This window comes from Schistocerca piceifrons, chromosome 3, assembly GCF_021461385.2.
Source record: "Schistocerca piceifrons isolate TAMUIC-IGC-003096 chromosome 3, iqSchPice1.1, whole genome shotgun sequence".
NCBI classification, from domain to species: Eukaryota; Metazoa; Arthropoda; class Insecta; order Orthoptera; family Acrididae; genus Schistocerca; species Schistocerca piceifrons.
In genome coordinates, this window is record NC_060140.1 from 927,602,628 (window position 1) to 927,746,806 (window position 144,179).

The 144,179-nt window shown below is 44.0% G+C and overlaps 1 protein-coding gene across 1 annotated transcript; it reads right to left on the reverse strand.

The window, feature by feature from the left end:
- Positions 1 to 40,070: 40,070 nt before the first annotated feature.
- Positions 40,071 to 103,458, reverse strand: LOC124789233 (facilitated trehalose transporter Tret1-like). The gene is made up of 5 exons (XM_047256527.1): positions 103,306 to 103,458; positions 85,525 to 85,794; positions 60,390 to 60,698; positions 46,643 to 46,751; positions 40,071 to 40,923 (listed from the first exon to the last, which is right to left on the reverse strand). The coding sequence occupies exons 1-5, from the start codon at positions 103,456 to 103,458 to the stop codon at positions 40,610 to 40,612; spliced, it is 1,155 nt and encodes a 384-aa protein (XP_047112483.1). The 3' UTR covers positions 40,071 to 40,609.
- Between the last annotated feature and the right edge of the window lie 40,721 nt (positions 103,459 to 144,179).

The following is a 144,179-nucleotide window of genomic DNA, read 5'->3' on the forward strand; positions in this document are numbered from 1 at the left end:
CAAACTTTGCCGCTCATATTACGTTAAAAGATAATGCTCAGCCTCGATTTTGTCGTGCTCGTCCAGTGCCTCACGCCCTCCGGGCACCTGTAGAAGATGAACTTCGTCGTTGGCAAAACAACGGTGTTATTCAACCCGTTTCAGCGAGCCAGTGGGCTTCTCCCTTAGTTATTATAAAGAAACCGTCTGGCAAGTTACGTTTGTGTGCTGATTTTAAGTCGACAGTGAATCCTCAGACTGTCATTGATTCTTTTCCTTTGCCTAGACCGGACGAGCTGATGGATAAGTTAAGGGGAAGCTCGTTTCTTTTCCAAAATTGATCTCCGTGAAGCATATTTGCAATTACCCCTCGACGAGCAATCACAACAGTATTTTGTCATAAACACGTCGCTGGGGTTGTTCCGTTTTCTGCGTTTGCCTTTTGGTTGTGCGTCAGCTCCAGCTGTTTTTCAACGTTTTTTGTCCCAACTTCTGGCTAATGTGCCATCGTGTTGCAACTGTTTAGACGATATTGTTGTGTCCGGTCGGACGCCTGCTGAAAATTTCCGTAATTTGGAGTGTTTGTTTACAGTGTTGTCTCAGGCAGGCCTACGTTGCAACATCGATAAATGTTCATTTTTCCTTACGGAGATGGAGTATCTGGGACATGTTATTAATGCTCAAGGCATTCATCCCTCCCAGTCACATTTAGCAGCTATTCGTGATTTGCCCGCCCCTCGCAATCTGCATGAATTGCAAGCAGTTCTTGGCAAATTGACGTATTATATTAGGTTTATACCTAATGCATCACAGATTGCCGCCCCGTTGCATCGTCTCCGCCGTAAGAATGTTCCGTTTGTGTGGTCAGCTGATTGCCAATCAGCTTTTCAGCAGCTTAGAGGCTTTATTGCATGATCGTTGTCTGGTCCATTACGACCCTAACAAGCCTCTGGTGTTAGCTTGTGATGCCTCTTCTTTCGGCCTCGGTGCTGTGTTGTCTCACCGAGTCGGTAACACCGAACGTCCTATTGCGTTCGCATCTAAATTGCTAAACAAAGCTCAGTGTAATTATAGCCAATTGGACAAGGAAGCGTTGGCTATTGTGTTCGGTGTCACAAAATTCCATCACTACCTCTATGGTAGACCATTCTATTTAGTAACAGATCACAAGCCCCTGACGTCACTGTTTCATCCGTCTAAACCAGTTCCTCAGCGGACAGCTCAGAGACTACAACGTTGGGCCCTTTTGTTATCACAATACCAGTATGAGATACTGTATCGCCCTACAGCTCAGCACGCAAACGCTGACGCGCTTTCTCGATTGCCGATTGCTGCGGATGATGTCTTCCATTCCTCTGACGCCTCTTGCCATCACATTGACGCCAATGAGCATCAATCCCTCCGGGATTTTCCGATTGATTATCGTCAGGTGGCACGTGAGACAGCTACGGATCCTCATCTGAGTTTACTATTACGTTTTGTTCAACGTGGTTGGCCGTCCAAGGCAAAGGACATATCGGATCCTGTGGTTCGTCGCTATTATCCGCAACGTCATCTGTTGTCTGTTTCGCACGGAGTTTTGCTGTTACGCACCGAGAATGACCAGCTTCGTGTAGTGGTTCCCCAAGTGCTCCAATCCAAGGTCCTCGACTTGTTGCATCAAGGTCATTGGGGAGTGGTCCGCACCAAGCAGCTTGCCCGCCGTCATTGTACATGGATCGGCATTGATAAGCAGATTACGCAGATGTCTACTGATTGTTCGACGTGTGCCGAACACCAAGCTGCTCCGCCTCAACGCTATTTTGAGTGGGCACGCCCTGCCGGTCCCTGGCAGGGAGTACATATTGATTTCGCTGGTCCATATTGGAACTCTCGTTGGCTCATCGTGATCGATGGATTTAGTAATTTTCCGTTTGTTGTGCCCATGCAGTCTACAACGTCTGCACAAACTATACAGGCGTTGACTCCAATTTTTTGTATTGAGGGTCTTCCAGAAGTTTTAGTGTCTGACAATGGTCCACAATTTACCTCTGCTGAATTTGAAAGTTTTTGTTCTGCCAATGGCATTCGCCATGTTCTTACTCCGCCGTTCCACCCTCAATCGAATGGTGCAGCGGAACGTTTTGTACGCACATTCAAGGATCATATGGACCGCCTTCGTGCTACGCACTCTCGTCAGCAGGCCCTCATCACGTTCCTGTCGTCGTACCGGACCACACCACGCGACGGCCCTTCGCCTGCGGAGCTTCTCCACGGCCGTCGTCATCGCACCCTACTACGGTTGTTGCACCCCCCGGATCGACCCGCCGCTTCTGAGCATCGCACGCGTTTTCAGCGCGACGACGCCGTTTTTTTCAGAGTTTATCACGGTCGCCGTCGTTGGGAACGTGGTACCGTGATAAGTGTCCAGGGTCGCGGTTTTTATACTGTTCAAGGTGCTACTGGGGTGCACAGGAGGCATCAGAACCAGTTGCGCCGCGCTGGCCGCCCGGATTCTGCCGCTCGTTCTTTGTCCACAGATTTGGTCCGCGGCGGGCTCCAGCCGCGCCTTCCGACTTCGCTGCCGCCCCCGGGGCAGCAGCAGCAGCCGTCGCCGCTACCACGCCGACAGCCCGTCCCGTTGATGCCTCCCGCGCAGCTTCCTCCGGGAGCGCCCCAGGTGGTCGCTCCGGCGCCTGCGGTCCCTCTTCAGTCGCCACCGCCTTCGGAGCTGATGGACGTCGACCCCTCAGCCGGGCCGCCTTCCCAAGCGGTGGCTGTGCAGCCTGTCCTGCAGCCGCTTTCCTTGGGCACCCCCAAGGAGTTTGATACCGCAGCGCCTTGTCCGGCGCCCACTCAGCAGCCGTCGACGCAGCGTCAGGAGACGCTGCCTCTCTTCGTGGGTCCCGACGCCCCGTCGCGTCCAGTACCAGAAGCTGCGCCCGTGGTCACAGGCGTGCACCCTGACCTCGGTTTTCAGTCGGTGTTTCCCGAGGCCCCACGCAGCCAATGCTGGGGTGCGGACCGGGGACTGCCACCGACAACAGTCTCCGCCCCGGTCTCTTCTGCTACGCCTGCGGCCAAACCCCTCCCCCGCCGTCGACGCTCGCCACGTCACTATTCCACGACGGTGCGGCGATTTGGGGGGGAGGAGTGTTATATCCTAGGCAGTAATGCCAACCGAGCCCGCTGCCAAAAGGTTGGCAGCGTCAAAGTCCGGACGCCGTCCGCATAAGCAGCGCCAGCGAGACAGCAAATCGCCGCAAGTCTGCGCGCGCCACCGCTGGCTTCTGGGCTTCTTAAGCGCTGGTGTCCCGAGCGCTAGGACAGTTCTGTCTGTATTCGCCGCTCAGTTGTATACTCGCCACCGAATTGTGTACTTGCTAGTCAGTTGTGTGTTCATCGCAGCAGAGTTGTTGTTTGTCGTCAGCCGACGCTGACCTAGCCGCTCCGACTTGAACTAGACAGATTTCCGTAGACACGGAGTTCACGACGTTGTTTCTGTATCTTCGTGATTAAAGATAAGTACCGACTTTTATTTAATCTGAGTGTTTGGGCTTTCATCTTTCAGTTCACTGTTCCAGCGGACCTGTCGGCCCGCTATTAAAAGTGTGGCGGTGACTTCGTAAGCCATTTTTACAGCCAAGTGTTTGTCGCTACGAACACCGCCACAAAACTAGTACCTTCAAAGCACCTTGCAGGCAGACACACAGTATTCATCAGAGTTCTAAATTTTCTTCAGTATATCTGTACTCTTCAACAGCATTATGAAAACATCAATTTCACCATAGTCATAACCATTGCTTTCATAATATCTTCAACAAATTGTGTATTGCGACTGGTCGATACATTAATTATTTAGGAAAATATCCTTTCAGTAACAGCATACCGTTACAGGTGAAGTAACATGTAATTCGGGGTAAATCGTTTCATAATTGTCAAATCCAGGACAAATAAGTGTCCCGAATTCGGTGCAGAGCTAGGAAAATCGTGACTGTCAGATGGGACGGGCGGACGGATGTTCACCTCAAATGTGTGTGCCGTCAGGTTACCTAAGTGATTTTCCATTTACGACCTAGGATGATCTCGTTAAAGTGTGCGGTTGCTGCTCTCCGCAGGACATGGGTGTCAGGTATTGTCTTTACCAACTATTCCATACGTTGTGCCAAGTGCTGGAGGGTGGGAAAAATAAGGAAAAAAACTCAGCTGTAGGTATGTATGAACATTACGACGTAAGCCGTACCTTTATACCTATTTTCATTTCTAGAATATACGTGATAAAAGTTGTAAAGATCATTGTGGAACATACTGTATGCGTATAGGAGAGCGTCTAAGCATGCTCGCCACTGCGTTTTTAATAGACTAAGACGAGGACGCTATCAATGGTTCGGGCCTCTTTTATTGAGTTTTAACTAAGGTTTCTTACAATCTGTTTCCAGTTAATAGAATTTCCACAGACACGAAGAAAGGTCCAGGTTTATCCTGGAGGCCGGCCGGAGTGGCCGTGCTGTTCCAGGCGTTACAGTCTGGAGCCGAGCGACCGCTACGGTCGCAGGTTCGAATCCTGCCTCGGTCATGGATGTGTGTCATGTCCTTAGGTTAGTTAGGTTTAATTAGTTCTAAATTCTAGGCGACTGATGACCTGAGAAGTTAAGTCGCATAGTGCTCAGAGCCATTTGAACCATTTTATCCTGGACAGTTGTGCAAATATCCTTCCAGCACGCATCTGGACGTCCTCAAAATTAGGACCAATCTGGGGAAATCCGGACGTACTGCAGCCATAATTGGAGATGCAAAGATGAGCACAATGGTGCCCTTAATGATATATGAAGAAAAAGTGAATCTTGCTTTGTTTTAGAGACTTTTTCAATCTGTTTTATGGGCAATGTGTGATTTTGTCCATAAATGGAAAATCATTCGACTATTCAGCCATTTATTTGAGTGGAAGGAAAATATTTTGTACAGAAAATTACGTCACCAAGTACATACTTGCCCCAGTCGTTTTCAGATCTACAGGTAGTTTCGTAGCTATTAATAATTCAGAAGCACAAATTTTCAAGACTGTCTGAATGATGTCAGGAATCTGTATGGGGTTAGGAGAGATTATTTAATATTTATTAATTCGTTTTAAAAGCATTTTATATTAAAAAGTTTCTTTATTTAAACTGTTATCTTCTGATTTTTAGTCTTGTGTGTGTGAAGTTCAAGTGATGAGATTATAACAGAGGCATATGGTACACTTCAGGTTTCTTTCAGTTTCTCTTCAAATGAGTGAACCAATATATTGCTTCCTCATGGGCCTATCTCACGAAAAGACCACGAATGTAAAAATGAGAGAGAATCGAGCTCACAGGGAACCTTAGCAGCAATGGTTCTTAAATGCGAAACATTCGCGACTGGAACCTTAGTTCAAATACAGTGTTCTCGTTTGCGTCTATTAAAAACGCAGGGGCGAGCTTTCCTAGACGCTCTCCTATACGCCTATAGTATATTCCAAAATGATCTTTGCAACTTTTATCACGTATAGTTTAGAAATGAGAATGGGCAGAAAGATGCGGCTTACGGTGTAATGTTGACACATACCTAAATCTTATTTTTTCTTATTTTACCATGTTAGTTATTGACTGGCCACCCTCCAGCAGTTGGCACAATGTGTGGAATAGTTGGTACAGACAACATCTGACACCCAGGTCCTGCAGAACCCTGCTACATTTTTTTTTCTTCCGACGGGACTAGCACGAACTGTGAGCTCACATCAGAGCAGTAATAGCACACTTCAATGAGGACATCCTATGTTGCCATGGAACTGTAATATCGCTTATACAGCCTCCGTGCTACAGACGGCACACATATTTGAGGCGATCATCCATTCCTCCGTCCCATCTCTGTCTTTTTTTGTGACAGTCACGATTTTCCTAGCTCGGTCCCGAATTTATCGGAAAGCAATTAGGGACACCTACTTGTCCAGGATTTAACAATTATGAAACGATTTTTCCCGAATTATAAGTTCACTTCACATGTATCGGCATGCTGTTACTGAATTTTCCCCGTAATGAGTACTGTATGGAGCAGTGACGAAACAAACTTTATTGTAGAAACTGTAAAAGCAATGATAGTGACAAGAGTGAGTCATGATGAAACATAAGTTCAATGTTTTAATAAGTTGAAGAACACAGACAGAAGAAAATTTACAGCGTTGATGAATACTGTATGTCTGCCTGCAATTCTTCATCTTAGAAAGTACTAATGCAGTACAAATTAATGTACTTTTTGTAATAAATTTAAGTGATAGTTTGCGTTTATTACATTCAAGTAAAACGTTTTTTGTAATATCAAATTTTTTTAATGTGTCCCGAATTTGGCTCTAGAAAATATGATTACCTTAACACACTGAACTGTAAGTGGCTACTAGAACACTGTTGTTGTTGTTGTTGTTGTGGTCTTCAGTCCTGAGACTGGTTTGATGCAGCTCTCCATGCTACTCTATCCTGTGCAAGCTTTTTCATCTCCCAGTACCTACTGCAACCTACATCCTTCTGAATCTGCTTAGTGTATTCATCTCTTGGTCTCCCTCTACGATTTTTACCGTCCACGCTGCCCTCCAATACTAAATTGGTGATCCCTTGATGCCTCAGAACATGTCCTACCAACCGATCCCTTCTTCTGGTCAAGTTGTGCCACAAACTTCTCTTCTCCCCAATCCTATTCAATACCTCCTCATTAGTTATGTGATCTACCCATCTAATCTTCAGCATTCTTCTGTAGCACCACATTTCGAAAGCTTACTAGAACACTAGGTATTTATAAACATTAAGACACAAACCGAGCTTCTCCACCTTTACTCATTTCTGCAATGTACGTGATCGAAGCCGTAAAGACAATTTTGAAATACTCTGTATTTTCCATACTTTTTCATTGAGACATGGAAAGCCGCTGACAACGGGTGATAGCATACACAGCGCTGTGGCCCTGCCTGCCAGATAAATGAATGTCTTAAACATCATCTACCTTCTACTCACTGAGCTGCATAAAACGTACTGCAGATTAGTGGTGTGTGTGAACATAGAAATCTCTATAATGCGCTTTCACAAATCCTTGTCTTGTGTATTTTATATCTGCTGGTCAGATGGATGTGTGCGCCTGCTGGTGTTGTCGGCACTGAAACTCAAGCGAGAGAACTCCCCCCCCCCCCCCCTCCCTCTCATGCCCCCACTCTCTCCGCAACATCATAGCCCTCGACCAACTTATCTTCTACAGATTGTTTGTGTCCAGGAAAATAATCTGATTTGACCCAGATGTCCGGGGTTTTCGAAGTTTTTGTTTGGGATCGGCAATTTAAGTGATTGCAGGCCTACCCAGTCATACATCAGGTTAATTAGTTTTGTGTTAATGGCACCTAAAAAAAATTAGTCCACAAGAATACATGAATTAGTATGAAATGGTGAAATGAAAAATTACTTCATTCAGTGCGTAATTGGTTCAAATGGCTCTGAGCACTATGGGACTTAACATCTGAGGTCATCAGTCCCCTAGAACTTAGAACTACTTAAACCTAACTAACCTAAGGACATCACACACATCCATGCCCGAGGCAGGATTCGAACCTGCGACCGTAGCGGTCTCACGGTTCCAGACTGTAGCGCCTAGAATCGCTCGGCCACTCCGGCCGGCCAGTACGTAATTAAATAAAAATGTATACCGGTTATTTTGACATACCCCTTAGATATGTCTCCACTTAGGACCACCCTCTGTCAGTATAATGTAGCACTGACTTAGTTCAACTAATTAAATTATTGCGGGCTGGTTTTTACCAAAAGAATGAGTCGATAGCTCGGTCATCTAAAACATTAAAGAGTGATATGAGTTAGAAGAATGAACACATGGGTCACACGACACCCAAAAGACTACTGATTGTTTTCAATTGAAAAGAAAGAATGAATAATTCACTCAATATGTAAAGTCAGAACAGTATTGAATCTTTCCATTGCATTGCTACCACTGACTGCTTTCACTCGAAAAAGTAAATGAATAATAATCCAATCGACAGGTAAAACTACTCGTACAACCGACTGACACGATTGTTTTCATTCAGGATTGGTTTCACTCAAGGAATGAATAAGTAGTCCGACCAACAGAATGACTGTTTTCATTCGGTTGCTCCCAAAAACTGGTTTCACTCAAAGGAATGAATGATTAGTCCAACTGACTGAATCGATTGTTTTCATTCAGTTGCTCCCACACACTAGTTTCACTCAAAAGAATGAATGACTAATTTAACTGGTACATGTAACTACAGCACAATCAGTTGATAGTTTTCCAACAACCGAATGAATAGATTTTTTGTTTTGAGTTGTTCCCATCGCTATGTTATATATAGGAAAATATGCTTCATTATACGAAACACGGTATAGTAGAAAATATACTCGTAATTTTGCTCTGATATTTTTCTGGTAGGCTTAGTGATTTTTTTCACATTGTTTATTATTGACCACTAAAATCAAGTGTACTCTGGTTGACTTCACTATTGTCTTCATGATCAATTACATCGTCATCATCCTCAGAGTCAGAGATAACTTTACCCACACCCACGGAAGCAACTACGTTTGAACAACTCGCAGTTGTCGGCTGGAAAATAAAAGCAAACCTTAGTGCCACAGAACTGGTTCATAAATGCATCAAGTGGCCTGTTATTACGCTTACTATAACGAATTTTCTTCAGTCCCTTTCTATATGAGTCCTGTAAGCTTAGTAATTTATTTATATATTTATTTATTTTTCTTGTTTTTGTGCATCAAAAATCACGGTTCACTTTAGGGAAAACTGGTATACAAAACGCACCAGTTTATTGTAAGCTTCAGTCTTCATTTTCTATTCTTATTTGTACGGTTCTTGGATTCAATTTCCACAAGCATTTTCGTTCTTTGTACATATTTATAAATTCCATGCTTCAGCAACCAGAATCTCCCATGATCTTGTCGCATACTTAGGTAACTGAGAAGATTATGCAGGATGACGGGTACTGTGGGTAACTGACGAAGAATCTGCTGTACAGCGCGCAACAGCATGTGTGGGAAGGCTACTCGTCAGTCTCGTGTTAAAATTCGCTGGCGGGCATGTACGGGGCGTATCTGACTGGCAGCTTAATGGCATAGCTACCCGCTTATTGCGACTAAGTTCACACGGACATTCTTGTACGCGGAACTGCGCGGTTGGGAGTGTCTGTGTGAGGCCTCTAATGTCTTTCACACTAGTGGCCATTAAAATTACTACACCAAGAAGAAATGCAGATGATAAACGGGTATTCATTGGACAAATACATTATACTAGGACTGACATGTGATTACATTTTCACGCAATTTGGGTGCATAGAGCCTGAGAAATCAGTACCCGGAACAACCACTTCTGGCCGTAATAACGGCCTTGACACGCCTGGGCATTGAGTCAAACAGAGCTAGGATGGCGTGTACAGGTACAGCTGCCCATGCAGCTTCAACACTATACCACAGTTCATCAAGAGTAGTGACTGGCGTATTGTGACGAGCCAGTTGCTCGGCCACCATTGACCAGACGTTTTCAGTTGGTGAGAGATCTGGAGAATGTGCTGGCCAGGGCAGCAGTCGAACATTTTCTGTATCCAGAAAGGCCCGTACAGGACCTGCAACATGCGGTCGTGCGTTATCCTGCTGATATGTGGGGTTTCGCAGCGATCGAATCAAGGGTAGAGCCACGGGTCGAAACACGTCTGAAATGTAAAGTCCACTGTTCAAATTGTCGTCAATGCCAACAAGAGGTGACCGAGACGTGTAACCAATGGCCCCCATACCATCACGCCCGGTGATACGCCAGTATGGTGATGACAAATACACGCTTCCAATGTGCGTTCACCGCGATGTCGCCAAACACGGATGCGCCCATCCTGATGCTGTAAACGGAACCTGGATTCATCCTAAAAAATGACGTTTTGCCATTCGTGCACCCAGGTTCGTCGTTGAGTACACCATCGCAGGTGCTCCTGTCTGTGATGCAGCGTCAAGGGTAACCGCAGCCACGGTCTCCGAGCTGATAGTACATGCTGCTGCAAACGTCGTCGAACTGTTCGTGCAGATGGTTGTTGTCTTGCAAACCTCCCCATCTGTTGACTCAGGGATCGAGACGTGGCTGCACGGTCCGTTACAGCCCTGCGGATAAGATACCTATCATCTCGACTGCTAGTGATACGAGGCCGTTGGGATACAGCACGGCGTTTCGTATTACCCTCCTGAACTCACCGATTCCATATTCTGCTAACAGTAATTGGATCTCGACCAAAGCGAGCAACAATGTCGCGATACGATAAACCGCAATCGCGATAGGCTGCAATCCGACCTTTATCAAAGTCGGAAACGTGATGGTATGCATTTCTCCTCCTTACACGAGGCACCACAACTACTTTTCACCAGGCAACGCCGGTCAATTGCTATTTGTGTATGAGAAATCGGTTGGAAACTTTCCTCATGTGAGCACGTTGTAGGTGTCGCCACCGGCGCCAACCTTGTGTGAATGCTCTGAAAAGCTTATCATTTGCATATCACACGATCTTCTTCCTGTCGGTTTAATTTCGCGTCTGTAGCACGTCATCTTCGTGGTGTAGCAATTTTAATGGCCAGTAGTGTATTTCTTCATCATCAGCATTTGACGTGGTCGTCATCATTAACAGCAGTAGTGCAGTGGCAGCCGCTTTAAATCCGCCCTGGTAGATAAAACTCTCAATTAGACTTTTGTTCCATGCATTGTGGCCTTCAACGATACGTGTGCATGGTACTGCATGATTCTAATGTTTCCGACCCACTTTCCATAGGTCATCGTTCCCCTTTGTTCTTAGCTCTTGACACCCACTAAAGAACTTCCTTGGTTCATCTGCACTTCACACTACCTTCATTTTATTTTCAGTAGTCACAATTACGTCTCCCACATCAGTTTGTTTTCTGATATGTTTGTTTGTTATCCTGTTTCTACTTGTAATTCTCAACACTCATATCTCTGTTGTTGCCGGCCGCGGTGGTCTCGCGGTTCTAGGCGCTCATTCCGGAACCGCGCGACTGCTACGGTCGCAGGTTCGAATCCTGCCTCGGGCATGGATGTGTGTGATGTCCTTAGGTTAATTAGGTTTAAGTAGTTCTAGGGGACTGATGACCACAGATGTTAAGTCCCATAGTGCTCAGAGCCATCTCTGTTGTTCACTGAGTAACTGTAAGTTTTTGTGTGGGTTGTTGCTTTCTAAGTTGACATCTCATTGCAGTACGTCAAGATCAGTACCGTACTCTGATTATTTGAAAATCCTATTTAGTTTACTAAATGAACTTCAGGCTATCTTTACTGTGTTTTTTTCCCCTCTCCATCCAGTCATTGTCTCCACATGCTCTTATTTTCTCAGGCCCAAATGATTTCTAGCCCTGAAAAAAAATCTGTTTGCTGTAACAGGAAAAAATGGACATTACTATCAGAAAATATCGAACAGAATTACAGAATACATTTTCATTAACCTCTTATAGAAAGTTCATTGTAATGGACAGACAGTATCAACGGTTGTTGTTTCCACATTATGGAACACTTTAAAATAGTTTTGCTTTTGACAAAACATTGGTGCACATGACTTTTCACAAAATATACGAATTTTATTCTTACAATTAGGCAAAGATACATTACAAAAACGGAAGTAAAACAACCAATCAGGCCAAACGTCCTTTGCAATGGGCACTAGTTTTTTAATGTGGGTAACACAATTATTTTCCAAAGTCGGTAACACGTTTTACTACACAGAGCATCCACACACTTTCTAAAAAAAATAAAACGTGAAGAAAGTATGTGCCTCTAAATTTTAAGCACGTAACATTGTCGGAAATTCGCTTCCGCTGAGTGCCATCTTGTCTCGTACAACGTCCAAATCCTCCGTCCTGTTCATTGTTCATTTGTATATTGTAGGATGGTTGTATGGTGATGGCAAAATGACAATAACGAAAAGAATCTACTTCTTTTTCTTTCCTTAGGTTTTTTATGAATAAAATTTGGATGATAAAAATTATAACGTTTTCGCAAAAAAAATTATTCTTTCAGAAACTGACTTTATAGCAGCAGCATGTTCGTCCTAGAGAGTAGGTACTTACATGGTCTTTCTTTCACACCGGGTTCACCTGAACAAGAGACTTCTGTAGTTCTCAAGCTGGTCTAATAGAAGAATAAGTGGTTTTTTCCTTGTAATATATATGAAGTGAACAGTCGGAGGTTCGGCGTCTATACAGGATAAGATTAATATCAAAACAGAAAATAATGAGATGGAAAATATAATTGTATTCAGATTTATTCAAATATTTATGCAATAAAAGAGATACATTATAAATGCAGATCATAGGAAAATAATGACGTTCCAGAACTGATGCCAGATGTGTTGAATAAAACCATTCATGCTAAGGAAGGAAAAGCGCCTGGAGATCATTGCGCTTCAGCAGAGGCCAGTTAACACCGATTCTTTAAAGAATCGACCTCCGCCATATAAAAAAGCTTCAAACATCTGATTACATTTCATGTGAGTCAGTGTGTTAAACACTAACGTTAAGCATTTAAGTGAGAAAACGTTTGAAAGTCGGAAGTCGCTAAGTGTTCTCATTATGAATCGCTGGATAGTTACAGTCGGGGTAATTTGCGCTCCACTTTAAACAAAATTTTTTCGCGCATTTCAGTCTCCTGAACTATGTGTCGTAAGATTATATAATTTGCAGGTACGTTCAGTGATATATGTAGATTTCGGCGGCGCGCCCTGCTTCAAGCGCCGATAGACGACCGTCACTGAGCTGCATCATTTCAACTCGGGCGACTCCGTAGTCCGTACTACCACCTGGCGACTTTCGGACCGCAGCAAGAGTTCGGCCGGCGGGCCGTTAGATGGCAATACTAGCGGTCACAACATGGAGAGCCTGTTTACAGAGAGAGTGGCCATAGGTGAAGTTGCCCGTGATTGGTTGATTAGCTATGGCGCCATTTTTCTGCCAAACGTCTCTCGCGCTTCCTACGTTCGCCGTGCCTTTGAGTTGAATTGAAGTTCAGAGGACTTTTGGAAACGATTGAAAGGTATTTGAATTATTGAGAGACTTTCCGTTGTGCGTGCATGTTCGATTTAGTTGTATATCGTTTTTAGCACGTAATTTGCGTTTGCGATCTTAAATACGAGTTGAAATAAGGAAGCGTTTTGTGATGAAGTCGGTAGGCCTAGATGTTTGAAGTAAACACGTTAGTAATTGTACAGTATTGTTTTTGGCATTTGTAATTCGTTCTGCAGACGATTGTAAACGATGCCAGGAAGGAATGGGTAACTCTTGTAATAAAGTCCAGGTACAACTTTTTTAAAGGTATATATTATCCGAAATATTTATTTAGTTACGCCTATAAAAATGTTTGGTTCTTCACTTTGCTCAGAAAACTTGATTTTAAGGTGTCAGTTTTTTTTAAATATTTTCAGTCACGCAAAACAGGTAGGCCTATTACAATTTACTGCATTTTTAAGCTCTTATTTCTCTAACAGTTCGTGCATACTGGTAGCATCACAAGCTATTCTGAAGTCGATATCTGACAGTTCTTGCTGGAAACGGAAAGTTCCTGTAATTGTTGTGCCATGCTCATTCGATTTTACAGCGTCAAACTTTATTTCGTTCCGAATCAGAACACTAGGCATGATTTTGGTTTCAGTATTATTGCCTGACTGTCGACGCAGGCGAGTTGTAAGCACGTTTTCCGCAGTTGTCGTGGTTACTGAAACATTATTCGTAGTAAATAACTGTAGATACTTCTGAAGACGGTTTTTAATAGGCCTACTTACTGCGGGGTAGAAGGGATACGGTAGTTTTCTTGTTATATTTCGTCGTTATTACAGTAGCCTACATTTAACATTACCTTATTTTTGTAATGTTTTTCGTTTGTTATCTACGAGAGGTAATGAAAGAAAATCGTAAGCAGTTGTTTACTTGCGACATGCAAAAAGTTGGAAGACGTGACAAAAAGTACTAGTACGTTTCACACTTTTTGCATGTCACAAGTAAACAACTGCTTACGACGTTCATTCATCTGACGTAGTACAGGTACGTTAAATCTTTCGCGTTATGCACTTCCGATACAAAACAAATGCTATAGACTATTTTTTTTATTTACGTTACTTTCATTGCAATATGTCTAGTAAACGAACTTTAAAGGAGATAAATGCAAGTAACGAATAATTTTTACAGCCACTGTATCAGATTTTCCTGTACTTTACGTAGTAGGCTACTATGAGTATATTATAGCTGGAAAGAAAGGCATTTAACGAATGATTTCGCCATATTGTCTTGTGCTTCTGATTCGGTGAGCGTGTACTCCACTACTGGCCACTCAAAAGTTGGGCAGAAAAATGGCCGCCGTATCGGCCGGTTGGCCACTCTCTCTCCCCATACAGGCTCTCTATCACAACAAACCTGCAATCGACAATCGACGCGCTCACCAGCCATTGGCGCTCGCCGATCGCACCACGTTCTGCATCCACCAACCTGGGAAACAGCCAATAAGAAGTCATCCACGTGGCCATGATTTAAGACTGCACTCTGGCCGCAACCGGCGGTTCATCCACCTGCTGAAGACACGTTCATCGCCATAGTCGTCGCCACTGTTGCCGCCCCGTCCACTACTGGCCACTTTCGCTGTCCGCTTTCGTCGGTGCGCTCCTGAAAACGGGTGATTGTGGATTTGGAGAAGTTTTCAGTGGTGACTATTGAACTTAGGCAAAATTCCATAATCCGTGCTGGAAATGGATTTTAGCTCAGAACCAAAACAGAACATACGCTGCTGAGCCAAAGAAACTGCTACAACTGCCTAATATCGTGCATGGATCCCGCGAGCAGCCAGAAGTGCCTCAATACGACATGATATGGACTCGAATAATGTCTGGAGTAGTGCTGGAGAGAACTGACATCATGAATCCTGCAGGACGAACCATAAATACGTAAGAGTATGCGGGGGTGAAAATCTCTTCTGAACAGCATGTTGCAAGGCATCCCAGATATGCCCAATAATGTTCAGGTCTGGGAAGTTTGGTGGCCAGCGGAAGTGTTTAATCTCAGAACAGTGTTCCTGGAGCCATTCTGTAGCAATTCTGGACGTTTGGGGTGTCGCATTGTCCTGCTGGAATTGCCCAATTCCGGCGGAATGTGCAATGAACATGAATGGATGTAGGTGATCGGATAAGATACGTACGTACGTGTCACCTGTCAGAATCGTATGTAGACGTATCAGGAGTCCCATATCACTCCAACTGCACACGCCCCACACCATTACAGAGCCTCTGCCAGCTTGAACAGTCTCCTGCTGACGTGCAGGGTCCATGGATTCATGAGGTTGTCTCCATACCTGAACACGTCCATCCGCTCGATGCAATTTGAAACGAGATTCGTCCGACCAGGCAACATGTTTCCACTCATCAACAGTTCTATGTAAGTATTGACAGGCCCAAGCGAGGCGTGAAGCTTTGTGTTGTGCAGTCATCAAAGGTACACGAATGGGCCTTCGGCTCCGAAAGCCCATATCGATGATGTTTCGTTGAATGGTTCTCACGCTGACACTTGTTGCTGGCCCAGCACTGAAATCTGCAGTAACTTGCGGAAGGGTTGCACCTCTGTGACTTCGAACGATTGTCTGCAGTTGTCGTTGGTCCCGTTCTTGCAGGATCTTTTACCGGCCGTAGCGATATCGGAGATTTGATGTTTTACCGGATTCTTGATATTCAAGGTCCACTCGTGAAATGGTCGTACGGGAAAATCCCCACTTCATCGCTACCTCGGAGATGCTGTGTTCCACTATAACACCACGTTCAAACTCACTTAAATTTTGATAACATGCCATTGTAGCAACAGTTACCGATGTACCAACTATGCCAGCCATTTGTTGTCTCACATAGGCGTTGCCGACCGCAGCGCCGTATTCTTCCTGTTTACATACATCTGTACCTGAATAAGCAGGTCTATACCAGTTTTTTGGTGCTTTAGTGTACTACGCACCAGGGTAGTGTCATTGCTCCTTTTTTTTTGTTCCAAATGTTGTCAGAGATTCCTGCTAAAAACTGGCAAATTTTTTTCTTTGGACCTAGACACATCAAAAAGAAGTTAACTTTTCGCAGAGTATTTAAAAAAAATTTATTTCCTTCTCCGATTCAAGCATCAGGCCAATTTCTTTCAAAGTTCTTTCAAATTGCGTATTAATAAACTTGTTAAGTGGCGTTGCCTCCTGGTCTCAGTGTTTGGAAGATGTGTTGTGCATTGAGTTAGTAGCAAAGAACGAATAAATTAAAACATCATGCCTGATGTTGAAGTATTTTTCGGCCTTATTTTTAAGCTGAAGTTTTTTCACATATAAATGTCTATTGCGTCGTATCTCCTGAACTATGTGTCGCACAATGATATAATTTTTCAGGTACATTCAGTGATATAAGTGGCTACAGTCTGCAAACTGTATTTCAGATACAGACAGTAGTAAAAAAACTCGTAAATTACGTCATGTGTGATGCCGAAGTTTTACTGCATGAATAGTGAAAACTAGTAAGCGATAATTTATTTTCATTTCTTGATTTTGTAGGGGTGTCAGCAAGGAGAAGTTTCGTAACTATTTGAAATTATGTGTGAAGTTCGCTGGAAGTCGCTAAATGCTTTCATTCTCCAATACCGGATGAATAAATTCCGAGTATTTGCGCGCCGTCAGTTAGCTTACACTCCGTCATTCGAAACGCAGTTTCCAGAGGTAATGGTTGTATTGTTGTGTTGAACTTTCAACATAAGATTATACACGCATTAATGAGTAGGTCATGACAGCATTTCAAATTTTGAAAGTCGACCAACAGTTTCGCGAAATGCTGAAGTTCAAAATTTTGTTGTGTCTTTAGGCCATTAGATGGGCAACCTGCAACTGAGACCGGTTGCCGGCATAGTCGCTTCGTAATATGGATACAAGCAAGGTAATTGTAAAGAAACACGTACAATTATTTGGTTGTCTGCAAATGGAAAAAATTAAATCTTCCCCGAAGTGGAACAAAGCTGTGTAGCTGACGCACCAAGACAGACCACACCAAATGTATACACAATGAACGAATATATCGAGAGGCGGTTATCGCCAAGTAATAGTGGAAAATTAGCAAATTTCCTGACATTCGCAAATAATCATCATCATCATTTATAGTCTCAAACTTACGCCACCTTCTTAGTTTTTTTAATGGAACTATACATATTTTTATGTGGCATTTGAAAGAAGTTTCTAAGAGAATTTCAACGACATAACTTCTATCGGATTGATCAAATAATATCTAGATAACAGTGCCGCCAACCACTACCCCACACTTAGGAGAAAATATTCCACAAGCGTCTGTTCTGCTGTACAAAATGAAGCAAACATTTAACTCTCATACGGTTCTTGTGTTAAACTGTGTGTTGGGAGCCCATCAGTCTGTGTTGTGCTGTTGTAAATCTTTTGAGACATTCACCATGTATACGACAGTCGAAAAAGTGAATATCGTTTATGGCGAATGTCGTCAAGCTGTTACAGCAGCGATGCTGCATTACGCTGAAGAGTATCCAGGTTGTACCAGACATTCACGATCTGTCTTTATAAACATTACAAAAAAAGTTCTAGAAATTTGAAGTGTGGGGAATAAAATTCGCCAAGGAAAAAAAAAGTGCAATTGAAGAAATAAATTAAACTAACATTTTAGATGCAGTAGTATACAATCCAAACGTCACTAACAGGCATCCCGGGAGTACGAGAGTGATAAAGAGAACGAGTATTCTGCGAACACTATATTCGATTCCATCTTATCTTCTTCACATTTCGCTGTGTTTGCAGCTTCATAGCAATGACTTGCAAAATTGGTTATAGTTCTCCGAATTTTGTCTACGAAAAGTGCAAAATCATGCGGTATATACAGGGTGGTCCATTGATCGTGACCGGGCCAAATATCTCACGAAATAAGCGTCAAACGAAAAAACAACAAAGAACGAAACTTGTCTAGCTTGAAGGGGGAAACCAGATGGAGCTATGGTTGGCCCGCTAGATGGTGCTGCCATAGGTCAGATATCAACTGCGTTTGTTAAAATAGGAACCCCCATTTTTTATTACATATTCGTGTAGTACGTAAAGAAATATGAATGTTTTAGTTGCACCACATTATTCGCTGTAATAGTCACAAACATATGGCTCACAATTTTAGACGAACAGTTGGTAACAGGTAGGTTTTTTTTTTTAAATTAAAATATAGAACGTAGTTACGTTTGAACATTTTATTTCGGTTGTTCCAATGTGATACATGTACCTTTGTGAACTTATCATTTCTGAGAACGCATGCTGTTACAGCGTGGGTGACTGGGTGTTGTGTGATGTCGTTAGGTTAGTTAGGTTTAAGTTGTTCTAAATTCTAGGGGACTGATGACCATAGATGTTAAGTCCCATAGTGCTCAGAGCCATTTTTTGTTACAGCGTGATTACCTGTAAATACCACAATAATGCAATTGATGTGTCGACAGAAGTGCCGACACAGTGTTATTTTGAGGGGGCCGACAGGCACGCTATCTAACGCAGACGGGCGTGAATTCTGGAACAGGATAACTATTGAATGGTAGCAAGAAAAGTACGTAGCTGCTTTATACTTAACTTTATTTGTGGATGAATACAGCGTTCTTCTGGAGACATTTATACTATAACTCTCAAACTATGTAAGGCTAATGGCGCCTTGCTAGGTCGTAGCCATGGACTTAGCAGAAGGCTATTCTAACTGTCTCTCGGCAAATGAGAGGAGGGCTTCGTCCGTATTGTCGCTAGCAATGTCGTCGTACAACTGGGCGAGTGCCCTATCATATATCGAGACCTGCCTTGTGGTGGCGCTAGGTCTGCGATCACACAGTGGCGACACGCGGGTCCGACATGTACTAAATGGACCGCGGCCGATTTAATCTACCACCTAGCAAGTGTGGTGTCTGACGGTGACACCACAGCAATAAATGCTCAAAATTATGTGCGTCAACGTCAATGCATTTGGCAATACGTGTAACGACAGTCCTACCAACAGCGAGTAGTTCGCCTTCCGTAATGTTCGCACATGCATTGACAATGCGCTGACGCATGTTATCAGGCGGTGTCGGTGGATCACGGTAGCAAATATCCTTCAACTTTCCCCACAGAAAGAAATCCGGAGACGTCAGATCCGGTGGACGTGCGGACCACGGTATGATGCTTCGACGACCAATCCACCTGTCATGAAATATGCCATTCAATACCGCTTCAACCGCACGCGAGCTATGTGCCGGACATCCATCATGCTGGAAGTACATCGACATTCTGGCATGCAGTGAAACATCTTGTAGTAACATCGGTAGAACATTACGTAGGAAATTAGCATACATTGCACCATTTAGATTGCCAACGTTAAAATGGGGGACAATTATCCTTCCTCCCATAATGCCGCAACATACATTAACCCGCCAAGGTCGCTGATGTTCCACTTGTCGCAGCCATCGTGGATTTTCCGTTGTCCAATAGTGCATATTATGCCGGTTTACGTTACCGCTGTTTGTGAATGACGCATCGTCGCTAAATAGAACGCGTGCAAAAAATCTGTCATCGTCCCGTAATTTCTCTCGTGCCCAGTGGCAGAACTGTACACGACGTTCAACGTCGTCGCCATGCAATTCTTGGTGCATAGAAATATGGTACGGGTGGAATCTATGTTGATGTATCATTCTCAACACCGACGTTTTTGAGATTCCCGATTCTCGCGCAATTTGCTAATGATGCGCGAATTAGCCGCGACAGCAGCTAAAACACATACTTGGGCATCATCATTTGTTGCAGGTCGTGGTTGATGTTTCACATGTGGTTGAACACTTCTTGTTTCCTTAAATAACATAACTATCCGGCGGACGGTCCGGACACTTGGATGATGTCGTCCAGGATACCGAGCAGCATACATAGCACACGCCCGTTGGGCATTTTGATCACAATAGCCATTCATCAACAAGATATCGACCTTTTCCGCAATTGGTAAACGGTCCATTTTAACAAGGGTGATGTATCACGAAGCAAATACCGTCCGCACTGGCGGAATGTTGCGTGACACCACGTACTTATACGTTTATGACTATTACAGGGCCATCTATCACAAAGCGAAAAAAGTGGTCCAACTAAAACATTCATATTTCTTTACATACTACACGAATATGTAATAAAAATGGGGGTTCCTATTGTTTTTTTTAAGCCGTTGATTCCGTTTGACCTATGGCGGCGCCGTCTAACGGGCCAACCATAGCGCCATCTGGTTTCCCCCTTCAGGCTACACACGTTTCGTTCTTTGTAGTATTTTCGTTTGATGCTTATTTCATGAGATATTTGGCCTGGTCACTATCAATGGACCACCCTGTATATGCAAAATGTTGTTTAAGGAAGAAGCTTTGTTTACAAACTATGGTCAGGTCAAACTTCGCAATATACAGTAATCGTCAGTCCAGAATACACGCATACTCGAGGAAGTGGATAAAAACAGAGCTCTTCTGTTGCAGTTATTGGAAGACATGTCACTGGACTTTCGGCAGTTAGTGTGGTACCACGTAATGGCAGATCGTCTTAAGAGAATATTTGGAGAGCATTGAAAAAAAAAAAAGTAAGGAAGGAAGCAAGATTGAGTTAGTTTCGTCGACATTGACGTTATTAGAGGTAGGGCACAAGTGCTTTTCGTGCCAAGACGGTGGAAGGAAATCGGCCGTGCCCTTTAAGAGGAACCATTCCGACGCTGGCGTGGAGTGTTTTATGAAATCACGGAAAACCTAAATCTCGATGGCCGGACGCGGGTCTGAACCATCGTCCTCCCGAATGCGAGTCTACTGGAGAGCATTGGAACGGCCGTTCAGGAAACGCAAAATGTTCTGTACCCTCACCAAACTTAACAATTCTATACTTTTATCTATGGCGAAAATTAATACAAGAGGTGTATTAGGAAACATCGATTATTCCTGAAAGCATGAAATGCCTTGTAACTCGGGCCTGTGCTGCCATTAACTCGACATGAAATTCAACATGCAGTATTGTTCCTCCAGAATCACTTTACAGCTTGTAGCATGGTCAAGGTCATCATTTTGAGGACTTTGTTTGACAGCCGTGTTAATAAACATATGAACCATACCTGCGTTACGTGTTTCCTTACATTTGGTATAGCAATGCAGACGTTTGTGAAACCTCTTTTCCTGACGGCGAGACAGTGTTTGTGGTGTCGTTATGTTAATACTATTCGATCAAGCGCCATACATACGTGTATTGTGCCGTTGAAATTCTCTCAGAAGCTTCTTTCAAATGCCGCAGAAAAAAGTATATAGTTCATCATCATCATCATCACCATTTAAGACTGATTATGCCTTTCAGCGTTCAGTCTGGAGCATAGCCCCCTTATAAAATTCCTCCATCATCCCCTATTCAGTGCTAACATTGGTGCCTCTTCTGATGTTAAACCTATTACTTACAAATCATTCTTAACCGAATCCAGGTACTTTCTCCTTGGTCTGCCCCGACTTCTCCTACCCTCTACTGCTGAACCCATGAGTCTCTTGGGTAACCTTGCTTCTCCCATGCGTGTAACATGACCCCACCATCTAAGCCTGTTCGCCCTGATTGCTACATCTATAGAGTTCATTCCCAGTTTTTCTTTGATTTCTTCATTGTGGACACCCTCCTGCCATTGTTCCCATCTACTAGTACCTGCAATCATCATAGCTACTTTCATATCCGTAACCTCAACCCTGTTGATAAGGTAACCTGAATCCACCCATCTTTCGCTCCCATACAACAAAGTTGGTCGAAAGATTGAACGGTGCACAGATAACTTAGTCTTGGTCCTGACTTCCTTCTTGCAGAAGAGAGTAGATCGTAGCTGAGCGCTCACTGCATTAGCTTTGCTACACCTCGCTTCCAGTTCTTTGACTATGTTGCCATCCTGTGAGAATATGCATCCCAAGTACTTGAAACCGTCCACCTGTTCTAACTTTGTTCCTCCTATTTGGCACTCAATCCGTTTATATTTCTTTCCCACTGACCTTACTTTCGTTTTGGAGATGCTAATCTTCATACCATAGTCCTTACATTTCTGATCTAGCTCTGAAAATTGCAAACTTTGCAAACTTTCAATCGAATCTGCCATCACAACTAAGTCGTCCGCATATGCAAGACTGCTTATTTTGTGTTCACACATCTTAATCTCACCCAGCCAGTCTATTGTTTTCAACAAATGATCCATAAATAATATGAACAACAGTGGAGACAGGTTGCAGCCTTGTCTTACCCCTGAAACTACTCTGAACCATGAACTCAATTTACCGTCAACTCTAACTGCTGCCTGACTATCCATGTAAAGACCTTTAATTGCTTGCAAAAGTTTGCCTCCTATTCCATAATCTCGTAGAACAGACAATAACTTCCTCCTAGGAACCCGGTCATATGCCTTTTCTAGATCTATAAAGCATAGATACAATTCCCTGTTCCACTCATAACACTTCTCCATTATTTGCCGTAAGCTAAAGATCTAGTCCTGACAACCTCTAAGAGGCCTAAACCCACACTGGTTTTCATCCAGTTGGTCCTCAACTAATACTCGCACTTTCCTTTCAACAATACCTGAGAAGATTGTACCCACAACGCTGATTAAAGAGATACCTCTGTAGTTGTTACAATCTTTTCTGTTTCCATGTTTAAAGATTGGTGTGATTACTGCTTTTGTCCAGTCTGATGGAACCTGTCCCGACTCCCACACCATTTCAATTATCCTGTGTAGCCATTTAAGACCTGACATTCCACTGTATTTGATGAGTTACGACTTAATTTCATCCACCCCAGCTGCTTTATTGCACTGCAATCTATTGACCATTTTCTCCACTTCCTCAAATGTGATTCTATTTCCATCATCATTCCTATCCCATTCTACATCGAAATGTGAAACATTACTGATCGTATTTTCACCTACATTGAGCAACTCTTCAAAATATTCCCTCCATCTGCCCAAGGCATCCACAGGATTCACCAGCAGTTTGCCTGACCTGTCCAAAATACTTGTCATTTCCTTCTTACCTCCCTTTCGAAGACTGCTAATTACACTCCAGAATGGTTTTCCAGCAGCTTGACCCATAGTCTCCAACCTGTTTCCAAAGTCTTCCCAAGATTTCTTCTTGGATGCTGCAATTATCTGTTTGGCTTTGTTTCTTTCTCCAACATAATTTTCTCTGTCTACCTGAGTTCTAGTATGTAGCCATTTTTGATACGCCTTCTTTTTCCTTTTACAGGCTGCCTTGACTGTGTCATTCCACCAAGCTGTTTGCTTCATCCTACTTTTACACACTACTGTTCCAAGACATTCTTTAGCCACTTCTAGTACTGTGTCCCTGTACCTCGTCCAATCCTTTTCCAATGACTGTAATTGACTACATTGAACTAACTGGTACCTTTCTGAGATCGCTGTTATGTACTTGTGCCTTATTTCCTTATCCTGAAGTTTCTCCACTCTTATCCTCCTACATATGGAACTAACCTCCTGCACTTTCGTCCTCACAATCCCAAGTTCACTGCAGATTAAATAATAATCAGTGTCATCAAAGAATCCCCTAAATACACGTGTGTCCCTCACAGCCTTCCTGAATTCCTGATCTGTTATTATATAAATGACAGATCTGGTTCCCCTGCCTTCCCAAGCATACCGGTGAATGTTCTTATGTTTAATTATATAGTTCCATTAGAAAAAGACAAAGTGGATGCCGTAATTCGATGACTATAAACGATAAAAATTACTTGCGAATGTTTTTAGAAGGTGACTACAACAGCCGTCAAGTAATGTATATAATGCTTGTTTGACCATCAGCTGCTTTTATTTTAAACCCAAATATCGACCAGTTTTAGTCATGGACCATCTTCACTGATAAGGGTTAAAATTGTTTAAGCCACAACATTACACTCGTCATTACATAAATGATTTGTGGAGCATGTCATGAATATCAATATACGACACAGGACTTTTAGAAGCTGTCATTCCACCACCACACGCAGTCTTTTTATTTCTCTCTTTCTGCTATTCACCCCCCCCCCCAATCCCATCCCCACCTCCTCCTTACCCCCACCAAGTCACCATTCCCATCATGCACTGGTGCTGCTGCTCGTAGTGTGGTTTCAGTTGCCTGAGACTGCAGTCGTGTGTTTGTGTGTGTTTGTCATCTGTTGTTGATGAAGGCCATAATGGCCAAAAGCTATAATTGTGAGTCTTTTTGTTGTGCGTATCTGCGACTCAGCATCTCAGCTACATGGTGAGTAGCAACTTTCCTTCTCATCATCATTTAACAGTTCCAGTTGCCCAGGTACTGGTAATGAGCCACTTCCACTTTGTCCTGTCACATCCGTTCACACAGAACATCATCCACTGTCCGTCCTCTGGTCACTAGATCAGCCTTAATCAAGTACATCCATTGGGTTCGATGTCTTCCTTGAGGTCTTTTCCCATCCACCTGTCTTTCCAAATTTCTTTTGGCTGCTCTAGTTCGCATCATTCTCATCACATACCCGTGCCATCGAAGTCTAGATGCGGCAATAAGAAAGTCTCTATTCTGGTTTCTTTCCTCAACTTGTCATCCCTTAACAAGTCTTCTGGATGGCGGATCTAAGAAATTTCATCTCTGATGCTTGCAGCCTTGATGATTTTCTTTTTGTGAGGGCGCATGTTTCAATACCATAGGTCAATATTGGTATGAAATAGCTATTAAACATGATCAGTTTGGCCAGGTTTTGGAATCAAGTCATCCCATAAAAGTGATCTTACTTGTTGGTAGAATTCATATCCTTTTTGCACTCAGTTGGTGATTTCATTTCTGACCAAATTATCACTGGAGATGACACTTCCAAGGCAAGGAAAACTGTCCACACAATCTAGTTGGTGGTCTCCCAGTTTTACACTTGCTAGTTGTCCATCTTTGTTGACTGCCATCACCACTGCCTTGGTCTGGCTGATGTTGACGTTATATTTCTGGAACTGAGATTTCCATTCATCAAGTCTGATCTGTACTTCCTCTTCAGTTTCACCCTATATCATGATGTCATCAGCAAAGGCAAATGCATTCAGTTCACCTGACTTCTCCTTGACGTTCTTAATTATAGTATCCATAACAGTGATGAATAGTAGTGGGGACAGTGCACTTCCTTGCTGAACTCCACTCTTGGTCTCAAACAATGATGATCGTCCATCCCCAATTTGTACACAGCTAGTACAGTCTTTGCACAACATCTGAATTTTTCTTATCAGTCCTTCAGGTACATTCTTTTTCCTCAGGCATTCCCAGATTTTATTTCTTATAGTACTATCAGGGGCTTTTTCTACATCCAGAAATAAAATGACCAGGTTCTTGCCTTTCTCCCAATACTTAACCATCAACATGCGGATGCTAAAAATTAGATCTATTGTTGATCTGTTATTTCTAAAGCCATATTGTTACTCGTCCAGCTGTGGTTCTATGATAGTTCTCAATCTCTTTTCTGTGATCTTCTTAAGTATTTTCAGCCCATGAGACAATAGGGTTATTCCTCTACAGTTGGTGGATTTCCGCCTGCTACCTTTCTTAAACAAGGGAGTTATTTCACCGTTGCTGCAATCCGCGGGTATTCCATTACCTGCCCACATGGCACTGAGTACTCGGTGCAGCCATTGTATGCTTTGGATACCTACTGCTTTTATCATGTCTGCGTTCATTTCATCTGCACCCGAAGATTTTCCTTTAGGCATAGATTTTAAGGCTGCCTCTCTTTCTGTCCAGGCGATGGGAGTTTCCTCATTGTTAGTTTGGATTTCCAGTTATGTACTTGGTTCTTCTACTGTTTTTGTCCAGGTGATGGGAGTTTCCTCGTTGAAAGTGTGCATTTCCAGTTCAGTATTTGGTTCTTCAACTGATCTATTTAATAGGTGGTCAAAATGGTTTTCCAGGACTTCACTCATGTCACTTTCTGTCCTAACCAATAATGAATGATCAAAAACATTTACTTACGTTTTGAGAAGCAGTCATGTAGAACATAACAAGTATTTCCAGTCTCTGAATAAAGTCTTTTGTCAGCCCAACTGAAAATTATCTTTGACCTGCGCCGGTTCTTGCAGATGTCGGCAGCTGCTGTCCTGTGGATCTGAGATGTCGAACTGAAGAGGCGATCTGCGCTGACGAATTGATCCCTGATAATCGTCACCGGCTTTCTTTATGCCTGCGCCTGAGAGGGTGTTGGTGTCGTGAAGTCTCCCCAGGGAGGGGAGGTGCGGGCCTGATTCGCATGAACCGCCACGCTGGCGCCACCACGCGGAGTCCGCAGCTACCGACGTTCGTGGCGGCGAGCTTTGGACGGCCAGCGTACGAATGGTGTCGTACGATGACACCACTAAGATTCTGCCTATGAATCTCAGTCTGGCATCTGCTTTTCCCACTATCTGTTTTATGTGTTCCTATTGTAATTCTGTCAGAGACAGCATAGGACTTGGAAGAGCAGTTGAACGGAATGGACAGTGTCTTGAAAGGACGGTATAAGATGAAAATAAAAAAAAAGCAAAACGAGGATAATGGAATGTAGTCGAATTAAATCGGGTGATGCTGAGGGAATTAGATTAGGAAATGAGACATTTAAAGTAGTAAAGGAGTTTTGCTATTTGGGGAGCAAAATAACTGATGATGGTCGAAGTAGAGAGGATATAAAATGTAGACTGGCAATGGCAAGGAAAGCGTTTCTGAAGAAGAGAAATTTGTTAACATCGAGTATAGATTAATGCGTCAGGAAGCCATTCCTGAAAGTATTTGTATGGAGTGCAGCCATGTATGGAAGTGAAACATGGACGATAAATAGTTTGGACAAGAAGAGAACAGAAGCTTTCGAAATGTGGTGCAACAGAAGAATGCTGAAGATTAGATGGGTAGATCACATAACTAATGAGGAGGTATTGAATAGAATTGGGGAGAAGAGGAGTTTGTGGCATAACTTGACTAGAAGAAGGGATCGGTTGGTAGGACATGTTTTGAGGCATCAAGGGATCACCAATTTGGTACTGGAGGGCCGCGTGGAGGGTAAAAATCTTAGATCGAGACCAAGAGATGAATACACTAAGCAGATTCAAAAGGCTGTAGGTTGCAGTAGGTACTGGGAGATGAAGAAGCTTGCACAGGATAGAGTAGCATGGAGAGCTGCATCAAACCAATCTCAGGACTGAAGACCACCACCACATATACTTTACGGTAGCTTTTCTATTGTGTGATCGGTTATCTCAGTATCTGCCATTTCGACATTCATACGACGATTGAAAGGAGAGACTGATTATGATCTTCAGTAGTGAACCATCTTGGGAAGAGCGAATTCAGTATTGCAGCCTTCTCTGTCATCTTTCGTTTTGGTACCAGTATGGTCTCTGAGTGACTGAACAGATGATTTCGTTCTGTTTGCTGATTTTATATAAGACCAAAAGCTTTTAGTTTTCGTCAAATCGGATCGCAAAATTTTACTTTTTTAGTCATTGAACGCTTCTCTCTTTGCCCTCCTTATGCTAATTTTTGCTTCAATTTTTGTTCGTCAGCTGGTTTTAGACTTCTCTTGAATCTGTGATGAAACTTTCTTAGTTTATGTAGCAGTTTCGTAATAGAGTTATTATACCACAGCGGGTGTTTCCCATCCCTTATGATTTCACTCATAACATGTTTGTGTAAGGCTTATTAAACAATCATTTTTAATTTTATTTTCATTTGTCCTCTATATCTTGTAATTGGCTTTTTCATTTTATTAGTGGCTGAAATCTAGGTATTGATTGGAAGAGAGGAGAGGAGGCATGTTGAATTTTTTTGGGTAAATCATTCAGATGGTTCAGGTACTTTTGAAAACTGCCCGAAAGGGGTTACTTATAATTAGTTCTTTCATTTTAATGGTGTCTAAAGTACTAGGCTATGTTTGGAGGAGAGGAGTTACATTATGTAGTGTGTGTGTGTGTGTGTGTGAAATATCTTTGTAATATGACCTTGTCAGTTTTACATGTCATTTTTTTACTATACTGTGATTGGCTGGAAGAGGTATAGAAAGGGACCCCGTGATCCAGAGAGATCAACACTAGCCAGTGGACCACGAGCTGCGGACAACGTGTCCTCTGAACTGCCTCTGTAAGTATCCTTGTATTCATAGTTGAACCTTGGAGCAGCTTTATTATTGCGTTAATGTAACTGAGTGCTGTAACAAGAATTTTCTATTACAAATACAAAAGCCACTTAACCTACCACCAATAAGAACTTTTCGTTCCGAATTAGGTTTTTAGTAAATAGCTTGGAAACTAATTGAAGTAGCTTATTTGTGACACAGGTTTTTGTATGAAACTGAGGCTACACAAGAATTTTCATCTTTCTGATTTTAATAATTAGCGCCCTCAATTTTTCGTAAAAACGGCAGTTTTGGCCAAAATTTTGTTCTGGTCATTCTGTGACTTAACGATGTTGACATTCATATTCTGAAACGTACATTGACGAAGTTTGGAAAAGTTATTTTAATTTTTAATTTTACTCTTAGATTACTGTCCAGTCCTTTGAATTTTAAGCACAAGCTCATTATGTCGACGTGGTACTGGTGGTAGTGAACTGGGGTAAGCCCCAGTACACCCGCTCGTCCGTGTACCTCCTACAATGATACAGCGCTTGTCTCACCTCAAAGTCTCCAGAATGATTCAGCTGGCGAAAAAACGTCTATTTCTTTCCGCGTAAGCTGTAGCTATACTAGAAGCCCTATAATTTTCAGCTCCCGTCAAGTCCCGAAGTCGCCATTCTACCCGACTCTATTTCGGGTTTAAAATATCTACAGCACAAGTAGTGGAATTCTAGTACCAGCAACCTAACCATCTTGGCAATCATTTGGCAATCCATCCAGGGTGAAATCCAGTCAGGCGATAGAATTCCTGTGGGTTACACCTGACTACGTTGTCGTACACAACTAATAAGTCGATATTCTCGCTATTGAAGCTACAGAAGCGTAACTCCTGTCGACTTAAAACGCCGTCTGACCTGTATCGTCTGGCACACAAAGTGTCTGTCAACAATGGCAAGGGAACTGAACTGGAACGTGTTTCAGTTCTTCAGAGGAATATATTATGCTTGTGTTCAGCCTGTTATTCCACGTAGACACTGGTTTCGTATTTCTTGTCTATCCACATGCCTGATACCCGCCGTCCGCCGTATGAGATTCAACCACGGAAGTTGTGATGCACCTCCACCGCAATGGAATTATCCAACTCCGTTCTGTGCCTACACTAACACTACAGAAGCGGGCATCGAACATATCCAGTTTGTATGTGCAAAGTTATTTTAATTTTTAATTTCACTCATAGATTATGGTCCAGTACTTTGAATTTTAAGCACAACCTCATTATGTCGACGTGGTGCTCGTGGTACTGAACCATGGACCTTGCCGTTGGTGGGGGGGCTTGCGTGCCTCAGCAATACAGATAGCTGTACCGTAGGTGCAACCACAACGGAGGGGTATCTCTTGAGAGGCCAGACAAACGTGTGGTTCCTGAAGAGGGGCAGCAGCCTTTTCAGTAGTTGCAGGGGCGACAGTCTGGATGATTGACTGGTCTGGCCTTGTAACACTAACCAAAACGGCCTTGCTGTCCTGGGGAAACTACAGCCGTAATTTTTCCCGAGGGCTTCCAGCTTTACTGTATGGTAAACTTTGAGGTTCGCCGATGACACTGTAATTCTGTCAGAGACAGCAAAGGATTTGGAAGAGCAGTTGAACGGAATGGACAGTGTCTTGAAAGGAGGATATAAGATGAACAAAAGCAAAACGAGGATAATGGAATGTAGTAGAATTAAGTCGGGTGATGGTGAGGGAATTAGGTTAGGAAATGAGACATTTAAAGTAGTAAAGGACTTTTGCTATTTGGGGGGCAAAATAACTGATGATGGTTGAAGTAGAGAGGATATAAAATGTAGACTGGCAATGGCAAGGAAAGCATTTCTGAAGAAGAGAAATTTGTTAACATAGAGTATAAATTTATGTGTTAGAAAGTCGTTTCTGAAAGTATTTATATGGAGTGTAGCCATGTATGGACGTAAAACATGGACGATAAATAGTTTGGAAAAGAAGAGAATAGAAGCTTTCGAAATGTGGTGCTACAGAAGAATGCTGAAGATCAGATGAGTAGATCACATAACTAATGAGGAGGTATTGACTAGAGTTGGGGAGAAGAGAAATTTGTGGCACAACTTGACTAGAAGAAGGGATCGGCTGGTAGGACATGTTCTGAGGCATCAAGAGATCACCAATTTAGTATTGGAGGGCAGCGTGGAGGGTAAAAGTACTAGAGGGAGACCTGGAGATGAATACAGTAAGCAGATTCAGAAGGATGTAGGTTGCAGTAAGTACTGGGAGATGAAGAAGCTTGCACAGGATACAGTAGCATGGAGAGCTGAATCAAATCAGTCTCAGGACTGAAGTCCACAACAACAACACGTGTTAAGTATCATTTTTGCATCAGCTACGTCGTCTGAAACTAGAGTTTCCTACTACTACCAACATTCTACATTTTTCGAGTAATACTGCGTATACTAAAGAACTTATATAACTTATATAATAAGATATCATTGTAGCACTGGCAACTAAGTTAACCGTCGTTTCTTGTTAATACGTATTTTGTAAGTATAGTTATTTCAATTTATGCACTGAACGTTTGCGTTTCTATTGTTCCTAATCTTTGCGTGCTATTTCTTGAATTTGTGGTACCAGAACAATTAACTCTGTCAAACTGCAGTGCCAAATTTTGCACATGTCAAACACCTTTGTTAAATGTGTACCCGTAACTTATCTTGTACTGTAATGCCGCTGTTGATGGTTAACATTCTTATTCTCTCTTTTCCTTTAAATTATCAAATCTATTGTAAAATATCTAATATGTCTTCTGTTAAACTTGTGTCTGTATGCTTTCAGACGATGTTATCAATTTATGTTGTGTACTGTATGTCAGTTATTTACCTTATATCTTTTTAAATGGCCTTAGCTGCCAAAGACTAAATCCATACATATTACAAAATTGTTTATGTGTGTGTGTGTGATTGTGTTTGTTCCAAATCTCCTCTTAAACTCCTGGACCGATTTGAAACAAACTTCGTACACATATCCCCTAAGGTCTGGCAACAATCGCTTTCTTAGTAAGAACCAACTACCTATCACAGTTAAAGAGATACGACGTCATAAACAATTAGATGCGTCAAAAATAGCCGCATCAAATCTGATGTTTAAATTTATTACTCCTGTCTACTAAATATATTGACAATAAAGCGCGCAAACAGTGCTCACATATGCAGCAGGATGTACCTACTAAAGTACTTCATGGTATAAACCATGTCTCGAGATTTTTTGTTGTTGTGGTCTTCAGACCAGAGACTGGTTTGATGCAGCTCTCCATGCTACTTTATCCTGTGCAAGCTTCTTCATCTCCCAGTACCTACTTCAACCTACATCCTCCTGAATCTGCTTAGTGTATTCATCTCTTGGCCTCCCTCTAGTATTTTTACCCTCCACGCTTCCCTCCAATACTAAATTGGTGATCCCTTGATGCCTCAGAAAATGTCCTACCAACCGATCCCTTCTTCTAGTCAAGTTGTGCCACAAATTTCTCTTCTCCCCAGTGCTATTCAATGCCTCCTCTTTAGTTATGTGATCTACCCATCTAATCTTCAGCATTCTTCTGTAGCACCACATTTTGAAAAGTTATATTCTATTCCTGTCTAAACTATTTATCGTCCACATTTCACTTCCATACATGGCTACACTCCATACAAATACTTTCAGAAACGGCTTCCTGACACTTAAATCTATACTCGATGTTAACAAATTTCTCTTCTTCAGAAACGCTTTCCTTCCCATTGCCGGTCTACATTTTATGTCCTCTCTACTTCGAACATCATCAGTTATTTTGCTAAACTCCTTTACTACTTTAAGTGTCTCATTTCCTAACCTAATTCCCTCAGCATCACACGATTTAATTCGACTACATTCAAATGGTTCAAATGGCTCTGAGCACTATGCTTTTGTTGATGTTCATCTTATATCCTCCTTTCAAGACACTGTCCATTCCGTTCAACTGCTCTTCCAAGTCCTTTGCTGTCTCTGACAGGATTACAATGTCATCGGCGAACCTCAACGTTTTTACTTCTTCTCCATGGATTTTAACTCCTACTCCGCATTTTTCTTTTGTTTCCTTTACTGTTTGCTCAATATACAGATTGAACAACATCGGGGAGAGGCCACAACCCTGTCTCACTCCCTTCCCAACCACTGCTTCCCTTTCATGTCCCTCGACTCTTATAACTGCCATCTGGTTTCTGTACAAATTGTAAATAGCCTTTCGCTCCCTGTATTTTACCCCTGCCACCTTCAGAATTTGAAAGAGAGTATTCCAATCAACATTGTCAAAACCTTTCTCTAAGTCTAAAAATACAGAAACGTAGGTTTTGCCCTTCCTTATTCTATTTTCTAAGATAAGTCGTAGAGTCAGTATTACCTCACGTGTTCCAATATTTCTACGGAATCCAAACTGATCTTCCCCGAAGACGGCTTCTACTAGTTTCTCCATTCGTCTGTAAAGAATTCGTGTTAGTATTTTCCATAATATTGTCCTCAAGTACATCGCCCTTGTATAGACCCTCTATATACTCCTTCCACCTTTCTGCTTTCCCTTCTCTGCTTAGAACTGGGTTTCCATCTGAGCTTTTGATATTCATACAAGTGGTTCTCTTTTCTCTGAAGGTCTCTTTAATTTTCCTGTAGGCTGTATCTATTTTACCCCTAGTGAGATAAGTCTCTACATCCTTACATTTGTCCTCTGGCCTTGCATGCTTAGCCATTTTGCACTTCCTGTCGATCTCATTTTTGAGACGTTTGTATTCCTTTTTGCCTGCCTCATTTACTGCATATTTATATTTTCTCCTTTCATCAATTAAATTCAGTATTTCTTCTGTCACCCAAGGATTCCTACTAGCCCTCGTCTTTTTACCTACTTGATCCTCTGCTGCCTTCACTACTTCATCCCGCAAAGCTACCCATTCTTCTTCTACTGTATTTCTTTCCCACATTCCTGTCTATTGTTCCCTAATGCTCTCCCTAAAACTCTGTACAACCTCTGGTTTAGTCAGTTTATCCAGGTCCCATCTCCTTAAATTCCCAGCTTTTTGCAGTCTCTTCAGTTGTAGTCTACAGTTGTTGGCGTGGGCTAAAAGGTGGGACAAGAGTCAGTCGACAGCTGGCTACTGGATAGTTTTGGCCCGAGCAGCAATAGGGTGGACAACGCAGGTGCCGGATGAGCCTTCCAGTACCTTGATTAATATGGAAAGGCCTCGGATGTGTGTACGGATATAAAATGTGCTCTATTAATGTAATAAGCTCTAATGTTGGAAATGTCGTCGCCAAGAAGAAGATAACAGAGCCAATTACCTCCAAAGGAGAGACCAGTAGCCTTTATGTACTCGCCACCGATATTGCGCAATCACTTTGGCAGTTATAAAAGATCAGAATTTTGTCAGAGTATGAACCAGTACATTTAAGTGTTATTTAATTTGCAATAATCAGGCAAATTACGTGAAACTTGTGTCCGATCCTCGATTTGGTTCCTCTCATGATACCTCTTAGGATCCACTCCACACAAATACTGACATCCGAGTATCCTGTGCGTTAAAAAGAAGTTGAAAATAAATAATTTGTTATTTACATAATTCTGAATGAAAAAGATATCTAGAGATACTGTGGTTTCAATTGAAGTTAAGGGAGGAAGATAGTGTAGCATTCATGAAAACCTCCATTGTGAATGATTTGCTTTATTCCTAAGTGTTTGTACTTTAAAAGATTAACTGCATTAAATTCTGTTAGTGAAATTTACTGCTTATGTTAATGGTAATAAGACAGCATGTTTTTTGAAGTTAGTTCGAGTGTAAATGCACTTGAAGTCATACTTAAAATTATATAGAGAAAATTGCCACCATTAACTGTTTTAAAAGCCATGCAAGGTGAGTGAAATTAGTGGAAGAATAATACCAAAATTTTCATCTTGCAAATTGTCTCAGAAAAGTGTGTCAGTTTGCTTCATGGTAGTGGACAGTTTAAGGGTTCCCGATTTCGAGTTGCTTAAAATGAATAAACCTACTTGAATAATGAATATATTAATTGCAGCTGAAGTAAATTTAAAATTTTGTGTACTTTGCATGATGAAAATTGGAAAGTCAGTTTGAGAGCCCCCACCAACATTTTTGCTTATTGAAGATAAAATTACTGCAGTTGCTCTTATCCATTAAAATTAGAAACAATATTTCTTTTTAATGAGTGTGAAAATCCTACTGTAAGTGACTTTTAATTATACGAGGGCTATCCACGAAGTACATTACGTTTTGGAATTAAAAATAAATAAAGTACTGGAAATTTTTTTTATTATATACAGATGAAAGCCACACTTAAATTCTACTTTTCTACATAGTTGCCATTTAAATTAAGGCACTTATCGTAGCGATGGACGAGCTAGGAAATTCCTTCGTCGTAAAATTCGGCCGCCTGCGCCTTCAACCACGTGGTTAATCAGTAACCCGGTAGAAATACGATTTTTGTGGATTTTCTGGAAAGAGGCACTACAATAAACTCTCAAAGGTATTGCCAAACTCTGCACAACCTCAGAAGAGCAATACAAAACAAGCGCAGGGGAAAGTTGGGCTCAAAGATCTTGCTGATTCACGACAACGCCCGGGCCCACACGGCAAATGCCACTCGTGAAGTTCTCGAATCTTTTAAGTGGGAGATGTTTCCTCATCCGCCGTACAGTCCCGACCTGGCACCGAGCGACTTCCACTTATTCCGAGCAATGAAGAAGTGGTTGGCTATGCAGCGTTTTGATGACGACGCACAGCTTCAAGAAGAGGTAACCACGTGGTTGAAGGCGCAGGCGGCCGAATTTTACGACGAAGGAATTTCCAAGCTCGCCCATCGCTACGATAAGTGCCTTAATTTAAATGGCAACTATGTAGAAAAGTAGTACTGAAGTGTGGCTTTCATCTGTATATAATAAAAAAAATTTTCAATGCTTTATTTATTTTTAATTCCAAAACGTAATGTACTTTGTGGATAGCCCTCGTATTTGTACTATTTGGGAAATAACTATTGAAATAGGACTAAGTCCATGTCCATTTCTGGTTTAGTACTGACTTCCATAACTTTTGGTGATCACATAATTCATATATAACAAAGTCATTACTATGGAGAAGAAATAAGCCGTTAATGGTTGCCGTGAGAACTTCCATATGCTATTTATAATTGCTATCATCACCGTGCCAATTGCCTGATTATGGAAGAGTTCATTGCACTTCCTTTGGGAAGAAGTAACAGTAGCTTTCCTTTATCATAACTCTATACAGATTAAATAAAAGTAATGTTTCACATTACTATACCTAATTAGGCTGGCGACCGTTTTTTATTTCATTTAAGCAGACTTCGTTATTTAAAACATTTTCCTATTTTCAATCTTTAGCTTCCTGGTTTCTTCTGTGCCACTAAATTCAGGTTCGATAAGCCAAACCCCTTAGGTAATTCACGGTCAATTTACAAAAATCCCCCCCCCCCCCCCCAGAGGGGAATATTAACTGCGTCGTAATACCATAATTGGTGGTACACTGTATGTTAATATAACACGCAACGCAGTATAACGTTATATTTGGCTTTTCCCGTGACAGGACTAAATGTTCTGCTGGGCAGTTAATGGTAACGTTCTTATCGTTATTTCCGCCTGTACTTGTGCTCCAAGGATAAGAATATGCTATAATATCTGTAAACTTTTTTATGCCACTCATAAAAGTTTCTAACCAGCAGTAATCATTCGCAACAGAGCGTCTTTTTATTAATATCATACAAGTAGAGACATTTTCTTGTCTTTATTTTTTTTTCTTCCGCTTGTAAAATCTGAAACTACGGAAACGTGACCAGTGAAAGCAAGACAAGACTGGCAGTTACCACTCACACGAGTACTTCTTGGAACTTGTTGAGAAACGCTGCCTTCTGAACGCCAAACTCTGCGTGATGCTCTAAGACTTGGGCTTCCGTTAAGGGAACAGAGTGAAAACAATCCTGGAGATTACGCAGCAACCAGTCTTGCATAGGATAGTAATCCAAAAGTGCTTAAACAGTGTAATCCAGCGAACTGCTGTTTCGTGGTGCTAGTTTTCAATTTGAGAGTCACAGTTCGGTAGAATATAAAAGAAATTTGGGAGAGCAAATAACTATCATTCTAGGAAAACTGTAAATGAAAGAGACTTTCACAGCAAGTGTGAGATTCAACTACGTTCAGAATTTGCGAGCCCATGTCCAGGCGATGCTGACTGCAAATATGAAGAGTACATCTCCTGCTCTTGTTTTAAAAATCTGAAGAATCCTGTCAAAGAACTAGAATTTAATAAAGATTAAAGAGAGAAGGGTGGATTTGTTGGACAGAATCCATTTGTATTACCAGATCTGTCTGAGCAAAGAATACAGTTTATAAAAAGCAGAGGAGGTAGGCAGCTGAGTTAAGAAGACTTTCTGAATGCAAACGGAGAAGGAAGGGAGAATTAACATTAGAATTACCAGATCTGACTTAGCAAAGAATACAGTTTAAAAAGCAGAGCAGGTAGGCAGATGAGTTAAGAAGAGTTTCTGAACACAGACGGAGAAGGAAGGGAGAATTAACATTAGAATCAAATGAAATTCTTTTCCCCAAAGAAGATGAAGAGACAACTGCTGTTAAAGATGAAGAATCTGAAGATCCTTTTCAGATATCGTATGATGAGTCTGACGTACCTTCTGGTTCAAGTACAAGTTAGTATAAGACATTCTAAATGCGCAGTGTTGCAGTGCAAAGTAGTAGCTATGATTTCGGTCTACGTCCTACAGCTACCATTACAACAGCTGCACATTTGTATGCTGGATTAATTACCGAAGGAGACAGAAGACTTGTCGTTGATCAGAATAAAGTGAAAAGGGCCGAAGAAACAGTCATGAGATCACTTGATGAATAATTTCATGTTCGATGCAGGATAGGCAAGATTGAATGTATCTTCTTTCATGTATGGCAAGATTCCATTAAAGTTCTGTTACAAACAGACAACTCAAGTCATCAGTTGTGAAAGAAGAGTAATACATTATTTGCAGTCAACCGTATTGAAGTTGTGTTTGACATTTAACTCCAGAGAAAGAATTGACGAGAAGGAAACCTGCTGAAATTATTGCTAACCATCTTTTGGATTTTTAAAAGAAAACCAGCGTTGATATAAGTTTGCTGGCTATTGGTGTTGACTCAACGAATTTCAACACTTGTTGGCAAGGACGAGTCATTCATTAGGTTGATACAAAGCTGAATCATGAACCCATATGGTTGATTTGTGCTCTTCAAACCAATGAGCTGCATGCCCGAACAGTTGTCTGGGAAAGCTTTGTCTAACAACAAGTGGAGTGGTAAGGTTGGCAACATGCTTGACAGTGTAACAGAACTTGAGATCAAACCCTCATTTGTCAAAATATCATTTCCAGTGTCTTTGGTTCCATTGGGTGACACTGTTGTCAAAGATCTCTCTACAGATCAGGCTTATGGTTACAGAATAACTCAGACTGTAAGGGCAAGTGCACTTACAACTGATCTGACATTATTAGAAATTTGTCCTGCAATCCACTCTTAGTAGCAAACAACTGCCAATAAGAATTGCCGCATATACGTTTCAAATCATGACCTTAAAGGCAACAACTTGAAGTCATTACAACTGCTTGCAAAATACATTGTTTGCGGTTACTATCCCTGCTGGGTGAGAAGCTGCTAAAATCCCCAAAGATACTTATTTGCCAACAATCCTAGATTAATCGTCGCTCGAATTTAGTGAAATGGAGCTTCAGACACTTTTATGCTCGGAAGAGTTAGAAGAAAGGAAAGTAGTGGTCCACAACATAATTGAGATGAAGAATGAAGACGATAATATACCAGGAGACCTATCTGCTCAGCCTTGGAAAATACCTGCAGTAAATCCAAGTGCAATTTCACTTTTGGAGCTGATAAACTGCTCTGAGAACATTTTTATGAAGATCCACTTACTTGTAAACTCAAACTGGCAGAAATAAGAAAATTTGTTCAAGGGCCAAGGCAAATTCCGAAGTCGCCATGCCATGGAGAGTCGATAGAAAGGTTTTTGAAAGAAGTGACAAGGTTTTCTGACAAAGTGTACGCTCATAAGAAACGAGAAGGATACATTAGAGGATAGGAAGCAAGAAGAAGAATGATGTCTAGGAATGAATCGGTGCAAGATTTGATGAATATTGTTGGTTGAAGCTTTTTACGTTTTTCTCAATGTGTTTTCAGTGTTTGTTTGAGTTCATTAAACCAGTTTTAGAGCAAATTTTGGTGGAATTTATATTAATTTATGCCCTTTTGTTGGAAATTTCAATATATTTTGTACTTTAGCAGAAATTTACTGAGCTAAATATTTATCTGCAAAGAAAATCCTTTTCAATTACGATATTACACATCAAAAGGCATATTTTTGGACACTCTCATTCACAAAAATCACAAAATTGGCGTTGTCTAAAGGGTGAGGTTCACATGTGAAACACACCACCTATAGTATTAACACTGCTACCTAGTCAAGGAGCGACCTGTCACTGTCACTAACAAAGCATTTTTCGACACTAACTCGTATCGCTTCATCAACAGAATACTGATATCACAATTAATCAAACTATCAAAGTAACTCATTCTTTTTTTGCATTTCTGTCATATTTGATGGGTGCTTCGTATTCCACCAGAACCACCCAGAAGAAAATTCACCCTTCATATGACAGCTTTTATTTACTATTATACGTTATCGATTTTTCAAGTGGAAATAATTTCTGCAACACACTATTGATAAGCCGTATGGCCATCTGTAATTTTCAGCTATTCAATTAGAGTGATATATACAAACATATAAGCTCATGTATTTACACAGTTACATTTACAAGGTAATTGTAGTACACTGGGGCGCATTGTACATATTTAGATCTTATAGTATGTGTTAATACTGGTCATTTATAAAATAGAATTACAAAAGAACACAATTAACCATTGCTTACGTTTTAACGTACTTACAAAATTCTATCCGTTTGACACATCAGAAACTGATTGTGGCAGGAAGAAACGAGCATGCATTACGTGATGATTTTGCATACGTTAAATAATTATGTAGACACTCACATCGAGTAGGAGCACAATTTGTCTTCACGAAGTGCAAAACGTATTGCTTTAGATCTATAGCATTTTGAACAACAGTACTCAAAGAGAACAGGCAGTACAGTACAATACAAAAGGAACCGTTTACTACACATGCTGTAATAAAATTGCTGTATCTGGTTGTCCACTGCGAATTGAGCGTATATTTTCTCGAAATTTTATTTTTATTCATTGAGAAAGGTCCGTTTCTTCCCATAATATCCGGCATGGCATGTGCTGTTTATGATGACATACAATCGTATATTTACACCAACGCTTTTAGTACCTGGGAAAAAGTTTGACCGAATTATCAAAATATCTCAACGCGAAAAGAAAATATTTTGTTTACCCTAATAACCTGTTTTCTTAATTGTACATATGACGTAGATCTCTATTATCAGAAGAAAGTCATAGGAGCTAAATGAAGAGAATCAGGGGTGAACAGTGATCTTAAAAAGGAAATAACAATAAGGAAGTTGTTATTTGGCGGAAACCAGAGCGCAGAATTCCAGACGTCAACGTTTCCATTTAAATTTCTCGTTATTTGCATCAAAATAACGGGCGATACTGAAAGCTTTTGCGCTGCTGGTGCAGGACCGTTGATGAAAATGTAAAAAGGATGTTGTAGAGTATCGTTGGTGATGTATAAAATGTAGTAGTCTTTCGTCAATGCTATCTACGTTTCTTCTTCTTTACATGCAAGGTTCGGCCAGTACAACTATCTCTTGCATTGGTAGCACAAGACAAAAAAGTTGTTCTAAATTATCCATACTGGAGTACAGAATGTGTCATTTTGACACTGGAAGTTAACTACTAGCGATACATGGAAGACATTCCACTGCCATAAAATATCTTTGCAGAGTTCAATGGCTATAGCTTAGCATCCCGATGACACCTTTGGAGAAGGAGTTCTGAGTGTGGGAGAAAGGAACTGGTCGTGGCGCTGATGGGGGGATCTTTCTCAAAGTCAATTCAAGTCATCTCGGTTCCAAGCGAATGTAATTAGACAGCTACGTAGCGTCACGTTCTGTCGTAAATGTCGACTTCAACTGTTCACACTTTGAACTATCTCCCTCTGAGCCACTACACGTATAGATCACGTCTAATAATGAAACAGACGGTGCATTTTCTGTGTTCTTACTTCTGAAATAATTCCCTAGTAACAGCGTTGCATGCTTCTTCTTCTTGAGGTGCTCCATCGAAGTATTGGCAACTCTGGACATAATAACACAAGAAGAGGCCACTGTCTACTAACACTTCCACATAACGAAGCAGCTCCCGGCACAGAATATCCCACAACAGAGTTCTCTAACTACCGATCGCTGGCAGCACAGGTCCGACGGGCGCGCCCTTCTCCTCGCCGAGCATCTCTTGTATTTCCTCAAGGGTCTTCCCCTTCGTCTCCGGCACCACAAAGTAGACGTAAATCATTACGAGTAGTGCGCATCCCGCGAACACGAAGAAGGGACCCCCGTTTCCCACTGCGAGGGCGATGTCTTCGTAGAACCTGGTGACTATGAAGGACATGAACCAAGACACGCATGCGGCCATCGGCATCGCCACGATCTTCACGTTGGGTGGGAAGACTTCGCCAGATACCGTGAATGATAGGGAGCCGTAACCTGAAACAAAGACACCAAACTCTACATACATTGTGTCAATACAGATTTTTTTTTGCATATACAGGGTGTTACAAAAAGGTACGGCCAAACTTTCAGGAAACATTCCTCACACACAAAGAAACAAAATATGTTATGTGGACATGTGTCCGGAAACGCTTACTTTCCATGTTAGAGCTCATTTTATTACTTCTCTTCAAATCACATTAATCATGGAATGAAAACATGCAGCAACAGAACGTACCAGCGTGACTTAAAAGACTTTGTTACAGGAAATGTTCAAAATGTCCTCCGTTAGCGAGGATACATGCATCCACCCTCCATCGCATGGAATCCCTGATGCACTGGAGAATGGCGTATTGTATCACAGCCGTCCACAATACAAGCACGAAGAGTCTCTACATTTGGTACCGTGGTTGCGTAGACAAGAGCTTTCAAATGCCCCCATAAATGAAAGTCAAGAGGGTTGAGGTCAGGAGAGCGTGGAGGCCATGGAATCTACCAATCTATCGATCACCGAATCTGTTGTTGAGAAGCGTACGAACACTTTGACTGAAATGTGCAGGAGCTCCATCGTGCATGAACCACATGTTGTGTCGCACTTGTAAAGGCACATGTTCTAGCAGCACAGGTAGAGTCTCCTGTACGAAATCATGATAACATGCTCCATTGAGCGTAGGTGGAAGAACATGGAGCCCAATCAAGACATCACCAACAATGCCTGCCCAAACGTTCACAGAATATCTGTGCTGATGACCTGATTGCATAATTGCGTGCGGATTCTCGTCAGCCCACACATGTTGATTGTGAAAATTTACAATTTGATCACGTTGGAATGAAATCTCATCCGTAAAGAGAACATTTGCACTGAAATGAGGATTGACACATTGTCGGATGAACCATTCGCTGAAGTGTACCCGTGGAGGCGAATCAGCTGCTGATAGTGCCTGCACACGCTGTACATGGTCCGGAAACAACTGGTTCTCCCGTAGCACTCTCCATACAGTGACGTGGTCAACGTTACCTTGTACAGCAGCCTGACGCTGACATTAGGGTTATCGTCAACTGCACGAAGAATTGCCTCGTCCATTGCAGGTGTCCTCGTCGTTCTAGGTCTTCCCCAGTCGCGGGTCATTGGCTGGAATGTTCCGTGCTCCCTAAGACGCCGATCAATTGCTTCGACGTCTTTCTGTCGGGACACCTTCGTTCTGGAAATCTGTCTCGATACAAACGTACCGCGCCACGGCTATTGCCCCGTGCTAATCCATACATCAAATGGGCATCTGCCAACTCCGCATTTGTAAACATTGCACTGACTGCAAAACCACGTTCGTGATGAACACTAACCTGTTGATGCTACGTACTGATGTGCTTGATGCTAGTACTCTAGAGCAATGAGTCGCATGTCAACACAAGCACCGAAGTCAACATTACCTTCCTTCAATTGGGCCAACTGGTGGTGAATCGAAGATGTACAGTAGATACTGACGGAACTAAAATGAGCTCTAACTTGGAAATTAAGCGTTTCCGGACACATGTCCACATAACATCTTTTCTTTATTTGTGTGTGAGAAATGTTTCCTGAAAGTTTGGCCGTACCTTTTTGTAACACCCTGAATAGGGCGAGCCAGAACTCTACCGACAAACTTTCATAGATGACAGTATGCACCAAAGCACGAACAAATATCTAGTAAACATGGGATCTAACATGCTTACGCTAAGAGCTATGAGCACTTTCTGATCTTCAGAACTGTGTAACACGTCTCTTCTGCTGCAAGGTCTTTGCTTTCCTTATTTCGGGTGGATGTAGTACGGACCAACCAGAAAAAGACAAAAACAATAAGAAGCAGAAGAAATGAGACTAGCGAGAAGCTTAATATCAAAACGCGATCACGGAGTAGGCGTAGTTAATGAGTTGTACGAACTTGGAAGAAAAATATTCTATAACGGACGAAACAAGAAGGCCATAAAAACAGTCTAGCACCACCAATGAGAGAATTCCTGACGAAAAGGAATTTACTGGTATCAAACATAGGCCATAGGAAAAAAAATTCTGAGCATGTACGTTTCGAGCGCAGCACTGTATGGTAGTGAATCATGAACAGTGGGAAATTAGAGTATAATCAAATTGTAACGGTTTTGGTTGTGATGTTACAGAATAATTTTGAAAATTAAGTGGCCTGATACGATAAAAAACGAGGAGGTTCTACCCAGAATTCGCGAAGAAAAGAACATATGAGAACGAAAACGGGATGATAGGACATCTCACCGAACGTCCTGCATGGTACTAGAGGGAGCTGTAGAGGGGGAAAACTGCATGAAAAGGCTAGCGCAGGAGAGCGATTTGTGGCGATCCGCGTCAAATCAGTCAAAGTGCCGGTGCAAGCAAGGGTGTGGACCAAAACAAGGAAAAAAATATCCAGTGAATGTGGGCTATAAAATGGGTCTCTTAAGATCTATGAGCACTTGTTTAGTTCAAATGGTTCAAATGGCTCTGACCACTATGGGACTTAACATCTATGGTCATCAGTCCCCTAGAACTTAGAATTACTTAAACCTAACTAACCTAAGGACATCACTTGTTTAGTAGAAGAGATGTGTTTCCCAGTAGCGAAGATGAAAAACCTTTCATAGTCCTAAATGTACATACTGTAGAACCCACGTTTACTGGATTTTTTTGTTCTTGCCCATACTACCTGCTTCGAAAGTTTTTGGTGGAATCCCGGCTCACTTTTAGACAAACGGTCCTTAAAATAACGTGTCACATATTCCTACAGAAGCTAGTATTGATCAGACACTGAAGGAAAGTTCCTGCAATTACTTGTCCGGAAACCAATACCTGCTGAGATATGGACCGTTGAAGACATGCAAATACCAGCCTCCATTTTATTTATAGGTGAGGCAGGACCCACAAAACATAACCTAGCGAATTACCATAATACGTCTCCGTAGGCAGATGCAAATCCTCGACCAATCATGGCGGTGAGCCATCGGGGTCGCTTCAGTATCAGTGTATGTACAGGAACTGTTAGTGACAGACTTACGGGGCCTTACACTTTACCAAACAGGTTAACAGATGTCGAGTATCACCGATTTCTGCTCAATAAATTATCACTTCCAATGGAGAATGATACCATTATAGAAAGACGGCTGTGGTTCTCGCACTACAGGGTAGGTCGATGAGGTCCTGTACCATACACTCACCATTCACCGGAATTGAACCCGTGGGATTTCTGGCTGTGGGGACATATAAAGGCATTGGCGTATGCCCAACCAATCGACAATATGCAGACGTTATAGGAGTGTGTGACCAAAGCATGTGACGAAATTCGAACGGAATCTGTTGTTTCCGAAAGAGAGCATGATTCCCTGCCAAGAAAGGCTGAAGGATGTGTCAGAATGCGTGGTAATGAAATGCAAGGCCTATAGTGTCTATTTCCATGTAATAAACCAATGGGAATGAAAGGACAAACTGACCCATATCTGAACAGGTATTGGTTTCCATTCATACTTTTATAGGGACACTAGATGAGTGACTGGCATTGCCTGGGAATGTATTTATTCCTGTCTTCTATAAGTCCATTTCCTCCCTTCCCTTCCACTGTCCATCTCCTCCTCCCTCTCTTAATCTGTTTCTCTCCCCCTCCTCTCTGCCTATCTGCTTCTCTACCTTCTGTCCATCTGCTCGTTCCCCTTTTGTCCATCTCCTATCCCCCTTCTAGGGTTAATCTTCTCTCCCTCTACCTCCTCCTCACCCCGTCTTTCTCCTGATCCCCTCTATCTTAATTTACCTCCTCCTCCCAAAATCTCTGTCCATCATCTTCTCCCCCTCTTCTTGTTCCTCTCCCCCTACTCCTCTCACTGTCCAGCTCCTCCTACTCACGTCTCTGTCCATCTCTTCCTCTTTTCTTTTTCCATCCATTTCCTTCTCTCTGAGCATCTCCTCCTCTTTCTTTTGTCTGTCCATCTGCTCCTCCCTCCTCTATCGATATGGTCTTTTCCCCTTTGTCTATATCCTCCTGTACCTTCTATCTGTCTTCTCCCCTCTTTCTCTATCCATCTTCTCCTCCTCACTCTCTGTCCACGTTCCTCCTCTTTCCTTTGTCATCTCCTTCTCTCCCATCTACCTGCCCATATCTTCCTCTGTACTGTCATTTCCTCCTCCTCCTCTCTCTGTCTATCTCCTCCTCTTTCGTCTCTCTGTCCATCTGCTCCTCATCACTCTGACCATACCCCCTCTTTTCCCCTCTGTCCATCTCCTTCTCTCCCCTTTCTCTTTCCTTCCAGTCCCTTCTCTCTCTACATTATCACCCCTACCCCAACAGGAGGTGCTGATTCTTACTCCCCCAGTGTTTTTTTTTTTTTTTTCACATAGCAAGTAATATCGGCTTGTTTAGTTGAAATCGGTCCACGGGTTTAAGAGGAGTTTCTACCCACAAATGTTGCAAATATTTCACAAATATTTAACAGATTCTACACATATTTTCGTACACATTTGACCTACATATCTAGCGGATTGCGCCCTGCAGTTTCGTATCCACACAGCTCGCTGTTTATGACGTCTTATCTCCTGAACTATGTGTTGTACATAATTTTAAAGGTACATTCAGTGGTATACGTGAACACTGTTTGCAAAATGTGTTACGAATACAGGTCGTAATAAAGAAGGAAGAAATTAAAACCTCATGCCTGATATAGCAATTTTATTGTATCAACAGTGAAAATATAATAAACCACTAGCCCTTTTTCTTTGATCATTCACGTAAACATGTCATTATTAAAAACCTAACGCAAAACTGACTCTGACTCTCCTTCTTTTCAGTACATAGCCCTTTGCAGAATTCCTAAATAGCACCTAGCGAAGTGGCGCAGTTGTTAACACACTGGACTCGCCTTCGGGAGGACGACGTTTCAAATCCGCATCTGGCCATCCTGATTTAGCTTTTCCGTGATTTTCCATAAATCGCTTGAGGCAAATTCCGGAATGGATCTTTCGAAACAGCACGGCCGACTGCTTTCCCCATCCTTTGCTGATCCGGTGGGACCAATGACCTCGCTGTTTGGTCCTCACCCCCAAATCAACCAACCTAAGTAGCATTGTGCCTACATTCAAAAACAATAACCGAAAAATAATGATGATGCAGTTTTTAATCAAGGACTGTCTTTAAGTAAACGACGTTTTTTTTAAATTACTACAGTACTGTACTACATGCACCTGTATTGTAAATAAGAGAAGTAATCGCAATAATTATTTTTCTACTAACTTACATTCTCCATTCACGATTAGAATTTCTACCCTCTCTTCGTTGATGTACGGTGGATTCACAAAACCCTTTGACTGACGACGCGGTTGACGTAATGAGTAGTGCGCAATTTCCTTTTGTTTCCATTTATTTGCTTTCAGTTCCAGTATGTGCACATGGTGATACATTTTTGAACAGGTGTTGAGGAGCTGAAGTGGATTACCGAATAAAAATGTGGGGTGCTATTTAAAAAAGACGTACTGCTAGTCATAGTTTCGTAATTAAGTTACAAGAAAGGTGATCTTGTTGGTTTATTTCCATCTGATAACTAAGTAATATTTGTAGTATAGAAACATTTTTTACTTTGCTTCTAGACAAATGTTATTTTGGTGGTCAAGATGAATAGTACACCCTGTATAAGTTAATGATGATACCAGTGAATGAGGATGGTATTGCTGATGAGCAACTAAGAAGCTCACCTGGCGAATAGACCATAATGTAGAAGATTAGGGCTGTGACGGGAATCCATCCGATGCTCTCCACATCCTGCTTTGCGTCGCTTAAAACGAAGAATACGCCCAAAGGAATCTGCAACATGAGGATTTTACAAATCTGTGCCATAAAGGCAACCATGGTGAATGATTTGCATGGTCACAGATGTAGGAGCTGTAATGCAGAGGAAGCTAGACTCCAGTATTCCTTCATTATTATTTATTAATGATCATGTTCGTTGCAAGTCAACCAAGTAGCTACGTAAGCCTCTTGTTTTTATCTGAACCAGGATTCTGAAGATAGCTAACACCGACAAGCGCAACAATGGGTCAATAAATGAAGGAATATTCGATTTTACTTTTCTCTGCATTACGATTCCTTCATCTGCGACCCATTAAGCAAATAGCAAATCGCGCAAATTAAGGATTTTTCTGCACAGGAGATACTTGGAAACACATTGGATTTTTAACGATAAAGGGTTGTAAAATGATATTTATTACTGAATGTGATCTACTTTCTGCCCAGTACAATTTATACAATTATTCTTTGGCTGTCTTTAATTAAGCTACCTATTTCGAGGCTATACTCAACTCGTAAGTCCTTACAGTTGTCCAAATAAGTCGACAATGGAATCGCACACATAGAAGATGCACAGTGCAAACCAACTTGTGACCAATTTAATGGTGTTTCCTGTTCACAGTATACGGGATGTCTCGAATAGCAAACATCGCTAATGTTTCGTAGACATTTAGTGACAATGAGAGACAATTTTGGTAAAGTAGGCAACGCGCAAAACATACTACAGTTAAGCTTCTTAACTTTTAATGTATACTGATATTTTATTTCATGAGAGTGTACGTTCCATTAACGATGCACTACTGGTAATAATGTCGAACGTTCAAAGAGTGCAGTGGTTCAGATGGCCCTGAGCACTATGGGACTTAACTTCTGAGGTCATCAGTCCCCTAGAACTTAGAACTACGTAAACCTAACTAACCTAAGGACATCACACACATCCATGCCCGAGGCAGGATTCGAACCTGCGACTGTAGCGGTCGCGCGGTTGCAGACTGTAGCGCCTAGAACCGCTTGGCCACTTACTTCGGCTGAAGTAAGAACTGAAGAGGTGTTTAATGAAGGAAGACGGTAGGTGCGTGGGTCAAAAAAATGCAATTTTTAGCCAATAATTTTGCTGCATTCACTGATCCTTCAATCTTGTTTTAGCAATTCTTTGACGTCGACACCACGTCGAGGGTTAGTCATTAGATTTTAATTGTCACCTCGAAAACATAAAGGTCCGTAATTAACTTTTAGTTTGTTAGCAGGTACATGTGGTGTCACCGCCAGACACCACACTTGCTAGGTGGTAGCGTTTAAATCGGCCGCGGTCCATTAGTATACGTCGGACCCGCGTGTCGCCACTGTCAGTAATTACAGACCGAGCGCCACCACACGGCAGGTCTAGAGAGACGTCCTGGCACTCGCCCCAGTTGTACAGCCGACTTTGCTAGCAATGCTACTCTGACAAATACGCTCTCACTTGCCGAGACGATAGTTAGCATACCCTTCAGCTACTTCATTTGCTACGACCTAGCAAGGCGCCATTATCCTTTGTTATATTGCTATTATACTTCTGTATCATCAAGAGCGATGTTCTACAATTACGAATTAAAGTTAAGTATTCCAGAAGCTATGTACTATTTTTGGCTACTATAATTCCCGTTATTGTTCCAGACCTCACGCCATCCTGCGTGAGCTTAACGCGTGCTATTCGGCTACCCGTCCTAGTGGATTGGCTGTCGGGTCAGTCCACAACAATTGGCGACTCGGATACAAACGGTCTCCTTTCTATATAACTAATTTACTTGTGTCATGGCTTCGCCACAATCTCCAGATGTACTGTTCGAATTTTATCGCTTGCAGAATCAGCAGACGCAGGCCTTATTGGATGCCCTTGGACAGCTCGCCCAGGGTCATCGTGCAATACAACACGATGCGGCAGCCGCCGCTCCACCGCTACCGCAGCCACAACATGCTGTTGCACCACCTTTTCGTCCATTTGACGCGGTACTGGAAATCTGGACGGAGTGGTCACGCCAATTTGGATTCCATCTCGCCGCCTACAGGATTCAAGGTAACGAGCGGCAGCCATTTCTTCTTTCCGCCGTGGGCGTGCACACGTACCGTGTGATAGTGAAATTGTTTCCCCAATGCGACGTAGCAACTCTGTCCTACGAAGAAATTTTGTCTGCATTAGATGCATATTTCAAGGAATCTGTCAATGTAGTTGCAAAAACGTATACTTTCTTTCGTACAAAACATATGGCCGGTCAAACTAATCGGGAGTGGGTTGCAACCTTGCAAAGCCTTACTAGGGATTGTGCTTTTGAGTGTGAATGTGGACTCCCTTATTCAATACAATGGTACGTGATGCAATTGCACAGAACGTTTCTGATGTTCGTGTAAGGGAACAGATTTTGAAACTAGTCAATCCCTCCCTTCAACAAGTGAGAGACATATTGGATCAACAAGACACACTTGACTTTGCTCAGGAATCATTTGCAACTTCGCCAGCCGTGTGTCACGTTAACCGGCCCGCCGGGCACGCTGCACGGAACAGTAAACAGCCCTCGCGCTCGTCCGCGCAGCTGCTGCCAAGCTCTCAACCACGTGTCCCGCGGCGGCAAGCAAATGCAGTGCTAAAATCATGCCCGCGGTGTGCTACTAGACATTCGCGTGAGAATTGCCCATCACGCCAAGATATTTGCATTTTCTGTAATAAAATAGGACATGTTCAAAGTGTTTGCCAGAAGAAGCTTGGACCGGACACTAACAACCATTCCAGGCCCTTTGCTTCGCGCCGCAATCGAACCAAGAATACTCAGGCTTGTGAACCTTCGCCCATGGAAATTCATGTAGTTCATTCCACTCCGCCCAGTGCCCCTCTCTCTAACAGTGACTGTGTTCGTCCCACAAAAAGTGTGCGTCGACGTCGCCGGAAATCACGTCAATTAGCAAGTGATTCTGTACCAGTGTCTGTTCACGTTGCACGAGACAGTCGCTCTTGTCGTCAGCAGGACAATAAACCTTTTGTAGACTTGGACATTCATGGCCACGTGATACCATTCCAGCTCGATACAGGAGCTGCAGTTTCATTGATCAATAAAGACACGTACAAACAACTGGGCACACTTCCCTTGCGTGTCGCAAATGTTAAGTTAACTACATACTCATGTCACAAGATCCCTGTGTTAGGACAGTGCAGCCTTCTTGCAACATACAAGGGACAAACAAAACTTGTGTCTTTTTACGTCCTTCGTTCTTCTGCTGCAGTGAACTTGTTTGGTTTAGATTTATTTCAGTTGTTTAACTTGTCTATCGTCAATCAGGTCCTATCAGTGAACCAGACTGTGCCTTCAGACTGTGTCTCGTCTATGTGAAGAATTTGCAGACATTTTTGCACCAGGCCTAGGTTGCGCTAAGAACTATGAAGCACATTTGGAACTGAAAGTAAACGCGCAATCGAAATTTTTCCGAGCGCGCAATGTTCCCCACGCATTGCGTGATGAGGTCGCAAGAATATTACACGAGTTGGAATCACAAGGTGTGATTGAACGTGTGCAGGCTTCTCTCTGGGCATCACCCTTAGTAATTTTACCAAAACCTTCCGGAAAATTGAGACTTTGTGTGGACTTCAAGGCAACAGTGAATCCACAGCTAGTGATTGCAACTTATCCTTTACCCCGCCCGGAAGATCTTTTTGACAAACTGTGCCCGGGTAAATATTTTTCGAAGTTGGACCTAGCAGATGCGTACTTGCAAATACCAGTGGACGACGAATCCCAGCACGTCTTGGTGGTTAACACGCATCTTGGTTTGTACCGATTCAAGAGACTGCCATTTGGGTGTGCATCCGCCCCTGCATTGTTTCAGCAATATCTGCAAACTGTTTGTGCCTCGGTCCCTACTGCAGCAAACTATCTGGACGATATTGTGATCTCCGGAAAGACAGAAGAAGAACATTTATCCAATCTCAGAACATTATTTCAGGTCTTGCGACAAAATGGTCTTCGCTTGCGGAAGGACAAATGTGTGTTTTTTGCTCGTGACTTACCATATTTGGGACATGTAATCAATGCCCAAGGCATACATCCCAGTCCAGAACACCTCCGTGCCATACAAGACTTGCCTTCGCCGCAGAATTTGAAGCAGCTACAGAGTGTGCTGGGTAAAATTAATTACTACCATAGATATGTTTCCCATGCCTCTTCCATTTCAGCTCCGCTTCATCGCTTACGCTGTAAAGGTGTTCCGTTCGTCTGGACGACGGAATGCGAACGCGCCTTTCGTCAGTTGAAATCGGCGTTGCTTTCCAATACTTGCTTTACGCCATTCGATCCCCAGAAACCCATTCTGTTGATGGTAGATGCATCGGATTTCGGGATCGGAGCTGTGCTTGCCCACAAAGATGGATCGCTTGATCGCCCTATTGCCTTTGCGTCCAAATTGCTCTCGTCTGCGCAAAGAAATTATTCACAGATTGAGAAAGAAGCTTTGGCTCTCGTATTTGGTGTAACGAAGTTTCATGATTTCTTGTATGGTCGTCACTATACCGTCATCACCGACCACAAACCTTTGACATCACTATTTCATCCGTACAAGCTTGTACCTCCACGTACAGCGCAGAAATTCATTCGCTGGTCTATTTTCCTCTCGCAGTACCGCTACGATATCTTGTATCGGTCCACTGCTAAGCACGGAAACGCCGATGCGTTGTCCCGTTTGCCTGTTGCTGAGGATAGAGCATTCGATTCTTCCGCACTTGCTTGCATGTTCATTTATTCGGAAACCGATGACGTGGTCGAATCGTTTCCGATTGATTTTCGTCGTGTAGCTACAGCCACAGCTGCTAACCCTGTCCTTGCTACCGTACTGCGTTTTGTTGCTACGCAATGGCTCTTGTCGAAATCACGGATCGAGGATCCGTTGGTTCGCCGATTTTTTGCTCACAAGGGGAGTCTTTTTGTTCGACGTGGTGTTTTGCTGTTGCGTTCTGATAATGATCTGTCCAGGGTCGTGGTCCCACGTTCGTTACAGTCCTCTGTATTACGGCTTCTCCACCAAGGACACTGGGGTATAGTGCGAACGAAACAACTTGCTCGTCAGCACTGTACTTGGTTCGGAATCGATGCTGCGATTACGAATATGATCTCTTCTTGCATGGCGTGTGCCGAACAACAATCCGCACCACCGCGGAAATTCTTTGCATTGCCGAAAGCCACTTCCCCTCGGCAACGCTTGCACATCGATTTTGCTGGTCCATTCTGGAATGCTCGATGGTTGGTAGTGGTAGATTCATTCAGTAATTTTCCTTTTGTTGTCCGGATGTCTTCCACGACGTCGTCTGCTACCATCCAAGCGTTATCCGCTACCTTTAGCATTGAAGGTCTTCCACAGACTATTGTTTCCGACAATGGCCCACAATTCATGTCCGCAGAATTTCAGTCATTCTGCAAGGCCAATGGTATTCAACATCTGACATCCACGCCGTGTTGCCCCAGTCAAACGGTGCCGCTGAACGATTGGTCCGGACTTTCAAGTCACAGATGTTGAAGTTGAAACAGTCGCATTCTCGGGAGGACGCGTTATTGATCTTTTTGTCTTCGTATCGCTCTCAGCCCCGAGATGGTCGCTCGCCGGCTGAGTTGCTCCATGGTCGTCCTCATCGAACCTTGATGTCTTCACTGCATCCGCCGCATCAGGTTCCTGTGCAGCGGCAGACGCCTGCTTTGCTCCAGGCGACGTTGTATACTATCGCAACTATCGAGGTTCACGGCGTTGGCTCGCATGGCGCATTCTTCGCTGCCTCGGCCGTGCTATGTATCTGGTTTTGGGGGCCACTGGTGAGGTGCGTCGGCATCTCAATCAGCAGCGCCTCTGTCGTCGCACGGGTTCTGCCGCTCCCCGTCTGCTTTCAGCGACGGTGCCGTCCGGTCAGCGCCCTGGGGACCCATCTACTGGCTCGCCTCATCCCCAGGTGTTACCGACGCTGCCTTCCAATTTGCCCCATGGCGACGCGCCGCCGCCGCCACCGCCTGTTCTCCCGCCGGCGACGCCCGCAGTGGACGCTTCGCTGCAGCCAAGCGCCTCCCTGGATCACGCGCCGCCGATCGCTTCCCGTGACCAGCTGTCCTCCGACATGGAACTCTTGCCCGCTCCGGACCAGATGTCGTCTTCGCCCGTCGGGTACCCCGACGCGATGGAGGTCGACCCTACGGCCCCTCCTGTCTCTTTACGGGCGCATACACCGCATGTTGGCGTGCACCCTGGACTAGGTTTTCAGGCGTTTCCTAGCTCCCTTCGGACCGAATGGCCGGGTGCGGGTGGCACAGCCTCGCCTGTTGTTAGGTTCCCCTCCTCGTCGCATACGTCAATATGGGGTCCTCCCCACGGCGGGCGGAAGCCTTACAATACCACCGTACGCCGATTTGCGGGGGAGGAATGTGGTGTCACCGCCAGACACCACACTTGCTAGGTGGTAGCGTTTAAATCGGCCGCGGTCCATTAGTATACGTCGGACCCGCGTGTCGCCACTGTCAGTAATTGCAGACCGAGCGCCACCACACGGCAGGTCTAGAGAGACGTCCTGGCACTATCCCCAGTTGTACAGCCGACTTTGCTAGCAATGCTACTCTGACATATACGCTCTCATTTGCCGAGACGATAGTTAGCATAGCCTTCAGCTACGTCATTTGCTACGACCTAGCAAGGCGCCATTATCCTTTGTTATATTGCTATTATACTTCTGTATCATCAAGAGCGATGTTCTACAATTATGAATTAAAGTTAAGTATTCCAGAAGCTATGTACTATTTTTGGCTACTATAATTCCCGTCATTGTTCCAGACCTCACGCCATCCTGCGTAAGCTTAACGCGTGCTATTCGGCTACCCGTCCTAGTGGATTGGCTGTCGGGTCAGTCCACTACAGTACAAGTAGGCAGCTATGGTATACACTGAAATCTCCTAGCCACAGTACTTTACCATTTCTCAAGACGAGCCAAACAAAATAACTAAAGCCATTGATAACGTGTGGTATCGTCCGGCAACTCGTGTTCGTTAGCAGCGAAAATACTGCAGTTCTGTCACGCCATGAAATGAATTCGCAGTTGCGAATACGAACAACCATCAGCTGTGTAAGGGAATGACAACAATGAAAATCTGTCTCGGACTGGGACTCAAAGCCGGATTTCCCGCTTTACGTGAGCAGTTGCGTTAACCCCGTGCACGACTCCCGGGCAAACCCAAACATTCGTATGTCGTCGTTCATGCGTCACAAACTGTACTCGTACACACATAACGCAATTCCTGTACTGGAGAGGACATCTTAATTGAATATGAAGATATAAAGATGGCATCTGTTCTTTCAGACATGTGCGAAAGAACAGATGCCATCTTCATATCGTTAAGACTAACCGGCTGATGACCTTCTTCAGTGCAGATGCACACGAATTGCCTGAACTCTTACGGGGCACTAAGAATGTAGTGTGTGGACTATAAGTTGAGAATGGGGGTCTCACAGGGAGCATGCGCGTCATAAGTTCCTGCAGTCGCGTTACCTTATGCGCCTTCGGTGGCTCAGATGGATATAGGGTCTGCCATGTAAGCAGGAGGTCCCAGGTTCGAGTCCCGGTCAGGGCACACATTTTAAACTGTCCCATTGATGTATATCAACGGCTGTCAGCAGGTAATTGTAATGATTTAATTGTAATTTCATCTTAATTGAAGGTCGCTGCCTGGTATCGGTCGATAAACAAAATATTGCGTGTGTGTGTTGTTAAGAAGAACTATGCAGTGTTCTTTCAGACGTGCACATAGGGAGGAATAGGTAGTGACACAGGAACGACGACGTACTGAAGTTTGGTTCTGGCCTTGTCGGGTGCACGGATGGGCGATGCGGTTAAAGCGACTGCTCGCGAAAAGCGGGAAATGAATGATCGAATCCTGGTCCAGAAAAGATTTTTCATTGTCTTCATTCCTTTAAACAGCTGTTAGTTTTTCTTGTTCACAACTGCGAGTACACTTGATGTATTTCATAACGACCGTAGTCGCCGCATTGTCTGTTCTTTCGAACATGCATGCAAGTCCGAAGGAACATTGCATAGTTCTTCTTAACGACACAGGCACTGTAATATTGTGTTTGTCAGGTCTACCTACTTGACTTCTTTAGACGTCTGGATTGCCCTTGTGGCAAAATGTTTTGCAGCAGCGGTAATACAAATCATGGGATTTGGGGTGGGGGGGAGTGATGTGTTGTGTGTTGCCTGCGAGCATTAGTGAACGTATGAAAAATAGGTGCCAGGTTTTCTAGGTTGACAACTGAATTAAGTCAGGATACCACAAGGTAACTTGCGCTTGAACAGGTGTTTATACACTACTATTTGGATCGACACTGGTTGGTTCCCTTAATCCTCACTAAGATGCAGCTAAGGGCTCTCCTCCACTCTCTTACTAAAGTCAGCTTTCGCACCCATCAGTGCATCAGACAACAAGAGCGCAGCACAGTTTACATGAAGAACTGAATACGGGATAACATCGTGCAACGTGTGTGCCGCATTTGTTGAATACTGATCAAATTCAAACGCTCTGACCGATAGGTGGAATGTTTTGAAATGAATCCTGTTGTGTTTTGTGTGCCGATTTGCAGTTGGGGATGAGACATGTCTTCACCACTTACCACAAGAGATGAAACAGTAATCAAAGCACTGAAGAAAATTCGTGGTCGTGAACTAAAAGCGTAAGTTCCCTTCATTTACCAGAAAGGATGGCAAGATTTTCCCACTGGCTAGTAGGAAAGGTGTAAATCCATGACAGGCGAATATTATGTAGGTGTTCTATATCAAACGGATGAAGAAAATACTCGAAAAGAGGCTATGATTGCTAAACCAAACCAGTCGTGTTTCAGCAGTCACATGCAGTACAACAATATACTGTGCCCTTGTCTCCGGCAGTTCTTTGACAATGCGTAAACAGAGTGATATGAAGAAACTATTTCTGGAACACCTAAATCGAAACAAATTTTGGCTGCTAAACATTTTAGTCCAATTTAAATGTTGTGATTTTCGGAAACAGATGTGCTGCCCTTTCTGCACCGCAGTTGAGGCGTGTCATTTACGCATTGAAAATAAGTTTAGAAAAGAGAAAACTACTTCAAAAATGACAGTATTTTTGAACGTGGAAAACAATTTCTTACCTGCCTTTGTAAAGACCGAGATCTACAACCACATCTACAGTTCCCAAGTTACCTTAAGGTGTGTGGTGCAGTGTGCCTCGGAAACCCCCCCCCCCACCTCCAGCCCCACCCTAATGCCCTCTCCCTGTCCCACTGATAAATGGTACGTGGGAAGAGCAACTGTCCGTAAGCCTTCGCATGATTTGGAATTTCTCTGATTTTGTAGTATTGGCCATTTAGATAGATTGATGTGGGAGGAAGCAATAAGTTTCCTAAGGAAATGTACACCGTAAAGCAAATGTCGTCGTGATTCAGGAACAGTACCTTGTAGCAACTGTATCCATAGTTTGACAAGCGACACTGAGACAATCTTTATCTCACGAAATAGACCTTGATACAATGCACTGCTTATCTTTCTTTTCTCTTTCTCCCATTTTGTGTGTGTGTGTGTGTGTGTGTGTGTGTTTGTGTGTGTGTGTGTTTGGGCAGGGAGGGGATGCGTTTACCTTCCATCTTGCTCTCCTGTTGCAGTGTCTTCATCTCCGCGCAGCTCTTAATCGAATGTCCTCAATTAGTTACGGATATATTCCTTATCAGTGTTTTCCACATCCGTCTCTAGCGTTCTGTGGCCTGCAGCTGACAGGAATGACGAGTTTCAGGCTCACAGGTAGTATTAGGCCATTGATTATGTTTCGTCTACTACAGAGCTTAACAACTGGCCGGTTTTGAGCGCGAGTACTCCCGTCTGCTCAGGCACGTGCTCGCGAGCAGCTGCAAGGTCGCGGAGTAGGGAGGGAGGGGAGGGAGGGGAGGGAGGGGAAATGCGCGCGCACGTATGAATAGGACCGCAGCGTGCCTATTGAGTTCGCGCCGACTGTGTAACGTTTAAAGTACTACGATCAGCTCTAACAGTCACTTCGCTGGTTAAGAATCATGTGAAGTCGCCGTTGTTTAACCCCAACAATGCTTTCGCAGTTCAACCCCCATTGGGAGGAATTGTATCTGTTTACAGAAAAAGATGGTGTTGCAAAATGTTTAGTATGTCACAAAACGCTGAATTCTTTTAGGAAATTTAATTTGCAGCGACATTAAATGTCGTACCACGCGACAGACTACAGAAGTGGAAAATGTGATGGACCAGATCGTGCACAGGAAGTTATTAAACTTAAAAGGAAGCTATCCGAAGAAGATCTGGATGACGAAGAAAAATCAACTGAGGCAGCTCTCAGAGTGAGCTACAAAATTGCTTTGTTTTTAGCAAAATCCCTGCGCCCCTTCACTGATGGCCATTTAATAAAGGATGTTTGGTAGTTGCAGCGGAACATTTGTGTCCATCTCAAGTTGAACAGTTTCAGATTGTGCCATTATCTGACATGACCATTATGCATTGCATATAGGAGATGGCAGACGACGTCCAGGGCCAGCTCGCAAATATCTATAAAGATTTTATGGCGTATTCTCTAGCTCTGGACGAAAGTGTTGATATCACTGGAACAGCGCAGCTATCCTTATTCATTAGAGGTGTTAATAGAGATCTTCAGGTGAGGAAGGAGCTCCTCGATGTAGTAACCGTGAAGAACACTACAGCTGGAGGTGATATTTTAAGTAGTGTTGAAGAAAGTGTTGAAAATATAGGATTGACATGGAATTCTTTCGTTTCAGTGTCTACAAACGGTGCACCAGCGATGACAGGGAAAAAAGTAGGTTTCGTTGCGCTTTTGAAGGAGAAAATGCAAAAACTGACCGTGCCGAATGAAATAAGGGGCGTTCACCGTGTGATCCACCAGGAAAACTTATGTGCAAAGAGTATCACTCTAAAAAATGTGATGAGTGTTGTTGTTCGTACAACCAATTATATAAGGAAGCATGGGCTACAACACAGACAATTTAAAAGCTTTCTTGAGGGTGTAGAAAGCCAGTATGGTAGCCTGCCTTATTACAGCGAGGTCCGCTGGCTTAGTCGTGGCGAATTATTAAATCGAATTTTTGCCTATTAGATGATATAAATATGTTCATGGAAATAAATAACATGTGTGTTCCTGAATTGAAGGAGCCTTCATGGAAATGTGATCTCGCGTTCTTAGCAAATTTAACTAGCCATCTGAATGCTTTGAACATTTCACTACAAGGTAAAGATCTGATAATTACTCATTTCATAGATCGAATACGAGCTTTTAAAATGAAATTGACACTTTGGTTGAATCAGCTGGAAACAGGAAATCTAGCTCGTTTCCCTAAATTATCATCCATGCAAGATGTTCACAAAGACTGTGAACGTTATTCACATAGTTTAGTTGCCCTTAAGGAAGAATTTGATCAACGCTTTCAAGATCTGACAGCACTAGACAGTGATTCTGATCTGTTATCCTCTCCATATTCAGCGAATATTGAAGAGATTCGTCCTGAGCTGCAACTAGAAATTATTGACTTGCAGTATGACAGAGAATACAGAGACAAATTTCAGAACAAGAAAAACATTTTGGAATTTTACAGACACTTCCCTCAGGATAGATTTCCTCATTTGCACAAACTGGCGGCTACAATAACATCAATGTTCGGCTCCACGTATGTTTGTGAATAACTGTTCTCTGCAATGAAATGTAACAAGACGCGCCTGAGAAACGCATTGTCTGATCGAAATTTAAACTGCACGCTGCGCCTACGATGCACAAGAACAATTACTCCGAACATAGACGCAATTGTAAAGGGCAAAAAGTACAAGATAACAGAGAATCCCACACTTCAGTGACACCTTTTATTGTGTAGCACTTCACAAATTAATACGAATGTAGAGGCATACACTAAGCTAATAAAACTATGTGGCACGTGCACATTCTCCTTTATTTGTTTCATTTGTCGCAGTAATAATTCGTGAGTGATATCCCTGCAGGTGGCCGCGGATTTACATCGACTGGCGGCAGCTGTTGTGTGCCCCACGTGACTCTCCCCACTCTCCGCTCTGGTCCGGTAGTGGGGGTAGCGTGCTCGCGCTGCTCCGTGCTCGCGCCTTGCTGCTCACAGCTTGCTCCACGAGCACGTATGTTGTGATGCCCTGGTCTACTACATGGTACTTTTCGTCAGTCCAGATACGGTATTCATTGCCTGTTATAATGGTTTTCATTGTTTATGTTGGTAATGATATCATTACTGTGACAGTCAAAATCCTAAAGAGTAAATAGCCTGTTATAATGGTTTTCATTGTTTATGTTTGTAATGATATCATTACTGTGACAGTCAAAATCCTAAAGAGTAAATAAATAGCCTTTGGATGTTGTTCATGATTTGCTCTGGTGGTGAATTTTGAAATTTGTGGTAAGTTCCTATGGGACCAAACTGCTGCAGTGATCGGTCCCTAGGCTTACACACTACTTAAACTAACTTAGGCTAAGGACAACACACAGACCCATCCCCGAGGGAGGACTCGAACCTCCGACGGGGGGAGCCGCACAAACCATGGCAATGCTCCTTAGACCGCACGGCTACCCAACGCGGCAATTGCTTTTGGAAGCACTTCTGTATTTACCTAGACAACCGGTACACTAGTCCACAATTGGTTGACACACTAACGAGTGAGAACACCGTCGCTGTCCGCACAATGCAGTGAAACAGAAGGGAGTCGCCGGACTTCATGCAAATGAACTTGGGAAGAAGGGTACATACATAACGGGCTACGGGAACAAGCAGATAGTGATGAAACTGGAGCACAAGAGAGACGTTGTGACTGTCAGTACATTCCTTGGCGAAACTTTTCAAGAAGTAAACTGAAAGAATGGCGTCGTGCAAAAGTGCAAGTGTTGTCATGTATTACGAAACTATGGGAGTCGTGGATAAGAGCGATTTCCAGTTGAAAAGCCACCAAATTGCCAGAAATAGACTTAAAAATATTTTCAAGAGATTTTCCGTATTTATTCGACATTGCATGCTTCGGTGAATACATTCTACACAGAAAACATGGCGGCATAAAAAGCAGTTTGGAATTCATAATAAGTCTCGGGCAACAATTGGTCATATCCTCTCTGCAAAAGGTGTCTTGAATTGGACACATACATCGAACGCCAAAAATGACTAGACTTATAGCCAAGTATTTTCTAGAATTTTTGCCAAGGACTACGACGAGAAGACCAACAAGGGTATACAGAGTATTTCACACAGAAAACGACCTGTAATTCTGTGAAAATAAAATTTCAGTATCTTCTTTAATCTATCCTATACGTTAAAATCAACAACAAAAATTTAGTGAGTGAGTAGGCAGTTGGCACTTTTGCGCCCGTCAGCTCTGGGAAAATTATCCACTGAGGAAGAGGAATGTGCACGAAAACTACTTACGCAAGGGGTTAATCCTGCCTCATATGGCTTCCAGAGTAACACTCGGGAATCGACCGAACGACTATTTGGTAAGTCTGGATAAAACGAGACAATGGGCTGATAGAGGAATAACTGCTGGCCGTAAAAGGGACAGGAGGTAATATTCTGCGAGTGCAGTAGATCGCTAAGGCCACTCACCAATGCCAGACACATGCCGGTAGAAGAAAAGAGAAGCAACCGCCTGCGACCCATTCGGTCCACCAGGAAGGGAGCGAAGCACGACACCACGAACATGGTGCCGTTGATGATCATGGGCGCTACGATGTCGCTGACGGAACCACCTGCCGCGATGAAGATGCTCTGCGTGTAGAAGAGCACCGCGTTGATGCCCTGGATCTGCTCGGCGCACACCACGCCCAGCGAGATGGCCAGCGCGCGGCGGCAGCGGCGCGACCGGAACAAGTCCAGCACGGAGGGCTCGATCAGCTTGGACTCCTCAACGGCTTTCTGCAAAGGAGCCGCATTTCGTCACTTTAAAAGCAATAGCCCTGAGGTCAAACAGAATGACAACGATAAGCCATCAATGTTAATAATACACAAAGAATCATACACCAAAGAGCAAAACATAATGACTATCTGCTTCATAGTCTGTCGGTTCACCTTTGGAATGAAATACAGCATCGGATTCTGTAAGTCCTTCGAAAGTTTATGGAGGTGTTACAATGGATTTGCAACAACACAGGCAGTGGAGTAGTGGTGGCCAATGACTGTCAGGATTTCAGTCAGGATTTCAATCATTCGTAGACAATTTTTTAACGTCTCTTCCACTGATTACATCTACATCTACATGGGTTCTCTGTAAATCACACTTAAGTGCCTGCACGAGGGTTCATCGAACCACCTTCACACTAAATTCTCTATGATTCCACTCTCGAACAGGGTGAGGAAAAAACGAACATCTATACCCTTCTGTGTGAGCTCTGATGTTCATTTCTCCCTATGTAGATCCCCGTCAACAAAATACAGGGTCTATGAAAAAGAATCATCCGATTTGGCACGTCTATATAACGAATTTTGTTTTTTGATGAATGGGGCCCACACTGATGTAGGCATGTCTTGAGTTACAGCTTCCACAGCTACAGAAATGCCAAGAAAGGAAGGAAAATATATTTGCTTAACAAGAGTGATAGGGCACAAATCGCAGAATATCTGAGTGACCACCATCAAACGTTCATTTCTGAGGAAGAGGATGTGGAACAAAAATGGAAAAAATTCAGAAACATTGTCCAGTACGCCTTAGATAAGTTCGTACCGACTAAGGTCCAAAGCGAGGGGAAAGATCCACCGTGGTATAACAATCATGTACGAAAGGTACTACGGAAACAAAGAAAGCTTCATCATAGGTTTAAGAGTAGTCGAATCATAGCTGATAAGGAAAAGCTGAACGAAGCGAAAAAGAGCGTAAAGAGAGCAATGAGAGAAGCATTCAACGAATTCGAACATAAAACATTGGCAAACAATCTAAACAAGAACCCTAAAAAGTTTTGGTCATATGTAAAATCGGTAAGCGGATCTAAATCCCCTATTCAGTCACTCGTTGACCACGATGGCACCGAAACAGAGGACGACCGAAGAAAGGCAGAAATACTGAATTCAGTGTTCCGAAACTGTTTCACTGCGGAAAATCGTAACACGGTCCCTGACTTCAGCCGTCGCACGGACGCCAAAATGGAAAATATTGAAATAAACGATATCGGAATTGAAAAACAACTGCTATCACTTAGTAGCGGAAAAGCATCCGGACCAGACGAGATACCCTTAAGATTCTACAGTGATTATGCTAAAGAACTTGCCCCCTTTCTATCAGCAATTTATCGTAGATCGCTGGAAGAACGTAAAGTACCTAGCGACTGGAAGAAAGCGCAGGTCGTTCCCATTTTCAAGAAGGGTCATAAATCAGATGCGAATAATTATAGGCCTATTTCGCTTACGTCAATCTGTTGTAGAATAATGGAACATGTTTTGTGTTCTCGTATTATGACGTTCTTAGATAATACAAATCTCCTTCATCATAACCAACATGGATTCCGCAAACAGAGATCATGTGAAACTCAGCTCGCCCTATTTGCCCAAGAAATTCACAGTGCCGTAGACACTGGCGAGCAGATTGATGCCGTATTCCTGGACTTCAGGAAGGCATTTGATACGGTTCCGCACTTACGTTTAGTGAAAAAAATACGAGCTTACGGAATATCGGACCAGGTTTGTGATTGGATTCAGGATTTCCTAGAAGAAAGAACACAACATGTCATTCTTAACGGTTCAAAATCTGCAGATGTAGAGGTAATTTCGGGAGTACCGCAGGGAAGCGTGATAGGACCTTTATTGTTTACAATATACATAAATGACTTAGTTGACAACATCGGTAGCTCCGTGAGGCTATTTGCAGATGACACGGTTGTCTACAAGAAAGTAGCAACATCAGAAGACTCGTACGTACTCCAGGAGGACCTGCAGAGGATTAATGCATGGTGCGACAGCTGGCAGCTTTCCCTAAACGTAGATAAATGTAATATAATGCGCATACATAGGGGCAGAAATCCATTCCAGTACGATTATGCCATAGGTGGTAAATCATTGGAAGCGGTAACGACCGTAAAATACTTAGGAGTTACTATCCGGAGCGATCTGAAGTGGAATGATCACATAAAACAAATAGTGGGAAAAGCAGGCGCCAGGTTGAGATTCATAGGAAGAATTCTAAGAAAATGTGACTCATCGACGAAAGAAGTAGCTTACAAAACGCTTGTTCGTCCGATTCTTGAGTATTGCTCATCAGTATGGGACCCTTACCAGGTTGGATTAATAGAAGAGATAGACATGATCCAGCGAAACGCAGCGCGATTCGTCATGGGGACATTTAGTCAGCGCGAGAGCGTTACGGAGATGCTGAACAAGCTCCAGTGGCGGACACTTCAAGAAAGGCGTTACGCAATACGGAGAGGTTTATTATCGAAATTACGAGAGAGCACATTCCGGCAAGAGATGGGCAACATATTACTACCGCCCACATATATCTCGCGTAATGATCACAACGAAAAGATCCGAGAAATTAGAGCAAATACGGAGACTTACAAGCAGTCGTTCTTCCCACGCACAATTCGTGAATGGAACAGGGAAGGGGGGATCAGATAGTGGTACAATAAGTACCCTCCGCCACACACCGTAAGGTGGCTCGCGGAGTATAGATGTAGATGTAGATGTATTATGCAATATCTCAGTTCATTAATGGTTGTTGATAACGAAGACACATAAACAGAGTTTTTTAGACACCCCCACAAGAAATAATCACATACAGTCAGGTATGGTGACCTTGGAGATCAGTATTGTAAGACTGAATGATTTGGTCCAGCGTGACCGATCCATCATTCGGTAATCCTTTGATTTAAAAATTCCCGCAGATGCCAGTGTGGCGGTTCCCCATCCTGATGGCAAATGAAGTCATTCGAATCAGTCTCCAGCTGTGGGAAAATAAAGTTCTCAAGAACATCGAGGTATGTGCTTCGTACAACAGTGTTTTCAGCAAAGAAAAATAAACCACACACCTTTTACTGTGAAATTGCACGAAACTCATTAAATTCTGGAGAGTCCCTCTCATATTGTACAACTTCATGTGGTTGTTTTACATGGATACTCTGCGAATCACATTTAACTACCTGGCATATTCTCATATTGTGGCAGTTCACCTTTCCATTTCCATTTAAATGGATTGTTGCTTCATCACTAAACACTAAGTGTGGAAGAAAATTGTCATCCTCCATCTTGTCAAGAACGAAATTACAGAACTTGAAACACCCGCATTTTGTCTTTTATTGGGTTTTGTGTAATTTACCGAAGCCGCCAAACACTTAATTATTATAATTATATGACCGTGTGCTTAATGGATGAAGGGCCATCGGTTTTTCTGCTGTGGTTTTGGGGGTATTTCAGCCAAGTTCGGCTGTTCTGAGACTGAGTAGTGGAATGATTGAAAGTTTGTCTATTATTAAGGACCACAAAGGTTACTATGTAGAAACTGATACGTATTTTCTACTAACACACAAATTCTGAGGCAGTTGCTACCTTCGCCTTACACGTTTAATTACGGTTCTATCTTTTTATCGTTGCTGATTTTAAGTACTTTGTCACACGCAATGATAATGGTCAACATTCACAACAATCCTCACTGCAACCCATGGTTGTTGCTGGCCGACGCGAAACACGTAATTCGGCACTTGTCACTTTTGGTTTCATATCACTCGCGAATCGATATCAATGAGGGTCCACCCCACGACGATCAGGGGGACGCGCTCATTCGTCATATTCCAGTGAATTTACTGTTTACAACTCACTCGACCGCCATTCTTGCCCGTCTCTCCAGTACTACTGCTCACTCGACACTCGTCTCACTGTCTCCTGCAGCGCTCGACAATCGACTCCTGTCTGCTATCGACCTGGGTGTCGGATACTAGCATCTATGTTTGTGGGATCACGGATTCCTTACATCCCCACCCTAAAAACCTTCTTTGTAGCTGCAGGCGAAAAAGAATAATAGGAAGCAATTATCACACAGCATATAAATAAAGATGAGGAACATTAGATTCTGGTTCACATACTGAAAGTTACAAAGTATTACAAATTATACCCTATTGACTCCGGTAGCAAACTGCCTCTACAGAAACATCATAAAACATCAATCTATCTTAATTAACATAGCATGGTAAATATTTTTACAAACTTTATCTTACATTCAATAACCAAAAATCTTCGCTTTCAAAGGTTTGTATGGGCTGTTAACCATATATTTGTTACTGATTGATCTTTTATAACTTGCTACAGCAAAGACAAGGAAAAAAAACTAGTTGAATGCCAGCTACTCCTTTGGTATGCCATCCTTTCAGCAGGGTTCCTGCCATCCATACTACTATCACTCTAACTTATAACTCACTTGGCCAACACACATGAAAGTTAAGGAAGAAATTCACATCTTATTCATTTGAGTCTTTAACACAAGTAAAACTGAAAATGAGAACAAAATATAGCATTTATACCTTGACTAATGCACTTATTTTACAATTCCTCATACCTCTACAGACTGATTCAATAATCTTAAAAGCTCCATTATTCCACAAAATATGTCTTACATAACTATTTGCATCACTATAACTAATATGGTCGCCCATTGAAAATTTTTAAATTACTGCTCATTTCATTTTGGCAAACATTTGTACTGCCACATGTGAATTGTTATCACTAATGCTCAGATGAGAGGTACAATATTTCCTATTATATTGACATTAATCCAAATCTGCTGTATGGGTATTATTTATTCATTACACAGTGCCAGAATTATGCTTCTAAGGCTTGATCTAAGTATAACCATAATTGACTCTGATTGCTAATTGGATACGTGAATTACTCATGAGTTACACTTTCTGTTTTATCAGCATATATTAGATCAACATGTATACCTATGGATTACTTGCAAACAGATGTTGCTTGTGTGCTAAATGATGTACTTCAAACATCTCATGTTCAATATACCTCATTACACATAATTCCTTCAACTTAACAGCAACTTCAACTGCAAATATATACATCAACCCTCCATATTCTCTGCAATAGCTACATAAAAATACTACTCCAGGCTCCTTGGCCTCTCTGCGTATCATATTTCACATCATTTATTCGACAAGTATCTCATCATGTATTAGTTTCTTTATATGCGTTCCTATTTACAAGCTGATACATTACTTCGATTCTCTCACAATTGCTTGACCTTTTGATGCCTCTTAAAACAACTCTATAACATTACACAAACTCTTGTTTCCTATCACATTTTATAAACATTGGCTTTCTGATCTGGTTCTCATTTTATTACTTCTGGCACTATTAATTTTGTGATGTACTGACACTAAACTGATTTTTTACTTATTGATTCTTTGACATCTCACATTCTATATCAATAGTAACTACTTTTCCTTATTATAAGTCAACTATAAATTTGTTACATGGTTTCTGACTGAATTATTTGGACAACCACTACCTATTCTAGCTACTATACACTAACTTTCTTAATCTAGGGATATAGAAAGATGGTAGAGGAGTGAAACTTGAAATAAGAAATAAAGTCTCACCCAGCTGGAAGTGTACCAGTTCCCACTTGGTGTACCAGCTAAAGAGTTACTGGGTCCACCTTGTCTAGTTTACTGGGTCTCTTATTTCTTCAATTCGTACCTCATGATCCCTTCATCTGTCTTCTCCTCTCTCATAATTCCTGTCATCATCATCTCTCCTATGATTGTGGTAAAACTGTCGACCATCGCCATGGTTCTGATCACAAATCTGGTTGTTTCCCTGTGCACAAGTAGTTTCTAATTACTCCAATACTTTCATTAAAGTATCTTTATCTTTAATCAGGCCTCCTCTTAATTGCTGATATCAATATGTCGTCATTCAATGGCTGATGCAATGTTTCATTCAACTCCCAGAGATGCTCAGCAAATTCTCTCAACGTACCTCTCCAGATATTAATGGACTTGCAATGCAGTAATCTTCAAAATCTCTTCCTCAAATTGACTGTAGCTGGTAACTTCTTCTTTTTTCCTAACTCCCCAGGTGCAAGCTTCACCTTCCATTCTGTCTGTTACGAACTGAATTTTATCTGCATCTTGTAAGCAAGCTGGGAAAACTCCCCGTAACCACTTAGTAAATATCATTGGATGCAATGCCCCTTTGGGTTCATATTTTTGCCCCATGTGGATCTGGATATACCTATTATCAGCGTTCACTAATGTAACGACCTTGCCCTCCCCTATTGTTAAGGTGGCACTATTTATCTTCCTATCAATCTCTTCGGTTTTAGTTTCTAACTGTTGGACTCCCTCCTGCAGCGGTCTGATCTCATTTGTGATTATATGTTCCACAGCCTCCTCCAATTTCACTTGCCTATTTCCCAATTTACCAATATTGACTTGGCACTGCTGTTGTATTTGTACCTCATCTTTAATCTGCTGGTGTTGTTGTTGCAATTTTCTGCATTCTCTCTTCCAATTCAGTTTTAACACCCTCAACATCTCCCTCAGCTTTTCCAATTATCTCTGCCTTCATATCATTCATATATTCTCAGATTTGATCTACCTTCACCTCCAATTCGTCATCTCTCTCCTTAAGAGTTATTCTCATCTGTTCCTGGAATTCCTGCAGTCTTTTCCTTAAGCTTTCTTGGTTTTCTTGGGACATCTCTGCTATACTTTTCTTGATTTTTTGTTCTCTTTTTTGATTTCTTCAATTCCTTTTTTGATTTCTTCGTTTCCTTTCTTGATTTCATCATTTCCTTTAGACATATCTTCTATACACTTGTTGATATCTTCATATCCTTTCTTCATTTCATCATTTCCTTTGGACATCTCTTTTATATTCTTGTTGATTCCTTGGAGCATCTTGAAATTTTTGACTATGATTCTCCATCCCCTAGACTCAGTTTCTTTCTAATTGGTTTTACAGGTGTCTCAAGGTAACCGGCTGAATGACCCAATGGGCTGTCCATTGACATTCCACTACTACCAATTCCTGACTCATCCTTGTCCTCCTGCCCTATCTCCATTTTTCTAACTACCTCCTTCACAACCTTTTCTTTCAATGCACAATCCATTCTCAACTGTTCACTATGCACAGACAAGGAAAAAAAATTAAAAATAACCTCCTAGTAACCCAAACAGTCACTAATTAGCTAAAAATTAAATAATACTTCACTATATTAGGTTAACCCAGACTGGCAAAATAGACCTCTCCATTGAATACCATAAAGTACAGAAACCTAACCAGATCAAACATCAATGACTGCAATTATACATAAAATCTAGAAGTAACATACACACAACTTAAACATGTAGTTTACAATAAATAATGCAAATCATACACTATTCTGTGCTGTACAGCATGAAAACACACGCATACTAGCAAACCATGCTTCAGAGCAAATTCGCAAAGAAATGTTAAACAAAGTTTTGTTTTTATAATTTCTGCAATTGTCAAATTGATTTTGAAGTTCTTTCCGCGTTGTGAAGATAGTGCAATACTAATTAGTCTCGCGCCAGCAAATCGTCCTCACTCACCCCTCGGCGCTCGTCGAAGTCGCGATGTTTTGACGTTTGAAGTCGCAGTACTAGTGTTGGCGTAGGCTCCTCCATCAAGGTGGCTGTCAGGCGATGCGTTGCTGTAGGTGGTGTGTAGTGCCGTGTGCCGAACGAAGTCCGCGGCGAATCGCGCTGACGCAGACTCATAGTTCAGTGGTTGGCGACGGGATGGAGCTGCTGTCACGTATTTCGTTGATCAGCGGGTAGGTGGCGCAGGCGTCGTATACTTCGTGGGTTTGCCACTAGATGTCGAACTCCGCGTCGTCGTTGTTTCTATTTCAGCCACTTGGCTCTGCTGTAGTCACTGGTCAGTGTGGTACATCTCCGCTATCAAACTCAATGTTGTCGCGGCGTGTGGACCTTCTTTACTGCTTCAAATGCTATGGCTAGCCGCTCACAGTCTGGGTGACGTCATCAAACAATTACGCCACATTCAACACTTGCAAATGCGGTAACAGTTTATGGGTCCACATCAAATTGAGCGGCATACACCGTTCAAAAGAAAATTTCGGATGCAAAGGCGCTTGAGAACATGCTCTTCATACATTCGTAACGGAATTTTGGCTGGTTCACTCGAGATTGTGAACAAACGCACCTTCTCTTAGAATATGAATTTTACAGTAATTCACGCAGGATTTCGTGTCCATACTTCAATACATTGTTTATTAACACTGCTCTTGTCACTTAAACTTGTAGAAACAAATTGTTTACCGCATCTCAGTCACTTTTGCACTGTATTGTATATATGCGCTTCGTTCCTGCGGTTTTTAATTTTCCCACAACTACGTTATGTTACACTGTTCCTAGTTCAAATTAATTTTAGTAACGGTAGCGACAATACCGGATTATTCTTGCACTAAAATCATCCGATAAATGCCAATGTCTTTCCACTTAACCAAAAATGGTGCTTAATAACCCATTGTTTTGATCTGAAGACTGCAACTGTCCTTGGCACGGAAGCCAAGGTGAAACACCCCCGTTTTGTCTTTCATTAGGTTTTGTGTAATTTACCAAAGCCGCCAGACAGTTAATTATTATAATTATATGACCGTGTGCTTAAAGGATGAAAGGCCATTGGTCTTTCTGCTGTGGTTTTGGGGGTATTTCAACCAAGTGCGGCTGCTCTGAGACTGAGTAGTGGAATGATTGAAAGTTTGTCTATTATTAAGGACCACAAAGGTTGCAATGTACAAACTGATATATATTTTCTACTAACACAAATTCTGAGGCAGTTGCTACCTTCGCCTTACATGTTTAATTACGGTTCTATATTTTTATTAGTTGCTGATTTTAAGTACTTCGTCACACGCAATGATAATGGTCAACATTCACAACAATCCTAACTGCAATCCATGATTGTTTCTGGCCGACGCGGTTGACGCGAAACACGTTAACTCGGCACTTGTCACTTTTGGTTTCATATCACTCGCGAATCGGTATTAGTGAGGGTCAACCGCACGATGATCAGGGGGACGTGCTCCCTCGTCATACTCCGGTGAATTTTACCGTTTACAACTCACTCGACCACCATTCTTGCCCGTCTCTCCAGTATTACAGCTCACTCGACACTCGTGTCACTGCCTCCTGAAGCGCTCGACAATCGACTCCTGTCTGCTATCGACCTGGGTGTCGGATACTAGCATCTATGTTTGTGGAATCACGGATCCCTTACAAACTCCACATGTTGTTGTTTGTCAATTTCACGAAGAGCTTGCAGTAGCTGAATTTTGTATAGTTTCATGTTATAATGTGGACGCAACACACGCCAGCCGGACATCGGGGGCATGTTGAGCTGTCGAGTTGTATGGCAAACGGATTTCTGCTCAGATTGTCTCCTAACTCGTTTATATAGATAAGGAAAAGCAGAGGGCCTATATCACTACTTTGGGGAATGCCAGAAATCACTTCTGTTTTACTCGATGGCTTTCCGTCAATTACTACGAAAATCACGAACGTTGTTGTATATCTGAAATGATATCTCATAAGCACGCAATTTGATTACAGGTCGCTTGTGAGGTATTGTGTCAAAAGCCTTCTGGAAATCTAGAAAGACGGAATCGATTTGAAATCCCACGTCAATACCACTCAAAACTTCATGTGAGCAAAGAGCTACTTGTTTTGCACAAGAGCGATGTTTTCTAAATCCGCATCAAGTAATGTGGCAACAGTCAGTTCTCTTCGAAGAAGTTCATAATGTTCGAGCAGAATATATGTTCCAATATCCTCCTGCATGTCGACTTTAATGATGTTGGCCTGTAATTTAGCGAATTGCTCCTACTGTCTGTCTTGAATATTTCTATGACTTGTGCAACTTTCCACTCTTTGGGTACGCATTTTTCGTCGAGCGATCGGTGGTATATGATTGTTAAGTATGAAGCAATTGCATGAACATACTCTGAGAGGATTCTATATGGTAATACTTGCTTTTATTAAGTGATTTAAGTCGCTTCATTACTCCGAAGATATCTAATTCTAAATTATTCATGCTTGCAACTGTTCTTGATTCAAATTCTGAAATATTTATTTCGTCTTCCTTGGTGAAGGAATTTCGGAAGGCTGTGTTTAGTAACTCTGCTTTAACGCCACTTTCATCCATAGTATTTCCATTGCTATCGAGCAGAGAAGGATTGATTGTGTCTCGCCGCTAGCATACTTTACATACGACCAGAATCTGTTTGGATTTTCTGCCCAGTTTCGAGACAAAAGTTTCGTTGTGGAAACTGTATAAGCATCTCGCATGGAAATCCGCGCTAAATTTCGAGCTTTTGTAAAATATTCCCAATATTAATTGAAACTCCAAAGAAGTTAGTAAAATTAACACAATAATCATAAAAACCTTAACTGGTTGTCATTTAGTAATTTCCAAAAACAGTAGTACAAAATCTTTCGTGAGTGAAATACCCAGTCCCATAATTCAAATAACACTAGAATCAAATCATTTTACCAACTTATATTACAAAAGTTCATAATCCACTTCTGAATTGGGGGTCAAATTTCTCGAAATCTTCAAAAGGAAAAAATGTATGTACTCAAACAATAACTTAAAATCCTAAACACTGCCTTCACCCATAAAACTGAAATTTCACAGAACAAATTATATCCAAGAAGGAAATGCATAAACCCAGTACATACTGAGAATTTACTGGACAGAATAATTCTTACCTTTATTTACACCCTTTTCATTATACATACAAATATTAAGTAGCATATGGTATGATTTCACCCAAGAGGACCATAAAAGAAAAACGTGAAAAGCTAAACTCAAGTTTGCCACTAAATTTTCTCGAACACACAAGCTGTAACAAAAGCGTCCAATGCGAGACACATAACTCTGTTAGTATTAGCGCTCAGACTCAAAATAAAACGTGCACAGGCTTCAATCAAATACTGTGAGACTCCAAGAGAATGCCTAAATAGTACGAAAGGATTTTTGTTAGCCATTATAAAGAGTATAGTAATAAACTGCATCCTGGTGCACTCTGCATTTTTATGGTTCAAATGGCTCTAAGCACTATGGGCCTTAACATCTGAGGTCATCAGTCCCCTAGACTTAGAACTACTTAAACCAACTAACCTAAGGACATCACACTCATCTATGCCCGAGGTAGGATTCTAACCTGCGACCATAGCAGCAGCGTGGTTCCGGGCTGAAGTGCCTAGAACCACTCGGTCACACTGGCCGGCTGCATTCTTATTAAACAACATCTTGTATAACCAAAAAGGCAGTCACCCCCTCCCGATGGGATTATATGTGGAAACATGAAAGTTAAATTGATATGCAAATTAATTAAATTGACATGTAACTTAATTACATTAGTTATGAAAATTAATGAAATTCTAAAATAGAGGGAAATTGAAAAATGGTGGGAATTGTAAACAATGCCAGGATATTCGAAAATGGTAGGAATTTCAAAATTGTTAGGAATTGCAAATTGGATTCCTGGTTCACAATACCACCACCAGAGGCCACTGTCAGACACCCCCCTCTCCCACCTCCCCTCTCCACTCCCTCCACTCCTTCTCCTCCACTTGTGAATCGGTGGGAAAAAAGAAAGGAAGGAAGTAAGATTGGGTTTAACATACCATCGACATCGAGGTCGTTAAAGATGGGGTGGGTAAAAGTCTCCATCTGTGCTCAGCTGCCAGAGAGGATGGACGTTAAGTCTTTACTTTATTGCCGTGTGGGATTAGCCAAGCGGTCTAAGGCACTTCCGTCATGGATTTTGCGGCTGGCCCCGGCAGAGGTTCGAGTCCTCCCTCGGGCATGGGTGTGTGTGTTTGTCCTTAGGATAATTTAGGTTAAGTAGTGTGTAAGCTTAGGGACTGATAACCTTAGCAGTTACGTCCCATAAGATTTCACACACATTTTTCTTTATTATTTGTGTGATATGTTCAGTGGATGAAATGTTGGTGACAGACAAGGAGCAATTCAACAGCTATATTAGCCATAATCATGCAGCTGAGGACTGCGTCCATACCTCCCTGCATCACGCTTGGAAACTGCAGATATTGGATGACCATAAGAAGAAGAATACATGCATCAGCGTCGGTTGAAGTTATATTTTGTAACTCAGGATGATAGATGCGTCTGCTGGGACTGTCGATCTTTCACGAAAAGTCCATCGGTCTTCCTAAACGCAAAAGGCGAAACACTTGCCGCTTATAACATGTTCAATTGAGGAGATTCTGGTAACGAGCACGAAGTATTTTAATAAGTGTACTACATGTAAGCATGCAGCTGAGGACTGCACCCGCGTCTCCCGACAAGGGGTTCAAAAATGGCTCTGAGCACTATGGGACTTAACATCTGTGGTCGTCAGTCCCCTAGAACTTAGAACTACTTAAACCTAACTAGCCGGAGAACATCACGCACACACAAGCCCGAGGCAGGATTCGAACTCACGACAGTAGCGGTCACGCGGTTCCAGACTGAAGCGCCTAGAACCGCACAGCGACACCGGCCGGCCCGACAAGGGGACTGGAAAGCATAGACAGTGGATGGGTTATGCAATGTGATGGGTTGAAGATGCATTTTGGAGCTCATAAGATGGCTGCCTGTGCTGGAACTCTCCATCTTTTTTGAAATGCCCCTAAATATATCTAAGAGACGAATAGGTATTCTTCTCCAACAATTCCATACTGACTGAGTTAGACCAGAATCGGCCTCCACACCACCACCACTGTGGGTCGTTTCACAAATTCGAGGATTTCTCATCAGACAGCGATCGAAACTGGCCAGTCAGTATCAATTTCTGCATGGCGTGCCCATATACGTTGTTGACATCTAAGTACACAATGTGGCTCAAAATATCAGATGCATTGAACCTCTCACCCATAGATGGGTTATCTGCCTTGATATGTCTATGGACACATTGGCAAAGTTCCCCACGGGTGCACCATTCAAAGAAAAGGAGCATGTCAGAATGAGTCAATAGTTTGATGCTGACTTTGTTTTCTTGAGCATGGTGTCCCAAGACAACGCTGGCGCTATGTAGTAAAAGGCAGCATCCAGAGAATATATGGTTATGCACACATTCTGGAATTTCTCAGCTACATCAGCAAACAATCACATGTCAGTGTTCTTGTAATGTCTTGCATATTTCTCCAAATTTCACAGCATGTTAATATTCTGCATCTGATGTGTAATCGCCTATGACATTACTGAAGAATGCACTAATGTTGGGTAGACGTTTTGTTGAGTTTGCCCCATACAATACAGATCCTCTTGCGGGAATACCCCATTTCTGATCGTTCTCAACACCGAAATTAGCCATATGCTCAATGATAAAGTGAGCATTATACTCACTGAGATCATGGGAAAAGACATGTATGTGTCATGCAATTGATACTTCAAGTTGCGCATATTATGGGCAGAACCATTCTAACCCAGTTGTGTGACAACGATTACTACAAGGAGTTTCCGCTTTCCATTATAACAGCTGCCCACAGATATGACAGCCAACCGCCGCATTGTACAAATCATTATTCTCCTTAAACTTTATTATAGGAATTTTGGTGCTGAAAAGCTTATCAACTTCCCATGAACGTTTCTCAATCTCAGTGAGCAATCATATCGCAGGATCATCCCTGATATATAATTTTGGATGGTTTAGACTTGAATCACATGAACATTGAACTTGGTACACAGCCACATATGGCACATGTTTTTCTGTGAAGGTTGTATGTGAGGGGGTGGGTCGCCTTCACAGCGTGTCACAGGAGCAAGGTGACATTCAAAATCAGCATAAACCACAAAGGATCATCACTCTTGCTGATGGTAATTCTTGAACTTGAAGAACCTGTTTTCCTTGGTAGACATTATAACACATATTGGTTTCCTTGTAGAACAATCAATTTGATGGTTTGCTAAAAGCTAGCTTGTGTTAAAATAATTCATCCATCTCAAGCAAAAATGAACCATGGACCTTGCCATTGATGGGGAGGCTTGCGTGTCTCAGCAATACAGATAGCCGTACCATAGGTGCGACCACAACGGAGGGGTAGCTGTTTAGAGGCCAGACAAACGTGTGGTTCCTGAAGAAGGGCAGCAGCCTTTTCAGTAGTTGCAGAAGCAACAGTCTGGATGATTGACTGATCTGTCCTTGTAACACTAACCAAAACGGCTTTGCTGTGCTGGGACTGTGAACAGCTGAAAGCAAGGGGAAAATACAGCTGTATATTTTCCCAAGGGCATGCAGCTTTACTGTATGGTTAAATGATGATGGCGTCCTCTTGGGTAAAATATTCCGGAGGTAAAATAGTCCACCCTTCGGATCTCTGTGCGGGAACTACACAGGATGACGTCGTTAGCATGAGAAAGAAAACTGGCGTTCTACGCATTGGAGCGTCGAATGTCAGATCTCTTAATCGGGCAGGTAGGTTAGAAACTTTAAAAAGGGAAATGGATAGGTTAAAGTTAGATATAGTGGGACTTAGTGAAGTTCGGTGGCAGTAGGAACAAGACTTCCGGTCAGGTGAATACAGGGTTATAAATACAAAATCAAATAGGGGTAATGCAGGAGTAGGTTTAATAATGAACAGGAAAATAGGAATGCGGGTAAGCTACTACAAACAGCATAGTGAACGCATTATTGTGACCAAGATAGATACGAAGCCCACGCCTACCACAGTAGTACAACTTAATATGCCAGCTAGCTCCGCAGATTACGAAGAAATTAATTAAATATATGATGAGATAAAGGAAATTTTTCAGATAGTGAAGGGAGACGAAAATTTAATGGTCATGAGTGACTGGAATTCGATAGTAGGAAAAGGGAGAAAAGGAAACGTAGTAGGTGAATATGGATTGGGGGTAAGAAATGAAAGATGAAGCCACCTGGTAGAATTTTGCATGGAGCATAACTTAATCATAGCTTACCCTTGGTTCAAGAATCATAAAAGAAGGTTGTATACATGGAAGAAGCCTGGAGATCCTGACAAGTTTCAAATAGATTATAAAATTTTAAGACAGAGATTCAGGAACCAGGTTTTAAGTTGCAAGACATTTCCAGGGTAATCTATTTGGTATGAGCTGTAGATTAAAACTGAAGAAACTGCAAAAAGTTGGGAATTTGAGGAGATGGGACCTGGATAAACTGAAAGAACCAGAGGTTGTAGAGAGTTTCAGAGAGGCCATTAGGGAACAATCGAAAAGAACGGGGGAAAGAAATACAGTAGAAGAAGAATGTGTAGCTTTGAGAGATGAAATAGTGAAAGCAGCAGGAGATCAATTAGGTATAAAGACGAAGTCTAGTAGAAATCCTTGGGTAACAGAAAATATATTGAATTTAATTGATGAAAGTAAAAAATATAAAAATGCACTGCATAAAGCAGGCAAAAAAGAATACAAATGTCTCAAAAGTGAGATCGACAGAAACTGCCAAATGGCTAAGCAGGGATGGCTAGAGGACAAATGTAAGGATGTAGAGGCATATATCACTAGGGGTAATATAGATACTGACTACAGGAAAAGTAAAGAGACCTTTGGACAAAAGGGAACCCTTTGTATGAATATCAAGAGCTCAGATGGAAACCCAGTTCTAAACAAAGTGGGGAAAAGTAGAAGGTGGAAGGAGTATATACAGGTCCTATACAAAGGCAATGTACTTGAGGACAATGTTATGGAAATGGAAGAGGATGTAAATGAAGATGAAATGGGAGATGTGATACTGCGTGAAGAGTTTGACAGAGCACTCAAAGATCTAAGTCGAAACAAGGCCCCGGGAGTAGACAACATTCCATTGGAACTACCGACGGCTTTGGGAGAGCCAGTCCTGACAAAACTCTACCATCTGGTGAGCAAGATAAATGAGACAGGCGAAATACCCTCAGACTTCAAGAAGAATATAATAATTCCGATCCCAAAGAAAGCAGGTGTTGACAGATGTGAAATTTACCGAACTAACAGTTTAATAAGCCACTGCTGCCAACTACTAAGACGAATTCTTTACAGATAAATGGAAAAACTGGTAGAAGCCCACCCCGGGGAAGATCAGTTTGGATTCCGTAGAAATATTGGAACACGTGAGGCAATACTGACCCAACGACCAATCTTAGAAGATAGACTAAGGAAAGGTAAAACTACGTTTCTAGCATTTCTAGGCATACAGAAAGCTTTTGACGGTGTTGACTGGAATACTCTCTTTCAAGGTGGCAGGGGTAAAATACAGGGAGCGGAAAGCTATTTACAATTTGTACAGAAACCAGATGGCTGTTATAAGATTCGAGGGCATGAAAGGGAAGCAGTGGTTGGGAATGGTTTCAGACAGGGTTGCAGCCTCTCCCCGATGTTATTCAATGTTTATATTGAGCAAGTAGTAATGGAAAGAAAAGAAATATTCGGAGTAGAAACTGAAACCCATGTAGAAGAAATAAAAACTTAGAGGTTCGCCGATGACATTGTAATTCTGTCAGAGACAGCAAAGGACTTGGAAGAGCAGTTGAACAGAATGGATAGAGTCTTGAAAGGAGGATATAAGATGAACATCAACAAAAGCAAAACGAGAATAATGGAATGTAGTGGAATTAAATCGGGTGATGCTGCGGGGATTAGATTAGGAAAGGAGACGCTTAAAGTAGTAAATGAGTATTGTTATTTGGGGAGCAAAATAACTGATGATGGTCGAAGTAGAGAGGATGTAAAATGTAGACTGGCAATGGCAAGGAAAGCATTTCTGAAGATGAGAAATTTGTTAACATCGAGTATTGATTTAAGTGTCAGGAAGTCGTTTCTGAAAGTATTTGTATGGAGTGTGGCCATGTATGGAAGTGAAACGTGGACGATAAATAGTTTGGACAAGACGAGAATAGACGCTTTCGAAATGTGGTGCTACAGATGAATGCTGAAGTATAGATAGGTAAATCACATGATTAATGAGGAGGTATTGAGCAGGACTGGGGAGAAGAAAAATTTGTGGCACAACTTGACTAGAAGAAGGGATCGGTTGGTAGAACGTATTATGAGGCATCAAAGAATCACCTGTTTAGTATTTGAGGGCAGCGTGGAGGGTAAAAATCTTAGAGGGAGACAAAGAGATGAATACACTAAACAGATTCAGAATGATGTAGGTTGCAATAGGTACTGGCAGATGAAGAACCTTGCACAGGATACAGTAGCATAGAGAGCTGCATCATACACGTCTCTGGACTGAAGATCACAACATAAACAACATTGGCAATAGCGTGGCACATTAACGTAAGTATTCTGACACAGTTGTCCAACCACTGTATTTTCTTGAAGATGTCTGCAGGATGATTCAGAACTAATATCAAAATAATATGGTTCTTGTTGATGGTTCTGTAATCTAAATATATTATCCTTTATGCTTTGTTTCCCGAAAAGTGGTTCTGTAATTCATTATTGAATTGAAATGTGTGGAATAAATTGGTTACTTCTCTTTCTAAGAAACCTGTGTCTATAACCAGTACTGCAAATACTGCTGAACTGAAAGCCTCATTAAATTTAGTGCGTGGGTTTTCCAGTGAATCTTGTGATGCATCTTTAATGTCCAAAAATTACTACCCTTTCTTGTATTTCATTGCTTGAGTTACTGTTTTATTGCTATCAGCTCTGAACCTGGTGCAACTACCTTTCTAGAATACTGTATTTTCCATATGATGTGTTCTGGTTCACACAATCAAAAGTAAAAGAATTACAGAGAGATAGAGGAAATTTGCAGTGGTGTATTAATCAGAGAGGGGAATATACGGTGAGTCCCAGCTCTTTACACGTATCGAAACCCTTTTTTCGGCAAAAGTTAGGGCGTTGAGGGGTACTTATATTTTAATGTTTTTAGCGCTGGAATCAACTGAGATGCTCAAGTACGAGCATTTTTTTTAAATGGAAGAGTTTACATTTTATAACTGCATTCGATAGCGTTTGATAAGACAACTATTGTGACATAGTGTTTGTTAATGTTGACGTTGAAACCTGTCTTAAAAAAATTCGAGAAATGTCTTAGAATGTGAGTGCGCAGTGGCCAGAAACATTATTTGCTGCGCAAACACTTGAGAGCAGGCGTCTCGAACCAGGCTGCGTAGTCGTATACCGTGAGGTAGGTAGGCTTGCACTACGAGGATGAAGCTTTATTTCCCCTTGAACCAACTTACGACCGAGATGCAGGTTCACCTACGAGTGTTGTATATGGAAATATGAGATAGGCTAGAATCTAGAGTATTAAAAAGGCCTTAGGAAAACTATTTCACATTTATGTATCCTCCCAGATTTACATGAGGTGAGGTGAAACAGAGAAATGAACTTCTCATTCTTTAAAAATAAAGAGGTCTTATCCGCTGCAAAAAGCAAGTGCTTTACTAAATATCTAAACGTTAGAAGGAAGATTTGACCTATCTCTTCCTACGTGGCTGCGTGCTCCTTAGAGGTAAAATACAATCTGCCAGACAACTGTCTCTACCTGCTCTTCTTTAAACTATTTCAAATGGGATACATTCATTGAACTATAGATTTTATTAAAAATACTTTGGTGATCACTTGTAAATCGCAAAATAAATATTCCTCTTAACGAAATATCGTTTCATGTTGAACGTAAACACGTAATGACAGAGTTACCAGCTATGTGCAATACACGCTGTCGACCTTTTGAGACTGCAATGCAATTTCATACATACGTAAGTGAAATAAGCAATTTAGTAACAGTGATTTGGTAACCACCGAAATCAATCAAGGCACGTTTGCAATCGCCGTTCGAAAGAACGAGGAACAGATGTAATAACAGTCGATGATATAGTAGTGCATGCACCATCGATTCGACGACACACAGTCTGATGTAAGGCCGCCCGGTTAGCCGTGGGGCCTAACGCACGGCTTTCCTGAGTGGGAAGGAGCGCCTGTTCCCCGGCACGAATCCGCCCGGCGGGCGTGTGTTGAGGTCCGGTGAGCCAGCCAGTCTGGGGATGGTTTTTAGGCGGTTTTCCATCTGCCTCGGCGAATGTGGGCTGGTTTCCCTAATTCCGCCTCAGCTACACTATGTCGGCGGTTGCTGCGCCAACAAGTTCTCCACGTACGCGTACACCACCATAAAGCCGTCGGCACACGGACCGTGCTGTCGAACATTAACGTTGAGCGTGCCAAGTTCAACGTGCTGCTGAACGCTCAGGAACGATGCGACTCGTGCATACGGTACGTGGGCGCCAACGTGGTATACGCAATCGCAACGCACTCCAGCGGCAGTTGAGGGATGTTTCTAGTTCGTAAATCACACTGTTTACTCAACGGGCGAGCATAAAATTCCCACGTTAGCTCTATTAAAACGCACATTTCTTCCATCGTCCACGAAAAGGAAAGTACTATGTCCAATCAATAAGGACACAGGCTAATGAAAGTTCCATTACAAACAGTGCGTTACAAATATGGAATACTTCTCCGCATAAGATAAACGTTATTTCATCATTCCCACATTTTAGTAAAACCCCAAGGTCAGTCTCACTTGATCACTGTTCCTACCCAGTAGCAGAATCTTTGCCACATGTGAATTACGAAGCGTAAAAGAAGAAGGAGCAAAATATCTTTATACAAGTAGCGCAAGCTGTCCTTTAGATTAAGCCAATCGAAGAAAGTCACCCCTCAAAAAAAGGTGAAATTATATTTACATTACATCAAATATTATAGTCTATACTTATATTAAACTAATAATGAAGCATCAGAACCTAATAAAAACGCGAATAATAGGAAAAAAATTGGTTGTGTCAGGACGCGAACCACCGCCCCTACAAAAGAACTCTAATGGGACAGGGACGCTATTCATTACCCTACATCAACATAACACATTTCGTTTCTAATCATAGTATCTTACCGCTTGCTAAAAACCTTAATCGTAGATATGTTGCTAACTTAAATTTTATTATAAGAAATTGTACTAAGAACAATGCGTTTTGGGTGGATCTTGAGTGTGTAGCTGCCTTCAAATAGCTTACTCTCATAATACGCAAGTTACAATAATTCCTTTGCTATGAATATGATGTTTCTCATTATTTTATTGAAACGAATCACACAGTTAACAACGTGTTTTACAGTGCTTCCCAATTTTCTGGTGCTCGGAACGGCATATATACATATAGGCTTGAAATGAATGCCAATATGGCGCCTCACAACTCTGTACTGAAGGGAGACGGCGTGCTTGTGACGTAGGCGGCGTTGTGCCATCTCATTGGTCAACGCTCAGACGCACGCTCAGAATATGTGACATGCCAGATATTGCTCTGCACGTTCGGAAAGACTCTCGAGCGTGCTATTCCATGCTGTGACGTCAGAAACTCAGCACGCTCAACGCTCAACTTTCGGATGCACGGTCCGTGTGCCGACGGCTTTACTCTACCAGGCAAACATAGGGGTTACACTCGTCTGGTGTGAGACGTTCCCTGTGAGGGTCCACCGGAGGCCGAACCGCACAATAACCCTGAAAGAGTGGTTCGGAGTGGGGCGGCAGAAGGGTGAAGTGGACTGTGGTAATCGTCGTGGCGGTGTAGGCCGCTGCGGCTGCGGCGGGGGCGGAGCCTCTCCGTCGTTTCTAGGTCCCCAGTTAACATACAATACAGAACAATACAACAGTCTGATGTAGATGGGTCTTCGTCATAGACTGCGTCTTTGAGTGCTTCCCAAAGAAAGAAATCAAGAGGAGTCACATCGGGAGACCTCGCAGACCATTTGGCAACAGAACTTCGTCCTGTCGAACATCCAGGAAAGTTGTCATTCAGTATTTTCTTTGCAACACGGGACGAGTGAGCTGGGCAATCGTCGCGTGCAGCCATATATACTCTCGAATGTCCAGCCGTACCTCTTCTGGAGGAACAGACAGAAGGTTTGTCAGAAATTGTGAGTACGAATGCCCATTTAGAAAGCGTGGGACAGTGTAAGGCCCCTATGATGCTGCACCATACGTTTACGCTCCACGGCCGTTGATGTTGCAGCTGACGAAACCAGTGTGGATTTTCGGCTGCCCAGTAGTGCATGTTATGCAAATTTACATTAGGGTTGTTTGTAAAAAGCAAACGTTGGAAAAACGTAGCGCTGTCTCTCAGTTGCTGAAGAGTGAACCGACAAAATTCTGTACGTTGATCGAAACCACCGTCGTAGAGTGCCTGGTGTAGTGGCAGATGATATGGATGGACATTCTGTCTCGTATCACTGTGCGGATCCATTAACGTCGTAGTCAGAACAGCTTCTTCGCGTCCTCTGTCAGGTGCAGTCTTCTTTCTTGTCCTCTTTTTGAAGTTCAAGCAGTCCGTCGCAACTAGCGTCTTAATAACCCGTGCAATTGCCTGGATCATCGGACATGTGCGATCCAGGTAGGTAGCCCCGCACCGCTGTACTATTTTTACGGTGTTTCTTTTACATTCACGACATAAAAGCAGCATATCCATCGTCTCCTCATTGGTGTTTTTGTCTGCAAGCAACGAATATCGAAGCAGTAATGAAAGGCCTGCTGTGCAGACGAGTGAACAGGCAAATGTGTTGACATGTGTTGACACAGCGTAGCACGGGCACTGTTAATGCCGATTATGGTCACCATTCTCTCACATTCTAGGACATTTCTCGAATTTTTTTACGACATTAACAAACGCTATACCACTTACTTGTCTTCTCAAAAGCTATCGAACGCAGCTATAAAAATTATACGGTTTCATTTAAAAATGTATATCTCCGTTGGTACCTGAGCTAAAAACATTCTAACATTTGCCGAAAACCACATTTCGATCTGTGTAACCGTTCACGAAATGAAAGGGGTGTTACGTCTTACGTGACTCACGCTCTGAAGTGTCTTCCTTTATGTAACAGCAGAAGAAGACAGCGGTTTGAACTGCAAGATATCGTCAAAACCCTTGAGTCGAGTCATTTCAACGTTTGACTGACTTGATTATCAGATGAGTTTTTGGTATACGAATAACATTGTTTGGTTTGATAATTCATGGTGTACTTCAGGCTGTAAGCTAGACAGCATCGTTTTACAGACAATTTTTATGCATTTACATCTACTAAGACCGAGCTGTGGTCATCGAATAACCCATAATTTAATTAGGCAGTGTTAATTAAGATTGTGTGCATTTTGATAAATTATTGAGATGATTCTGGTGCAGAAATATTCAATTTTAAAGCCCATTGTTCTTACAAAGTATGTCTTATATTATGGTGCAATGTTAGAATTTTTCGAGTTTTTTAATTGCACCTATGTACAACCTGCATGTGTTTTGATAAATAATTTAATTTTCGAAATATCGACTTTGTCATTATCTTTGTTTTTCACTCATCTTTGGTCATGTTGTGTGTAAAAAAAGTAAAGATTCTCCTTTTACATTGCTGTTTAAGTGATATATCATAATACAACCACCTTCTTCATTCCTTCGTAAAATGGTGTTTGTTTGAGTATAGTGTTATCTTGTGGTTGAGTACAAGAAATAGTATTTTAGAGAGCCATACTTCCAATTGGTAAATATTGCACTTGTTTGTTTTGTATTTAACCTCTGTTACGTGTGGTTCAGATGTAATATAAGGCATCTGTTATGTTTTCTAGTGATGCGCTATTTTTGGCCCCATAAAATGGTGGCGAAACATTACTGAAAACCTTTAGTGATGACACTACGTTCTATGACAAAACATCAAATTGAAATATCAAGACTCTTTAAATATTTATAGTTGTTGCACTTGTAGATGTTGACATATTTAAATTGAAGGTGCATTCTACCCAATACCAAAAGTAGGCCTAATTATTTACAGTCTTCCACTAATTCAGAATGACTATTGTTGTGTTTGCCTAGTATTTTAGCTAACATGATGATGTCAAGGATGATTACATGATGTGCACATGATAAGCTTCAACGTCAATGATTGTTGGAGGTCATATCTGATTCAGACATACGTACTCACTTGGGTTATAGTACATTACTGGCAATTAAAATTGCTACACCAAGAAGAAATGCAGATTATAAACGGGTATACATTGGACAAATATATTATACTAGAACTGACATGTGATTACATTTTCACGCAATTTGGGTGCATAGATCCTGAGAAATCAGTACCCAGAACAACCACCTCTGGCCGTAATAACGGCCTTGATACGCCTGAGCATTGAGTCAAACAGAGCTTCGATGGCGTGTACAGGTACAGCTGCCCATGCAGCTTCAATACGATACCACAGTTCATGAAGAGTAGTGACTGGCGTATTGTGACGAGCCAGTTGCTCGGCCACCATTGACCAGACGTTTGTAATTGGTGAGAGATCTGGAGAATGTGCTGGTCAGGGCAGCAGTCGAACATTTTCTGTATCCAGAAAGGCCCGTACAGGACCTGCAACATGCGGTCGTGCATCATCCTGCTGAAATGTAGGGTTTCGCAGGGATTGAATGAAGGGTAGAGCCACGGGTCGTAACACATCTGAAATTTAACGTCCACTGTTCAAAGTGCCGTCAATGCGAACAAGAGGTGACCGATACGTGTCACCAATGGCAACCCATACCATCACGCCGGTTGATACGCCAGTATGGCGATGACGAATACACGCTACCAATGTGCGTTCACCGCGATGTCGCCAAACACGGATGCGACCATCATGATGCTGTAAACAGAACCTGGATTCATCCGAAAAAATGACGTTTCACCATTCGTGCACCCAGGTTCGTCGTTGAGTACACCATCGCAGGCGCTCCTGTCTGTGATGCAGCGTCAAGGGTAACCGCAGCCATGGTCTCCGAGCTGATAGTTCGTGCTTCTGCAAACGTCGTCGAACTGTTGGTGCAGATGGTTGTTCTCTTGCAAACGCCCCCATCTGTTGACTCAGGGATCGAGACGTGGCTGCACGATCCGTTACAGCCGTGCGGATAAGATGCCTGTCATCTCGACTGCTAGTGATACGAGGCCGTTGGGATTCAGCACGGCGATCCGTATTACCCTCCTGAACCCACCGATTCCATATTCTGCTAACAGTCATTGGATCTCGACGAACGCGAGCAGCAATGTAGCGATACGATAAAGCGCAATCTCGGTAGGCTACAATCCGACAGTCGAAAACGTGATGGTACGCATTTCTCCTCCTTACACGCGGCATCACAACAACGTTTCACCAGGCAACGCCGGTCAACTGCTGTTTGTGTATGAGAAATCGGTTCGAAACTTTCCTCATGTCAGCACGTTGTAGGTGTCGCCAGCGGCGCCATCCTTGTGTGAATGCTCTGAAAAGCTAATCATTTGTATATTACAGCATCTTCATCCTGTCGGTTAAATTTCGCGTCTGTAGCGCATCATCTTCGTGGTGTAGCAATTTTAATGGCCAGTAGTGTATATTTGACATTACTCCATTTTTCGAATTTCCGAGACAATTGTATCTAGGGGGGACCTACATTAACTTAGAGACCACGCTTGCACGTAGATGAACCACCGCACAGGAAAATCACAAATGTTCGATGAATGGTCATTAGCTGTATGGGATAGGTCGACGGTCCCCTGCGAGTCAGGTTGTCGTCCATTTGATTATGGGTCATCACAAACCCATTTCTACCAGGTCTCTGTGGAGACAAATGCCAAGGCTTTAGTAACTGACGACCGACATCACATTCAGCGCCTTCCAATAACTTTTGGTCACTCAGTCTACGGTTCTCTTCACTGGAAGTTTTCTGCAGAGCTGCCCCTTCAAATATAGACTGACCTTCATCTGACGCAGTTCCCACATGATGTCGCGGTCCGGGTTCCGCAGCCATCGCAGCGCCTTCTCCGCGGCGGCGTCCTTCCCCACGGCCAGCAGGTAGTAGGGTGACTCGGGCATCCAGGCGAAGCACGCCACGGCCACCAGCGGCGACGCCAGCCCAATGATCGCCAGTGTCTTGTACGAGACGAACGGGCCCACGCAGGAGACGATCACGAAGCCGGTCGTCATCGAGAGCTGGATGAGCGAGGAGAGCGCGCCTCTGACGTCCGCCTGCCAACGGAAATTACGCAATACAGCACTACAGCATTCGAATCCACATTTGAAATGAAACTAATTAAAAAAGTAAAAATCACGGTTAATCACAATACCGAATCCCACACAACAATGTTTCCAAATACGGTCTTCAACATCTACGTGATGTAGAACCGTGTTGATGTCGAACTGTGCATTTTTAAACTTGCATGTGGTAGCTGTGCGTCACCCCTTCTACAAAAGCAGTTACGAAGAATGTACGGTTTCTTTACTGCATACAGTTTTTGGTAAATCGAAGCAAGCCATATCATTGAAAATTGTTACATAGTAAACGACAAACGACATCGGCGTGAAACACTAGAGATACTCCTTGCTGCAGACAACAACATGAAAGTAGGTCTCCTTGAACAAGTAAAATAAAAGAGTCCCAGGAGAAAAGTTCAATAATCAGGGATATGACAGGAAGCAAAAAAGTCTAGTAAGCACGGTTCTGAACAGCAGGCCTTAAGAGTTAAGAGCATTTCTTCGTCTTTGGTATTATTAAGCAAATTTTTTTCTCTTGCAAGCTCTTTGCTTTCCATATCTTGCAGATGGCAGAGTGGACCAAAACAAACAAAATCACCAGTTAACGTACCCTCTAAACTGGCTATCTTACGAGCTATGAGCACTCCTTCATCCTCGCTACTGAGGAATAAGTATCTTCTGCTGATCTCGTAAGATATGCATTTTTGGACCCAAGTCTACTAGACAATTTTTTTTGTCCATGCTACCTCCTACAAAACTACGAAAGCACAGAGTTAGCAGTAGAAGACATTTGTTTCACAGTATTACAAATGAAGAAGTGCTCGTAGTTTTTACTTTATGCATTGTAGAACCCATGTTTATTAGAAATTTTTCCTTCGAATGGTCTTTCCTGTCACAGCCCCGAATTTTGACCATTCCTCCTGGGACAACCTGTGTACCCAAACAGTCTAACCTCAGTCTTAATAATAATAAAATCAATAACCCATTATAATACTACACTCAACAACTCTACCGTTCTTTATAACAGAATTTGTATAATTTATTAATACAGGATGATTAACGATTTCATCCTGATGGATCAACCTACATCACAAATTCTCAGTACCTATGTATTGGGTAAGAAGAATCTAGATTTCCTTATGTGTCTTCGTTAACTTTAATTTTTGACTTCGTGTTTTTGTTTGATGTATTAAATTGCATGAACATTTATAGATTATAAATTTGCACCCCTCCCCCTCCCCTAACCTCCTTTTGCTCCGCAACTTGTAAAGCTGTTACGTTATTACCTTTATTGGGCTTGTCTAACTTCTTTGTCTATTTTTACATAAAGTGACTTCTGTGTATGCTCTTTGATGTAACATCCAGGTTAATGTTTATTCACTATTTATGATAATTTATGTAACTGTAATTACTCTATGGATGTAATGTCAAAAGTAATGTGTTATAAAAGATTGTAAAAGTTAAAATTTTTATTGCAAATCGGCTTCATGCATAGGGAAAGTAGGTTTGTAATCATGTAAAACTCGGTGTCGAGTCCCTCCGCAACGTAGCTTGTTAGGCTGGAATAGAAAAAGTGGATCTGGCGGTCAAACTGCGAAACTGCTTTGTGGCATGAGTCACTCTGTGGCTTGCACGCCAAGGGTGGGCATCTTGTGCACTGAAAGACGCTAGAGGAACTGCAAGATTAAATAATGTAGACTCAGATGCGAAAATAGTTTGGCTTATTTTTCATGGCGTACTTTGTTTAGCTGTGTACTATGAAAATCCGACGCTAACAAGAGAATTTTCGTAGCTTGTTACACAGGAAGAGCCACGGATACATATTCCGCCTTGTTTTTTTGTATAGCACAGGAGATCGACGCTGCCACCAGCTTCATCTCGAATTATCAACTGAGTAACGCATAATTGCATGTTCTCGTTGTTGTTGTGGTCTTCAGTCCGGAGACTGGTTTGATGCAGCTCTCCATGCTACTCTATCCTGTGCAAGCTTCTTCATCTCCCAGCACCTACTGCAACTTACATCCTTCTGAATCTGTTTAGTGTATTCATCTCTTGGTCTCCCTCTGCGATTTTTACCCTTCGCGCTGCCCTCCAATACTAAATTGGTGATCCCTTGATAGCTCAGAATATGCCCTACCAACCGATCCCTTCTTCTAGTCAAGTTGTGCCACAAATTTCTCTTCTCTCCAATTCTATTCAATACCCCCTCATTAGTTATGTGATCTACCCATCTAATCTTCAGCATTCTTCTGTAGCACCACATTTCGAAAGCTTCTATTCTCTTCTGGTCTAAACCATTTATCGTCCGTGTTTCACTTCCATACATGGCTACACTCCATACAAATACTTTCAGAAATGACTTCCTGACACTTAAATCTATACTCGATGTTAACAAATTTCTCTACTTCAGAAATGCTTTCCTTGCCATTGCCAGTCTACATTTTACATCCTCTCTACTTCGACCATCATCAGTTATTTTGCTCCCCAAATAGGGGGAGACTACTTTAAGCGTCTCCTTTCCTAATCTAATCCCCGATTTAATTCCACTGCATTCCATTATTCTCGTTTTGCTTTTGTTGATGTTCATCTTATATCCTCCTTTCAAGACACTGTCCATTCCGTTCAGCTGCTCTCCCAAGTCCTTTGCTGTCTCTGACAGAATTACAATGTCATCGGCGAACCTCAACGTTTTTATTTCTTCTCCATGGATTTTAATTCCAACTCCAAATTTTTCTTTTGTTTCCATTACTGCTTGCTCAATATACAGATTGAATAACATCAGGCATAGGCTACAACTCTGTCTCACGCTCATTCCAACCATTGCTTCCCTTTCATGCCCCTCGACTCTAATAACTGCCATCTCGTTTCTGTACAAGCTGTAAATAGCCTTTCGCTCCCCGTATTTTTACTCCTGCCACCTTCAGAATTTTAAACAGAGTATTCCAGTCAACATTGTCAAAAGTCTACAAATGCTAGAAACGTAGGTTTGCCTTTCCTTAATCTTTCTTCCAAGATAAGTCTTAGGGTCAGTTTTGCCTCACGTGTTCCAACATTTCTATGGAATCCAAATTGATTTTCCCCGAGGTCTCGCTTCTACCAGTCTTTCTATTCGTCTGTAAGGAATTTGTGTCAGTATCTTGCAGCAGTGGCTTATTAAATTGATAGTTCAGTAATTTTCACATCTATCAACACCTGCTTTCTTTGGGATTGGAATTATTCAAATGGCTCTGAGCACTATGGCACTTAACTTCTCAGGTCATCAGTACCCTAGAACTTAAAACTACTTAAACCTAACTAACCTAAGGACATCACACACATCCATGCGTGAGGCAGGATTCGAACCTGCGACCGGAGCGGTCGCGCGGTTCCAGACTGTAGCGCCTAGAACCGCTCGGCCACCCCGGCCGGCTTGGAATTATTATATTCTTCTTGACGTCTGAGGGTATTCCGCCTATCTCATATATCTTGCTCACTGGATGGTAAAGTTTTGTTATGCCTGGCTCTCCCAAGGCCGTCAGTAGTTCCAATGGAATGTTGTCCACTCCCGGTGCCTTGTTTTGACTCAGGTCTTTCAGTGCTCTGTCAAACTCTTCGCGCAGTATCGTATCTCCCATTTCATCTTCATCTACATTCTCTTCCATTTCTATAATATTGTCTGCAAGAACATCGCCCTTGTATAGACCCTCTATACACTCCTTCCACCTTTCTGCTTTCCCTTCTTTGCTTAGAATTGGGTTTCCATCTGTGCTGTTGATATTCATACAAATGGTTCCCTTTTCTCCAAAGGTCTCTTTAATTCTTCTTCTACTGTATTTTTCCCCGATTCTTGTCAATCGTTCCCTAATGCTCTCCCGGAATCTCTCTACAATCTCTGGGTCTTTCAGTTTATCCATGTCCCATCTCCTCAAATTCCCAGCTTTTTGCAGTTTCTTCAGTTTTAATCTACAGCTCATATCCAATCGATTGCGCTAGAAATGTCTTACAACGTCAAACCTGGTTCCTGAATTTCTGTCTTACCATTATATAATCAATCCGAAACCTGTCAGTATCTCCAGGCTTCTTCCATGTATACAACCTTCTTTTATGATTCTTGAACCAAGTGTTAGCTATGATTAAGTTATGCTCTGTGCAAAATTCTACCAGGGGCTTCCTCTTTCATTTCTTACCCCCAATCCATATTCACCTACTACGTTTCCTTTTCTCCATTTTCCTACTATCGAACTCCAGTCACTCATGACTATTAAATTTTCGTCTCCCTTCACTATCTGAAAAATTTCCTTTATCTCATCATAAATTTCATTAATTTCTTCGTCATCTGCGGAGCTAGCTGGCATATAAAGATGTACTACTGTGGTAGGCGTGGGCTTCGTATCTATCTTGGTCACAATAATGCGTTCACTATGCTGTTTGTAGTAGCTTACCCGCATTCCTATTTTCCTATTCATTATTAAACCTACTCCTGCATGACCCCTATTTGATTTTTTGTTTATAACCCTGTAGTCACCTGACCAGAAGTCTTGTTCCTCCTGCCACCGAACATGACTAAGTCCCACTATATCTAACTTTAACCTATCCATTTCCCTTTTTAAATTTTCTAACCTACTGGCCCGATTAAGAGATCTGACATTCCACGCTCCGATCCGTAGAACGCCAGTTTTCTTTCTCCTGATAACAACGTCCTCTTGAGTAGTCCCCGCCCGGAGATCCAAATGGGGGACTCTTTTACCTCTGGAATATTTTACCTAAGAGGACGCCATCATCATTTCACCATACAGTAAAGCTGCATGTCCTCGGGAAAAATTACGGCTGTAGTTTCCCCTTGCTCTCAGCCGTTCGCAGTACCAGCACAGCAAGGCCGTTTTGGTTAGTGTTACAAGGCCATATCAGTCAATCATCCAGACTGTTGCTTCTGCAAGTACTGAAAACGCTGCTGCCCTTCTTCAGGAACCACACGGTTTTCTCGCCTCTCAACAGATACCCCTCCGTTGTGGTTGCACCTACGGTACGGCTATCTGTATCGCTGAGCCACGCAAGCCTCCCCACCAACGGCATAGTCCATGGTTCATGTGAATAATTGCATAGAACAGTCATATGGCTTCATTTTCAATAATAATTCAGTGTTCTGTAAACTTTGTTTCGAACCACCGTGTTCTATCACTAGTCATTTTCCTGTGGAGGGTCCTATCCCAAGTGCTACGATAAATCCAAGTATCCTATGTTATTCAACTGAAAAGCCATTATCTTCCTTGACGAAAGTTAATAAAATTTGTGAAGTTGTAAAGTACATAATCATTTAGTGAGCATAAGTTTTCATAAAGGGACATTTAATGTTTCATCAAAGTACAATTACTGAGAGAAAATTAAAGTATCCGAAGATTTTTTATTGTAGTAATAACATGTGCAACTTCATGTGTTATGTTGTTAACAGTGTTTTCTATATTGTGTTGTGACTAAAGTGCTCAACCTCGATCTGATTCCACCGATAGTTAAGTTTTAAATGTCGCATTATAACAACAGTAATCAAGTATAACCAACTGGTACAAACATTCAAACTATACTGAATCAAGGTTTCAGGTGTTCCACTTAAGCTAACTACTGAATATTCCTTGAGAATGGAAACAATGATCTGTACAAAAGATACAATTACTTCATAAATAATTCAACACTAGTAATTTCCTTTAGTTAAAGTGACAAAAGAACCTCTTGTCCAAGTTAGTACTGCTACACCATTAGTAAGCATTTACCTATAAATATCATTATCTCCCTATTGTAATGCACAGATAGTAAGTGTTATTAAGAGCCAGTTGATGCCTAAACGTCTTATACTCCTCCTGTGTAGTTGAAGACAAATCACCTGTGTGTTACTTGCTAAATTGTGCTACTGTCTTCCACTTTACCAGAAAACACAAGTTCGGTATCAAGTAAAGTCAATCACAGTAGGTAACTTTCTTTATGAACCATGTTAGTACTTGGTACAACTTTGCCTATTTAGGATGGCGACCTTTACCTTTTACTACAGTTTATTTTATTACTAATAGAAACTTGGTTCGATTCCCATTTGTTTTTTCTATTGTTTCCTCTCAACGGCAATCTTTCCTGAGTCGATAAACAATATAATACCTTTCCAATGCGCGCAGTCACAATCACTAAAAAAAAAAATTCTTTCACAGGAGGAACATTATCGATATGTTACTAATCTGATAGTACGCGGTAGTCTTACAACCTTCCATTCCCAGCCAACACACTCCACTCACTCCTTCTTCACCACTCTCCTCCCGCTTCCACTACTTCTCTTCTCTCCTCTCCTCTTCTTCTGTCTCCCCTCCCCCGCCCCCTTTCCTCCCCACCTCGCTTGTCCTCTCCCTTCCCCACCGTTCCCTTCCATTCCTCTCAACTCTGTCGCTTCTCCTTATCTCTCGCCGGCCGCGGTGGTCTAGCGGTTCTAGGCGCTCAGTCCGGAACCGCGCGACTGCTACGGTCGCGGGTTCGAATCCTGCCTCGGGCATTGATGTGTGTGATGTCCTTAGGTTAGTTAGGTTTAAGTAGTTCTAAGTTCTAGGGGACTGATGACCACAGATGTTAAGTCCCATAGTGCTCAAAGCCATTTGAACCATTTGAACCTTATCTCTCCTATTCTTCCTTTCCCCTCTATCGTTCCCACTGTCCGTTTTCCTCCTCCCCACACGTTACCTCCTCCCTTCCTCTACATCATACTGCTCCCGCACAGTGTTAGTGTTAGTATGCAGATACGACATTGAACTGAATAACTTTGTAAACTTTGCCAGAAAGCAAAATTTTAATTTAAGGATGGTCAGCCTTTTTACTACAACCCTTTTCTGTTCCCAAAATAATGTCCATGGATTCTTCCATGTTGGCATTAATGTAATATAACAGACTATATTACGCCACAAAGAAGGTTTTGAAGAACTTTTATACTGATTTATGGCCTTTTTCAGACATGACCTGCGCACAATTATGGGAAGACAAATCCATGCTGGACACACAGTGACTGCTTGAGTCTGCCAGAAAAATTAAGAAATTACACATGCAAATATCATTGCTGATCGAGTAATGAATGATAGTCACTCGAAGTAAGTGCTAGAAAAGGTTAGTCGGCTCATCACTTTACAAACTGAAGAAAATCCCTGACAGAATGCCAAGATGTTCACCCGTCATTGACTTTACCTGGTCCGGTGTTCTTAGAAGGGGACTCGGTGGGACAGAGCAAGGTATCTTTGATATGTGTTTTGGCCAGATTGCATTGCTTGAAAAAACTGAGACGGTGCGATTGAAGGGTCCCTCACGCTATCGAGCGCTGTAGTGTATGTGGAATTCATTAGTGCGTCCGAGCTCGATTATAATTTGTTACCAGTCCTAGTTTTCGCTGTCAGCATGCTGTGGAAGCACCTCAGATGCTGCGTTCTTCAAAACTAGCATTCCTTCCCACGGCGTGCAATCGCCTGCATAATGAATTATACTGGTCCACAAATTTTCACTTTTTATTTTTTACAGAGACGAAATTAAACGTATTTTATAGATTTACGTGCACTGAACACGAATATCAAGCTTAAAATAGTCTCCTAGCTCGAGGTTACAAGTAAATAATGTGTATGTTTCACAGTCACACTTATGGGACATTATAAGAGCTACATGCAAAATCATTGTGAAAAGTCCAGAATGAGATTTTCATTCTGCAGCGGAGTGTGTGCTGATATGAAACTTCCTGGCAGATTAAAACTGTGTGCCCGACCGAGACTCGAACTCGGGACCTTTGCCTTTCGCGGGCAAGTGCTCTACCATCTGGGCTACCGAAGCACGACTCACGCCCGGTACTCACAGCTTTACTCAGAGTAGCACTTGCAACCTACGTCCTCAATTATTTGCTTGACGTATTCCAATCTCTGTCTTCCTCTACAGTTTTTGCCCTCTACAGCTCCCTCTAGTACCATGGAAGTCATTCCCTCATGTCTTAGCAGATGTCCTATCATCCTGTCCCTTCTCCTTAGCAGTGTTTTCCACATATTCCTTTCCTCTCCGATTCTGCGTAGACGTCTATAGCACCACATCTTAAATGCTTCGATTCTCTTCTGTTCCGGTTTTCCCACAGTCCACGTTTCACTGCCATACAATGCTATACTCCAGACGTACATCCTCAGAAATTTCTTCCTCAAATTAAGGCCAGTATTTGATATTAGTAGACTTCTCTTAGCCAGGAATGCCTTTTTTGCCATAGCGAGTCTGCTTTTGATGTCCTCCTTGCTCCATCGTCATTGGTTATTTTACTGCCTAGGTAGCAGAATTCCTTAACTTCATTGACTTCGTGACCATCAATCTTGATGTTAAGTTTCTCGCTGTTCTCATTTCTACTACTTCTCATTACCTTCGTCTTTCTCCGATTTACTCTCAAACTCATTAGACTGTTCATTCCGTTCAGCAGATCATTTAATTCTTCTTCACTTTCACTCAGGATAGCAATGTCATCAGCGAATCGTATCATTGATATCCTATCACCTTGTATTTTAATTCCACTCCTGAACCTTTCTTTTACTTCCATCATAGCTTCCTCGATGTACAGATTGAAGAGTAGGGGCGAAAGGCTACAGCCTTGTCTTACACCCTTCTTAATACGAGCACTTCGTTCTTGATCGTCCACTCTTATTATTCCCTCATGGTTGTTGTACATATTGTATATGACCCCTCTCTCCCTATAGCTTACCCCTACTTTTTTCAGAATCTCGAACAGCTTGCACCATTTTATATTGTCGAACGCTTTTTCCAGGTCGACAAATCCTATGAAAGGGTCTTGATTTTTCTTTAGCCTTGCTTCCATTATTAGCCGTAACGTCAGAATTGCCGCTCTCGTCCCTTTACTTTTCCTAAAGCCAAACTGATCGTCACCTAGCGCATTCTCAATTTTCTTTTCCATTCTTCTGTATATTATTCTTGTAAGCAGCTGCGATGCATGAGCTGTTAAGCTGATTGTGCGATAATTCTCGCACTTGTCAGCTCTTGCCGTCTTCGGAATTGTGTGGATGATGCTTTTCCGAAAGTCAGATGGTGTATCGCCAGACTCATATATTCTATACACCAACGTGAATAGTCGTTTTGTTGCCACTTCCCCCAATGATTTTAGAAATTCTGATGGAATGTTATCTATCCCTTCTGCCTTATTTGACCGCAAGTCCTCCAAAGCTCTTTTAAATTCCGATTCTAATACTGGATCCCCTATCTCTTCTAAATCGACTCCTGTTTCTTCTTCTATCACATCAGACAAATCTTCACCCTCATAGAGGCTTTCAATGTATTCTTTCCACCTATCTGCTCTCTCCTCTGCATTTAACCGTGGAATTCCCGTTGCACTCTTAATGTTACCACCGTTGCTTTTAATGTCACAGAAGGTTGTTTTGACTTTCCTGTATGCTGAGTCTGTCCTTCCGACAATTATATCTTTTTCGATGTCTTCACATTTTTCCTGCAGCCATTTCGTCTTAGCTTCCCTGCACTTCCTATTTATTTCATTCCTCAGCGACTTGTATTTCTGTATTCCTGATTTTCCTGGAACATGTTTGTACTTCCTCCTTTCATCAATCAACTGAAGTATTTCTTCTGTTACCCATGGTTTCTTCGCAGCTACCTTCTTTGTACCTATGTTTTCCTTCCCAACTTCTGTGATGGCCCTCTTTAGAGATGCCCATTCCTCTTCAACTGTACTGCCTACTGCGCTATTCCTTATTGCTATATCTATAGCGTTAGAGAACTTCAAACGTATCTCGTCATTTCTTAGTACTTCCGTATCCCACTTCTTTGCGTATTGATTCTTCCTGACTAATGTCTTGAACTTCAGCCTACTCTTCATCACTACTATATTGTGATCTGAGTCTATATCTGCTCCTGGGTACGCCTTACAATCCAGTATCTGATTTCGGAATCTCTGTCTGACCATGATGTAATCTAATTGAAATCTTCCCGTATCTCCCGGCCTTTTCCAAGTATACCTCCTCCTCTTGTGATTCTTGAACAGGGTATTCGCTATTACTAGCTGAAACTTGTTACAGAACTCAATTAGTCTTTCTCCTCTTTCATTCCTTGTCCCAAGCCCATATTCTCCGGTAACCTTTTCTTCTACTCCTTCCCCTACAACTGCATTCCAGTCGCCCATGACTATTAGATTTTCGTCTCCCTTTACATACTGCATTACCCTTTCAATATCCTCATACACTTTCTCTATCTGTTCATCTTCAGCTTGCGACGTCGGCATGTATACCTGAAATATCGTTGTCGGTGTTGGTCTGCTGTCGATTCTTATTAGAACAACCCGGTCACTGAACTGTTCACAGTAACACACCCTCTGCCCTACCTTCCTACTCATAAGGAATCCTACACCTGTTATACCATTTTCTGCTGCTGTTGATATTACCCTATACTCATCTGACCAGAAATCCTTGTCTTCCTTCCACTTCACTTCACTGACCCCTACTATATCTAGATCGAGCCTTTGCATTTCCTTTTTCAGATTTTCTAGTTTCCCTGCCACGTTTAAGCTTCTGACATTCCACGCCCCGACTCGTAGAACGTTATCCCTTCGTTGATTATTCAATCTTTTTCTCATGGTAACCTCCCCCTTGGCAGTCCCCTCCCGGAGATCCGAATGGGGGACTATTCCGGAATCTTTTGCCAATGGAGAGATCATCATGACACTTCTTCAATTACAGGCCACATGTCCTGTGGATACACGTTATGTGTCTTTAATGCAGTGGTTTCCATTGCCTTCTGCATCCTCATGTCGTTGATCATTGCTGATTCTTCCGCCTTTAGGGGCAATTTCCCACCCCTAGGACAAGAGAGTGCCCTGAACCTCTATCCGCTCCTCCGCCCTCTTTGACAAGGCCGTTGGCAGAATGAGGCTGACTTCTTATGCCGGAAGTCTTCGGCCGCCAATGCTGATTATTCATCAAAATTTAGGCAGTGGCGGGGATCGAACCCGGGGCCGAAGACGTTTTGACTATGAATCAAAGACGCTACCCCTAGACCACATTATTGCCACCGACCTGTTATCGATATAAACCTATCCAGGCGTTCACCTGCTTCGCTGGATGGTAACGTGGTTGCCTCCAATGCAAGCTGGCCCGGGTTCGATTCCCGGGCGGGTTGGAGATTTTCTCCTCTCGGAGACTCGGTGTTGTGTTGTCCTCATCGTCATTTCATCCTCATCACCGGCGCGCAAGTCGCCCAATGTGGCGTCGATTGAAATAAGGCTTGCACTTGGCGGCCCAACTTCCCCGAATAGAGGCCTTCTGACCAACTATGCCATACGCTCGTTTAATTTCACCTATCCAGGCGATAGCAGCGTCGCCTGGCGAGGAATGGCTGCTATTCAGATACACATGGTGCATATAGTATCAGTGAGTGTGCTGTCCGTGTGTAGAATGGCGAAGGGGCGCAATCTGTCAAAGTTTGAGTGGGGGCAGATTCTTATGACATGGAGGCTCAGCATAAGCAGTTTGGAAACTGCACGAATTGTCGGGCGGTCGAGGAGCGCTGTGGAGTATGTGTTCAGTGCATGGCGAAACGAAGGTGAAAGGACATACAGATGTGTTAGGGTTGCGCAGCCACCCCTCATTTCAGATGTTGGACGTTGTAGGCTGGGCGCACTGGTAAAACAGGACACGCAGCGAACTGTGGTGGAACTAACATCAGACTTTAATGCTGGATGGAGTACAAGTGTGTCTGAACACACACTGCACCCGACACTCCTAATAATAATCCTATGCAGCTGACGACCCATGTATGTGCCAGTGTTAATGACATGACATTGAAAACTATGACTGTAATGGGTATGTCACCATCGGCACTGGAAGTTGACATCATGCCGATGGGAGGGCGCGAATTCGTCTTCCAGGGGAACAGCTTCTTGAATCCATCATCTTCCAGGGGAAAAGCGCCTTGGCACCAGTACTACGGGACACAGACCAGCTTTTAGACACCTCCATTATGCTCTGGGGGCAACGGCCTTGCCACAGTGGACACACCGGTTCCCGTGAGATCACCGAAGTTAAGCGCTGTCGGGCGTGGCCGGCACTTGGATGGGTGCGCTGTTGCCATTTTTTGGGGTGCACTCAGCCTCGTGATGACAACTGAGGAGCTACTCGACTGAATAGTAGCGGCTCCGGTCAAAGAAAACCATCGTAACGACCGGGAGAGCGGTGTGCTGACCACACGCCGCTCCTATCCGCATCGTCAACAGAGGATGACACGGCGGTCGGATGGTCCCGATGGGCCACTTGTGGCCTGAAGACGGAGTGCTTTCTTATTATGCTCTGGGAAACATTCACGTGGGCATCTGTGGGTCCAGTGGAGCTCATGCAACGCATCGCTATGGCCAATAGGTATCGAACTGTGCACTGGCTGCAGACCATGTACACCTCTTCATGACAGTCATGTTTCCCAATGGCATTTTTCAACTTGAGAATGTGGCATATCACAAGGCCAGGAGTTTGATGGATTGGTTTGAGGAGCACAGTGGCGAGTTCCAGTTGATACACTGTCTTTCAACTCACCAGATCTGAACCTGATAGAACGTATCTGGGATGTGACTGAACGTGGTGTCAGAGCTCATAGCCCCTCATCCCGGAATTTACAGGAATTATGTGATTTGAGTGTACAGTTGTGGTGCCAACTATCTCCAGCCACCTACCGAGGTCTCATTGCTTCCACGCCACGACGGGTCGCCGCTGTTATCTGTGCTACAGGTGGACATACCAGCTATTAAGTAGGTGGTCGTAGTGTTCTGGCTGTTCAGTGTACGTTGTAAACTGTGTTAATTACAATAAATATGAATGGTTGGTATGTGGAAAACTCATATACATGGCGCTGCTGTTGGGTTTGCAAGGGTGGTTACAATAAGTATCGTACACAGAGGAAATGGCCTCCATGAGCATTTCTCGTGCCTGTGGCAGAAAATATTGCCGAAGAAACACTAGTGAGTCCGAACAAAATTGTTCTCCCACCATCGCACATGTTGGACTCATGACGGCATTTGTTAAGGGAATGAACAGGAATGCAGAACATGCGACAAATCCACTAAATAGACAGCCTACATTACTCTTGTCCGTCCTCTGCTGGAATATTGTTGCGCGGTGTGGGATCCTTACCAGGCAGGTGGACATCGAAAAAGTGCAAATAAGGGCAATTCGTTTCGTGTTATCGCGCAATAGGGGTGAGAGTGTCACTGATATGATACACGAGTTGGGGTGGCAGTCACTGAAACAAAGGCGGTTTTCTTTTCGGCGAGATCTATTTACGAAATTTCAATCACCAACTTTCTCTTCCGAATACGAAAATATTTTTTTGACACCCACCCACGTAGGGAAAAATGATCATCATAATAAAATAACAGAAATGAGAGCTCGAACGGGAAGATTTAGGTGTTCCTTTTTCCCACGCGCCATTCGAGAGTGGAATGGTAGAGAAGTAGTATGAAAATGGTTCGCTGAACCCTCTTCCAGGCACTTAAGTGTGAATTGCAGAGTAACCATATAGACGTAGCTATAGATGCAGCAGGATTTCACAATTTGTGTACGAAGTTCCCACAACTGAGCACACAGCAGATGACAAAAGTGATATTCGATGGTTCACACGTACGCCAGCTGTTGGAGGACGTACGCTTTGAGTTCATAATAACCTCTGATCACCTGTATGCATGGCTTTGTTTCATAAAGAGACAACACTCATCTTGGGAAGCAGGAGAGTCCAGAACTACAGGGACCTTGTGGACGAACTCATTCACGTTTATAAAGTCATTGGCTGCAACATAGTTCCGAAGATGCACTTCCTTGACTCCCACCTCGACATGTTCCCTGAGAGGTGCGAGTCGTTCAACCAGGACATTTCTCTCATGTAACAGCAGTACACAGGACAGTGAACTGTCGCTATCTTGGCTGATTTCTGCTGGCGCCGTAAGCTGTTCCCGACAAGAGCAAGAAAAGAACTGGCTCGAATAAACTAGGTAAGTGTAGTTAAGGTGTATATCCTGTTGATTATAGAAGTAATGTACGTGGAGCCTAAAGTCTCAACATACTCGTAACCCTGAAATAGGAGACAATTTTAATCGTGATATTCGTATTCAGCACAACGAAATCTGTTAGTACATCTACTTTGATTTCTGTAAAAGATCCACTGTGGACCAGTGTTATGTGTTATGTGTTACGTGTTACGACCTTTCTAGACTCTGAGGAGCTCATCTGCAGAAACCAGCACGGTTTTAGGAAACAACGGTTATGCGAGACACATCTGGCCCTCTTTGTGCTTGATACACAACAGGCTCTAGATACCGGCACCCAGGTTGATGCCATATTTCTCGACTTTCGAAAGGCGTTCGACTCAGTTCCGCACTGTCGCTTGCTACAAAAAGTGCGCGCTTACGGTCTATCGGATGACATAGGCGGTTGGATTGAAAGTTTTCTAACAGACAGGAAGCAGTATGTCGTCCTGAACGGGGAGACTTTAACAGAAAGAAGCTCGTCAGATGTGTCCCAGGGAAGCGTAATAGTTCAAAAATGGTTCAAATGGCTCTGAGCACTATGGGACTTAACGACTGTGGTCATCAGTCCCCTAGAACTTAGAAGTACTTAAACCTAACTAACCTAAGGACAGGACACACATCCATGCCCGAGGCAGCATTCGAACCTGCGACCGGAGCGGTCACGCGGCTCCAGACTGTAGCACCTAGAACCGCTCGGCCACTCTGGCCGGCACGTAATAGTTCCTCTGCTTTTTACGATTTACATAAACGATCTGGTTGATGTTATTGACATCGGCCTTAGACTGTTTGCCGATGATGCTGTAGTCTACAGGAAAGTAGTATCACACGAAAGTTGTGAACAAATCAATGAGGATTTGCAGAAAATAAATGTGTGGTGTAATCACCGGCAGTTATCTCTCAATATTAGTAAGTATAACCTACCTCGTCTAACAAGGCGAAAATGCCCGTTAATGTACGAGTACAAAATAAATGCCCAATCTTTGGAAGCGGTAACGTCCGTCAAGTATCTGGGTGTGACTATTCGAAATGATCTCAAATGGAATGATCAGATTACACAAGTAACGGGTAAGGCGAACTCTAGGTTGCGGTTTATTGGTAGAATCCTTCCGGCCGCGGTGGCCGTGCGGTTCTAGACGCTGCAGTCCGGAACCGCGGGACATCTACGGTCGCAGGTTCGAATCCTGCCCCGGGCATGGATGTGTGTGATGTCCTTTGGTTAGTTACGTTTAAGTAGTTCTAAGTTCTAGGGGACTGATGACCTAAGATGTTAAGTCCCATAGTGCTCAGAGCCATTTGAATTTTTTTGGTAGAATCCTGAAGCGATGCAGTCCTTCAACAAAGGAAATAGTTTACAATACGTTAGTTCGTCCAGTCTTGGAGTATTGTTCGTCTGTATGGGACCCTTAACAGTTGGGTCTGATTCAAGATACTGAGAAGGTCCAAAGAAGAGCGGCAAGATTCGTGACTGGTACATTTAGCCATCGCGAGAGCGTTACAAACCTCATAGAGAGTTTGAAGTGGGACACACTTGCAGATAGACGGCGCGCTAAACAGAAGGAGCTGCTCAGTAAATTCCGAAATACGATCTTCGCCGAGGACGTAGAGCGTATATTATTTCCACCAGCTTTCATATCGCGCAATGATCACCATTCAAAGACAAGGGAAATTATAGCTCGTACTGAGGCGTTCAGACAGTCGTTTTTCCCTCGCGCGTTCCGCGAGTGGAACAGAGGAGGGGGAAATATGACTTTGGCGAGAATTGTGCCCTCCGGCACACACCACTTGGTGGCTAGCGAAGTATACAGGGTGAGTCACCTAACATTACCGCTGGATACATTTCGTAAACCACATCAAATACTGACGAATCGATTCCACAGACCGAACGTGAGGAGAGGGGCTAGTGTAATTGGTTAATACAAACCATAAAAAAATGCACGGAAGTATGTTTTTTAACACAAACCTACGTTTTTTAAATGGAACCCCGTTAGTTTTGTTAGCAAATCTGAACATATAAACAAATACGTAATCAGTGCCGTTTGTTGCATTGTAAAATGTTAATTACATCCGGAGATATTGTAACCTAAAGTTGACGCTTGAGTACCACTCCTCCGCTGTTCGATCGTGTGCATCGGAGAGCACCGAATTACGCAGGGATCCAAAGGGAACGGTGATGGACCTTAGGTACAGAAGAGACTGTAACAGCACATTACGTCCACATGCTAATACCTTTTTATTGGTCTTTTTCACTGACGCACATGTACATTACCATGAGGGGTGAGGTACACGTTCGACGGGCGTTTCATAGGACGTGGAGGACGCATAAATTGGCCAGCCGGTTCTCCTGATCTTACACCGCTGGACTTCTTTCTGTGGGGTACGTTGAAGGAGAATGTGTATCGTGATGTGCCTACAACCCAGAGGATATGAAACAACGTATTGTGGCAGCCTGCGGCGACGTTACACCAGATGTGCTGCGGCGTGTACGACATTCATTACGCCAGAGATTGCAATTGTGTGCAGCAAATGATGGCCACCACATTGAACATCTGTTGGCCTGACATGTCGGGACACACTCTATTCCACTCCGTAATTGAAAACGGAAACCACGTGTGTACGTGTACCTCACCCCTCATGGTAATGTACATGTGCGTCAGTGAAAAAGACCAATAAAAAGGTTTAGCATGTGGACGTAATGTGCTGTTCCAGTCTCTTCTGTACCTAAGGTCCATCACCGTTCCCTTTGGATCCCTACGTAATTCGGTGCTCTCCGATACACACGATCGAACAGCGGAGGAGTGGTACTCAAGCGTCATCTTTAGCTTACGATATCTCCGGATGTAATTAACATTTTACAATGCAACAAACGGCACTGATTACGTATTTGTTTATATGTTCAGATGTGCTAACAAAACTAACGAGGTTCCATTTAAAAAAACGTAGGTTTGTGTTAAAAAACATACTTCCGTGCATTTTTTATGGTTTGTATTAACCAATTACACTAGCCCCTCTCCTCACGTTCGGTCTGTGGAATCGATTAGTCAGTATTTGATGTGGTTTACGAAATATATCCAGCGGTAACGTTAGGTGACTCACCCTGTAATATGTAGATGAATACGTAGATATGTAGGCGCCAATTCATCGCTGTCTGCACAATGCTAATTACTCGTAACCCCAGGAGAACGTATTAAAGAGTGAGTGGAGATAACTCAGTGTCCATTCTACAGTGTTGAATGTGAGTCGCGAATTGAGTCTGGTTAATCTCCCGGAATTGAGTCTGGTTAACCTCCTGGAATACTGCCTCAGCCAGTAGGGAGACCTGGTGATAGTTTCAATGCTAATGCTAGCCTTCTGCGTAAGGCCAGTTCCTTGTCCATACGACATAACATATAGTGATATTGCAGTTTCTAGAAGACCTCGGATACAGCCGAGTGCAAGCACGAGAACGGGAGAGGAGCGACGTGTACCTGTGAGATCTCCCCCGCGTAGGTCGGCATGCCGCCGTAGACGAGTCCGACGCCGAGGCCGGACACGAAGCGCGCGACGCACAGCCAGACGGGTTCGTACTCGCAGAAGATGAGCGCCAGCCAGCTGAGCGCGATGGGCGCGGCGCCCAGCATGACGGTGGCCTTGCGGCCCAGCCTGTCGGACAGCCAGCCGCCCAGCCAGGGGCCCACGGCGGCGCCCAGCGACGGCAGAGACCCCGCCCACGACCCCTCCGAGGGGGTCAGGCTCATCTTGGGCAGCGCCGGCGACGACCACGCCATTACGATGCCGCCCGCCAGCATCGCCAGGTCGCCTGTCGGCAGCCATCAAAACTCTGCGAAACACCGTCATCCCTAAGGCAGCTTACACAGCCGTCTGTCGCATCTCTCCTCCAAGCCTCCCTGTCGACTTGCTCTAACTATATACTACAGACCTTAAAACGAGAGAGATGGAGCAGTGGGTAGCACACTGGACTCGCATTCGGAAAGACGACGGTTCAAACCCGCGGCCGGCCATGCTGATTTAGGTTTTCCGTGATTTCCCTAAACCGCAAATGCTGGGATGGTTCCTTTGAAAGGGCATGGCCGATTTCCTTCCCCATCCTTCCCTAATTCTGTGGGAGGACGACGGTTCAATCCCGTCTCCGGCCATCCTGATTTACGTTTTCCGTGATTTCCCTAAATCGCTTCAGGCAAATGCCGGGATGGTTCCTTTGAAAGGGCACAAATGAAAAGGACAGCATTGTGGTTGTTCTACAGTTTTAATTTTCGCTGCTGGTATTTGCGTCCTGAATGATTTTTTGTCTTACGGACGTGAGGCCACGATCCAAGGTATATTTCTCTCCCTAATATTTTACATCCCAAAACTGATGATGTCTTTAGCATTGAAAAACGGAAATATGCCTTGGACCACGGCCTAATGCCCACAAAACACAAATTATCGGATATTAAACTTATTTCGTTCAGCAGTTTTCGGCTTACAGTGCTGTCGCCGGGTCTCAATTGACTATCGTCATCAAAGAGGGTCCAGTACTATGAACAACATCGAAAAATATTTTACACATTGAGCGTGAGATACGAACAGAGTAAATCCCTCCTCGACACTGTAGTAGTAAAGAAATTTAAAATACTAAGGTTAAGCAATAAAAAACATAAAGGGAACAAACAGAAAAACACTAAAGATTAAACCTCCAAAAACTTCACTTAATACTTTTTTCCAATGCTTCTCATACTGTGTTCCATCCTATTTCTCCATTTTTCATGTATTTGTTTATTTTTATTGTTCTTGTTATGTACCATATATAATCTGTGGTTTTATATGTACATCTTCCTTACAGTAAGGACATTCGTATACCACTGACAAATAATTTACCTCATATACTGTCTTTTACAATTGTCAGTTCTATCTTTTACTCTCTTTCTGCATCTTCCACATGTATCACCTCGTCAATTGAGTCTTCAACACTCTTGTATTGTATTAGTTTTATTTTATAATGTTTCTTAAGTTAATTTAAAATTTTATGTTGTTATTTGCATTGTTTTAACATATGTACACAGTTTAACATTAAACCTGGCCACTATTCAGCTGCCACTGAGACTAAGTCGGAATCCTTCACTTAAGGCACCAATAAAATGGACCACCCCTGAGAATTCAAAGTTCAGCCATCTGCCCTGAGAATTCAAAGTTCAGCCATCTGCGTGGTCTGGAAACACTGTAGGATGCAGAAGTTTCTGAAGGAATTGTTGTCTTCCACTCGAGCAGTTGCAGTTCTGTACCTGCTATTGGTCTAGTGGTGAATGTCGCACAATTCAAACACAAAACGTGACTTCTAGTCCACTTCTTCCTTTGTTTTTTAAAACACATTTTCGCTTTCCATTAAATGTATTAGTCTTATGGAACCTCAGCGATAATTTGCTTCGTTTTCTAACCCAACAATAATAACAAAAACTTCTAGAAACAATGTAGCCTAAGACCTCGTGGATGTATCGAGGCTGGCCGAGGTGGTCTAGCGGTTCTATGCGCTCAGTCCGGAACCGCGCGACTGCTACGGTCGCAGGTTCGAATCCTGCCTCGGGCATGGATGTATGTGATGTCCTTAGCTTAGTTAGGTTTAACTAGTTCTAAGTTCTAGGGGACTAATGACCTCAGAAGTTGAGTCCCATAGTGCTCAGAGCCATGTGAACCATTTGATGTATCGAGATCAGAACATGTGGAATAATCGGATCTACTGCCAGATGTCTGTGTCGCTCTGGCACAATATTTCGACCACGCAACTCGTTGCCTTCTTCAGGTACTACCTGAGAGTGCCATATTGGATTAATAATTAATTAAGGATGGGGCCCCTCCACGCCCGCACCAACGTGGTGACCAAACCAAAAGTTCTACTGTCACCTCCGTAAGCATGTTAGTTTATGAATCAGGCGTCACAGGATGCAGGCTGTGATGTTATCCATGCGCCTGGGTAAGATTACTCATTAACATGGTCCATCAGGAGATAGAAGTGGTCGAAAACGATTGAAGGGTAGCGGTTGTAAGGGCAGAGGAAAAAAAGTGCCAAGGCCAGCACCAAGGGAAAAAAACCTCTGCGACAGTAGGACGGGTAGTAAGGGCAGTAGCGGCTTGCTAGCTGCGACAGAGCATGCAAGGTGAGGGAAGGTTAGCGCGAGGTATCGTGCATCGTTGCCTATGTGCTGCGTGGTCGTTAGCTGGGTCAGTCCGTGTCTGCAGCTGGGCTCGCTTGTAGTCTCCTGGGCCGGCCGCAGTGGCTTCCTCCCTGTAACATAAGAGTTCGGCGCGGCAACGCATGCGTTGCTGTTAGGCCCTCTGCTGCGCCTTGTCGTCGGTGACTTGGTGCAGCTTCATCAGGCTGGTGCAGAACGGCGGCGATCGGCTACCGTTCAGCATCCTCCTCTACTGCACGCCGCAGCCCTTACGTAATGTAGCTTCCATGAGCTCCGCTTGTTCGGAGAGCTGCGCCAGTTCAGCGTCGGAGGAAGTATTACCATTCGCTCGCGCTTGTGCGACAAAGGCTGCCCTTTTGGCTTCTCGATCCCTTGCGGGGCCCGTTCCCGCAGCAGTCGGCGTTGCCACCGGTTCAGCTGGGGCGATGGTTTTCTTCTTTGCACCTTTCACCTGCGGTGCTGCTGGGGCAACCGCTATGACAGGCGCGCGAGCGTCTTTCTGCGAGGTCGCAGGAGGGTTCGCAGGTACGACTGCGCTGGGGCCTTGGGCGAAGACTGCTCACAGTTGCCTCAAGGCCTCTTCCTTCTCTGCAGCCACAGCGGCTGCGAAGGCAGCCCTCTCTGCCGCCATGACGGCTTTGAGGGCTGCTGTGGCCTCCTTCACGGCGGTGCCGAGTTCGAGGTCACACTTCTTCACGGGAGAGCGAGCTGCGTCCTGGCTGCCCGTTTCCGAGCGGTCGTCCCTGCCCCTGGCAGGTGGATCTGCTACTGCGCCGTCCCTCAGCTGCGCCGGGCTGTTCTGCGCCCTACGCCGTTTCCGACGTCGTCTTCGCTTCTGCCGCTGCGTCGGTGCGGCCGCGACCGCCTCGCCGCCCCCGGCACGGCTGCGGCTAGAGAAAGCCGCACAACCGCGCCAACTGGCGACGTGCGGGCCGCTACACCGGACACAAGTCGGCAGAACGTTACTGCCGCGGTCGCAGGAGCGGCTGTCGTGCTCGTCTGAGCACTTGACGCCCAACGCCGCGTTGCCGCAATACTTCGAGACATGGCCCTCGCCCTGGCACCTGAAGCACTGGGGCAGAGGGTCCATGGCGGTCGGGAGAGCCTCTGTCGTCACCGGGAAGCCCAGCAGCTTCCGCAAGTCGAAGATGTCGCTCCCGCCGTCGACCGTTTGCACGGTCACGGCATAGAGCGGCGCCCTCTTCCTGTTGGTCCGGTTATGCAACCTTGCGGTTGCATAACCAAACCCGGCTCGCAGCAGCCCTTCCCGGACCGCTCCCTCATCACAGCACCAAGGTAACCCCCTGAGGAGTGTCTTGGTCATCTTCATCCTTCCTACGGAAGGTGCCTTATCACGTGCCGGCGGCGCGTCGGCGACGTGGTCGGCCACTGAGACCTTGATCGCCCTGTGGTCGGCCACGTTTGCAGCTCGAACGCACGATCGCAATTCGTGATGGTGTCGAACGGCGCTGTCCACCCGCCTTTGCACTTGACGTACAAAGGAGGAGCAGGCCGCGACTCGTCTTCTCGGGAGTTCCTCGCACGGTCGGCAGACTCAGTGAGTTGAACAACCGAAGGACCCTTCGTAGCGGCAGGTTTCCTCTGCGCACCCTTCTTTCCCATGCTGCGAGGCGCGGAACACGACAATCTGCACGCGTTGTGAAAACAACGCACGACAATTTGCTCTCCGCGGCGCCCACAGCACAGAAACCTCTTCACGAGCTCTCAACGGCCGAGTAAGCGAAGCGCGCAATGGCAGCGATGCGCTCGCCTCGCCAGCTCAGACCGCTCTACCTGCCGTATTGGAGGATCTTGTCCAGTATTTATGCTCAGAGGGCGCTGGCTGCTCTCTCTGCCGTCCGCGCCCGCCTGGCGCTGCCTGTAATGTGTTATCTCTTCTCCAGTGCTCCCTCGGACGTCCGCGCCCGACTTGGTCGCCATCTGTGGCAGCTGTCTGAGGCCCGTCCTACATCGGGCGTTCCGTTCCCAGTTCGCACCCGCCTGGTGCTGCTCCTGACGTTTTGGCCCTGCCCTGGTGCTCCCACGGACGTCCGCGCCCGGCTCGTCCACCATCTGTGGCCGTGGCAGCTGTCTGGGGCCGGACCCGCGTTTGGCGTTCCATTCTTGGTCCGCGCCCGCTTGGCGCTGCTCCTGAGGTGTTGGCACTTCCCTGGTGCTCCCACGGACGTACGCGCCCACCTCGTCCATCATCTGCAGTAGTGGCAGCTGTCTGAGGCCCGTCCTACATCGGGCGTTCCGTTCCCAGTTCGCACCCGCCTGGTGCTGCTCCTGACGTTTTGGCCCTGCCCTGGTGTTCCCACGGACGTCCGCGCCCGGCTCGTCCACCATCTGTGGCCGTGGCAGCTGTCTGGGGCCGGACCCGCGTTTGGCGTTCCATTCTTGGTCCGCGCCCGCTTGGCGCTGCTCCTGAGGTGTTGGCACTTCCCTGGTGCTCCCACGGACGTACGCGCCCACCTCGTCCATCATCTGCAGTAGTGGCAGCTGTCTGAGGCCCGTCCTACATCGGGCGTTCCGTTCCCAGTTCGCACCCGCCTGGTGCTGCTCCTGACGTTTTGGCCCTGCCCTGGTGCTCCCACGGACGTCCGCGCCCGGCTCGTCCACCATCTGTGGCCGTGGCAGCTGTCTGGGGCCGGACCCGCGTTTGGCGTTCCATTCTTGGTCCGCGCCCGCTTGGCGCTGCTCCTGAGGTGTTGGCACTTCCCTGGTGCTCCCACGGACGTACGCGCCCACCTCGTCCATCATCTGCAGTAGTGACAGCTGTCTGAGGCCCGTCCTACATCGGGCGTTCCGTTCCCAGTTCGCACCCGCCTGGTGCTGCTCCTGACGTTTTGGCCCTGCCCTGGTGTTCCCACGGACGTCCGCGCCCGGCTCGTCCACCATCTGTGGCCGTGGCAGCTGTCTGGGGCCGGACCCGCGTTTGGCGTTCCATTCTTGGTCCGCGCCCGCTTGGCGCTGCTCCTGAGGTGTTGGCACTTCCCTGGTGCTCCCACGGACGTACGCGCCCACCTCGTCCATCATCTGCAGTAGTGGCAGCTGTCTGAGGCCCGTCCTACATCGGGCGTTCCGTTCCCAGTTCGCACCCGCCTGGTGCTGCTCCTGACGTTTTGGCCCTGCCCTGGTGTTCCCACGGACGTCCGCGCCCGGCTCGTCCACCATCTGTGGCCGTGGCAGCTGTCTGGGGCCGGACCCGCGTTTGGCGTTCCATTCTTGGTCCGCGCCCGCTTGGCGCTGCTCCTGAGGTGTTGGCACTTCCCTGGTGCTCCCACGGACGTACGCGCCCACCTCGTCCATCATCTGCAGTAGTGGCAGCTGTCTGAGGCCCGTCCTACATCGGGCGTTCCGTTCCCAGTTCGCACCCGCCTGGTGCTGTTCCTGACGTTTTGGCCCTGCCCTGGTGTTCCCACGGACGTCCGCGCCCGGCTCGTCCACCATCTGTGGCCGTGGCAGCTGTCTGGGGCCGGACCCGCGTTTGGCGTTCCATTCTTGGTCCGCGCCCGCTTGGCGCTGCTCCTGAGGTGTTGGCACTTCCCTGGTGCTCCCACGGACGTACGCGCCCACCTCGTCCATCATCTGCAGTAGTGGCAGCTGTCTGAGGCCCGTCCTACATCGGGCGTTCCGTTCCCAGTTCGCACCCGCCTGGTGCTGCTCCTGACGTTTTGGCCCTGCCCTGGTGTTCCCACGGACGTCCGCGCCCGGCTCGTCCACCATCTGTGGCCGTGGCAGCTGTCTGGGGCCGGACCCGCGTTTGGCGTTCCATTCTTGGTCCGCGCCCGCTTGGCGCTGCTCCTGAGTGTTGGCACTTCCCTGGTGCTCCCACGGACGTACGCGCCCACCTCGTCCATCATCTGCAGTAGTGGCAGCTGTCTGAGGCCCGTCCTACATCGGGCGTTCCGTTCCCAGTTCGCACCCGCCTGGTGCTGCTCCTGACGTTTTGGCCCTGCCCTGGTGTTCCCACGGACGTCCGCGCCCGGCTCGTCCACCATCTGTGGCCGTGGCAGCTGTCTGGGGCCGGACCCGCGTTTGGCGTTCCATTCTTGGTCCGCGCCCGCTTGGCGCTGCTCCTGAGGTGTTGGCACTTCCCTGGTGCTCCCACGGACGTACGCGCCCACCTCGTCCATCATCTGCAGTAGTGGCAGCTGTCTGAGGCCCGTCCTACATCGGGCGTTCCGTTCCCAGTTCGCACCCGCCTGGTGCTGCTCCTGACGTTTTGGCCCTGCCCTGGTGTTCCCACGGACGTCCGCGCCCGGCTCGTCCACCATCTGTGGCCGTGGCAGCTGTCTGGGGCCGGACCCGCGTTTGGCGTTCCATTCTTGGTCCGCGCCCGCTTGGCGCTGCTCCTGAGGTGTTGGCACTTCCCTGGTGCTCCCACGGACGTACGCGCCCACCTCGTCCATCATCTGCAGTAGTGGCAGCTGTCTGAGGCCCGTCCTACATCGGGCGTTCCGTTCCCAGTTCGCACCCGCCTGGTGCTGCTCCTGACGTTTTGGCCCTGCCCTGGTGTTCCCACGGACGTCCGCGCCCGGCTCGTCCACCATCTGTGGCCGTGGCAGCTGTCTGGGGCCGGACCCGCGTTTGGCGTTCCATTCTTGGTCCGCGCCCGCTTGGCGCTGCTCCTGAGGTGTTGGCACTTCCCTGGTGCTCCCACGGACGTACGCGCCCACCTCGTCCATCATCTGCAGTAGTGGCAGCTGTCTGAGGCCCGTCCTACATCGGGCGTTCCGTTCCCAGTTCGCACCCGCCTGGTGCTGCTCCTGACGTTTTGGCCCTGCCCTGGTGCTCCCACGGACGTCCGCGCCCGGCTCGTCCACCATCTGTGGCCGTGGCACCTGTCTGGGGCCGGACCCGCGTTTGGCGTTCCATTCTTGGTCCGCGCCCGCTTGGCGCTGCTCCTGAGGTGTTGGCACTTCCCTGGTGCTCCCACGGACGTACGCGCCCACCTCGTCCATCATCTGCAGTAGTGGCAGCTGTCTGAGGCCCGTCCTACATCGGGCGTTCCGTTCCCAGTTCGCACCCGCCTGGTGCTGCTCCTGACGTTTTGGCCCTGCCCTGGTGTTCCCACGGACGTCCGCGCCCGGCTCGTCCACCATCTGTGGCCGTGGCAGCTGTCTGGGGCCGGACCCGCGTTTGGCGTTCCATTCTTGGTCCGCGCCCGCTTGGCGCTGCTCCTGAGGTGTTGGCACTTCCCTGGTGCTCCCACGGACGTACGCGCCCACCTCGTCCATCATCTGCAGTAGTGGCAGCTGTCTGAGGCCCGTCCTACATCGGGCGTTCCGTTCCCAGTTCGCACCCGCCTGGTGCTGCTCCTGACGTTTTGGCCCTGCCCTGGTGTTCCCACGGACGTCCGCGCCCGGCTCGTCCACCATCTGTGGCCGTGGCAGCTGTCTGGGGCCGGACCCGCGTTTGGCGTTCCATTCTTGGTCCGCGCCCGCTTGGCGCTGCTCCTGAGGTGTTGGCACTTCCCTGGTGCTCCCACGGACGTACGCGCCCACCTCGTCCATCATCTGCAGTAGTGGCAGCTGTCTGAGGCCCGTATTACATCGGGCGTTCCGTTCCCAGTTCGCACCCGCCTGGTGCTGCTCCTGACGTTTTGGCCCTGCCCTGGTGTTCCCACGGACGTCCGCGCCCGGCTCGTCCACCATCTGTGGCCGTGGCAGCTGTCTGGGGCCGGACCCGCGTTTGGCGTTCCATTCTTGGTCCGCGCCCGCTTGGCGCTGCTCCTGAGGTGTTGGCACTTCCCTGGTGCTCCCACGGACGTACGCGCCCACCTCGTCCATCATCTGCAGTAGTGGCAGCTGTCTGAGGCCCGTCCTACATCGGGCGTTCCGTTCCCAGTTCGCACCCGCCTGGTGCTGCTCCTGACGTTTTGGCCCTGCCCTGGTGTTCCCACGGACGTCCACGCCCGGCTCGTCCACCATCTGTGGCCGTGGCAGCTGTCTGGGGCCGGACCCGCGTTTGGCGTTCCATTCTTGGTCCGCGCCCGCTTGGCGCTGCTCCTGAGGTGTTGGCACTTCCCTGGTGCTCCCACGGACGTACGCGCCCACCTCGTCCATCATCTGCAGTAGTGGCAGCTGTCTGAGGCCCGTCCTACATCGGGCGTTCCGTTCCCAGTTCGCACCCGCCTGGTGCTGCTCCTGACGTTTTGGCCCTGCCCTGGTGTTCCCACGGACGTCCGCGCCCGGCTCGTCCACCATCTGTGGCCGTGGCAGCTGTCTGGGGCCGGACCCGCGTTTGGCGTTCCATTCTTGGTCCGCGCCCGCTTGGCGCTGCTCCTGAGGTGTTGGCACTTCCCTGGTGCTCCCACGGACGTACGCGCCCACCTCGTCCATCATCTGCAGTAGTGGCAGCTGTCTGAGGCCCGTCCTACATCGGGCGTTCCGTTCCCAGTTCGCACCCGCCTGGTGCTGCTCCTGACGTTTTGGCCCTGCCCTGGTGTTCCCACGGACGTCCGCGCCCGGCTCGTCCACCATCTGTGGCCGTGGCAGCTGTCTGGGGCCGGACCCGCGTTTGGCGTTCCATTCTTGGTCCGCGCCCGCTTGGCGCTGCTCCTGAGGTGTTGGCACTTCCCTGGTGCTCCCACGGACGTACGCGCCCACCTCGTCCATCATCTGCAGTAGTGGCAGCTGTCTGAGGCCCGTCCTACATCGGGCGTTCCGTTCCCAGTTCGCACCCGCCTGGTGCTGTTCCTGACGTTTTGGCCCTGCCCTGGTGTTCCCACGGACGTCCGCGCCCGGCTCGTCCACCATCTGTGGCCGTGGCAGCTGTCTGGGGCCGGACCCGCGTTTGGCGTTCCATTCTTGGTCCGCGCCCGCTTGGCGCTGCTCCTGAGGTGTTGGCACTTCCCTGGTGCTCCCACCTCGTCCATCATCTGCAGTAGTGGCAGCTGTCTGAGGCCCGTCTCACGTCGGGCGTTACGTTCGCGGTCCGCGCCGCATGGCGCTGCTTGTAAGGTGTTTTCTCTTCCCTGGTGCTCCCTCGCACTTCCCTGGTGCTCTGACGGTCGTCCGCGCTCGGCTCGTCCACCATCTGCGGTCAAGGCGGCTGCCGGAGGCCCGTCCTGCGTCGGGAGTTGCGTTCGCGGTCCGCGCCCGCCTGGCGCTGCTCCTGCGGTGTTACTACTTCTTGAGGAGTTTCTTGGTTCCCTTCGTTGGGCCCTGATAAGCTCTAGAGCCGAACTCCAAGCCGAGCTGAGCTGGTAACCGCTGTCTCGGTTTATTAGGTTGTCTGTGACCTCGATCTCGATGGCCTCCTTTATGACACTGTCCCAAAATCTTGGCGTCTGTGTCACAATTTTGGTGTTGTTGTAGTCCATTAAGTGACCGAGCTCCAGACAGTGCTCCATTATGGCAGGTATGGTTATTTGTCCGAGTCTGGTGTGCCTCTGGTGTTCTTTGCACCTGACGTCCACTGTCCTGGTTGTCTGGCAAATGTATGATTTTCTACACTGGCACGGGATGTTGTAAATGCCTGGCTTACGTAGCCCCAGGTCGTCCTTCACACTCCCTAGCATTGTCCCAATTTTGGAGGGTGGACAAAAGATACTCTTTATATCATATTTTGAGAGAATTCTGCTGATCTTTGCAGAAAGAGGTCCAGCATATGGCAGGTATGCCACCTTCTTCACCTCCTCTGGCTCCTCTTCTGTACTCTGTGGTTGGCTGGTAGCACGAAGTGCCCTTTGGATGTCTGTGGAGGAGTATCCATTTCTGCTGAACACCAGCTGTAGATGTTCTATCTCTGTGGCCGGACTTTCCATATCTGACTGAGCCCGAGCCCTGTGAACTAATGTTTTCAAGACTCCATTCTTCTGTGCCGAGTGATGGCGGCTACTGGCCTTAGGTGTAAGTCAGTGTGGGTGGGCTTACAATACACACTGTGCCCCAGAGTGCCATCTGCGACCATTTACCTTCATTCAAAGTTTGCATTCAACAGGCAAGGTTCAGTAGTCGGATATTGGAGTACTACATGCTGTAATTCAAAGCAACAAAAATCAAATATCTGACTATTACTGCATTTTTCTTGTATGGCATCAGTGAACTCCTTAAGCTCTCCGATGTAGTATTCTTACTGGTAATGAGTGATGATGATTTTATGTTAACTACTTAAGAAGAAATTAATGGCTGAACCCTAACAAAATGCATATGCTCTAGCAAAGTTGAGTGTGAACAGATAATTTTTTGAATTTGGTGGCCAAAAAGTGTGTTGTGCAGTGTAAACTTCTCCCTGGGTGTGTGTCCATCTGCAGATGGTATTTGTTGTCAACAACTGTGGCACTTTCTGGCTGCAGTGTAAGAAAAACGACCAACAAAAGTGCATCAAGTGTTGCTATTACAGGACAATGACCTCTGCTGACTTCATAGACCAAACAAGTCAGGAGTTTTTTTGAGAAGTCACGCCTCAGACACTTAATCTTCTGATCAGACATCCCCATATATTGACCTTTCCCTCTTGTTATAGAAGGACCGTCGCGAAAAGGCACTTCAAACCTGGCTTGACGACGTATTTAACTCATAGTCCTGGAATCGAAAAACTACATGAGCATCGTCAGACTATTTAAGATAAATGTTTTATGTTTACTGTAGTATTCAATAAAACAGTAGAAAAACGCTATTAAAACATGCACTATATTAATACTAATGAATTACAGCTTACCAAGTTAGCTTGCAATGAAAGTCTATTTTAATAAAACTTGAAGCATCTGTAGCACCATCATGCCTACATCAGCACGAATTAGTGTGGTATTTTGCTTGGTCTGTATTTACATGCTGCCCTTTGCCATATTAAAGTATTATGGAAACGTGGCATTTGTATTAGAGGCATTAAGAGACATTGTTAATAAATTATTCAGTGCTAAAATTTGATAAATAAAGTTGTATAATCACAAAAACCATATATCATGTCAGTGTAAAGAGAAAAAGGCACTACTAAGTATGCAGTATCATAAGTATCGTATTTAGCCCTTACCTATGGGATACTGACACTAGCAAGGAAATATGATGGAGAAATCTTAAGATCTCCTTATTCATTTTCGATCTGACTGGTTGTGACTCAATCACCGAATAGGTAAGAAGATAGCCTCCAACGAGATTGGAACCGAGAATCAGTGTAACCTCCACTTTACAATGTGTGCCCATTAACTGAGAGCTAGCAAAGACCTGCAGCATTTGTCTCTCCCTCATTGCCCCAGTGGTGGCTGGGACAGCTAAATCACAATGTAAAAGCAAGACTAGTTGTACGTTCCATGTGGAACGACATAGCTTGACTCAAAACCATAAACTGATAACTTGATCTCACAGAATAATTCTGTGCCAGACAGGACGTAACTTGATGGTCACACAGCTTCCAAATCTGTGTGTTGTTACGAAGTTTCAATTATATTACCAGCAGCAAGAATACATTTCTAAGCCAATGTTTTTCTTGAAGGGGCTCAGAAGTGAGTGCTGGTGCAGCTTGCATCTAAATGACACAGCCACTGAGGTCCAGAATACCAGAAGTATAATCCAGTGAGATTTATTCCCATTTCTACAATTAAGTTTAAGGACTAGGGCATAGTTGCTAATAATACTCACAACCATCAACTAAAATATTAAAAATAAGTAAACACCACAAGTATTTTTGTTTCTCTGTCTTAAGTGTACTGGAAATGGAAAAGCTCATTTACATTTTTGAAGCATCTCCATTTGCACTGTAAACACTATGATTAGGCAACACACTTTTAAAATTACAGACTTAGAAAACATTATTATTCAGAATGTTGCCGCTAGTACTATCCCCAAAACAACAGAACACAAAAGAAAAGACAGTAACACAGCATTGCTTGCAAAATGTGAACTTCAATAGAGAAACTTCATAACCCATAAATAACGAAAAGTTTCAAATCAAGAAAGTATACTGTACAAACAAACCATGAGGAATGACAACCTTAATGCTGTTGTGGTAGTCAGACCACTGATTACTCAGGTATAAAAACCACCACTCTGGACCAGTGTCCCTAACTGCAGTCTACAAGAGATTACTAATATTTAATAGTAGATTACATTCTTTGGTAAGACCAGAGGAATAATACATACGTTTGTTGATTTTATGGTTAGGATTCGGGTAAGTTGTAACTGAGACTAAAAATAAATGTAGATGGTCCAGTATCAAAGAAAACAGCATGGGAGACTATGGTTAAGTGAAGGAATAAGTATCAGTTAAATAGCTCAATATTTGTGCAAGCTATTTTTCCACTCCCCCCCATGAACCATGGACCTTGCTGTTGGTGGGGAGGTTGGTGGGGAGGCTTGCGTGCCTCAAGGATACAGATGGCCGTACCGTAGGTGCAACCACAACAGAGGAGTATCTGTTGAGAGAACAGACGAACGTGTGGTTCCTGAAGAGGGGCAGCAGCCTTTTCAGTAGTTGCAGGGGCAACAGTCTGGATAATTGACTGTTCTGGCCTTGTAACATTAACCAAAACGGCCTTGCTGTGCTGGTACTGCGAACGGCTGAAAGCAAGAGGAAACTACAGCCATAATTTTTCCCGAGGACATGCAGCTTTACTGTATGATTAAATGATGATGGCGTCCTCTTGGGTAAAATATTCCGGAGGTAAAATAGTCCCCCATTCAGATCTCCGGGCGGGGACTACTCAAGAGGCGTCGTTATCAGGAGAAAGAAAACTGGCGTTCTACGGATCGGAGAGTGGAATGTCAGATCCCTTAATCGGGCAGGTAGGTTAGAAAATTTAAAAAGGGAAATTGATAGGTTAAAGTTAGATATACTGGGAATTAGTGAAGTTCGGTGGCAGGAGAAACAAGACTTTTGGTCAGGTGATTACAGGGTTATAAATACAAAATCAAATAGGGGTAATGCAGGAGTGGGTTTAATAATGAATAAAAAAATAGGAGTGCAGGTTAGCTACTACAAACAGCATAGTGAACGCATTATTGTGGCCAAGATAGACACAAAGCCCATGCCTACTACAGTAGTACAAGTTTACATGCCAACTAGCTCTGCAGATGATGAAGAAATAGATGAAATGTATGACGAGATAAAAGAAATTATTCAGGTAGTGAAGGGAGACGAAAATTTAATAGTCATGGGTGACTGGAATTCGTCAGTAGGAAAAGGGAGAGAAGGAAACATAGTAGATGAATATGGATTGGGGGGAAGAAATGAAAGAGGAAGTCGCCTTGTAGAATTTTGCACAAAGCATAACTTAATCATAGCTAACACTTGGTTCAAGAATCATAAAAGAAGGTTGTATACCTGGAAGAAGCCTGGCGATACTAAAAGGTATCAGATAGATTATATAATGGTAAGACAGAGATTTAGGAACCAGGTTTTAAATTGTAAGACATTTCCAGGGGCAGATGTGGATTCTGACCACAATCTATTGGTTATGAACTGTAGATTGAAACTGAAGAAACTGCAAAAAGGTGGGAATTGAAGGAGATGGGACCTGGATAAACTGAAAGAACCAGAGGTTCTAGAGAGTTTCAGGGAGAGCATAAGGGAACAACTAACAGCAATGGGTGAAAGAAATACAGTAGAAGAAGAATGGGTAGCTCTGAGGGATGAAGTAGTGAAGGCAGCAGACGATCAAGTAGGTAAAACGACGAGGGCTAATAGAAATCCTTGGGTAACAGAAGAAATATTGAATTTAATTGATGAAAGGAGAAAATATAAAAATGCAGTAAATGAAGCAGGCAAAAAGGAATACAAACGTCTCAAAAATGAGATTGACAGGAAGTACAAAATGGCTAAGCAGGGATGGCTAGAGGACAAATGTAAGGACGTAGAGGCTTGTCTCACTAGGGGTAAGATAGATACTGCCTACAGGAAAATTAAAGAGACCTTTGGAGAGAAGAGAACCACTTGTATGAATATCAAGAGCTCAGATGGCAAACCAGTTCTAAGCAAAGAAGGGAAGGCAGAAAGGTGGAAGGAGTATATAGAGGGTTTATACAAGGGCGATGTACTTGAGGACAATATTATGGAAATGGAAGAGGATGTAGATGAAGACGAAATGGGAGATATTATACTGCGTGAAGAGTTTGACAGAGCACTGAAAGACCTGAGTCGAAACAAGGCCCCAGGAGTAGACAACATTCCATTAGAACTACTGATGGATGGCCTCGGGAGAGCCAGTCCTGACAAAACTCTACCATCTGGTGAGCAAGATAAATGAGACAGGCGAAATACCCTCAGACTTCAAGAAGAATATAATAATTCCAATCCCAAAGAAAGCAGGTGTTGACAGATGTGAAAATTACCGAACTATCAGTTTAATAAGTCACAGCTGCAAAATACTAACGCGAATTCCTTACAGATGAATGGAAAAACTGGTAGAAGCGGACCTCGGGGAAGATCAGTTTGGATTCCGTAGAAATGTTGGAACACGTGAGGCAATACTAACCTTACGACTTATCTTAGAAGAAAGATTAAGAAAAGGCAAACCTACGTTTCTAGCATTAGTAGGCTTAGAGAAAGCTTTTGACAATGTTAACTGGAATACTCTCTTTCAAATTCTGAAGGTGGCAGGGGTAAAATACAGGGAGCGAAAGGCTATTTACAATTTGTACAGAATCCAGATGGCAGTTATAAGAGTCGAGGGGCATGAAAGGGAAGCAGTGGCTGGGAAAGGAGTGAGACAGGGTTTTAGCCTCTCCCCGATGTTATTCAATCTGTATATTGAGCAAGCAGTGAAGGAAACAAAAGAAAAATTCGGAGTAGGTATTAAAATTCATGGAGAAGAAGTAAAAACTTTGAGGTTCGCCGATGACATTGTAATTCTGTCAGAGACAGCAAAGGACTTGGGAGAGCAGTTGAACGGAATGGACAGTGTCTTGAAAGGAGGATATAAGATGAACACCAACAAAAGCAAAACGAGGATAATGGAATGTAGTCAAATTAAGTCGGGTGATGCTGAGGGAATTAGATTAGCAAATGAGAGTTTTGCTATTTAGGGAGTAAAATAACTGATGATGGTCGAAGTAGAGAGGATATAAAATCTAGACTAGCAATGGCAGGGAAAGCGTTTCTGAAGAAGAGAAATTTGTTAACATCGAGTATAGACTTAAGTGTCGGGAAGTTATTTCTGAAAGTATTTGTATGGAGTGCAGCCATGTATGGAAGTGAAACATGGATGATAACTATTTTGGACAAGAAGAGAATAGAAGCTTTCGAAATGTGGTGCTACAGAAGAATGCTGAAGATAAGATCACGTAACTAATGAGGAGGTATTCAATAGGATTGGGGAGAAGAGAAGTTTGTGGCACAACTTGACTAGAAGAAGGGATCGGTTGGTAGGACATGTTTTGAGGATCAAGGGATCACATATTTAGCATTGGAGGGCAGCATGGAGGGTAAAAATCGTAGAGGGAGACCAAGAGATGAATACACTAAGCAGATTCAGAAGGATGTAGGTTGCAGTAGGTACTGGGAGATGAAGAAGCTTGCACAGGATAGAGTAGCATGGAGAGCTGCATCAAACCAGTCTCAGGACTGAAGACCACAACAACAACATTTTTCCACTTTGAATGACTAGGAAGTGACAATGTCTGTGGAAGCATGTATGTGCTGTGATAGAGAGTAAGAATACTAATTTGCGAATATTGCGAAATCCAAAGTGTTTTACATTAATTATACAGGGTGATTCAAAAAGAATACCACAACTTTAGGAATTTAAAACTCTGCAACGACAAAAGGCAGAGCTAAGCACTATCTGTCGGCGAATTAAGGGAGCTATAAAGTTTCATTTAGTTGTACATTTGTTCGCTTGAGGCGCTGTTGACTAGGCGTCAGCGTCAGTTGATGCTAAGATGGCGACCGCTCAACAGAAAGCTTTTTATGTTATTGAGTACGGCAGAAGTGAATCGACGACAGTTGTTCAGCGTGCATTTCGAACAAAGTATGGTGTTAAACCTCCTGATAGGTGGTGTATTAAACGTCTGTAACTACATGAACGTCAACCACCCGAGGCGATGGATCGGCCGCCAGGCAGCCCGTGACAGAGCACTTCATCACTGGCCTCCAAGAAGCCCTGATCTTACCCCCTGTGATTTTTTCTTATGGGGGTATGTTAAGGATATGGTGTTTCGGCCACCTCTCCCAGCCACCATTGATGATTTGAAACGAGAAATAACAGCAGATATCCAAACTGTTACGCCTGATATGCTACAGAGAGTGTGGAACGAGTTGGAGTATCGGGTTGATATTGCTCGTGTGTCTGGAGGGGGCCATATTGAACATCTCTGAACTTGTTTTTGAGTGAAAAAAAACCTTTTTAAATACTCTTTGTAATGATGTATAACAGAAGGTTATATTATGTTTCTTTCATTAAATACACATTTTTAAAGTTGTGATATTCTTTTTGAATCACCCTGTATTATGGGTCACTCTAAATTAAGAAAAGGAATATTTTTACCTTTTTGTGGTCAATAATTGTTGATCTTATTCATGTCCCATAGTTTTTTTTCTGGATTTAATGAATGTACCTTATTAATTTCAATGTTTAGGTCCAATTAACACTCAGTCGTTTTTTCTGTGATTAATTAATGCCCAATTTTATTTCCACTTTTGGGTTAATTAACACCCAGTTGCTTCTTCTGAGTTTAGTTAATGGTCAGCCGTCTTGGTTTTAATAATTTATGTAGAAAAGGTGTAAAGTAATTGTTTAAATATTATAAGTATTGAGGAATTTAGTAACTTTGAAAAGGAGCATTGTCTGGTTGGAAAATTTTGTGAGACAAAAGTAGTTACTTACCCCACATACATAACACGAAAGATGTTGGAGTGTTTGTAACGTTTACATAAGTGCCTAGAAGATATTTTTTGAGAATTTTAGTAATTTTATGCGATATAGCGTCAAGGAGCCAAAGATGGATCCCTTAGTAGCTTGTATGTCATGAACCAAGACATGAAGAGGCGAGCATCCTTGGCAACAAACAAGAAGACTCTCATTGCTGAATAGACAGAGAGGGAAATTCAACCATAGACTTTTATACTAAATCATGAGTAGTTATAACATTAAATTTAATACTTAGAAACAGTGGAATGGTATATATTGATCGAAGATTGTTGTCACTAACCATAGATGGATAACAGTGTTAAAGCAACAAGGAGGCCAAAAATCAGCTAATGGGAGCTTTCCGTGGTGGGAGTAAGAGTGTAGGAAGCGACGCTACAGTCGTTACAAACGACACAGGTGTGGAAGAGTCGAAGGTGAAAGGTTGGCTGTAAAAGTTTGACGTGAGATATTTGGTACTGAGGAGGAATCTTCAGCGGGCTGCCACAAACACCTCATCATCTGACAATATGACACAGCACCCCCATCGCCAGCTGACATCGTCAGCCAGAATTCAGCTGTCTGGTTGGGACATTACAATTAGAAACACGAGAGACATCAGCTTATAACGTCTACGCTGTATAAGGAAGAGTCCTACCTGTATGCTGTCTCCAGTTGAATGCCACATAGTTTCCTCGTAAGGGAAAGGACAATAACTTCACAGATTTGCTGCGACGCCATTTAATAGTTGCCATTAACGATGTAACGCCATGGTTCAGTTTTGTTTTTGTTGATTTAACGGGAATTTTGTGTTGTGAATAGGTTTGTTGAACTACTGGCTTTTATTTCACCGAAGCCAAAGTATTCCAGTCGCTAAGCTTTAATGCTTTCTCGTTGCAATATGCGTGGACTACAAGACAAAAGCAGGTAGGGCAAGTGTTCGGCCTGTTAGCCTTGTATCAAGAGCTGCATGTTCAAGATGAAGCCAAGTGTACAGTTAAAGTTCCTATAACAGTAGTCAACTTGACTGACTCTCATTAGCCTTTTTATCGGCATTAATTGTAGTACCAAACTTAGGAAGGAAGAAAGGACGACTAGAGTCAATATGCCGTCGACAGCGAGGTTATAAGTGACGCAGCACAATTTTGAATTACGAAAGGATGGAGAAGGCAGTCGGCCCTACTCTTTTCAAACGTACCATTTTAGCACTTGTTTGGAGCGATTTACGGAAATCCTGGAAACTGATATCTGAATGGCGGGACAGGGATTTGAACCGTCATCCTCCCGAAAGCGAGTCCGGTGTGCTAATTACTACGCCGTCTCACTCGATACCAAATTCCATAAAAGCTATTAGTGATTTTAATCATTAGTATATAAATTTGGGTGTGACCTCTTCTCAGAAGTTAAGATTAGGACTTCGACGTTACTGTTCTGCCAACTGCGCACAGAGTTAGTGCCGTAAGTGAGACGTGACTGGGTCATCAGTAAAATGTTACGTATCTAATAACAGCAGTGGTCGGGGGCGCGACGTATTGCCGCTGGGAGTGGTTTGCCTGATTTTCGTTATCTCGTAGAGGTGTAGCTGGGGCAGTGAGCCAGGAAGTTGAAGGACGTCACAACATAGGCAAAAGATGCATGGGTGTAGCGATGTGAAAGGAGGCTTAGTGTACTTCTGTATTCAGAGCAAAGTATGAAACGCCCCCTTTGAAAAATTAGTGACACACAATATTTTTTGCGCAACGCAATCTGACTTTCAATAATCCCTACAAAAGAATGGCCCTGACTAACATTAACCTATACGTTTCACAAATCACTTACCTCACAAAAATCTTGGTTACTCGAACTACTGCAATACAGCGAGCGCCGCTACTGCCAGCTAAATAAAAGATTCAAACTACTGAAGGCACTAACTACTGATAGGCATAGTTAGCAAATGAAAGATTTTAATAGAGAACAAACAATGTATTTACCTTAATAGTGTTGAAAAATCATAATATACATAGCAGGTCATGACATTCAGTCTTACAAATTTCAAAACTCCGCCATTTCTCTCCCCACATCCACCACTGCTGGCGGCTCACCTCCAACTGCTCAACGCTATGCGCTGTTAACAGCCAACTGCCCAACGCTACAATGGCAGACAACAATGCAAACTAGCCACAGACTGCACACAGCACAGCCAGTGATTTTCATACAGAGCGCTACGTAACGTTGCCAATAAAAAAACATAAACAGCCTACTTACAAAAGGACTAAATCGGCCGGGAAAGCGGATAGGTTTCTTGTTAATGCACCACGGAGAGTTTAATACAATTCAAGAGAGTACATACAAAATTTCGTTGGATAGATTGATGGAACTCTAGCTTAACTAGCAGTAAGTCAGTAGAATAAACAATTACGATACCTATGGAATGCCTTGGGATCAGTAGTTACAAACAAAGGTGAAGGGTATCATTAGCATTTGATTTCTGGTACTTAAATAAAATCTCATCCAGAGAAAAGGGATGATCTGCTATATACATTTCAAAATACTATACTTATATCCTCTATGGACCTAGCGTCAGGCTTTCATCAGGTAGTCTCAGCTGCCCTCTTACACAATGGCAAGTGCTACCAGTACGGTGCGGTACCATTTGCCTCAAACGTCCCCACTGCAGAGTTCATAGAGCCCTTGACTTTGTGTTAGCAGCAGATCTGGCATAAAAAAATAACAACATCTGTAAACGACATTCTGGTATCCATTGTTAACTGGATAGCTTATCTTGAATTGCTTCAAGACGTAGTTGAAGCACTGATAAAAGGAAAGACGACTTTGAACTAAGAGGAGAGCAGATCTGCAGCAAGGGAAATAAGCTTCCTTGGTCATAAAATCACATAACATAGAATCATGCCAGACAGTGACAAAATTAGAGCAGCTGCTTATTTCTCACCTCCAGGGAGAAAGAAACAACTTAATTCATTTTATGGTTTACTGTGGTTTCTATAGAGAAAATTGTGTATTGACAGTGCTTAAATACACCTTAAGTGAACTTGTCAAGTAAAATGCATTTTAGGTCTGGTACAGTAAATGTCAGGGAGTATTTTATGCCATACAAGAGACGATGTGAAATAGCCAAATTGTTGCTAAATGTTGTTTCACTCTATTGTTTTGTTTGCCAATCTATTGCAGCAATATTGGGCTGGGAGTTCATTTCCAGAATGAAATTTTCACTCTGCAGCGGATTGTGCGCTGATGTGAAACTTCCTGGCAGATTAAAACTGTGTGCCGGACCGACACTCATTTGTTTGAATAACATAAAGAGTATTTTAATTGTAATTACATCCTTTATTCCTCGACAAATATGTGATTACGACGATGTGGGGGGAAGGCTTTGCTACTGGGCAGTGGGAAAGATACTCAGCTGTTCTGAGTATGGACATACCATAATTTTTCGGACACTATACACTTATAAATAACAATCGGAAATGTTATGCTGCTCAATTGGAAAGTTACTGTGGTTGGTGTTCCTAAATGTGCTAGGAAAGTGACGTTGGTAGGACTATGTTCAGTCCTAACGGACGCATTTGTGTTTTGTTAATAGACGGTTGCTCACAATAGCTAAGCTGACGTTAAATACAATTGCTCCAATGCATTTTCTATCACAGGACAGCGAACGCTAGCAGAGGCGTCTTTCGTCCACAATCGATGCTGCGCTCACAGGTGTACCTTTTAGGAAAAACAACACTTTTTTCTCCTTTGTTCTGTAGAGTGACCAGGTGTCTCGCTTTGTTCCATGTTCCACTGGCATGCCACATGCTCCTGGAGAGGGATCAGACTTTGAGCTGCTGGGTTGCTGGGACGTCTGCTTCAGCTATGGCAACGGCCGATTCTTCCAACCAGTCTTTTTATGTTTCATAAGCGCAAGCACAGGACACCATTGCACTGCTAAAATAGAACCTGCCACAGTGTACAAACAACGTCATCTTGAATTATAGCTTGTTGGGGAACCTAAAAGTGATAGGGTTTTTTCCAACATGAGAGGAGATTGCATGAAACAGCCTGTTCTACGATGACTAAATTGCTTACGAAACTACAACACAAGAAACTACTGCTATTGCGAATGATGTTCCATTCTTCTTCAAGTACGGGTGACAGAAACTTTACACCCAGGTCTGTAGTGGCGATTAATGGAGCAAACGTATCCAGTGCCAGCATGCAAGCGATATTGGTTCCCGATGCATCGGCAAAATCTTATAGGATTTTGTACTGGGTGATGTTAGGAGCTTCTGTTACAAGACATGCTCTGACAGCTTGTTTTTACATTTTGTAAACACCGTATCGATATACCACTGCATTCGTAAAACATGGTTCAAATGGCTCTGTGCACTATGGGACTTAACATCTGAGGTCATCAGACCCCTAGAACTTAGAACTACTTAAACCTAACTAACCTAAGGACATTACACACATCCATGCCCGGGGCAGGACTCAAACATGCGACCGTTGCGGTCGTGCGGTTCCAAACTGAAGCGCCTAGAACCGCTCGGCTACACCGGCCGGCGTAAAACAGGGTCTGCCATAGTCTACAAATAATGTCTTCTTCAATTATTGCTTCTTGTCGAAGGTAAAACGATGGTGTTTTCTCCGATATGTGAACAGATAGTGTGAAAGGGTGTATTCTCTAATGGCATTTCATGTGTCTGAAATGTTTGTAATACCGACGTGCGTGGCAGTTTATTTAAAGACTCTGATCTGAATGCCGGGGATCGTCTCAAATCGCGAAATTTTGTTCATCACACTGAAAGACATCGGTTAACACACATGTTTCGTTAGACTGCATGTTTTTTCTTCAGAATTTAAAGTTCTCACTTTTTCTTTCCTATGACGAAAGTTTCGAAATAACGAGGGCCTTCTGCAGTGATTGGTAGTTTTCACAGCAAGACAGCGGAAGTTTTTTAGATTTTATGCAGGGCAGACACGTAAAGGAGATGTGAGATTAGTCAATACATCTGTCGGATGTATCGCTATGGAGCTCCGATCTCTGCAGTTTGCTCATCAGTAATCATCAGTAGTGCTGTAGGTTTTTTTCATGTCACTGGATGTCACTAAATAGCCGGAGACAGGGCGTCAGAGAGATAAATGTGAATTGTAAGCTGCAGTCGAACTTAAAAATGACTGTATAGATGCCGTTCGATACTGATAATTGAATGATCTGAAATTAGTGTAATGTCCTCGTGCACGACAATTTATAATCTGAACACGTGGAATGCTCTCAAACTATACTGGTTTTGCTCATAAAACTAAAAGAAATTTAATCTATCTACACTGCTGGCTATTAAAATTGCTACACCACGAAGATGACGTGCTACAGACGCGAAATTTAACCGACAGGAAGAATATGCTGTGATATGCAAATGATTACCTTATCAGAGCATTCACACAAGGTTGGTGACGGTGGCTGACACGAGGAAAGTTTCCAACCGATTTCTCATACAAAAACAGCAGTTGACCGGTGTTGCCTGGTGAAACATTGTTGTGATGCCTCGTGTAAGGAGATATGCGTACCATCAAGTTTCCGACTTTTATAAAGGTTGTATTGTAGCCTATCGCGATTGCGGTTTATTGCATCGCGACATTGCTGCTCGAATTGGTCGAGATCCAATGACTGTTAGCAGAATATGGAATCTGTGGGTTTAGAAGGGTAATACGGAACGCCGTGCTGGATCCAAACGGCCTCGTATCACAAGCAGTCGAGATGACAGACATTTTATCCGCATGGCTGTAATTGAACGTGCAGCCATGTCTCGATCCCTGAGTCAACAGATGGGGACGTTTGCAAGACAACAATAATCTGCACGAACAGTTCGACGACGTTTGCAGCAGCATGGACTATGAACTCGGAGATCATGGCTGCGGTTACCCTTGACGCTGCATCACAGACAGGAGCGCCTGCGATGGTGTACTCAACGACGAACCTGGGTGCGAGAATGACAAAACGTAATTTTTTCGGATGAATCCAGGTTCTGATTACAGCATTATAATGGTCGCACCCATATTTGGTGACACCGCGGTGAACGCACATTGGAAGCGTGTATTCGTCATCGCCATACTGGCGTATCACCCGGCGTGATGGTATGGGGTGCCATTGGTTACACGTCTCGGTCGCCTCTTGTTCGCATTGACGGCACTTTGAACAGTGGACGTTACATTTCAGATGTGTTACGAACCGGGACTCTACCCTTCATTCGATCCCTGCAAAGCCCTACATTTCAGCAGGATAATGCACGACCGCATGTTGCAGGTCCTGTACGGGCCTTTCTAGATACAGAAAATGTTCGACTGCTGCCCTGGCCAGCACATTCTCCAGATCTCTCACCAATTGAAAACGCCTGGTCAGTGGTGGCTCGACACAATACGCCAGTCACTACTCTCGATGAACTGTGGTATCGTGTTGAGGTTGCATGGGCAGCTGTACCTGTACACGCCATCCAAGCTCTGTTTGACTCAATGCCCAGTGTATCAAAGCCGTTATTACGGCCAGGGGTGGTTGTTCTGGGTACTGATTTCTCAGGATCTAAGCACCCACATTGCTTGAAAATGTAATTACATGTCAGTTCTAGTATAATATATTTGTCCAATGAATACTCGTTTATCAATTGCCTTTCTCCTTGGTGTAGCAATTTTAATGGCCACTAGTGTATTTATATAAGCAATTCACACTGCTTCTAAAATTTAATAACTGATAACAGATAAATGAAAATAGAAATTTTCCCCGATACTCCTGAGAAAACTGACAGTCACTTTATGCAGGCAAATGGCTTTAGAAACCAAAAGAGAAGACGCTGATTGCGGGAAAAGGTAACCCACACTCGGAAATTACAATGAAATCACTACGCTTAGCTGCATACAGGTGTTGGTATACGTCAACGGGGACAGTCGATAATATGTGCCCTGCCCGGACTAGAACCCGGGATCTCCTGCTTATATGGCAGACGCTCTCTCCATTTTTTTTCTCTCTCATTCATTGAATTCGTTCGGGGTGGACGTCCGATGACACCCCTACAGGTTGTTCGTTTATCCGTTTACTCAGTTTCTTTTATTACAGAGGGTAGCTAATCCACTAACCGAACACGCTGAGCTACCGTGCCGGCAATCCATCTGAGCCACCGAGGACACAGAGAATAGCGCGACTGCAGGGACTTATCTCTGGCACGCCTCCCGTGAGACCCACATTCGCAACTTATCGTCCCGCACTATATTCGTAGTGCCCCTGCCCATTATACTCATTACTCGCGTCTTTTTGCCGATTCCCGTAAGAGTTAGGAGACTGTTTGTGCATCGGCACAGAAGAAGATGGTCAAATGGCCGCTGAGCCTTAACTACACTCCTGGAAATGGAAAAAAGAACACATTGACACCGGTGTGTCAGACCCACCATACTTGCTCCGGACACTGCGAGAGGGCTGTACAAGCAAGGATCACACGCACGGCACAGCGGACACACCAGGAACCGCGGTGTTGGCCGTCGAATGGCGCTAGCTGCGCAGCATTTGTGCACCGCCGCCGTCAGTGTCAGCCAGTTTGCCGTGGCATACGGAGCTCCATCGCAGTCTTTAACACTGGTAGCATGCCGTGACAGCGTGGACGTGAACCGTATGTGCAGTTGACGGACTTTGAGCGAGGGCGTATAGTGGGCATGCGGGAGGCCGGGTGGCCGTACCGCCGAATTGCTCGACACGTGGGGCATGAGGTCTCCACAGTACATCGATGTTGTCGCCAGTGGTCGGCGGAAGGCGCACGTGCCCGTCGACCTGGGACCGGACCGCAGAGACGCACGGATGCACGCCAAGACCGTAGGATCCTACGCAGTGCCGTAGGGGACCGCACCGCCACTTCCCAGCAAATTAGGGACACTGTTGCTCCTGGGGTATCGGCGAGGACCATTCGCAACCGTCTCCATGAAGCTGGGCTACGGTCCTGCACACCGTTAGGCCGTCTTCCGCTCACGCCCCAACATCGTGCAGCCCGCCTCCAGTGGTGTCGCGACAGGCGTGAATGGAGGGACGAATGGAGACGTGTCGTCTTCAGCGATGAGAGTCGCTTCTGCCTTGGTGCCAATGATGGTCGTATGCGTGTTTGGCGCCGTGCAGGTGAGCGCCACAATCAGGACTGCATACGACCGAGGCACACAGGGCCAACACCCAGCATCATGGTGTGGGGAGCGATCTCCTACACTGGCCGTACACCACTGGTGATCGTCGAGGGGACACTGAATAGTGCACGGTACATCCAAACCGTCATCGAACCCATCGTTCTACCATTCCTAGACCGGCAAGGGAACTTGCTGTTCCAACAGGACAATGCACGTCCGCATGTATCCCGTGCCACCCAACGTGCTCTAGAAGGTGTAAGTCAACTACCCTGGCCAGCAAGATCTCCGGATCTGTCCCCCATTGAGCATGTTTGGGACTGGATGAAGCGTCGTCTCACGCGGTCTGCACGTCCAGCACGAACGCTGGTCCAACTGAGGCGCCAGGTGGAAATGGCATGGCAAGCCGTTGCACAGGACTACATCCAGCATCTCTACGATCGTCTCCATGGGAGAATAGCAGCCTGCATTGCTGCGAAAGGTGGATATACACTGTACTAGTGCCGACATTGTGCATGCTCTGTTGCCTGTGTCTATGTGCCTGTGGTTCTGTCAGTGTGATCATGTGATGTATCTGACCCCAGGAATGTGTCAATAAAGTTTCCCCTTCCTGGGACAATGAATTCACGATGTTCTTATTTCAATTTCCAGGAGTGTATATGAACATGGTATCTGTTCTTTCAGACATGTCCGAAAGGACAAATACCATCTTTATATATATAACCCATACTCATCAGAATCCTCAGAAATTTCGATCGTTCAGTGTAAGATTTGGAACGCGAAAACAAGACATGGCTTATGTCAGCTTCTGATACGAAATCATAGTCACATGCTGGAGAATCATAAATGTTGATTCCGGCCCAACTGCATTCTCGCAAACCACGGCCTTGAAATAATTTTAGGTTGCACTGGCGCATAATGTTCACCTTTCGTGTGTTAGGACATATTTCGCATCTCTTGCCATTGCTGTTTTCCATGGCTCTTTATTTCACATAAGCAGTCTGTATACGGTAAATTCACATCGAGAACATTTCCTGCAGATACAGCTTGCTTCTCAAAGATGTAAATTTCCACATTATAGCGGATGCCAGCATGGGACTGCACCCAGATCAGAACGATTGCTTCTCTGTTAACAGCGAATATATTCCAGTACCACATCCAAAATATAACGGCTGGTAGTTTTATTCCATCTTCGGCGTTTAATACTTTTAAGAACACTCTGGGAGTTGGACACGATTAATATCTTTCAGAAGGACGTTGAAGATACAAATTTTATTTCTTCTACAATTATCACAGTCTCCGTCGTAAAAACTAAATCACTTCTAGGCAGTTTGTAGGCCCTATTCATTTGGATCTGAAGGCATAGAAAAGCAGATCCAGTATATTTCCCTTGTGGAATTTTAGATCCATCAGTATATTTATAGATATAACCAGACCACTGAGCTTCAGTGAGCCAATTAAATCTCCAATTGACGTTCACCCTCAGCGAGCTTATCATGTTATAATAATAGACCGGAATATGGCAGCTGAGTATGTCAAGATCATTCAAATAAAGCCAAATGTGAAGAACATTGCTTTGAATGTATGTCAGGGCACCAAGAGTGAATGATTGTGCAACTGGCCGGAATTTTAGTTCTTCTGTTGGAGGCATTCCGTAATTGGTAAATGGAGTCTCTACGCTTACAGACGGTACTTTAGGCCATTCCTTAAATGAAAAATTTATCTGACACAGCATTTGACGTCTAGTGCTTAAGGACGTCTCTCCTGCCTCCACAGAATGGGCCTTTCGGGGCGTGTAACGCATGGGTCCAAGACAGGTACGAATGGCTCTGAACTGAAGACTATTTTGGAGAGGCAACTCTGAAGGCGCATTGTGAGACAGCATACAACCATACTCGAGTCTAGATCGAATAATCCGTCGATACAATGTGATTAGAGTACTTTGATGCGGTCCCCACCATACACCAGTGAGAGAGCGAAGTACATTTATTCTTCGTCACATTTATCAACAATAGATCGTATATGAGGCACCCAAATGAACCAAGGGTTACATATCATACCGCGGAATCGAGTCTGAGAATCTATCTGAAAAGTACACTTTCCGCAAACGGCGTGACCAACAATGCGATCAGTGTTCGATTTATATGAAGGTACGATCACCGATTTCTCAACCAAGATCTCCAGCCCATTGTTAGACAGCCATTCATCGTTGTGTTCTATAGCGGTCAGTAAGTCCATTTTAGCCTGAATATATGAGTCCGCAGTTGCATAGACACTAACATCGTCAGCGTACTGTAAAAGTTTTGTCGGGAGAGTGATTATTCACTCAAAATTATAAGTGTACAGAGCGTAAAATTGAACCCTGGGGCAGACCCAGAGAGACAAGAACCGCACCGAGCAGGTTTCCTTTAAATCTGATGTAGATTGTACTTTGAGTGACCAGACAGCAGATTTCACATATCATCCGGGAAGGAATACCAAGATACGTCAGCTTTTTCCAGAGAATAGGTATCTGCGCGAGATCGTAAGCTCCCTTAAAGTCAAGAAAAGTGGCGAGAACCGTCTTTTTCGGATGAAAGGCTCAGATGACGTCCATAGCAAGCTAACACGGGTTGTCAATCATTCTTTTGCCTTTTCTAAATGGCTATTGACTCCGAGGTATTAAATTACACTTTTAGAGTCACAATTCCAGTCTCATTTTGATCATTCATTCTAGCGCTTTTGCTACACAAGACAACAACGCGATCGGTCGATAGTTGGAACAGATATTTGGATCTTTTCCGTTTTTCAGAACTTGAATTATAACCTACGTCTTCCAAGTTCCCAATAGGTGTTGTTTCACGCAATATTGACTAAAAATGAACAATAGCAAACCTCTCGCTTACATGGGCAAATTCTCAAGTGTAGAATAATGTATGGAACCAATATCATGAAAGCCGTCACATAATGTTTTAATAGCACCGTTTAGTAGTTCTTTAGAGAATGAATGAAGCAAGATATGACGATCGTCAGTCTTCAACTGGATGTATATAATGTTGGAATGGGACCGTTGGAGGAGAGAGCTTATCAACAAATCCCTCTATCCAGAAGTTGTGGTTGGAAGAGTGGATGGCAGTAGGCTGTTTCTGAAAGTAGTTTTATACCAAATGCTGGCCATACTCGTTGCTTTATTGAGTGAAGAAAGCAAACCTAATACTGAGATGTATTGGCAGAATACTTAAAAAATATAACATGTACAATGATATGGGTAAAATATTCCGGAGGTAAAATAGTCCCCCATTCAGATCTCCGGGCGGGTACTACTCAAGAGGACGTCGTTATCAGGAGAAAGAAAACTGGCGTTCTACGGATCGGAGAGTGGAATGTCAGATCCCTTAATCGGGCAGGTAGGTTAGAAAATTTAAAAAGGGAAATGGATAGGTTAAAGTTAGATATACTGGGAATTAGTGAAGTTCGGTGGCAGGAGGAACAAGACTTTTGGTCAGGTGATTACAGGGTTATAAATACAAAATCAAATAGGGGTAATGCAGGAGTAGGTTTAATAATGAATAAAAAACAGGAGCGCGGGTTAGCCACTACAAACAGCATAGTGAACGCATTATTGTGGCCAAGATAGACACAAAACCCATGCCTACTACAGTAGTACAAGTTTACATGCCAACTACCTCTGCAGATGATGAAGAAATAGATGAAATGTATGACGAGATGAAAGAAATTATTCGGGTAGTGAAGGGAGACGAAAATTTAATAGTCTTGGGTGACTGGAATTCGTCAGTAGGAATAGGGAGAGAAGGAAACATAGTAGGTGAATATGGATTGGGGGGAAGGAATGAAAGAGGAAGCCGCCCTGTAGAATTTTGCACAAAGCATAACTTAATCATAGCTAACACTTGGTTCAAGAATCATAAAAGAAGGTTGTATACATGGAAGCATCCTGGAGATACTAAAAGGTATCGGGGGATTATATAATGGTAAGACAGAGATTTGGGAACCAGGTTTTAAATTGTAAGACATTTCCAGGGGCAGATGTGGATTCTGACCACAATCTATTGGTTATGAACTGCAGATTGAAGCTGAAGAAATTGCAAAAAGGTGGGAATTTAAGGAGATGGGACCTGGATAAACTGAAAGAACCAGAGATTGTACAGAGTTTCACGGAGAGCATAAGGGAACAATTGACAGGAATGGGGGAAAGAAATACAGTAGAAGAAGAATGGGTAGCTCTGAGGGATGAAGTAGTGAGGGCAGCAGACGATCAAGTAGGTAAAAAGACGAGGGCTAATAGAAATCCTTGGGTAACAGAAGAAATATTTAATTTAATTGATGAAAGGAGAAAATATAAAAATGCAGTAAATGAAGCAGGCAAAAAGGAATACAAACGTCTCAAAAATGATATCGACAGGAAGTGCAAAATGGCTAAGCAGCGATGGCTAGAGGACAAATGTAAGGATGTAGAGGCTTGTCTCACTAGGGGTAAGATACATACTGCCTACAGGAAAATTAAAGTGACCTTTGGAGAGAAGAGAACCACTTGTATGAATATCAAGAGCTCAGATGGCAACCCAGTTCTAAGCAAAGAAGGGAAGGCAGAAAGGTGGAAGGAGTATATAGAGGGTCTATACAAGGGCGATGTACTTGAGGACAATATTATGGAAATGGAAGAGGATGTAAATGAAGACGAAATGGGAGATAAGATACTGCGTGAAGAGTTTGACAGAGCACTGAAAGACCTGAGTCGAAACAAGGCCCCAGGAGTAGACAACATTCCATTAGAACTACTGATGGCCTCGGGAGAGCCAATCATGACAAAACTCTACCATCTGGTGAGCACGATGTATGAGACAGGCGAAATACCCTCAGACTTCAAGAAGAATATAATAATTGCACTCCCAAAGAAAGGAGGTGTTGACAGATGTGAAAATTACCGAACTATCAGTTTAATAAGTCACAGCTGCAAAATACTAACGAGAATTCTTTACAAACGAATGGAAAAACTGGTAGAAGGGGACCTCGGGGAAGATCAGTTTGGATTCCGTAGAAATGTTGGAACACGTGAGGCAATACTGACCTTACGACTTATCTTAGAAGAAAGATTAAGAAAAGGCAAACCTACGTTTCTAGCATTTGAAGACTTAGAGAAAGCTTTTGACAATGTTAACTGGAATACTCTCTTTCAAATTCTGAAGGTGGCAGGAGTAAAATACAGGGAGCGAAAGGCTATTTACAATTTGTACAGAAAATAGATGGCAGTTATAAGAGTCGAGGGGCATGAAAGGGAAGCAGTGGTTGGGAAAGGAGTGAGACAGGGTTGTAGCCTCTCCCCGATGTTATTCAATCTGTATATTGAGCAAGCAGTAAAGGAAACAAAAGAAAAATTCGGAGTAGGTATTAAAATTCATGGAGAAGAAGTAAAAACTTTGAGGTTCGCCGATGACATTGTAATTCTGTCAGAGACAGCAAAGGACTTGGGAGAGCAGTTAAATGGAATGTACAGTGTCTTGAAAGGAGGATATAAGATGAACATCAACAAAAGCAAAACGAGGATAATGGAATGTAGTCTAATTAAGTCGGGTGATGCTGAGGGAATTAGATTAGGAAATGAGACACTTAAAGTAGTAAAGGAGTTTTGCTATTTAGGGAGTAAAATAACTGATGATGGTCGAAGTAGAGAGGATATAAAATGTAGACTGGCAATGGCAAGGAAAGCGTTTCTGAAGAAGAGAAATTTGTTAACATCGAGTATAGACTTAAGTGTCAGGAAGTCATTTCTGAAAGTATTTGTATGGAGTGTAGCCATGTATGGAAGTGAAACATGGACGATAACTAGTTTGGACAAGAAGAGAATAAAAGGTTTCGAAATGTAGTGCTACAGAAGAATGCTGAAGATAAGGTAGGTAGATCACGTAACTAATGAGGAGGTATTGAATAGGATTGGGGAGAAGAGAAGTTTGTGGCACAACTTGACTAGAAGAAGGGATCGGTTGGTAGGACATGTTTTGAGGCATCAAGGGATCACAAATTTAGCATTGGAGGGCAGCGTGGAGGGTAAAAATCGTAGAGGGAGACCAAGAGATGAATACACTAAGCAGATTCAGAAGGATGTAGGTTGCAGTAGGTACTGGGAGATGAAGAAGCTTGCACAGGATAGAGTAGCATGGAGAGCTGCATCAAACCAGTCTCAGGACTGAAGACCACAACAACAACAACAACAGAGTAATGAAGCAGATATAGATAGAGAGAAATAACAAACATTCGGAAAAACATCATCCACACAATTCCTGAGATAACAAGAGCCGACAAGTGCGAGAATTATCGCACAATCGGCTTAACAGCTCCTGCATCCAAGTTGCTGATAAGACTAGTAGACAGAAGAATGGAAAATAAAATTCAGTATCAGATGACGATCAGTTTGGCTTTAGGAAAGATAAAGGCACCAGAGATGTTCTGAACTTGCAGTTGACGATGGAAAAAAGACGGAACAAATGGTTCAAATGGCTCTAAGCACTATGGCACTTAACATCTGAGGTCATCAGTCCCCTAGAACTTAGAACTACTTAAACCTAACTAACCTAAGGACATCACACACATCCATGCCCGAAGCAGGATTCGAACCTGCGACTGTAGCGGTCGCGCGGTTCCAGACTGCAGCGCCTAGAACCGCTCGGTCACCCTGGCCGGCAAAGACGGAATAAAAATTAAGACACTTTCATAATATCTGTCGACCTGGAAAAACAGTTCGACAATGTCAAGTGCTGCAAGACGTTAGAAATTCTGAGAAAAACAGGGATAAGCTACAGGGAAAAGCGAGTAATACACAACACGTACAAGAACCAAGAGCGAATAGTAAGGCTGGAAGAGCAAGAATGAAGTGATCGGATTGATAAGAGTGTAAGACAGGGTTGTGGTCTATTGCCGCTACTGTTCAATTTATACATCAAAGGAGCAATGACGGAAATAAAAGGAAGCTTCAACAGTGGAATTAAAATTCAGTGTGAAAAGATATCAGTGATATGTCGCGCTGATGACATTGCTATCCTAAGTGAAAATGATGAATTACAGAAACTGTTGAATGGAATGAACAGCTTAAAGAGTACAGAATATGGATCGAAAGCGAATCGCAGAAAGACGAAATTAATGGTAAGTAGCAGAAATTAGAACAGCGAGAAACTTAACAGCAGACTTGGGGTCACTTAGTAGACAAAGTTAAGGAATTCTGCTATCTCAGCAGCAAAATAATTCATGATGGACGGAACAAGGAGGACATAAAAAGCAGACAAACATTGGTGAAAGGGCCATTCCTGCCTAAAAGCGAAGAGAAGTCTGATAATGTCAAACATACGACTTAATTTGAGGTGGAAATTTCTGAGAATGTATGTTTGGAGTACAGCATTTTATGATAGTGAAATATGGACTGTGAGAAAACCGGTACAGAAAAGAATCGAATCCTTTTTGAATGTGGTGCTACAGGAGAATGTTGAAACTTAGGTGGACTGATAAGGTAAGGAATGAGGAGGTTTTCCGCAGGATTGGCGAGAAAGAAAATATGTGGAAAACACTGACAAGAAGAAAGGATAGAATGATAGGATGTGTGTTAAGACATCAGCGAATAATCTCTATGGTACTAGAGAGAGTTGTACATGGTAAAAACTGTAGATGAAGACAGAGATTGGAACACATCCAGGAAATAAGTGAGGACGTAGGTTGCAAGTGCTACCCTGAGGTGAAAAGGTTGTCACAGGAGATAATTTCGTGGCGGGCCGCATCAAACCAGTCAAAAGACTAATGACGTCGCCCCCCCCCCCCCCAGTAGAAAAAGAAGAAAAACGACATGGCTGTTGTGGCTGTGTGCAGTAGTTCTTCCTTTGTAAAGGCAGCCTCGTCAGTAGACAACACCGAGTTTGGAAGTCAAGGGTATTCACAATTTGACGTAAATACCATTAAGAGAATTCCGCACGGTGGGGAAAGTAATTAGTCTATAGGTTTTGTGCCACCTGACACTTGAAGGGATGCATGCCAGCCTCGTGGAAGACGTTCCACATAGTGGCATTGGAAATACTGCCTTTAGTTCCTCTCGTATGGACTGTGGTCTTCTATTCACTGTTACTTAGCTTCCTCAAACTGAACAGTTCGTACACTCCATGGTCTACCAGTTTCCGCCATTCTGCATTAAGGTATCCTGTTTCGCGAAGATATCCATGATTTTTTTGAAATGTGATGTGAGTCTGTAACCTCTTCCTTGGAAATAATTCTACACGCAGGATCCTTGCTTCTCGACCGTTGCATCGTGCCTGCCCATAATTAAGATATAGTTCATCTAACTCGGTTAGAATGTAATTAACCTCCAAGAATTTGTAAACATCATTCGATACTTTCATATAACCACTGCGGAACATAAACAATAAAAATGTAATTGTTTATCGAGGAATGTGGACACCATCGCCATTAATGAAAACTTGCCCTACCTAACAGTAATATGTTCGTAGATACTTTAGAAAGTTAGTTACATATGCTGTCCCATGCTAACATCATTGTGCCGAAAGAGTGGCCCATTGTCAGAAGAGAGTACATGTGACGATTCTGCTGCAGGAACGGTATAGTTGTGATACGTATAACAGATGCATCAGGTGTGCGAGTAAATGGGAGTGACAGCTGGAGACGTACTCCAGAACTGGAGTTCGAAGGACAATACGATTCTAAATTCAACACAAATTCACTGTGAAATTCTGACTGTATACAGACCAAATGCAATGTTGCGTGCAGCCGCAGTTGAACTGGTGAAACAGTGTCTCAAGGCCGCACACACATGAGTGATGCTTATCCTGAAGTCCAGGTCTTCCACCATACGACTTTCATCTTTTTGGCAAGCTGAAAGAATTTGTTGACTCTCTTAGGAACGTACGCTCTCGGAATTTTAACAGTAAACCACACCATGACGCAGAACGCCTGTGTTGGGGCGTCCGCTACTGGAGATGGCAGATCATCTCTGTGACGCTTTCATTCTTACTAAATGATCCCATATCGAAACCTGCTGCTCTTCTTTGGGTCTTCTCTATTTACTCTATCAATCCTATCTGGCACAGATTCCCTACTGAACAGCAATAATCAAGTTGTAGAGGACAAGGGGTTATTTTTAGGAAATATGGTGCGAAATTGTGAGTTAGTATCTTTCAGTGTGCGATGCGCCAGCCTCACGGCAGACGGCAGACGAAGGCTGTCCGGCAGGCTATGCAGGTGACAGTTTTGCAACGAGTGGTGGTACGTGTGTACGTGCGTGGCAGCCGTCAACAGCCAGAACGCAGCATTAGCAGAATGCGGGCCGCGTGTGGCGCGGTCGCATTAGCCAACTCATCGAGAACCTTCTAATAAACACGCCGCCACGTAACTGGCAGATTCAGAAGTGGTCTGCACTATTTAAGGGCATCAGAACTGGGCGTCGGCATTCGGTTCGACCGATTGGGCGTTCGGTCGCTGTCACGGCGTCTTCGTCAATGACGCTGTTCGCGAGGACCGGCCATTGGAGGGCATTGCCCGCTGCTGCACCGGCGACTCCCGGCGTCGTCACGAGCCACAGCGTCTGCAGGAGGCAGGCGAGCTAGGCCGGCCCTCGTGCTGCTAACCTACTGCCTGCACAGCCGCTGACCGAGCACGGCGTCACGTTTCCCAGGCTGTGCGCATCAGCACGTCTCCACCACGACTCGAGCGGTGGGGCTGAGCTAACGGGAAATGTATTGGAAGAACCAACAATAAAGAGGGAGATTGCTAAAAACAGCCATCTTCTTCTACCCAGCCACACCCTACAACCCCTATCATGTCACCCGCTCCGGTCGTCCTATTACAAATGGTGTCAGTGTGGCAACCTGCACATCACACACTCCTGTTACAATTGGTGACAGTAGTGGTCTTCTCTCTGGATTTGGAGGCAATTGTGGCTGGTAGTCGACGAGGATATGGGGCACCTGAGAAGGGCAACAATGGATCAGCAACTCCTGTAACATGACAAGTATGTGCCAATTTTTCGTTTGGTGGTTTGTCTGAACCTGTAGCATAGTCCGCCTTCCCTTCCTGTTCTTCTTTCTTGATTCGATAGCTGGTAGTGATGGAGCAGTCTGTGTCAGCCGAGGTGGCTATTCAGCAGCTACTTTATTGGGTGTCGGAATTAGAGATAGAGCTTCGGCAAGGTTCGCAGGAGAGCTTCTGTAAAGTTTGGAAGGTAGGAGGCGAGATACTGGCAGAAGTAAAGCTGTGAGTACCGGGCGTGAGTCGTGCTTCGGTAGCTCAGATGCTAGAGCACTTGCCCGCGAAAGGCAAAGGTCCCGAGTTCGAATCTCGGTTGGGCACACAGTTTTAATCTGCCAGGAAGTTTCATATCAGCGCACACTCCGCTGCAGAGTGAAAATCTCATTCTGCAAACATCCCCCAGGCTGTGGCTAAGCCATGTCTCCGCAGTATCCTTTCTTTCAGGAGTGCTAGTTCTGCAAGGTTCACAGGAGAGCTTCTGTAAAGTTTGGAAGGTAGGAGACGAGATACCGGCAGAAGTAAAGCTGTGAGTACCGGGCGTGAGTCGTGCTTCGGTAGCTCAGATGGTAGAGCATTTGCCCGCGAAAGGCTAAGGTCCCGAGTTCGAATCTCGGTCGGGCACAAAGTTTTAATCTGCCAGTAAGTTTCAGAGCTTGCTCGGTCTAAAGAAGAGAGCAAGGAACGGTTTCCTGTTAATGCAGTAATTCTTGACACTAACGCTGCGTGTTTGGTCACCCCTTTCTTGGGAAAAGCTGGGGAGGATGTTATGATTTATTTATTTATTTTTTATTTTTATTTTTTTTTTTTTTTGAGAACCTTAGCACGGCCGCTAAATTGCGCAATTGGGGTGCAGAAACACTTTTGCATGTGGCTAAGTTGAAAGTAACTGGAGATGCCAGAGCGTACGTTACATGTCATGAAGAACTAAGGGATGCTCGGACATTTGAAGTATTCAAAAAAGGCATGAGCTTATCTGTTACGTGCCACTAACAGTATTTCCCGTACGGTTAATTGTACGAATTTCTGCAAAATCACTGGATACGTAAGCAAGGCGTAACATTCAAATTTACAATCCTTACATGTTAATGGTATTACGATATGAATTCTCAGCAGGGTACTGTTAACAGTGGCCATTTTGTAGTACAGAGATAAATGTTCGTCTGTTAATGTCGTGTTACGAGAACAAGGATTTCGTAAGCCACCTCCTTTGTTTATGGACTACGTTTCCTGAGGATTCTCCCAATGAATCTCAGTCTGGCATCTGCCTTACCCGTAATTTATTTTGTGTGGTTGTTCCACTTTAAGTCGCTCCTTACGCATACTCCAAGATATGTCATGGACGGCAGTGGAAACGTCAGTGCAGAATCTCTGATTTTCAGGCTGGGTACGCTTCGCAACATTCAACATCGGCATCTGTTTCTGTACATTGCGGTGATTCCAGTGATTGTTCTGCAATCGTGCAATCGTACAATAAAGCATCTTTAGTCTATCTATAAACAATACGTTGCAGAGTTGCCACTCTGCACCACTCGTAGATCCTCTTCAGTCTTCCTGCATTTCGCTACAGTTTTCTAGCGCTGCGACCTCTCTGTATACAACAGCATCATCACTGAAATGCCTCGTGGAACTTCCGATCTTTTCTACTGTGTCATTTGTTTATATTTTGAAAACTAATCGAACTGTAACACTTCCTTGGGGTACGAGGGAAGTCACTTTTAAACTTGAAGACTTCTCTCGACTGAGAACGCATGTTGAATTCTACTCGCTAGAAACTTTCATTACAATCACACGTTTGGTCTATATTGCGCGCGCTTGTATGGGGTGTTCAAAAAGTCTCTCCGCACTGCCGTATGATTGTTAGCTGCGCGTGCCTTATGGTTGTTCGCCTGTCTGGGTTACTCCCCTTCAAGTGGATTCCCCCAACATTCCACTGTTTCGTTATCTCAGCCAGAGTCAGTAGTATCGTTGGTGTGTGTCGTTGCGTGTTGACGTGAACATGTGTTATCTTCCTTTGTTCGTTTGTTTCGTTTTTGTCAGTGTTAAAATGCTAACCATTGAAGAATGTGTGTTTTTAGTCGAAAAAGTGTCGAAAACTGGCGGTAAGTACACAGTTTCAGTTCGTCAAACATTTAATTCAGTTTTTCCGGAGACAACACTCCCACATCGCGATACTGTGCGACAATTGATTAACAAATTTCGAAGTACGGCTTCAGTGACATATGCACCGAGAAGTGGTCGTCCTAGCGTTTTGTCTGAGGATAAACTACTCGATATTTCCGATAAAATGTCCATGAGGGAACGGCCCACACAGCTCTAAGGAAAAAATTAGAACTAGTCCCATACAAAGTGACAGTCGTGCAAGAACTGAAAAATACTGATCATGGCAAGAGACTGCATAATTGTCAATGGTTCAAACATTTCGTTCAACAAAATGGAAGGGATATTCTTAATGAAACGTTTTTCACTGATGAGGCGTGGTTTCATTTATGCGGGTAAATGAGCTCGCAAAATTCTCGTATGTGGCGACTGCAAATCCATTGTGTATTCATGAGGAACCACTTCATTCTTTGAAAATAGGAGTCTGGATTGCAATTTCTAGACGTCGGATTGTGGGTCCCATATTTTTCAACGAAACAATAAACGCACAACGATATTGCAGTGAGTTTCATTTCGGTATATTCACTGCGGCATACGGCACTCGGGGCTAAAAGTTACACGGCACTCCAGACTTTTTGGACACCCCGTATTTTGTTCATAAGGCGGCAACGCAGAACTGCATAACATGCCTCACGGAAGTCAAGGAACACGGCATCTATCAAGGTGCCGATAACTACTGCCTTGTCGGTCTTGTGAACGAACACAGCTTTTCTCTTCGTGGTGGTCAGAAACGACGAAAATACAGCGGAGGAGCTGAACATTGTGTCAATACACGCGGTACACTTCTCCCGAAAAAAATACATATATAGACTCTAAGATAAAAAACACGACGCACCACGAAAGAAATTTTCCGAATGGATCAGAGACCGTTAAATACGATGTACCTGCACAGACAAACAAATTGTTGTGTACATAGTTCCGCGTAGTCAGCGCATACACAACTTTCCCACTAGAGCGCGCCCCGCTAAGCACAACAGCGCAGGCGCAGCGCTCGTCCGTCTCCGCACTACAAGATGGCGCTATCTTAGAGACGGACCAAATTCTGCTTCCGCCGATCCGCGTATTAATACGTAACGCAGCCAATGAGATTGCTACTAACGTAGAACCATTTCTCCTCGCGGATCACGCTCGCGCAGTGATACCTGAATGCGCGAGGTATTATAACGAGTGTACAGACCTCCGATTAGTCAGTCTGCATTTGTCTGCACCAGTCTGTACCAGTCTGCATTAGTCTGCATTAGTCTGTAGTCAAGTTTCAGTCTGCGCCTAATAAGATTATCATATTCCTGTACATAGCCATGAAGAGAAATGTATAGACACTTTGTCAAGTATCAGAGATATGTGAGAATAAGATTAATGTACCAAGACCAAAGGAACTTCGGGTTGTCAGTTGTAAACAGCATCCAGAATCAAGTTACGTAATATCTATGCTTTTTATTATTTTAATAAATGTGTGTGAAAATTAATGAAGTTCTGTTTAAAGTTGGTCACCGTCAATCTGCTACTCTAAGCGTGCAAGTGGCATTTCTATCGTCTGAGCTAACGGCAGAAGATAAACACGCCACGATAAGACCACGAGACATATTGCTGACAATCGCCTACTTCGTTAGAGCGACAAGTCAAATAATCTGACGGTGTGTGTACCGAAGGTCTTACAGTATGCACACCACACAAATGATTACAAATTCAGAAAAAATTTGATGATTTATTCAAGAGGAAGAGCTTCACAAATTGAGCAAATCAACAACGCGTTTCAACTGTCATCGGTTTGGCATTGATTGATAGACTTGTTGAGTGTACACCTGACTGATACCGTGCCAAATTCTCTCCAGTTTGCGCTTTAGATCGTCAAAATCTCATCTCGTTGGAGGGCACTGCTCATAATGCTCCAAACGTACTCAGCTGAGGAGAGGTCCGGGAACACTGAAGGCCAGCTTAGAGTTCGGCAGGCACGAAGACAAGCAGTAGAAACTCTCGCCGAGTGTGGGCGGCCATTATCCTCTGAAGTGTAGGCCCAGGATGCTTTGCCATTAAGCGCTGTAAAACGGAGCGTAGAATAGCGTCGACGTACCACTGTACTACAAGGGTGCCGCTGATGACAATGAAAGGGATCCTGCTATGAAGAGAAAAGGCACCCCATACCCTTGTATGTGGGTGTCGGGCAGTACGGCGAGCGACGTTTAAGCTTATATCCCACCGCTGTCTGGGAGGTCTCCAGACAGCTCTTTGCAGGTCACCGGGGCTCCGTTCTAATCGGGACTCTTCACTGAAGACAGTTCTACTTAGTGAGATTCCAAGCCGAAGAGGTGTCTGGAGACGCCCTGGACAGTGCTGGAATACAAACCTGAGTGTCGTCCGGCAAACGGCCCGACAGCCAACAGTGATGCTCTCAGATGCCATCTCGTTTGTTGGCAAGATAACCAGATCTCTCCACAATTAAGAATATTTGGAGCTTCATGGGCAAAGCCCTCCAACCAGCTCGGGATTTTGAAGATCTGACTCGTCAACTGGACAGAATCCGACATGATATTCCTCATGAGGACATCCAACAATTCCGTCAATGCCAAACCAAATAACTGTTTGCATGAGGGCAAGAGGTGGGCCAACGCGTTATTGACTTTCTCAGTTTTTGAAGCTTTTTCTCTTCACTAAATTATCCAATTTTTCTGAAATAATCATTTTCGTCTGATCACGCACGTCATATTCACTGATTTCCATCCGAGCCAGATAACCCCTTCGTGATGCGTCGTTTTTGTCTTAGAGTGTATTCCGTGATATTGAGGAATCAGTGAATGTAGGAGGTCAGAGCATCGTCTTGGGTTCACTACTACTGACTTTTCATTTTCTTCCAGATGTTTCAGCATGATCAACGATGGGAAAGTTAATTGCAGTCAAAGCTATAGAAAGGACGACATTTCTGGAGCAGTGGGATCAGTCTGTGATTGAGGAAATTACTTTTTCAAAGCGTTTGTTAACTGGCATAATCACACAGTATTTCAACAGAAATTGCCGATTTCGGACGCCATCAGCAATCTTCAGATACCCCATGACAAAAACTGAGTGAACCTCACTGACAGTGCACGAG

Coding starts and splice junctions, on each gene's coding strand:
- LOC124789233 (XM_047256527.1), bottom strand. CDS start 103,458: ATGCTGGGCGCCGCGCCCATCGCGCTCAGCTGGCTGGCGCTCATCTTC. Junction 85,795..103,305: donor ACGCGGGGGAGATCTCACAG/GTACACGTCGCT, acceptor TTCCGTTGGCAG/GCGGACGTCAGAGGCGCGCT. Junction 46,752..60,389: donor CCGGCATGTGTCTGGCATTG/GTGAGTGGCCTT, acceptor CTCATGTTGCAG/ATTCCTTTGGGCGTATTCTT.